General features: G+C 37.5%; 13 protein-coding genes, 1 long non-coding RNA gene and 1 pseudogene across 24 annotated transcripts in view; 9 read left to right on the top strand and 6 right to left on the bottom strand.

Moving 5' to 3' along the window:
• Nucleotides 1-865: 865 nt before the first annotated feature.
• LOC121242492 (class V chitinase CHIT5b-like) lies at nt 866-2,509 on the top strand. Its single transcript, XM_041140334.1, has 2 exons — nt 866-2,167; nt 2,267-2,509. Exons 1-2 carry the CDS (start codon nt 1,009-1,011, stop codon nt 2,293-2,295), a joined length of 1,188 nt encoding a protein of 395 aa, XP_040996268.1. The 5' UTR covers nt 866-1,008; the 3' UTR covers nt 2,296-2,509.
• A 305-nt stretch (nt 2,510-2,814) lies between these two features.
• Nucleotides 2,815-4,418, bottom strand: LOC121242467 (annotated as a pseudogene).
• Nucleotides 4,419-4,680: 262 nt separating this feature from the next.
• On the bottom strand, nt 4,681-13,020 carry LOC121242493 (DCN1-like protein 5). Of its 3 annotated transcripts, none has more exons than XM_041140337.1 (10): nt 12,613-13,020; nt 9,861-9,939; nt 8,224-8,298; nt 8,092-8,128; nt 6,504-6,587; nt 6,327-6,387; nt 6,028-6,134; nt 5,865-5,930; nt 5,113-5,243; nt 4,681-4,978 (listed from the first exon to the last, which is right to left on the bottom strand). In XM_041140337.1, exons 1-9 carry the CDS (start codon nt 12,683-12,685, stop codon nt 5,148-5,150), a joined length of 678 nt encoding a protein of 225 aa, XP_040996271.1. In that variant the 5' UTR covers nt 12,686-13,020; the 3' UTR covers nt 4,681-4,978; nt 5,113-5,147. The 3 variants fall into 3 exon arrangements, with proteins under 3 accessions (XP_040996271.1, XP_040996270.1, XP_040996269.1); XM_041140336.1 differs by having other exon boundaries at nt 5,116-5,243; nt 9,861-9,943; nt 12,617-13,016; XM_041140335.1 differs by having other exon boundaries at nt 9,861-9,943; nt 12,617-13,016.
• Nucleotides 13,021-13,160: 140 nt separating this feature from the next.
• On the top strand, nt 13,161-13,867 carry LOC121242495 (60S ribosomal protein L39-3). The gene is made up of 3 exons (XM_041140338.1): nt 13,161-13,320; nt 13,424-13,527; nt 13,650-13,867. The coding sequence occupies exons 1-3, from the start codon at nt 13,318-13,320 to the stop codon at nt 13,696-13,698; spliced, it is 156 nt and encodes a 51-aa protein (XP_040996272.1). The 5' UTR covers nt 13,161-13,317; the 3' UTR covers nt 13,699-13,867.
• Nucleotides 13,868-36,773: 22,906 nt separating this feature from the next.
• LOC121242499 (60S ribosomal protein L39-3) lies at nt 36,774-37,506 on the top strand. Its single transcript, XM_041140344.1, has 3 exons — nt 36,774-36,923; nt 37,037-37,140; nt 37,263-37,506. Exons 1-3 carry the CDS (start codon nt 36,921-36,923, stop codon nt 37,309-37,311), a joined length of 156 nt encoding a protein of 51 aa, XP_040996278.1. The 5' UTR covers nt 36,774-36,920; the 3' UTR covers nt 37,312-37,506.
• Nucleotides 37,507-37,926: 420 nt separating this feature from the next.
• Nucleotides 37,927-46,049, top strand: LOC121242496 (ATPase 8, plasma membrane-type). Of its 2 annotated transcripts, none has more exons than XM_041140339.1 (14): nt 37,927-39,325; nt 41,327-41,545; nt 41,624-41,761; nt 41,879-42,193; nt 42,288-42,614; nt 42,716-42,835; nt 42,925-43,047; nt 43,152-43,256; nt 43,348-43,657; nt 43,747-44,261; nt 44,340-44,513; nt 44,613-44,795; nt 44,904-45,079; nt 45,461-46,049. In XM_041140339.1, exons 1-14 carry the CDS (start codon nt 39,200-39,202, stop codon nt 45,555-45,557), a joined length of 2,928 nt encoding a protein of 975 aa, XP_040996273.1. In that variant the 5' UTR covers nt 37,927-39,199; the 3' UTR covers nt 45,558-46,049. The 2 variants fall into 2 exon arrangements, with proteins under 2 accessions (XP_040996273.1, XP_040996275.1); XM_041140341.1 differs by lacking the exon at nt 37,927-39,325 and adding an exon at nt 40,590-41,035.
• An 861-nt stretch (nt 46,050-46,910) lies between these two features.
• Nucleotides 46,911-50,312, top strand: LOC121242497 (WD repeat-containing protein 76). The gene is made up of 5 exons (XM_041140342.1): nt 46,911-47,147; nt 47,256-47,847; nt 48,311-48,717; nt 49,491-49,589; nt 49,751-50,312. Exons 1-5 carry the CDS (start codon nt 47,014-47,016, stop codon nt 49,962-49,964), a joined length of 1,446 nt encoding a protein of 481 aa, XP_040996276.1. The 5' UTR covers nt 46,911-47,013; the 3' UTR covers nt 49,965-50,312.
• A 5,823-nt stretch (nt 50,313-56,135) lies between these two features.
• Nucleotides 56,136-59,888, bottom strand: LOC121242498. Its single transcript, XM_041140343.1, has 9 exons — nt 59,761-59,888; nt 59,581-59,638; nt 59,339-59,447; nt 59,035-59,143; nt 58,503-58,554; nt 58,267-58,413; nt 58,062-58,173; nt 57,012-57,138; nt 56,136-56,711 (listed from the first exon to the last, which is right to left on the bottom strand). Exons 1-9 carry the CDS (start codon nt 59,850-59,852, stop codon nt 56,255-56,257), a joined length of 1,263 nt encoding a protein of 420 aa, XP_040996277.1. The 5' UTR covers nt 59,853-59,888; the 3' UTR covers nt 56,136-56,254.
• A 739-nt stretch (nt 59,889-60,627) lies between these two features.
• LOC121242500 (DNA replication licensing factor MCM5) lies at nt 60,628-66,497 on the bottom strand. The gene is made up of 18 exons (XM_041140345.1): nt 66,113-66,497; nt 65,871-66,014; nt 65,381-65,560; nt 65,199-65,297; nt 64,976-65,112; nt 64,769-64,874; nt 64,228-64,362; nt 64,079-64,156; nt 63,749-63,853; nt 63,513-63,604; nt 63,298-63,430; nt 62,812-62,907; nt 62,433-62,524; nt 62,260-62,350; nt 61,961-62,070; nt 61,341-61,470; nt 61,136-61,237; nt 60,628-60,827 (listed from the first exon to the last, which is right to left on the bottom strand). The coding sequence occupies exons 1-18, from the start codon at nt 66,395-66,397 to the stop codon at nt 60,744-60,746; spliced, it is 2,199 nt and encodes a 732-aa protein (XP_040996279.1). The 5' UTR covers nt 66,398-66,497; the 3' UTR covers nt 60,628-60,743.
• A 30,664-nt stretch (nt 66,498-97,161) lies between these two features.
• Nucleotides 97,162-100,839, top strand: LOC121242504 (disease resistance protein RPV1-like). Its single transcript, XM_041140361.1, has 4 exons — nt 97,162-98,142; nt 98,546-99,653; nt 99,786-100,066; nt 100,138-100,839. The coding sequence occupies exons 1-4, from the start codon at nt 97,640-97,642 to the stop codon at nt 100,175-100,177; spliced, it is 1,932 nt and encodes a 643-aa protein (XP_040996295.1). The 5' UTR covers nt 97,162-97,639; the 3' UTR covers nt 100,178-100,839.
• A 711-nt stretch (nt 100,840-101,550) lies between these two features.
• On the top strand, nt 101,551-109,522 carry LOC121242468. Its single transcript, XM_041140314.1, has 2 exons — nt 101,551-101,921; nt 109,353-109,522. The coding sequence occupies exons 1-2, from the start codon at nt 101,551-101,553 to the stop codon at nt 109,405-109,407; spliced, it is 426 nt and encodes a 141-aa protein (XP_040996248.1). The 3' UTR covers nt 109,408-109,522.
• A 3,488-nt stretch (nt 109,523-113,010) lies between these two features.
• Nucleotides 113,011-114,611, top strand: LOC121242505. The gene is made up of 2 exons (XM_041140362.1): nt 113,011-113,473; nt 113,619-114,611. The coding sequence occupies exons 1-2, from the start codon at nt 113,066-113,068 to the stop codon at nt 114,348-114,350; spliced, it is 1,140 nt and encodes a 379-aa protein (XP_040996296.1). The 5' UTR covers nt 113,011-113,065; the 3' UTR covers nt 114,351-114,611.
• The window catches only part of LOC121242501 (dicer-like protein 4), a 75,685-nt gene continuing 47,171 nt past the window's right edge, over nt 114,559-143,072 (bottom strand). For 3 of the 5 annotated variants that reach the window (XM_041140349.1, XM_041140350.1, XM_041140346.1), the window contains one exon: nt 114,559-114,907. In XM_041140349.1, the coding sequence (XP_040996283.1) occupies nt 114,559-114,907 (349 nt within the window). Of the gene's footprint in view, nt 114,908-126,719; nt 126,973-129,410; nt 129,510-129,798; nt 129,931-143,072 lie in introns of those variants that run through there. The other 2 variants (XM_041140347.1, XM_041140353.1) reach the window with 2 other exon arrangements.
• LOC121242506 lies at nt 115,260-116,939 on the bottom strand. Its single transcript, XR_005935913.1, has 2 exons — nt 116,385-116,939; nt 115,260-115,497 (listed from the first exon to the last, which is right to left on the bottom strand). It is a non-coding gene; the product is annotated as an uncharacterized LOC121242506 (long non-coding RNA).
• Nucleotides 120,628-126,762, top strand: LOC121242502 (disease resistance protein RPV1-like). 4 transcript variants are annotated; one of them, XM_041140358.1, is made up of 7 exons: nt 120,628-120,707; nt 122,468-122,937; nt 123,356-124,460; nt 124,645-124,920; nt 124,989-125,873; nt 126,015-126,474; nt 126,508-126,762. In XM_041140358.1, the coding sequence occupies exons 1-7, from the start codon at nt 120,687-120,689 to the stop codon at nt 126,696-126,698; spliced, it is 3,408 nt and encodes a 1,135-aa protein (XP_040996292.1). In that variant the 5' UTR covers nt 120,628-120,686; the 3' UTR covers nt 126,699-126,762. The 4 variants fall into 4 exon arrangements, with proteins under 4 accessions (XP_040996292.1, XP_040996291.1, XP_040996293.1 ...); XM_041140357.1 differs by having other exon boundaries at nt 126,015-126,762; XM_041140359.1 differs by lacking the exon at nt 126,508-126,762 and having other exon boundaries at nt 124,989-125,883; nt 125,914-126,157.

The following is a 143,072-nucleotide window of genomic DNA, read 5'->3' on the forward strand; positions in this document are numbered from 1 at the left end:
TTGTTTCAGAATAGACAGAAAAGTATATTTTCCACCATTTTGAATTATTGGTATTGTACTGGAAAATCAATCATCATGGAGCAAGTTGAAAATCTTGACTATTTTATATACAATTTGACTGCCAATCACATTTAGACTTTTATGAAATCTGACCCACCTGCCAATAAACTCAGTCAGTATATTATATACCATATCCTGCTTACTATATTCAACTTTGAGATGGTTTTGCATTTGTGGAAGCTTCCACTTTGGATGTTACTGTCCAAAGCATTTTTCACAAGCATATCTATCTATATCAAAGCAGGACAAGCAGAAGAATCCACTCACAATTGGATCTCTTTGCAATTTAAAAATTCAAGAGCCAGTTCCACTGTTTATCTCTCTTGTTTTTTGCCCCCTCATGTTTCATGGGACCAATACTAAATTTCAAAACCAACAAGGAATTATGCCTTAGACAATAACCCAATAGAAATAATAACTCAACATATTGATTAATTAAATTGCAGATTGTAGAGAATTGACAGAAGCTAATACAAATTCAGTTACACCTCCAGGCTTCATCTTCTAGTTTTGTTAATTTTGTGCTAATAGCATGTTATTAACCCATCAACCTCATGCTTGATATTAATTAGGCTGGAGACTTAATTTCTATCTTCTTTTTGTTCTGCGTTTTAATCCATCTTTTAAATTTCTAGATAGATGCAACTCTGAATGGGTCACAATGGGTGGGTTTCTAGAAAAATTATCACCTTTTCTAACCTCAAGTGCTAATCAAACCATCTTGGTTGTGCTGCACTGGTCAAACTCAAGACAAATGGTTTTGCCTAAAATAATTTTGTGACCTTATCTTTGACTTTTATATTCACTTGGTTACAAGAATCTATACCTTGCGTTGCATTGAATACATCTCTATCTTTCTGGGTAGGGACATTGACAAACGTATACAACCACCAAAGTTCTAACAGGGGGATTTTTAATTTCAATGTAAAATCTCCGCCACTCTTCAGAATGATGAAACCAGCACTGCAGAGACATTTCAAAATTATGGCAAGCCATAGTTTTCTGCACATCCTTCCTATTGTTTACACCTTGTTCATTTTCATCACTGCTAGAAGTACTGCCATGGCTGCCTCGCGGCTGCCGACGGTGGTCAAAGCTGGTTATTATCCTTCATGGGTTATGGATGATTTGCCACCTTCAGCCATAAACACCTCATTGCTCACCCATGTATTGTATGCTTTCCTTGTGCCCAACAACGTTACTTTTGGGTTTGACATCTCAGATTCGACGGCCATGATCCTCTCAAACTTCACCACCACCCTTCATCAAAAGAATCGCCACGTGAAGGTTCTTTACTCCATCGGTGGAGGAGGTATTGAGCCAGACCCTTTTGCTGCCATGGCCGCCAAAGCCTCCTCTCGGCAAGTTTTCATAGATGCAACTATAGGAGTTGCACGTAAATATGGGTTTGATGGGTTTGACCTCGATTGGGAATTCCCGGAAAGCCCAAAAGCAATGAATGATTTTGCCCTCTTACTTGAAGAGTGGCGACAAGCAATCCGCAAGGAGGCTAAGATGACAAATAGGTCTCCGCTATTGCTCACTGCCGCCGTCTACTATTCGGCGGAATTCTTAGTATACGGCAGCCGCCGCTCTTATCCAGCGGCCGCAGTCAGGAATAACTTGGACTGGGTCAATGTGATGTGTTACGATTATCATGGATCATGGGACACTTCCGCCACAGGGGCCCATGCTGCATTATTTGACCCAAAAACTAATCTAAGCTCAGTCTATGGGATTAAGTCGTGGCTCAAGGCCGGAGTGCCCGGAAACAAGCTGGTTATGGGTTTGCCACTCTATGGTAAGACATGGAAGCTCAAGGATCCAAAGTTGCATGAGGTTGGATCAACTGCCGTTGGCGTCGGTCCGGGAGATGAGGGTGTGCTGACTTACTCACAGGTGGTGGAGTTTAATAGGAGGACCAAAGCCACCGTGGCACATGACGTGGACACTGTTTCTGCCTATTCTTATACAGGGACATCTTGGGTCGGGTACGATGATGCCCTGTCGACAACAGCAAAGGTTTTGTTTGCTCAGGCACTTGGACTTCGTGGGTACTTCTTTTGGGCACTTGGCTACGATAATGACTGGACAATAACAGGGCAAGGTATCTTCTTTTACATGAATACAATCTCATATGCAGTGCCATTTTTTTCATCAGTACAATATAGAGTGTTGACATTTTTATCAACTCTTTGACATGCAGCTTCAAGTTCATGGATCCTTGACAAATGATTATTGTTTGGCCTGCTTTCGATTGCAGATCAACTTCTACTGGAGTAGAATTTAGTGCAGCCATACTGCCATCGTATTTGTCGTAAAATAAAACTACAGATTTCCAGCAGAATTGTATTTTCTTTGTTTATTAGCAAAATTCTAGGCAATGACTTCTACGTTCTTTCCTCAGCTTGGTGTCCAAATTTGATTCAAGTATCAGATTTCAGCTTCATTGTGTGTTGTAATCTAAGAACATTGGGTCCATTTATTTTTCTTGACACTCTTTTCTTTCACATATCCTCATAGAGATTGAGAAAGGGCTTCCAAACTGTGCAGAGAATCAATGATATCTGTCTTACACGTTACATAAAACAAGTGAGTTATTTTGTTCACGCACATACATTCAGACTCAGAGTAGCAGTCCCTGCAAATTAGCTTTAACCATCCCATGCGTTTGAAGCTGCCAAAACACATTAACCACAATTTGGAGTTAGTCTCTAACAATTAAACGACTTCAAAAAAAGGCTAAAATAATCATCATATATATATGTCACTTAAAACCCGAGAAACCTCCCCACCTGCTGCAGAAAGGCTCCAGTTCTTGTCATCATATCCAAGAACCCAGAAGAAATACCCTCCAAGACCTTTTGCCCTGGCAAACTCAACTTTCTTCTCAATCGATTCTGGCCCGTCGTACCCAATCCAATTGGTTCCAGAATATGAGTATGTCGATACAGTCTGCGCATCATACACGACGTTTGAACCATTTGCTGCATTGAAATCCACTATCTCACTATATGTCATATACCCTTTTCCAGTTCCAACTCCAACTGCAGGAGCTCCAATCCCATTATCACCTGGACTTTTTAATTGCCATGTTCTGCCATAAAGTGGCATGCCCATGACCAATTTCTCTGGTGGAACCCCAGCCTCAATCCATGTTGAAATACCGTAGCTGGTGCTAATGTTGCTACCCTTATCATAGAGCAGAGCATGTGCACCAGTGACTGAAGTGTCCTAGCTTCCATGATAATCATAGCAGATAGGACTAACAAAATCAAGATACTTCTTCATGGCTTCTGCTGGGTATGTTCTAGTTATGTTGGATAAGAAAAAACTGGACGCAAAATATACGGCTGCACTTAAGAGCAATCGGGGTTTTCCAGAGGTGCAAGACTCGTTTTCAACAGCTTCACGCCACTCTTTAAAGAGCAGTGCGAGGTTTGACATGTCTTCTTGCGTGTTTGGGAATTCCCAATCAAGGTCAAGGCCATCAAAGCCATACTTCCTGGCCGCACTAATGGAGGAGTTGATGAAGGCTTCCCGGCTCTCTGGGGTGCGTACAATAATGGCGAAAGTGTCTGGGCCTGTAGCAGCTCCTCCAATAGATAGGAAGACATTTGCTTGCGGTGTCTTGGCATGAAGGGTAGCCGTGAAGTCTCCCATCGATTGGTCATCAGGCTGCGTGATCAAAAGCTGGTAAGTTGTGGCGTTAGGCATAACAAAAGCATAAAAGAGGTGGGTGAAGTAGGATGTGAGTATTAATGAGGGAGGGAACTTCTCGGCTAGCGATGAAAGCCAATAGCCACTTTTGACACCCTTGACTCTACCAGAAGATGGTATAGGAAATGCCACCGGTGATGGAGATGAAAATGGTAGAGCTGACTCTGGTGGATAGGTGGAAGCAAAACTAGTAGGAGAAGCATGGGACGACGAAGGTATGGAACCGGCAACAAAAAAAATAGCGAAGAAGATTGACACAAGTTTCCGGCCGGCCATTGTCAGTGTTTTGGACATTGTTAGGTTGAAGAATTGTTGCAATATATACAAAGAGTATATGCATTTATGCAAGGATCTTGGTCGCGTTAAAAGCTCTGGTTTCATCGATATTATATGCTCTGATTGTTTTGGGCTTGTAGGGTTGTGTATATATTTACTTGAAGTTGAGGAGCTTCGGTTGGCAAAAACTTGGTCTTTATACGGTACGTCTCCTATTGTTTGATCATGAGTGATTTGTTGGGTTCCTGGCTTCCAATTGCCAGCCATCTTATTTCCAAGAGGACTTGTCGTTTTCGATCATGAAAATTAACTAAACTTTGGCCATCCTCGGCAGTGAAGGTGCCTTTTCTAGATCTAATGTAAGATGTTTAGCAAAAGACTCACATGATAAGCAGTTCTCGAAATTAACTAAACAAGCTGAGCTACATGCGCCGGTCGACCAAATTTGGTCAACAGCTCAATTCACTCCGCTCGCTATTTTTTAAAAGAAGTAACTCGCTCGACTCGCTAAATAAACAATCGAAACTCATTTCCAAAACCAGGCTGGTTTAGAGTGGGAGCTTCAGGCCAAGCTTATATGGAATCGGCCTCGTGAACAAAATATACAAAGATCTAGAGAACGAGTTAGCCGAGAAAGTTAGCCCTTTTTAATTGAATCACTCTTCTGAAATCGTGTATAGCTCATGTTCAACTCAAAAATTATAGCCCAGCCAACAGCATCAAGTGAAAAAAATATCTGACAGTAAAAATATAGATGTTACAGAAACGAGACTGCAAAACTTAAACAATGTAATATAAATGCCTGAAGAACCTCCAGAGTACACATCACAACAGTGCAGCTTTGATGTGGGAAGCGGCTTTAGTTGATGTTGTAGGTATCATATCATCGGTTTGTTAGTTCAGAATCAAATTTTGCAACATCCTGCAGATCAACCGGAGCAATTTTATGTAAAAACACAAACCCTTACTCAGCTTCTCTTCAACTTTGAAAGCCAGCTGCTGGAATATCAACTGATTTTGGAAAAGGAAAAGAAAAGAATATCAACAAATCCTTACTACCCCCGTGCTCTATATAATCAACGGTGCTGAAATTAGCATTGGTTTTCTCTCATCCATTCAACAAATCCATCAAGAATCAAGAGCCAAGCTTGGTTGGAATCATAGTTTTGAAGGTCAGGAAAACTTATCTGCCAAAAAAGAAAGACAAAGGGTTCAGTAATCTAAAAGCACCTGAATAAAAAAGGTTGATTATTTTTTGATTGGCACCGGGTGTCCGGGAAAAGCGTCCCGACTAATCACAGGGGTGCATAAGCCCTCAGTAAGAAGTTTCCCGCAAGTGCACCTCGGGTAATTCAAGGGGAAAATCCCCCAGTCCAAGAGTCTCTAGAGATTGTTTGCACCCAAGGAGATTTGAACCTTAGACATAAGGGGAGCATACCCCCAAGCCCAAGGCCTTTACCACTTGAGTCAACCCATAGGGGTTATAAAAAGGGTTGATTATACCTGTCACCAATTAACATCATCACATTATAGTATTAGAGGATGCATTTTTGCAAGATCGGGCACAAGACACTCTTGAGCATAACATGATGTTGCCTATTCTTGAGCAGTATCGGACATAAAAACAGCAAAGGGTATCACCACACTACAGACTTACAAGTAAAGTCAAAACTAAGAATAAATCACAACAAATAGTGGTTTTATTTTCTTCCCTTTTTCGGTGGTTTAAGCTGCCCTCAAAGATTAAAAAAAGAAAATATAATGAAGGATATGAATGTAAAGAAAAACGAAAAATAAAATTTGCATACCTCATGGCAAAAATGATAGAAGTTCATCCACTGATCCATATTTAGCATCCGGTACTCACTCTGGAATTGGCAGAAAGTCCACACATCACAAAACTTATCATGAAATCATTGTTAAAATAACACAAGGTTCTGGGGCCTATGTCCCTGTATACTAGAAACCAACCTTTAGATACTCGGTCATTGAATTAACCTGGGCATAGAATTGGGAACCAAGAACAAGATTCAGCAATTCACAGATTGTCTCAATGTCTACACACTTTTGCTTTTCTTCTGAAGATGTCAACCATGTCAGACCAGGTAAAAATGTGTGGGTGTTGTGCATGCATGCGTCTGAGTGTGTGTGTGTGTGTGTGTGTGTGTGTGTGTGAGAGAGAGAGAGAGAGAGAGAGAACAGATCATTGTTGTGAGAAAAAAGGTGTATCCATTTATTTGAAAGCAGATAACTGCCAAGATAAAGCTCACCTATAAGGCAGTATCGAAATGCGTAAGCATAGAAATCTTGAAAGTTTTGTGGCATCATCACCTATTCAACAAATAAAAACCAAGATTAGTACCATTGTCCATTTTCTAACTCTTCAGAAGCCACTAGATGCCGTATCTGAAAATAACTATTCCAATGAGCCCGATAGAAGATAATACCTCTGTCTCAAGTGCTGGTAGTGCTTTCTTTAATTTATTTAGATTGTCAGCCTTTAGAGCTCTTAGTCCTGTTCGCCATTCATCCTAATAAATAGAGGAATATTGATAAAATATTTGATGTAAACATTGTTATATAAAGAATTCAAGTTTTTGAGACTGTTGATCAAAAGAATAGTATAGGGGACACATATGCCAAGGCTGTAGGTCACAGAGATCCCAAAAATAAAAGAAATTTGGAAACATGGAAACGGCTGCGTTTGGATGCTAGTATGATCTCAGATGATTTGAGTTGATCTGTGAATAGTAGTATTTTGTAGGTCCCAAAAAGATGTGTTTGAATGTAATATGTTGAGACCCGGGCTCAAACATCTTGATTTCTTACCGATCAAAAAAATATGTTGAGATATGTATTTGAATGTATGAAGTATGTTGAGATGGGTTTAACTTTTCTATGGAAAGTTGAAAAAGCAGTGGATCTCATCAATGATTGATTTGAGATGTGGGTTGAGATCACTCAACCAACCAAACATGGCATGAGACTCCTGGAATAGTATAAACTAGTTTTGAAAGACATAAACAGCAGTTTAGGCATTCCAAGTAAACAATGAAATGGTACTCAAACCACTTTTAGATTGTATCGTAGGTAGTATAAGTTATTAACACTATCATGGTAGTGAAATGAGAGTCACGTCAAGGATAGAATGTCATCTGTCCTAGGCATTGCAGGATGTTCCAATACTCACCAGAAGCCTGAGGAAGCAAGTAAGGATTCCTGGTATGCCCCAGAATTAGAACGGTGTAAGCAATACTTTGGAGCTCTTACAAGTCCTAAGTGGTGCTTCTCAATTAGGTGCTCTATAATCCATTATTAATTCTTGGTTCTCCTATGAGCCATCAGAAATTGCCAATTCACTGACAGCCATGTAGAACTGAATACTCACTATAAAGCAGCTGATATACAAATTCTTCCTTCAATAATGGATGATGTGCCTCTACTTAATATGAAGGAAGATTCTTTTTTTCTTCTGTGAGTAACATTAATTACTGAAGATTAGTATTGGATTCTCATGGGTGATTCCTATGTCTGTACGTGATCTTTCTCAAAGTCTTAACATATTGCCTTTTATGGTTTTACTAGAGGTATGGAAGTTTTTATTTTTTATTTTTTTTATCTCTGGCTTTCCCTTTGGATATCCAAAACTTGAAAAGAGACTGATTTTACAGTTTTATGTAGGCGTACTTGATGTTGGGAGAAAATCTAGAACTTGTCTATTTTGTTAAATTTCACTTGTTCCAAAGGACAAGATGTTTATAAAAGGTTGGTGTATAAAGAGTGGGAGTATTCATTTCAGTTAAAGAGTTCTTTTTCCTAACTTGGGGGCTCAATATGCTTTGTAGATCTCCTTAGTAGAAATTCCTACAGCACATCATCTGCTAAACATATGATTGCACATAATTTTTGTGTGGATTCATCAGCCATCAAAAGATGCATTCATTATATTGGAGCATATCATAGAGTTGACAATGGAAACACTTATAAATATGTTCAGTAGTAAAATAGCAACAGCAGTACCAATTATCAGCTTACCTTTGAAAAATAGCCCTGTTTTTCCGCATTCATTTTCCTGTTAAATGTAGACAGACAAATTAATAATAAACCTTAGAATATAAATCAGAATCAAGTATGGGCCCAATAACATGTATTAAAAAAACAACATACCAAGCAAGCATCAGTATCCTAATATCAGTATGGTTCACTCCCACATCAGAACAAAGCGTTTCAATTCCTTCTGGACTGTTCAACCAAAATAAGAGTACGAGAAAAATCAATAACTATTTAGTGATGCATCTTTAATGAACAATCATAATATCAATACATCAATTCATGTCACTATCAGTTCCTTGATTTGGTGGTTGATTTGGATTATTTATGTATCATCATAAACCAGATTCACAGTCTTCATCAGAGAATGAAATGGCAACATGCCAGCACCTTTTGTTTATATCATGTAATAAATTAAAAAACAAATCATCCAACAATGAGGAAAAAAAGTTATTAAAGCAAACTTAACCCTGGGAAGCAGTAGGTCCAGTTAATACTTTACAATTTTAAATAATGCAAACAATATTCTTCAAAAAAATACGGGACTATGGCGCAGATGAAAAGGATTAGTAGGCCAATTCTATCACCAAGAGTAGGGTTTCATTTATTTGGACCCACAACACTCCCAAAAGAGGCAATACGAGCCTAAGGTTAATTTACTCCAATTCCAGAGTGGCAATAGTGACCGGGCAGTGGCAATCCCAATGGACCAGAGGTCATCAATTTTTAAAGATATCAAAAAATGGAGCACATAAAAAGCATCAATCTAAATATACAATTTCCTTATATGTTTTTTTTTTTATAAGTAAGAGATAAATATTATATATATGAATGAAATAGGCATAGCCCATGTACATAGGAAGTATACAGAAGAACACCTAAATACATTCTACATGCGATAAATTAAAGACAAGAAATCATGAACATTGCCCCCCTGCAATACAATTTCCTTATATGTAGTACAAACCATCTATTATTTTAGACATTAAACCTGCATAACTAGTGACAAGTCAAGCATCTCAAGTCTTGCATGTTAAAAATTGACTACTAAGTCAGAATATAGGCCATTCTTCACAAACAGAATGTTGCCTTGGCAATGTCAGGAAACTCCTTCAGTCTCAGTCAATGCTACGAAACTTATACTCGATGAGTTGATGCCATTTGTGCTCTTGGTCACCCAGTCGGTGGATCGGAGCCAATTATCAGTTTAATAATGCAGCATCTGAAGTACGCATTTCCAATATCATAAAAATAGCAAAAGTTATCTGACATGATTCCACGAAACGTGGCAATGATTAATCATGACCAGTATTGCTATCAGGATAGAGTTCAGGATACAAGCTGAAGAATTGACAAAGTAGCGAGAAAATCACATTTCACAATACAAGCACGTTGGCAATTTACAAGAAACTGGAGGTCTATGTTGGACAATGCACAAGCAGGAAAAAAAAGAACTATCAACTACCCACTAAAATTTCAAGAGGAATCCCACTTTCTACACTCTCTATCAAGCAAATGAACCACTCCTTGTTGTTTCCATAAGAATTCCCAAGTACACATTGAAGATTGATAGAATAAAAGAGAGGTACTAACTAAACAACTCAAATAAAAAAAAATGGGACAAAGTTCCAGGGATAGGATTGTAAATGAGAAATCATAAAACAGCGAACAAAATTCCTACATTTGGATGATCAGTTGTGAAGATAAAAATAGCCTGATAACAAACAAACACAACTTCACTGTACATCACTTACTCAATCAAGCCAAAGGATGGGTTTGCATATGAATCAAATAGGCGATCGATCTGTTCCACCGTTTTTGATGTAGCTTTACCTGAGGAAAAATAAAATGTAGAATACTAAGGACACTTAATACTGCAGAATAAAACAATAACCACAATTAATGACGACAAAGCCACTCACTGAGCAGCTAATACGTGGACTTTGCTTAATAGAGGTTCAATGGTCAACAAATTCTGCAGCAAGCAATATTGACAAAAGGGCTTTCCACTAGAAGTCAGAACTTTAATTACTAGAGATCTTTATGTATTATGAATAAATTCTCAAACACACTTGTCTTGCTAATTTGTTAAAGCTTCTACCAAGTACTTCAGTGGAAGCATTGACTAGCTTAAGCAGCTTAATAATATAAAAACACATGAAAAACTTCATATCACTCACTCCTAACACTTCCTTCTAAGAACAGAGTGTGCTTGCCTATTGACATCTTATAATACCTTTACTGGCTTATTGCAATCTCAAACACCTATATCCTCATCATCCAGTCATATCATATTGGTTCTTTCAGCACCACCATGTCAGATAACAGAATCTACGTGAACATGCTTGTTACACAGTATAGGAAAGCAAATGGCCACACTTGCACCCAAAATCACTCTTAATTCAAACACCGCCCTCTCATAATCATCAAAGATTCATGTATTACCTTCCCGCCAAATAAACTACATCAAACTCAAAAGAATCATCCTTCAAACCTCTAGATTGCTATGACTTTTTTTTTTTTTTATCGGTAAATAAGAATTTTATTGAAAATAGTCGAAGCCAAGTACACGGGACATAAACAAATGACTATCTAGGTTGCTATGACTACCAAGTGGACTTCACCAAAAACCCATCAAGTCTACCATATGTTGTGGCCACTCTACAATGAAGCAAATCTACTTCCAGAGGTGCTTAAATGGTCATTATCCGGCTGAAGGGATGGACTGGGGTAGGTAGGGATTGTTTTTGCTTTCTGTATAGTGCTCCCCATATCTTTTTTTTTATAGGTAATAAGAAATTTTATTCCAAGTAAATAGGCATAGCCAAGTACACAGGAAGTATACAAGTGATTATACCTAAATACAAGCTAAAGAAAAACAAGTGCTCCCCATATCTGAAATCAATAAGATGATCAACACTTTTGCCGCCCTCCTTACATATACATCACTGGTCCATTATTATGGCATTCTTCTTCCTCAAATCATGCACCATCAATATCTCTCTTAGGCTGTCATCTAGACAAAGAATTTTACCCTTGATGATGTCTTGTTTCTCCAAATGGTTTTCCAAGGGAAAGAATGGCCAGGACTAAGGAATGGTGGTTGATAGAAAGACTTGACCTAAAAGTCTGCCTTTTGGAGGGGATCCACCAACTGTGTCTTCCCTACCTCCTCTCAAACGATGGTGTCTAAACCAATATTCTGCCACCAACACATCCTTACACCAAGAGATGCTAAACAATGCCAGGAAAGTTGCCTTCAAAGGTTGATCATCACACCACACAACATGCCAGAATGTGAGCTTATTTCTGTCATCCACATCAAATTTAACACATAGATACCCCACCCTATCTTTAAGTTTTTTCACACACCAGCCCCGAAAGGCCCATGGACCTTATTTGGATATCATCCTCCCCACATACTACAACATTTAACTTCATCACCAATATCAATAAATGCTCTCTCTCTCTCTGTAGCTAAATTTAAATTTAATCATGTTTCCCAAAGTGCAATCGGTGATCATCGTCGACTAGTGATCAATGTATGGGTATCATGTACATTATGCATAAACTATGTAAGATGACAAATCCATGAATCATCACTACAAACATTACCAATCATTCAAGATAACCGCCCAAGAGAATAGGTTAGCACTCAAACACGCAAGTAACAGTGCAGATTTCAATACATTATACTCCTGATCTATTATCAGCTTGTAAACTTTTTTGGGCCCATCCTACGTACCACAACCAAATAAACATGACATGCTCCCCAACACTGAGTCTCACTCATATATAGGAAGGGCAAGAAAGTAATTTCGATACACCTATAAAAAGAAAAGAGAAAATCAATAATAATATTATACAAGGTAGTTGTGGTTGATGCTGAGGAAAAAAAAAACACAGAAAAGGACTAAAAAACAAGTAGGACACGCGACTACATGTGGCCTATTTTGATGGGCCCGGAGCAGAAATTGTGCAGAAAGATTATGAATCCATTGACACATACTGCAAAAACACAAAAACAAGTATATCGGAATATAACGAACACAAAAACAATGATAGGGTCATATAATCATGAGATGGGTCGTAATAACAGCATACTGCAAAGATCCATCATTCTCTTCCAGCGGCTAAAAGTTGCTTCAAATACTAGATTGACTTGAAAAGAAAAATACAGTCAAAACCAGCCCAACACACGCAAAAATGCAGTCATCCTCTGTTAAGTCTATGAACGAACAAAAAAGTTTAAGGAGCAAAGATCAAGATTTTAGTAATTTGTAACTTAAAAAAATAAAAAATAATAAAAATAATAAAAAGACTTTTCAATAAAATTTGTCTTTTCCTTGCAATATTAGCTCAGCTAAAAATGTTCTGAATCTAAATTTAGTCGATTTTACTGCCCAAAATACATCTCAATGCTCCAAGATTTTCATTCTTTTTCTTCTCCTCCGTTTTCTCAGGAACCAATCAGGAGGGGGACAAAGTTTCGGAGGATTTGAGTATCGGGACGAACAGGAACGGCATCAGACGATTTGACGGATGGTGGGGCCGCTTTTCTTTTGGATGTGCGAGGCATCCCCGTAGGCTCTCACGGACAAATTACAACCGTGGGAGTGAATGACAAATCTGACACCACAATAGTCAGAAACCCTAATCGAACATGTAGAGAGAAAGCAAGTGGGAAAGAGAACGTTCTGCAGCGATTTCTATAGTGTTTGGATTTGCTAAGTACAGAGAAAATAAGACAAAGAAGAATCTTTTCCTGAGCACTGGATTAGTGTTTGTTCGCATTGGATTTCCATTATAGCCCTACCCATAACTTCTATTTTTTTTTTCCAGGAAAAAAAGTTCTAAATTTTTCGGAGAAAAAAAAAAAGTTCTAAAATTTTGATGCTCAAGTCCTCATTCTTAAAATTTTCAGTCAAAATTTATTTACATTCACATTTGTAAATGCAAAAAATTAAACGGTGCCCTAATGGGTCTCGGGAATTCTACTTGGGCCTTGGTATAGAAGCCCAATTCAATATGACTCCTAACTTGGACATTGATTTCATTCTTCAACAAATCCAAAGGCCCAACTTACCGATCCAAAAACACCAAAGCTCGTTACTATAAAAACGCGAATTTTAAGGATTTTTCTAGTCGCGCTAGGGTTTCCGTCTGCAGCTCTTTTCGTCGGCACCGACCTCCCTCCCTCCCTCCGCGAAAATGGTGAGTGAATGAATGAATGAAGGAATGCTGACTGTCTATCTCTCTGTCTTTATCAACTCGTTTGCTTATGTGGTTTCGCTAATATTGTGTTGTTTCTTTGTAGCCGTCACACAAGACCTTCATGATCAAGAAGAAGCTGGCCAAGAAGATGAGGCAGAACCGACCCATTCCTCACTGGATCCGTATGCGTACCGATAACACTATCAGGTCCCTAAAATTTTTCCAATTTTCTTAAATCCAATTTTTTAAACAAAGTTTATTTAGTTAGTGTAGATGTTTGAAAACTCAATTTTTTCCTGATAAATTTTCCTCTTTTTTATTCTGTTCAGGTACAACGCTAAGCGCAGGCACTGGCGCCGCACCAAGCTCGGATTCTAAGCTGTATGAGCCTGGCTTTTCTAGCTTTTGTTTAAGCCCATTAGTTTATCTCGGTAGGCTTGAGAAATGTTTGGATTTATCAGTTGTGAAACTTCGGAGGAGATTTTGATTGATATTGGGCTGTTAATTCTGTAGTTTATTTGGCGTTCAAGATATTGTGTTCGACTTATTGTTTGCTCAAGCATATTTTTTATAGCTCTTTTTTTCCTCTTTTTTTTCAGTAGATTTTTGCTATTTAGTTTCTATATGGTGTTGTTCTTGATTATGCAATTGGGTGAATTTCGTGTACTGACTTTATTAATTTTTTTCATTTTTATTTTAAGACAAAAGTATTTAGTGACTTATCCAAAAAAAAAATTGAAAGTAAGAGGGGCATTTGATCATGGTCTTTAGAATCTTAGATGTTCATAGAAAATTTAACTGTGTTCAATATTTTCTCAGAACTTCATGTCATGTACAAGACAGACGCCAAATATTTAGTAGAAAGATGAGAGGTCCTAGAAAGCTTGGTGATGTAGCGTTTGGATATGAATTTATGCAGTTCTTGATTATGCAATTGGGTGAATTTCGTGTACTGACTTTATTTCCTTTTTCATTTTTATTTTAAGACAAGTATTTAGTTACTTTTCCAAAAAAAATTTAGTGTAAGAGGGGCATTTGATCATAGTCTAGATAGACATGTGCATGGTTTTTAGAATCTTAGAGGTTCATAGAAAAATCAACTGTGTTCAATATTTTCTCAGAACTTCATGTCATGTTCAAGACATAAGCCAAATATTTAGAAAAATATGAGAGGTCCTAGAAAGCTTGGTGATGTAGCATTTGGATATGTATTCATGTAGTTAAAAAATGTAGGACTTTGTGATTGTCTTGGTGTTATATTGTAAGATTGCATCAGGAGATGAAAGGTTAAGGTTTTAAATTTGATTCCTTGTGCATTAATCTGTGACAAAATGAGCTTTTGGTAGTGGTTTATTGAGGTCTAAGGCAGGACTCATCCAGAGGTTACTTTGTCTTTGGGTTTTGAAATCATGAGTAGTCAACATATGATCTTAGAGAGATGGTTTTGACGTTGGATTGATTCTATCGGATCATGATAGTCAATCTACTTATGAAAAAAAAAATGATAGTCAATCTGCATGGAAATGATGAGGCAAGTCTTTTTGTGGAGTCGAATGGTAGAGGCATGAATGTAAAGGATCATGCATGTGCAAAAACTATGCAGCATGGTTAGCCAAGTTGTTAAACATGAAATTTGGAAGAACTAGAGCAATAATAAGCATCAAGATTGAGGTAAAGATCATTGTGTTGGAATCAAAACTAGTTAAAGGATTATTGTTGGTTGAGCCTCTTGCCTTTGAACTTCAGTTTCCAGTTACTCAAATTTAGATTTGAAATGAAGATTATGTTCTCTCGGGGTATTGGATCAATCAGTTCCCAATATTGTCAGTTTATCCTGCATTATTTTGCTATATATTTTTTTGTTGGTAAGAAGATTCATTAATTTTTTGGATGAAATCATGAAGCCATCTTCCCATAATGTTTTTTAATTTTTTTTAATGAGCATTGATCCTTTCATAATTGGCAAGGTTCGAAAAATCTGAATTGAATTCGGAATTGTTATATGCATATGTTTGGTTTTATCGTATTTTGTTAGAAAAATAATTCATCAAACAGAATCCAGAATAGAAACAACTTTTGAATCGGTTAAAATTGTTCAAAAATATTTAGAATTGGTTGATTGAATCAGTTCTGTGAGCAATTTGAAAACTACTTCAAAACTGGTTTGGTTTTGAGACATTCAAATTAAATAGGATAAATAGATTTGAATTGAAAACCCTACCCTTTTTTCAAGCAGTGCCCAACAACTTTTTAAAAGATGCCCAAAGAAATTAACAAAAACTTTTTACAAAATGGGTTCATGGTTATGAAGTCACGTTCATGTTCTTGCCCGCCTGGCAACTATTGAAGTTAACTTCATAACCATTATGCCTGGAATTAAGCCGGCAATCTATTTGTAACCCAGAAACTTATCCGAGTCAGTAGAGCAATTCATTGTCTCAAAACTTCACTTTTTTCTCCAGCGCACTAGTTTGGCAAATTGAATTATTGATATTCAACCAATCATCGTTCTCAGAGTCACCGTTCCATTTTTCCTGAATAACAAAATTGAGCTTTCAGAAAAGGCAAATATTTTTGGAAGAAAAATGTTATGTGTACTTACGATTTTACATACATAATTGTAAGTATTAACGTGTCAACTATTGAAATCGTAGAGATCTTAAACTCGAAATTCTAAATTTGAATTAAAAAAGAGAAATTGACCAAAATGGGTTTGTAACTTAATACATATAATATTATGCATAAAGTTGTATGTATATGTTACCATTTTTCTTTTGAAATTGTGTTCTTAAAACCTTCCTAATGTATATATACATTACACTTTCTTATATGCTTTTTTTTTTTCTTACTGAGATTTTCCTAACTGGTGTCACTTTTACCCTTGGACTATACTAAGTAGTGCCAAGTTTCTTGCCGTAAAAAGTGTTGAGGCATATAAGCAGGATGCAACCTAAATGAAAAAACACAAAAACATTCTTTTCTAATCACTCAAAACATTATAGGGAACACAACATTGTAGTTGGCGTCCCCAATAGAGACCTTCTAGTTCTAACTCTTGTTTGTTTGGAAGGTTGTTAGTTTTCTAAATATATTATTTACCAATTTGTATAAAAATTTCCGAACCATTTAACTATGACAAATTAAATGGGGCTGCTTTTGTTTTGGATGTGCGAGGCATCTATGTAGGCTCTCACGAACAAATTACAACCGTGGGAGTGAATGACCCAATCTGACACAACAATAGTCAGAAACCCTAATCGAACATGTAGAGAAGAAAGCAATGGGAAAGAGAAGGTTTTGCAGCGATTTCTATAGTGTTTGGATTACTAAGTTGTTAGGGACCTGAATGTAATTCTTGGTATTGCTACTGTAATATGGATGTGGATGTATCAGATATGAACACAAGGAATAAGATGAAGGGAATACTGAAATGTATAGATTAGTCACGTTGGAATTGGTTTGAGGCAATTCCTTCCTTTATTACAAACTAACCGTTCACAAAATGTTCAAAGACCCCAACCTCCATTGCATCCCTTGTGTCAAATACCCCTTCCCATAACAAACTCTAGAAAACTAGATAAAATGACTATTGTTCACTCTAAAATGAAAGACACTAATGAAACGCACCTTTTTAGTTTATAAACACTAAAACATTGTGTATTACAAACAACACTTCACCAAAAAACGACTCTAACTTTTCTCTTATTTAAATGGTGTGTTGAAGCAGCTTGTGCACGATGTCGTTTCGAGTTCCAGGTGCTTCATCAGTTCGCAAGTCTTCCACTTCAGTTCGATCATTTACTTCGTGTCTTCCCCTTCGCCCCTAGGGTTTCAACAACTCCCTATTTTTTCACAGCACCTTGCCTACAAGGTGGGGGTAGAGCTGCTGAAGTTTCCAAAGCTTCTCCCAAGTGTTCTCTTCTTCCGTCGTTCCCCTCCATTTCACCAAAACATCAATGATTCCTCGGTCTCCCTCCCTCTTCAATCGCCGATCCACATTCGATTTTGGCTCAGGCTGAACCTCTCCATTTACGTTAACCGGAGGTAGAGTCACTAGTGGCTAGATTGAGCTTCCCACCTTCTTTTTTAGACACGACACGTGGAAGGTGGGATGAATCCGAAAGGATGCCAACAGCTTGAGGTGGTAAGCCACCTCCCCCACCCTTTTCTCCACCTAGAAAGGCCCATAATAACGGGGGGAAAAGCTTTATATTGTGGCAATGGGCCATTAATTTTTGGCGATAGGGTTGCAACCGCAAGTACACCCAATCCCCTTCCTCAAACTTTCACTCAGTTCTATGTTTATTTGCTTATGTTTTCTTATTTGCTTATGTTTTCATCCTATTTCTTGCACTTTCGAGATTCTCCTTCAATAGCCTTAGGATTTGGTCTTTGTTTTGTAAGGTCTGGTCCACTATTTGGTTTAAGGAGGTCCCGGGAACATAGGATAACAGTTGTCGTGGTGGGTAGCCATGTAGTGCTTGAAACGGTGTCATTTTGGTGGTTGTGTGATAGGTGGTGTTATACCACCATTCTGCAAAGAGCAGCCACTATGACCATCTCTGAGGCTTAACTCCAACATAACATCTTAGGTAGGCTTCAAGGCACTTGTTTAAGGCTTTTGTTTGCCCACCCGATTGAGGGTGGTAGGCAGAGATGTGATTAAAAGTTGACCCTTGCAATGAAAAGAAGGCTTGCCAAAAGGAACTCACAAACACTGGATCTCGGTCAGTAACAATAGTACGAGGTAACTCATGCAACTTAAACACATGAAGTATAAACAAATTAGCCACAGTAGTAGTCGTATAAAGATGGGATAGGGGTATGAAGTGTCCAAACTTGGTGAACCAATCAACCATAACTAGGATCACAATAAACCCACTCGACATGGATAGCCATTCTATGAAATCCATAGAATTTATCTATCCAAACTTGCTAAGGGATTGGTAGAGGCTATAGCAACCCTGCAGGTGGTGTTGTCTCGTACTTTACTGCTTGGTAGAGTTCACATTCTCGTACCCATCTTTTTATTTCCTTCTTCATCACATCCTAATAAAAATCCCTCTTAGCACGTTGGTAGGTCTTTAAATATCCTGAATGCCCTCCCTAGAGGATGATCATGAATATGTTGTAACACTTTACTCTTAAAGGCAGAATCTGTTGCAAGAACAATTCTCCCTTTTTTTAATATCAACCCCTGCTGTAATTTATAACTCTTAACAGGAACCTTGCCTTCCCTGAGATTTTTGAGAACCTCCTTTAGCTCACTTGACCCTTCATAACTTGCCTTAAGTTCCTCTACCCATTCGGGTGTTGGAAATGATATCATGGCAAGGATCCCACGTTCAGCTCATCCCTTTCCCCTTTTCTCGACAAGGCATTCTGTAACCCCCCGTACCCGGAGGTCCGGAGAGTTAACTCTTGTAACCTAACATCATCTTCCATAACAGGTTTATACACTCTAGTATTCCATCAAAATACAAAATTCATTTATTCAAACCAGAAATATATGTCCCTCCATCAAGACACTAATTAACTACTTCAAAGAAATAAATTAGAATTCCACACAATCTCAAATTTCCCACGACTTATAGTACCAAAATAATATAAAATCATAAATCAACTAAAGAGACTCCCAAATAAAAGCTTGTACCCTCGGGTACTTATTCTTCTACGAACTTCACAATTTATCTAACACAGCCTACTCTTACTCGCCAGCATGATCATCATAATCATCTGAAAAATATTGTGGAAATAAGGGTTGAGTTATCAATAACTCAGTAAGCAGAGAACATATACTAGTATGTAAACATGAGCATTTTTAGAATTCAGAAGGCAGAACAAAAATATTTACTTTCAGAAGGCAAAATTAGAAACATTTTCTTTTAAAATGCAAAAACAGAAATATTTACTTTCAAAATGCAAAATCAAATCATGTTACCAAAACTTTCAGAGTGAAGTTTTCAGAAAACTTTCTTATTCAAAATTCTTTGTCATATCAAAATCTGAGGCCCCATCTTCATCATATTGGAGCATCACATCGGGACAGATACCATGTTTAGCCTCCGTCATAGGGTTATAAACCACCATTATACCCATGGCTGGACCGTATACCATATGTCACCCCGGTGGTGGGGTTATAAACCACTATTATACCTGTGGCTGGGCTGTATACCATGTTTAACTCCCTTGATAGGATTATAAACCACCATTATACCCGTGGTTGGGCCTTATCCACTATTATAACCCGTAGTTGGGCTGTAAAGGAAACCGAGCAGAACATCATAATCAAACTTAATCAGAGTACAGAATCAGAATCTTATGCCAAGGTTTCCAAATGTCACAACATATCCAAAATAGAGTACTAAACAAATTCAGATCTTTTCACATATTCAAAAACAGTTTCAGAACATTTTCACATCACATGTACAAATTTTCATAAATTTCATATTCGCTCATTTTGCATAGTTCAGAAACAAAATGTACCAAAATTAGCTCATGTATACACCAGTCATGACAGAAAATATTTTCTCTTATACAGCTTTCATGCATATGCGGAAACACATAACGGATGTTGTTTTCATATTTCTTTTCAAAACAAATATGCATATTTTCAAATCAACATCGTTCCATTTTCTTTTTATGCAAAGACTAGTATAGAAACCTCGTTTACCTGGACTTCTTAGCCTTTCGAAAAAATCTTCAACAATGCCGAACAAATATTAATCTTCACCTATAAAATAATCACACAATTCCCATAAATTTTTAATCGAACACGTATTTCAATATTCAAGTCTGAGATGCTAAAATAACCTATTTTAATTCTTCCAAAAACTTAAATTTTCAATCCCTAAAAATATCGTCACTTCCCAAATTCCTCAATATCCAACTTAATTTCTCTGACTATTAAACTCTAAGTTATTTCTAAAACTGTATAATAATATTAGTACTAAATACAACTATGCCACAAAATACATTTCTGGTTGAAAGATTTATTATAACAAAACTTATTAAAGTAGAAGAGCAAAGATTTCGTTTAATAAAAATAGACTAATTAGTTTTCTCTTTAAAGAGTTCAAAATAAAATCTTGCACTGCTATGTACTTCTAAACAAAAATATAATAGTACTAATAATATTTCTCAAAATATTCATTTATTTACTTAATAAATTATTGTATTGAAAATAAAACTCACTCAAAGTGAGTTTAATATATGAAGACCAAAACATGATCAACCTATAATTATTCTATTAAAAACATCAGTATACCGACTTAATATTATAAGCCAGCATACGAATAAGTTTAAATAAAAATTGTAACTCACGAGAAATTCCTCCAAAACCCATAGTCGATTAATGCTTTCATGATAAAAGGGGCATAACGGTAATAATCCCTCTCTTACTAGGTTAACCGATGCATATAATATATGTTTCCCTTTTAGTAAACTACAAAAGAAACTAAAACAAGGAGAGACGAAGGTGGTGAGGAGGGTGAGGAGGCAAAGGCTTATTGAGAGGGACAGGAATGAGTGGCTGCATAGAGAGCTAGCTGAGGTCAGTGGTGGTGAGGGCGGCGGCTGAACACTGGTTGAGAGAGAAAGAGGGAGCGATGAGAGAGAGAGAGGAACACAGAGTGAGAGATGCACGAGAGGGTGATCACGGCGTGACCTTACTGAGCGAGAGTCGCGACTTGGGGTGGCGAGAGGTGTCGGGTGGCACTTTCTGTGTGCCATGAGGGGATGACGGGGTGGCGGCTAGCGGCATGGGTGGATGACTTGAGGCTCACGGTGGGGAAGATCACTTCCTCTGTTTCAGTGAAGCAAAACAGGGGGCATTGCTGCGGCTTATTTTGATGGTTCCGGTGGAGACTTGTAGTGGTTGGTTTTGCTTTGGGGTGGCGAGGCAGTGGCTCATGGTGATGGTGGTGACGCACGAGGAGGGCTACGATGTAACGTTGGACAAGGGCTGCCGTGCATGGCTTGAGGCCGTGGGTTGTGGGGAGTTCGTGAGGGTGCAACTTAAAGTGGAGGGAGAGGAGGGGAGAGGAGATGTAATGGCTCACTGTGGTAGTTTACGGTGGTAGTGGTGGTGGTGGTGGTGGTGGTTGGCGACTCACGACATGGAGAGACTGTGTGCTCGTGGTTGGCTGTTTATGAGTGTAGAAGTGATGGAAAATGTGGTGTAACGGCAAGGCCATAAGTTCTAGTAATACACACAAAGCATCCAAGTGAAATGTTTTAGAAATATGCATAAAGTTCTCAACGGTCGATTAACAATGATGTTCCACTGAAAGAGGAAATGTGTGGGGTGCTTGACATGATGCAAAACTCAGTGGGGGTAGGGGTGGTGGAACCGGACATTACACATCCGCCACAACATTTTCCTTCCCTTGCTTGTACACAATTGCAAAGTCATACCCGATTAACTTACTTATCCATTTTTGTTGAGCTATGGTCCCCACCCGCTGCTCCAACAAAAACTTTAGGGTTAGTTGGTCAGTTTTTACTACAAATGATTACCCTAGGAGATAGGGCTTCCATTTCCTTACAACTGTCACCAAGGCTAGGAGCTCCTTCTCATAAGTGGAAAGGAGGAGTTTCTTACCCTTCGATGCCTTGCTCATGTAAGCAAGGGGCTGCCTAGCTTGCAATAAAACTGCCCCTATCCCCCTCCCGCTTGCATCACACTCAATCATGAAGGGTTTTGAAAAATAAGGGAGTCTAAGAACTGGAGGTTGTGTCACAGCCAATTTCAGCTCATTAAAAGCCTTCATTGCCTCATCATTCTACACAAAGGCATATTTTTTTAATAAATCTGTTAACGGGGTAGCAATCATTCCATATCCCTTGATGAACTTGCGGTAGTACCCCGTCAAGCCCAAAAAACTCCGTAAGGATTTAACATTCACCGGTGTAGGCCAATCTAACGTGGCAGCCACTTTATGGGAATCAACCATAACCCTTTTCTGATTGATCACGTGCCTCAAATAATCAACCTCGGTAACCCCAAATTGGCACTTTGACAGTTTGGCATATAGCTGATTTTTCTTCAGCACTTCCAATACTACCCCCAAATGCTCCACATGATTTGCCTAACACTTGTTGTATACTAAGATATCATTAAAAAACTAGTACAAACTACCTCAAATAGGGCCGGAAAACATCATTCATCAACCCTTGAAAGGTTGATGAGGCGTTAGCCAACCCAAAGGGCATCACGGGGAATTCGTAGTGTCCCTCATGAGTCCTAAAAGCTGTTTTTGCCACATCCTCGGGTACCACCCTGATTTGGTGGTATCCGGACCTCAAGTCCAGCTTTGAAAACACAACCGAATCATATAATTCATTTAGCAGCTTGTCAATAACAGGTATGGGGAACTTGTCATTTATGGTCTCTTGGTTAAGAGCCCTATAGTCGACGGACATGCAACAACTCCCATCCGTCTTTCGAACCAAGAGCACTGGAGAAGAGAAAGGACTTATGCTAGGCCTTATCACCCTCGAATCTAACAACTCAACCACGATCTCAAATTTTTGGTAGTGGGGATAACGGTAAGGTCTAGCCGTCATTGGTTGAGTTCCATCTTTAAGCGGAATTCTATGGTCTTGGGGCCTTGAGGGTGGCAACCCTCTTGATACTTCAAATACTTGGGAAAACTTAGTAATTAGTTGCTAGACCTCTTCCCCCCAAACCATGGTTTTATTAGAACTTTCCCCAAGTAATAGTTGTAAAAATAACCCATTCCTCTTATGCATCGAAGCAAGCATGACCTTTCCCCCTTTTTCAATTGTAAGGCCATCTAACTTCAGCCCCAACAGCTCTACATTTTTACCCGAGTGCTCAAACTCCATGCTTAATTCAGCAAAACTCCACACAATTGATCCAAGGGTTTCCAACCAATCTACCCCAAGGACCACATCATAACCACCAATGGGCAAAATATAATAAGAATGGTTGAATTGAATACCTTGGATTTTCGTTTTGACCTTGCTGCAGTGGCCTAAACTTTGCACTATTTGCCCATTTGCTACTTTGACAACAATTTTCTTATCCTCATTGACACTCAACTTCGCAGCCCGAGCAATAGATGGGTCCAAAAAACTGTGTGTAGAGCCGGAGTCTACCAAAAGCACCACTTGTGCACTCCCAATCCACCCAACAAGGCGCATAGTTTTTGAACTAGGAGCTCTCGTAATTGCATTCAAGGAAATCTCAGGTTCCGTCATGATCCCTTTATGTTTTAAGTCCAAATTAGTAGCCAAATCAGCAGGTACAACAACTGCTTCTTCCCCCTCTTCCATATCCCCCAACTCCTCGATTTTTTGTAGGAAATAAACTTTTGGGCTATTGCATACGTGATTGGGGTTCCACTTTTCATCACAATGATAGCAAAGCCCATTTCAACGTTTTTCATCCATCGTAGTGGAGAACAACTTTTTAATGGGTGGGTTGTTTTTCTAGTTGCGATTGGCACTATCACCAAACTGTGCATAGGAATTAATGTTGATGCCCAAGTAGAATGGGGCCTTCTCACCCAAGAATTTCATTTGTTTCTTAGTGCTAGCAAGATACTCTTCTTGAATTCGGGCTAACCCAAGCGTTGCAGTCAAGTTATGGGGGTGAAACATGCGTAAAGGCAACCGTATTTCGTCCTTCAACCCGCTGAGGAAGCAACTTAGCCTTTGGTGGTCGAGTAGTCCCCTCACCCTATTCGAAAGGGCCTCAAAGCTAGCTTTATAGGCTATCACAGTTGTGGTTTGTTTCAACCTTGTCAAGGTTTCTATAGGGTCGCCGTATGTTGATGGTCTGAAACGAACCAACAAAGCATGTACCAAGGTTTCCCAATTCATAAATTGGGTGGTGTCTAAGGCCTCTTGCACTACAACAAATTTGAGATTTTGGGACGAAATTATTTAGGGACGAAATTTTTTTCATCCCTAAAAGTCATTTTTTGAGACGAAATTTAAATTTCGTCCCAAAAAATCGATGAATTTAGAAAATCGTTCGAACGTCAAAATAACCGTTCGAACAGTATTTTCTGTGACGAATTAAATCGTCTCAAAAAAATTTTTCTGTTCGAAAGTGAAAAAATACGTTCGAACAGTAAAATTTGGCGGATAATTACTTTATTATGGCGGGGAAAGTTCAAAAATGTTCGAACGAGAATTTGTTGTGTTCGAACGGAAAATATTTGGTGGTAAATCCTAGCGGGAAGGTTTCTAAACCGTTCGAACGGAATATATTTAGTTAGAACATATTCAAGCACCACATTTATACATTCGAAGGTATAATATTAATCTCGGTACGAAACTCAAAATATAAAAAATATATATCATATATACAAATTCATTAATTAATTTTATGTAATTAATTTTAAAATAGTTTAATAATTTCTTTTACGTTAAATAAGATTTTTAGTTAAATAAATATTATCAACCACATATATATTAATCAACCAAATAAAGCAAATTATCAAAATGCCATATATATTGTTCATAATTACAACAAAAGAAAATATAAATAAAAGATAAAAACTATTGTGATGCGAGGTCTCTACACACATCCTCGACTGCAGCTAATTGTGTCTCTACCTGTGTCAGTCGAGTACTAACTGTGACCTGAGTTGCATTATTGGCATTAATCACTGTACGTAACTCATTAACCTCTGTACGTAACCCAGAGACGGTAGCCATAATCTCTGTACGCAACTCAGACATGGCAGTATGCACTGCAGTATGCACTGCATCAATCACTGCTGATGTGTGTACGCTGATCTCAGCACGCAATATGTCAGCCATCTCCTCGCGAATATATGTGCGTGATGTCTCAGCCTGTGTAGATGTCTCACCAGCCGATACTCCAGTATCTCCCGGCTGCGCATCTCTCTGAATCTCAGCCCTGTCAGGAACAGCCCCACTAAAACGAAATCTAGAGTGTCCCGTGCTCCATGATAGGGTGGTGCTGTTGATCGGTGCCATCGGAAATCGGGAACGCTCGGCAGGTTCGGACACAACCCCGGCATGTAGCAAAAATCGAGTGATGAGGATCCCAAACGGAAGTATATCTGTTGTAATGAACCGTGCCTCTGATCGGATTCTCTCAAATATATAACCAACGAGGTCGATCGGGATGCCACGAGCAAACCGTATCATAAATCTCGCTCGATCCATGCCGACCTCCGTCTTGTGCTGCCGTGGGTCAATATTATTGGCAATGATCAAATTCATAATCTTAAAGAAAGAAGATAAATCTGCCTGCCTAATACTCTTGGAGCCATCGTACACTGGAGCATCTGGACCAACAATCAAGTCTCTGATCTCGTGATCAGCAAGTGTATCGATCTCATCTGTGTAATCTAGTCCCTCGTCCTGAGACATAGCTGCATCACCTGAAGGACCAGACTCTCTAGGCGGCAGGTTTGGATAGGCATCAAGAAGCCTAGGAATACCCAGATATACAGCGAGTCCGTCTGCTGAAAATATAACAGGAGCTCCTCGGACACAGATCCTATATGCCCCTCCATCGTCTGGGCTAGCAGCACCGAACTCTTTATAGAACTCAGTAACGATCTCAATGAAGGAAAAGAGCTCCATTCCTTCTTCTCGCTGATCTAAGATTGGTGCCCAACCACGATCATTGAATATTGATGGGAGGGAATGACCCTCCCATATAAAAGCGACAAAATCAGACAGTTTTACCTGTCGCTCAAGTAAAACGGTCCGCTCTCGAACTGTTTGGATGGAAGGTTCTCCTGATCTACCACGTTTACGGCCCCGATAAGACATTATTATGATCCTGAAATTTTAAAAATAAAATATACATTCAAGATTAGTGATAAAATCTAATTACGACTAAAAGATTTACAAAATTATATACTAATAGCAATTTAATAAATTAATTGATAGAACATATAATCAATTAAACGATGAAAACAATTTAATAAGCTAATAAAATGTTAATGGAATGAATTTAATAATTAGCATTCGAACGTCTAAATATATGGTCGAACAGACAATTAATAACGTTCGAACGTGTCGATCAAGTTCAAACGTACAGGTTTACCGTTCGAACGAACTGGTTAATACCGTTCGAACGTAAAACAGATCTAACTCAGCCATGGCTGAGTCAACTCAGTGGCCATGAAAATACTCAAAAATTAATCGATTCCATGGTTTCTTCGACTAAAAACAAAGTACTCTTCATTTCTAAACATCCTACGATAGATTTATGATGTTCTACGGTAATTATTGATGAAAAAATGCAATTTAAAAAAAATAAATAAATAAAACCATAAAATTATAAAATAAACGGTAAAATGAGTTTGAAAATACATACCTTTACTTGGGAGGAAAAGTGATTGACGTATGTGCTGATCACGACGGCAGACGGCGGTGAATGTAGTGCGTTCAAACGTTTTCTCGCTTTTTCAAACGGTGGGGACGGCGGCGTGAGAGAAGGAGCTGCCTGCGATAACTTATACGTGCATAACCGTTCGAACGTTAATAGTTAAAGTTCGAACGTTAATATAAAACCGACCGTTACTATTTCACGTTCGAACAGAAGTTTTGTAAGTTTATTAAAAAATATATTAAATGTATACTATATTTATATTCCTATAAATTGTTATAATATATATATTATTATAGTAGATTATATATACTGTAATATATATGTAATATTATAATATATATTATGATAGTAGAATACTTTAAATGAAAGCCTAATAACTTATAAAATATTTTTTTATAGTATAATAGTAATATATCATAATACTTTACTATCAAAGTGTTATATATGAGATATTAATATGTATATAGTACCACATAATAGCATGTAGTGCTATATGGTATGAGTTTATACTTAACTAATATATGTCATATTATATATTCCATTATACTTTACCTACTAAAGTTATATATGACATTATACAACATATATATATAGAGTATAGCTTACTAATATACTATCATCTTATAAATTTCTCTACACTTTATTATGTGACCTTAGTATATTTGAGGCTATATATATGTGAGTATATATTACTAATACATATGATCTTAATAATATATATGATAGTATAGGTCACTACATATATGATAATATATATTACTATATATATATACTATATATTTAGTATAGATTACTATATATATGATAGTATATATTACATTATATATGATAGTATATATAACTAATACATATGATGTTATAGTACTTTTCATTTAATGATGAAAAAAGTTATATTTAAACATAAAGGATATGTGTTCGAACGGTACTCGTAAACCGTTCGAACGCATATGTTAACGTTTGAACGTAAAAAAACATTCGAACGGACAAGGCAAATGGCGGGAAAACATCCCGCCAAAAACAAGACAGCTGGATTACCGTTCGAACGTAATTTGTTATAGTTCGAACGGATTATTGCACTGGTGGGAAAATATCCCGTCAATTAAACTATAGTATCATCTAATATGTCTATATATATTAATGTTGTTCTTTTATTTAAAAGGTGTAATGAAAAAAAAATATAAATAAACATTTACAATACCGTTTGAACAGTTAGAAATTAAAGTTCGAACTGTTAATTTTCGAGCGGTAATAAATCAATAACGTTCGAACACATATGTTAACGTTCGAACGTGAAAATTAGGAGAGAATTTTCTCCCGCTTAATATTTTCACGTTCGAACGGTTAGTAAATAACCGTTCGAACATGAAATGTTCTTCAAAAACACGACAGAACCTCACAATTCTGTTTCTCTCCTCCTGCTATCGCTCCGAAGATTACCCCTTCGCATATCAGAGGTATTCTTTCTCAAACTAGCCCTTAAGCTCAAAAAAATTGTTCATCTCACTCCATTATTCTCGGATTATTACTTGTAGGATAGTTTGTGATTATTCTCGGATTATTCTCGGATTATTTCCTTTTCATCTTCAAAAATTCAGGTATTTCTTTTAAAATAGAAATGTATGGTTTGAACTTTATATTTTGCAATGTTAGAAAGTTGTATGCTTTGAGATTGTTGTTTGTGTTTGTTAGAGTTTGAGATTAATGGAGTTTTCGGCGTTGTTGAAGGCGACTGGAATCTGGAATGAATACGTTCGAACGGGTTCGGATTACTGTTCGAACGTATTCATTTTGTTCGAACATAGGTTCTCATAGTTCGAACGGATAATGACATTACATCAATAACGTATACAGAATACGTTAGGTTTGGTATGGTTATAAATTATATGTACTACTAAATCACAAATAATTAGGACCAACTACCATTTAATATTGTTAATTCTAAATAAATAAAATTAATATTCAAATTAAAATACTACTAAATCTTTAAATTAAAATAGAAATAGTTAAGATTTAATAATACTTAAATACTTAAAGATAAATTAATAAAATTAATATTCAAATTAAAATACTACTAAATCTTTAAATTAAAATAAAAATAGTTAAGATTTAATAATACTTAAATACTTAAAGATAAATTAATAAAATTAATATTCAAATTAAAATACTACTAAATCTTTAAATTAAAATATAAATAGTTAAGATTTAATAATACTTAAATACTTAAATATAAATTAATAAAATTAATATTCAAATTAAAATACTACTAAATCTTTAAATTAAAATATAAATAGTTAAGATTTAATAATACCTACTAATTAAGTTTTTGTTGTATTGTTGTATAAATAATATGTTGTTATTGTTTGACATATATTAGCATATTTTGCATTGTTTGTTCATCAAAATAAACCTTAGACCCGTTCGAGAATTATCAATCCGGATGAATGCTTGATTGATAACTCTTGAATTGTCCAGAGTGGACAGTTTGGGATTGTAAGATCATTCTCGCAAACTATAGAACTATATCTGTTGTCGTCCAACATTATAATTTTGGTAGATTCATCCATTGTTCTCTGGATATGCAGTTTCGGTGATGGTGCAACGACGTGTTAATCGTCAGTGCACACAACCAAACGAGCATATTTGGAGAACTATGGGGAGATGCTGCCGAAATTTTGTTGGACGTGACAGATAATAGATCATAGGTTGGCGACTATGATCTTACAATACCGAACGGGATAGGACCAACTACCCGGTGAAAGGTGGCATACTCATTAATTGGTACATGATACATAGTTGTTTGCCGATGCATTACAATATTGTTTGTAATGAATATAGTTAGGCATGGATAAGAGTTGGATGAGAGTTAGCGATCGATTGGGTCAGAATTACAATGTATATGCTGAAGGTGTTAAGAAATTCTTGGAGTTTGCATTGGGTACATGTGATAGTGATGGGCGTATCAGATGCCCATGCAGAGAATGCAGGAATTTGCGTTCTCATAAGATAGACTTGGTGAGAGAGCATCTGTTTGTCAAAGGTATTGATAAGGGTTATACTGATTGGGTCACGGTGAACCATATCCAACTTCATTTGAAGCTCCACATGAAGAATAAGAGATCGATGAAGATGTACAACCAGAGATTGTTGGAGATGATTACGATGAGGATATGGAGGAAATGTTAGGTGACATCGGTGCGGGAATGTTTATGAATGAAGGTGACACGGACACATCAAGCTCAAATGATGGGGGCCATAACACTTTTGCACGCTTGTGGAATGATTCACAACGTGAGCTATATCCAGGATGCAGAAGACATAGTAAGTTGTCGTTTACCGTAAGATTGCTTCACATAAAATCAATGTGTTGATTATCTATTAAGGCAGTCAATATGTTACTTGAACTGTTTAAAGAGGCACTGCCGACAGACAATACTTTACCTCGTAACTTCTATGAAGCAAAAAAGTTGAAACGAGGACTCGGATTTGATTACAACGTAATACATGCATGTAAGAATGACTGCATATTATTTTGGCGAGAGAATGAGCAGTTGAACGAGTGTCCTATATGCCACGAGTCAAGATGGACATCGGACAAGGCAAATGTTCCACAAAAGGTCATACGCCAGTTTCCATTGATACCTAGATTACAACGATTATTTATGTCACGCGCAACGGCTGTAGATATGACATGGCACTCATCAGACAGAGTAAGGAACGATAATATTTTGTCACATCCTGCTGACTCCCAGGTGTGGAAGGAATTTGATCAGGAACACCCATGGTTTGCTGAAGAACCGCGTAACGTAAGACTTGGGTTGGCAACAGATGGATTTAATCCTTTTGGGAACATGAGTACTAGTCATAGTACTTGGCCAGTTGTACTTATGCCGTATAATCTACTACCGTGGAAGTGTATGAAAGATCCATATTTCATGATGAGTTTGCTCATCCCAGGTCCGAGGTCACCGGGAAATGATATAGACATACACTTACAGCCATTGATTGCAGAATTGAAATATTTGTGGGAGAATGGGGTTGTCACATTTGATTCGTCAACAGGCAAGTCGTTCAAGATGCATGCTGCGGTATTGTGAACAATAAATGATTTTCCAGCTTATGGGAATTTGTCAGGTTGGAGTACTAAGGGGAAAATGGCATGTCCAACTTGTAACAAATATACCAAATTTGAATGGCTTACGTACGAGAGGAAATTATGTTTCATGGGTCATCGTCGATTTTTACCTGGTGACCATAGATGGCGTGGAAATTCTAGAATGTTTGATGGAACTGTTGAATGGGGCCAACCTCCACCATATTTGTCTGGCGAAGATGTACTTGCACAATTTATAAATGTTGGTTGTAATGAATTTGGTAAAAAACAACGAAAGAGAAAACGAGCTACGAATGAGTTGAATTGGACAAAGAAGAGTATATTTTTCGAACTCCCGTACTGGTCGAAGTTAAAATTGCGACATAGCCTTGATGTTATGCATATTGAAAAAAAAATTTGCGAATCCGTATTGGGAACATTGATGTCAATTGAAGGAAAAATAAAGGATACAATAAACTCAAAGAAGGATTTGAAGCGGTTGGGAATAAGACGGGAAATGTAGTTGCAAGAAAATGGTTCGTCTGTCTACATGCCGATTGAGTGGTATACATTGTCAAGGAATGAAATGGTTACATTTTGTGAGTGGCTAATGAAGATCAAATTACAGGACGGTTATGCCTCGAATCTAACAAGGTGTGTGAGAACAAATGATTGGAAAATAACTGGATTAAAAAGTCATGATTGTCATGTTTTCTTACAGCATATCTTGCCTATTGGTATCCATGGGTACTGGACCAGAGATGTGCGTGTGGCTTTGACTGAGTTGGGTGCATTTTTTAAAGACTTATGTGCTAGGACGTTGAATGTAGAAGCTTTGGATCGAATGGAACGAGAAATTGTCATAATATTATGTAAGCTAGAAAATATTTATCCACCGTCATTCTTCGATGTCATGGTTCACCTAGCCGTTCATTTGCCACGTGAGGCTCGACTTGCAGGACCAGTTCAATATAGATGGATGTATCCCATTGAACGATTTCTTGGAAAGTTGAAACGTACAGTGGGTAACAAGGCCCGTCCAGAAGGATCAATTGCAGAAGCATATATTGACGATGAGTGGCATACCTTCTGTTCCAAATATTTCCATGGAGTTGACACTCGGTTTGATCGGCCAGAAAGAAACTTTGACGTTGACCGAGCAAGACAACGGAATATATTTTCTGTGTTTTCCCAACAAGTTCGTCCAATTGATGCAGTGCGTGGTTATGACTTGTGTGGAAGAGAGTTCGAGAAAGCTCAATGGTACGTGCTAAACAATTGCCCTGAGATAGAGAACTACTTGAAGTAAGTTATAACTTTTTCTTAATTTAAATTGCCTCATTAATTTTAAAAAAATACAAAATATAAAATATTTGTGGTAATCATCAATTTCAGTGATCATATTAACGTGCTCAAGGAACTAGGAGTAAATGATATAAACCAAAAACATGAAGAGGAGTTCCCGAGATGGTTTGAAGAACGGGTAATGAAATTACATATGCGTTACTCAATAACAAATGAAAAATTATTAATTTCAACTTTGATATAGTATACGCTTTACTCAATATGTAGGTTGTACAATTGCATGCGAATAATCCAAATGATATATCTGATGAACTGTATGCATTGGCGCATGGCCCATCGAGACGCGCTGCTCGATTTTCTGCATGTATTTCTCGGGGAAGTAGGTATCAGACACTGGATCGAGATTGTTATAGGAAAACTCAAAATAGTGGTGTCCTAGTCGAAGGAAGTCATGATGGAGAAAATATTGATTTCTATGGGGTTATTGTCGATATAATTGGAATGAAATATTTGGGAGAGCTTGCGGTGTATCTGTTTAAGTGTGATTGGTGGGATTTAAGCAATCCTCGTACTGGAGTCCGTGATGATGAATATTTTTTGAGTGTTAATACATCAAAAAAATGGTATGAAGATGATCCTTTTATTTTGGCTTCTCAAGCATCTCAAGTATTCTACTTAGATGACCCGAAGTTAGGAAATCAATGGCGAGTAGTTCAAAAATATTCTCCAAGAAATATATATGATGTTATCCTTCAGGCGGAAGGACAAGATGAAGAAGAAGATGACTCTTCTACTTAAGAAGCATACCAAGAGAGTCAACCCGCCTTAAATTTGTTTGTGGATTTGAGCCAGTATGAGATGATTCCATTAAATAGAGAAGATATTGAGGCTGAAATTGTTGATGCGACAGTTGAGGAAAATGTTGAATCATCTGAAGTATCTACAGATGATGAGAGCGAATTGTCAAATGAAACTGATACAGATTCTGATTGACCAATTATGTGTTAACATTACACTTGATGACAAATATTTTACTTATTGAATGTATCAATAGTTTGAAATTATGCCGCCAAAGAGGAAGGAAGTTCGCAACCCATCTCCACCTGTTCCTAGCTCTCCTTCATTGTCACCATTAGAGATTGATTTTACAGAATAAGGTAAAAATCTAATACTCATAAAAGTTATTAATTAAGGTCCTATAATAGAGATATAAATGAAATTGATTACAATGTTATATTTTATAGAATCTACAGTACAATCTCGTCAAGGTCGAGGCACCACTAGAGGGGTGACGTTGGAAAAATATCGGAAGGTGGGTAAGATCAAGGTTAACATTCCTGACGAACATACTGGGGGCGAAGGACAACCAGCAGCTTGGCTTGCATCACATGTGGGTGCTCTTACACGAACTTACGCACCTTTGGCAACGACTTCATGGAAGAAAGTCCCCCAAGATGTTAAAGAGCTTATCAAGAAGAGTTGTTTGGTAATGTTTAAAACATTAATTTAGTAGAATAAATTTCTATATTTTACTTAAATTTAGAATATTATAAATGATAATGTGTTTGTGACTATTTTTTTAAGGATGATTTCGAATTAAATTTTGGTCGGAGAGAGGAGCGTAAGACTGTGGAAGAGCTTATGGGTAATGCATTCCGTAAATATAAGACGAGGTGTCATGAGTATTATAATAAGTTTGAGAAGAAGGAAGATGCACGCCAACATCCTTTCCAGGATGTCCGACCTTCTGAGTGGGAAAAACTTTGTGACATGTTTGAGGATCCATCATATCAGGTATAATGAAATTTAATTATTTTACTTGTCCTATCTGTCATTTCGCTTCATCATATTTTCAATTTCTTTGCAGGAGCGAAGTTCTATAAACAAAACAAATAGATCAAAATTGAAGATTAATCATCATGCAGGCTCAAGATCTTTCCATCGCCTTTCTAAGAAATTGGTATTGCTATTTTTTTTATTGGATATAGTTAATTATTTGGATGAATCATAATGACTTTATATCTTAACACATTTATTGTAGCAAGATTCAGATACTAATTATGATCTGACAAAATTATATGCTGCATCGCACACTGATCGTAATGGAGAGTGGACTCATCCTGATGCCCATGAAAATTATGTAAGTTTTATAACCTGTTTTAATTAAATATATTAGAATATTTATGACGATATTAATTCTTTATCTTATATATGGCTAGGATAAAATGATTGCCCTACGTGCTGAATCTGTGTCAGATCAAAATTCCTCAACAAGTGATATTGAGATTTTTACACAAGTCCTGGGTCAACGTTCAGGATATTTGAGGGGTTTGGGTCGTTGTGTAAAGCCTGGTCCCTCTTCCTCTTCTTCTGGGAATGCATCTATGACTTCTATAGCGCTAGAGAATGCGAATTCCAGAATCGAAGAATTGACTGCAAGACAGCATGAGTTAGAGGCTCAATTGGCAAAACAAGCAGATATGGAGATGCGCCTCAAACAACATGAAGAACAACAAGAAGAGTTCAGAAGACAGATGCAACTCCAAATGCAGCAGCTTATGCAACAGTACAGGCCTCCAAGCAACTGATGGATTTTGGGATTATCTATTTATGTACGAACAATGCCCGTCTCGACTGTTATTTATTTAGTTTGCGCTTATTTTAACACTTTTGTGAGTGTTAAACAGTTTCTAATGTATTTTTTCAAATAGTATGAATGTCTATTTGGTTTTCTATTATTGATTTAAATTAAAGAGATATCGTTCGAACGAACGTAAAACGTTCGAACTCTATGTAACGACAATAGCGTTCGAACGTAAACGTAATGTTTGAACGAAATTTATGTTCGTAGAGTTCGAACGATCACACAACGTTCGAACGTAAATAATTTCAGTCGTGTTCGAACATAGCCTATACCGTTCGAACCCATATACCGTTCGACCTGACCATTTAACGTTCGAACACAAAGACAATTCATAACGTTCGAACGAATTCATGTGTGTTCGAACATATTTCGAAATCGTTCAAACACGTCACTACTGTTTGAACTTAAAATTTTTTCCGTTCGAACCATTTTCTAGGACGAATTTAAACCGTGACAAAAAAAATTTTCTTTCGAACGTGTTCGAACGGTTTCCTTCAATTTCGTCCCAAAAGAAATTTTTTGGGACGAAATGGTGATTTTCGTCCCAAAATACCTTTTGGCACAGTGATATTGGAACGACTTTGGGACGAATTTTTTTCGTTCCAAAAATTTTTTTGGGACAAAATTGGGGTCTTTTGGGACGAAAATTTTCGTCCCAAAAGACCCTTTCTGTTGTAGTGTTGGTACCATACCAAGACTTCCCCCTCCATGTGAAGAGGCTAACAACAACTTTTGGGCAGGGGTAGTTTGATGGAATTCAAAGTATTGTGAGGTTTTGAAAATCCATGTGTATGGGTTCTCTCCATTAAAATGAGGGAAGTCTAGGTGAATACCTCTTAAATTTGGTCCCCTTTGCTGCAACTGCGCATTATCTTACTGGTTTTGTAGTTCCCTTGCCATGTTTCCTTATTGGGCTACCAAGGTGCGAACCATTTCTGTGAGTTGGTCAAGTCTCTTATCTATGGTATTGAGGCGTGCTTGGGTCGCTAGATGGCTTTCCTCCAATCCATCAATCTGTTGTTGCATGTCTTCTTGATTTTTTTTGGATCTAGTACCTTCAGTCGTGGTATTGTTGGGATGGTTTTCTGTAGCAAAATGTGGGCATGGGTATGGAAATGAAATGAACTATGTATGGTTGCGTGTTTGGGGACCTGGGTAATGGGTTGAAAAAGATGGTTGGCTGTTTATGGATTTTCTGGGTTGTAGTTGCGGAAGGTGAATATGGGCAGGGTCGGTGCTCAAGTGATTCCACTTGTTAGGGACCTGAATGTAATTCTTAGTATTGCTACTGTAATATGGATGTATCAGAGATGAACACAGGGAAGAACATGAAGGGAATACAGGAATGCATAAATTAGTCACGTTGGAATTGGTTCGAGGCAATTCCTTCCTCCATTACAAACTAACCGTTCACAAAATGCTCAAAGACCCCAACCTCCACTGCGTCCCTTCTATCAAATACCCCTTCTCGTAACAAACTCTAGAAAACTAAATAAAATGACTACTGTTCACTCTAAAATAAAAGACAGTAATGAAATGCATCGTTTTAGTTTATAAACGCTAAAACACTGCATATTACAAACAACACTTAACCAAAAACCGACTCTTAACTTTTCTCTTATTTAAACGATGCGTTTCCCTAGCAATCCAAACGATGCCTTGAGGCAGCTTGTGCACGACGTTGTTTCGAGTTCCAGGTGCTTCATCAGTTCGGAAGTCTTCCACTTAAGTTCGATCCTTCACTTCGTGTCTTCCCCTCCCCCCCTAGGGCTCCAACATAAATACAGAGAAGATAAGATAAATAAGAAGCTTTTCCTGAGCACTGGATTAGTGTTTGTTCGCATTGGATTTCCATTATAGGCCTACACAAAACTTCTAATTTTTTTTTTTTAAGAAAAAAAGTTCTAAATTTTTTGAAAAAAAAAATAGTTCTAAAATTTTGATCCTCAATTCCTCATTCTTAAATTTTTCAGTCAAAATTAAACTGTGCCCTAATGGGTCTTGGGAATTATGTTTGGGCCTTGGTATAGAAGCCCAACATAATAATACTCCTAACTTGGACGTTGATTTCATTCTACAACAAACCCAAAGGCCCAACTTACTGATCAAAAAAACCAGAGCTCGTTAATATAAATTCGAATTTAAGGTTTTTCTAGTCGCGCTAGGTTTCCGTCTGCAGCTCTCTTCGTCGGCACCGACCTCCCTCAGCGAAAATGGTGAGTGAATGAATGAATGATGGAAGGAATGCTGGCTGTCTATTTCTCTGTCTTTATCAAATCTTTTTTTTTTTTTTATCTGTTTTCGCTAATATTGTGGGGTTTCTTTGTAGCCGTCACACAAGACCTTCATGATCAAGAAGAAGCTGGCCAAGAAGATGAGGCAGAACCGACCCATTCCTCATTGGATCCGTATGCGTACCGATAACACTATCAGGTACCTAAAATTTTGCCAATTTTCGTAAATCCAATTTTTTAAACAAAGTTTATTTAGTTGGTGTAGATGTTTGAAAACTCAATTTTTTCCTGATAAATTTTCTTCTTTTTTATTCCGTTCAGGTACAACGCTAAGCGCAGGCACTGGCGCCGCACCAAGCTCGGATTCTAAGCTGGACGAGCCTGGCTTTTCTAGCTTTCGTTTAAGCCCTTTAGTTTTTCTCGGTAGGCTTGAGAAATGTTTAGATTTATCAGTATTGAAACTTCGGAGGAGATTTTGATTGATACTGGGCTGTTAATTCTGTAGTTTATTTGGCGTTCAAAATATTGTGTTCGACTTATTGTTTGCTCAAGCATGTTTTTTATAGCTCTTTTGTTTTCCTCTTTTTTTTTCAGTAGATTTTTGCTATTTAGTTTCTATATGGTGTAGTTCTTGATTATGCGTTTGGGTGAATTTCGTGTACTGACTTTATTACTCTTTTTCATTTCTATTTTAAGACAAAAGTATTTAGGTACTTATCCAAAATAAATTTGAAAGTGTAAGAGGGGCATTGATCATAGTGTAGATGGACATGTGCATAGTCTTTAGAATCTTAGATATTCGTAGAAAAATCAACTGCGTTCAATAATTTCTCAGAACTTCATGTCATGTACAAGACATACGCCAAGTATTTAGAAAAAGATGAGAGGTCCTAGAAAGCTTGGTGATGTAGCATTTGGATATGTATTCGTGTAGTTAATCTGGGAATGACCCTGGAGAGAATAAAAAATGTAGGTCTTTGTGATTGTCTTGGTATTATACTGTAAGATTGCATCAGGAGATGAAAGGTTAACGTTTTAATTTTGATTCCTTGTGCATTAATCTGTGACAAAATGAGCTTTTGGTAGTGGTTTATTGAGGTCTAAGGCAGGACTCATCCAGAGGTTACTTTGTCTTAGGGTTTTGAAATCATGAGTAGTCAACACATGATCTTAGAGAGAGAGTTTCGAAGTTGGATTGATTCTATCGGATCATGATAGTCAATCTGCATGGAAATGATGAGGCAAGTCTTTTTGTGGAGTCAAATGGTAGAGTTATGAATGTGAAGTATCATGAATGTGCAAAACCATGCAGCAAGGTTAGCCAAGTTGTTAAACATGAAATTAGGAAGAACTAGAGCAATAATAAGCATCAAAATTGTGGTAAAGATCATTGTGTTGGAATCGAAACTAGTTAAAGGATTATTATTGGTTGAGCCTCTTGCCTTTGAATTTCTGTTTCCTTCCAGTTACTCAAATTTAGATGTGATGAAGATTTTGTTCTATGGGGTATTGGATCAATCAGTTCCCAATATTGTCAGTTTATCCTGCATTATTTTGCTATATATATATATATATATATTTGTTGGTAAGAAGATTCATTAATTTTTTGGATGAAGCCATCTTCCCATAATATGTTTTTTATTTTTTTAATGAGCATTGATCCTCTCATAATTGGCAAGGTTCGAAAAATCGGAATTGAATTCGGAATTGTTATATGCATGAGAAACTCTTTGGATTAGCCCAGTTGTTGTTGGAGGAAAAACAGCCCACCAATCAAAATGCGACCCATAAGATTATGGAGGATGTTTATAATAGAAGAAAAACAACTGATTATTTCCCTTCCCCTTCCCCTCTCCCGTTCCAGCACCATACCGAAGCTTATTTTTTTTTCCAGAAATTCCTCTTGTTTCACCCTTTCTTGTTACTTATCAAAACAATAAAAAATAATAATGTGTTAGAAAATATAAATAGAAATTGAGGTTTATAAAAATGTCAGACATAATTGTTTGAAGAATTGCATGCTAAGGAACGTTCCAGAACGTCAACAGTGTAGGTGCAGCAACTTCAAGCCAGATTTTGACCTTGATGCAGTCAGTATCTCTCAAAACGCAAAACATGAAATTTGTAGAGCTTTTTCTTGGTGTTCCATAGCATCTTGAATCATCTCAATCTGAGCTTGGATGAGAGAGTTATGCCCAGATTACAAAGTGATGTCGAAACTGTCCAAAATTGCCTAATTTGGGTTCTTTGCCGTTGGGATGAGGGGGGTGCTGTCGAATTTGGGTTGGGATGGAGTGGGTGCCGTCGGGTGGTGGGTTCGAATAGGAAGAAGAGAAGGAAGAAAGGGGAATTGGATGGGCTATTCGGGTGTAGTGGGATGCATGGTAATTTTTCAAACCAAACTGACATGTCGCATCCTGATTGGTGGACTGATTTTCTGCGATGAGCAAATGGGCTGTTGCCCAGGTTTTCTCTATATGCATATGTTTAGTTTTATGGTATTTTGTTAGAAAAATAATTCATCAAACAGAATCTAGAATAGAAATACGTTTTGAATCGGTTAAAATTGTTTAAAAATTATTTAGAATTGGTTGATTGAATCGGTTCTGTGAGCAATTTGAAACTACTTCAAAACTGGTTTGGTTTTGACTCATTCAAATTAACTAGGATAAATAGATACGAATTGAACCCTTTTTTCAAACAATGCTCGACATCTTTTTACAAGACAAGTTGCCCAAAGAAATTAGCAAAAGCTTTTTACAAGATGGGTTGATGGTTATGAGGTCTTGTTTATGCTTCATAACCATTATATTTATGCCTGCAATTAAGCCGGCAATCTACTTGTAACCCTGCAACTTGTCCGAGTCAATAGAGCAATTCATTGTCTCTAGATTTCACTTTTTTCTCAAACCCACCATTCCATTATTCCTGAACAACAAAGTCGAGCTCTCATAAAAGGCAAATATTTTTGGAAGAAAAATGCTATCTATACTTACAATTTTATGTAAATAATTATACGCGTTAACTGGTAAAAATTTTAAATTCGAATTAAAAAAGAAAAATTGACAAAACGGGTTTGTCACTTGATACATATGATATTGTGCATAAAGTTGTATGTACATGTATCATTATTCTTTTGAAACTATGTTCTTAAAACCATCCTAATGTATATATACATCCCCAATGGCTCTAAACCTTGTTTGTTTGGAAAGAAAAACCACAGTAAATAAACTTCATAATCATTTTTTCTTTCTTTCTTTCTTATGTTAATACCTTGATAGCTCAAGCTATTTCAAGTTGCTTTCTCATGAATTCCCTGCTCTTGGCTCCTCTCCTTAAAATATTCGTTAGGATAATAAAGAGAAGGTTGTTAGTTTTCTAAATATATTATTTACCAATTTGTATAAAAATTTCTGAACCATTTAACGATAACAAATTAAATGAAGGGTCTTGATCTCTTTCTTTCAACCAAATGCTGAGATGTTATTTTAAAAAAAGAAGTGACAAGTTATAGGGTCATAACAAGGGGAGTACAAAAACGTAGAGTGCAGAATATACAAATTATTCTCTCTCTATAAATATAATTAACTAAAAATGACCGTGGACTCTTAATTGTCAGCCACAAAACTCAAGAACACCAACAAATACTTTCCGAGGAACACGAAGTGGAACGTGACAGGTCAATTACATTAGCAATCAACGGGCAATCATGGGTTGCACGTAACCCTTTCAAGCTCCTAATTCCCTCGCTTTTCCCTCTCCAACGTTCGTTATAAAGCATGGCCTCCTATTGATCATTTGGTTGCCAGCTTGCTCATCTTTCTTGCAAGAAATCTCATTCACTTCCGTTTTCTCTTCTCTCTTCTCTCTCTGTGTCTTTCCATGGAGGACAAGGAGGCATAGAGAATAGGTCTCTCTCAGAGAAAGTAGAGAGAAGGGAGATTTCTGGCCTGCCTGCAAGAAAAAGGATAGATCACATTCTTTCTTGAACTATCATCACTTGTGATCTTCTTCTTGGGTTTCTTCCATCCTTCACCATGGCCTCTGGAAACGTGATCTCCTTGGAAGATGTCAAGAACGAGAACGTTGATCTTGTAAGCAAAATTACCTACGTTGTTCTCCGAGTACTATTATGTGACTCATTTGGATATGGGCCTTTTTTGTGTAAGATTTTGTTTCATGTACGATGTATAATGATCAAGAACGTTGTATGACTCAAATACGCCAATGGTTCATCGATCCTTATTTTCACATGTATATATTCTCGGCCACCAAGCAGTTCTCATATATTCTACCAGTGCAAATGTTATATTGGCGACTTTTTTGGAGTTAATATATACATTAACAAGTCTTTAATTCCATGGATTGTGTTAATTTGTGTGTAGGAGCGAATTCCTGTTGATGAAGTTTTTGAGCAGCTGAAATGTACAAGAGAGGGTTTGACAATAGAGGAAGGCCAGAAGAGGCTCCAAATCTTTGGCCCAAACAAGCTCGAGGAGAAAAAGGAAAGTAAGCTCCTCAAGTTCTTAGGCTTTATGTGGAATCCCCTCTCATGGGTCATGGAGTGTGCTGCAATTATGGCCATTGCTTTGGCCAATGGAGGGGTAAGACTAATCTCTCTCTCTCTCTCTCTCTCTCTCTCTCTCTCTCTCACATTATTGACAATACTTTGAACAATTCAGGGCAAGCCACCAGATTGGCAAGACTTTATTGGCATTGTTGTGTTGCTTATCATTAACTCCACTATTAGCTTCATTGAAGAAAACAACGCAGGCAATGCCGCAGCTGCTCTGATGGCAGGACTTGCCCCCAAAACCAAGGTATATATGTGTTGCACCTAATTGCTAAATATAAACATGACAAAATGTTGATCCATACACACACACATCCCCACTTGCTGCTCCACTAAGAAAATATATATGGAATGAAATTTGTAGGTGTTGAGGGATGGAAAGTGGTCTGAGCAAGATGCAGCGATCCTGGTACCAGGAGATGTGATCAGCATCAAGTTGGGAGATATTATCCCAGCTGATGCCCGTCTCCTGCAGGGTGATCCCCTAAAAATCGACCAGTCTTCTCTAACTGGTGAATCCCTACCAGTAACCAAGAACCCAGGCAGTGAGGTCTTCTCTGGTTCCACATGCAAACAAGGTGAGATTGAGGCAGTTGTTATCGCAACTGGTGTCCATACCTTCTTTGGCAAGGCCGCTCACCTTGTGGACAGCACCAACCAAGTTGGTCACTTCCAAAAGGTATACTTGCTAATAATAATGAACGCCCAAATATATTGCTATCTTTCTTTTTTTTTTGGGATTAATTTTTTGTGGTGATTGGTTATTCAATCAGGTGTTGACAGCCATTGGTAACTTCTGTATCTGCTCTATTGCGGTCGGCATGGTGATTGAGATTGTAGTGATGTATCTTATCCAACATAGAGCATACAGAGAAGGTATTGACAACCTGTTGGTACTTCTCATTGGAGGCATTCCGATTGCCATGCCAACGGTCTTGTCGGTGACCATGGCTATTGGGTCTCATCGCCTGTCACAGCAAGGAGCCATCACCAAGAGGATGACAGCCATTGAGGAGATGGCAGGGATGGATGTGCTCTGCAGTGACAAGACAGGGACTCTCACTCTGAACAAGCTCACTGTTGACAAGAACTTGATTGAGGTTGGCAGCTTAAACAGCCAAACTAGTATTTGCCAAATGGATAAAGGTCCTTGTAACCCTCTTCATCGTATTTCTTACCACTGGTGTATTTGTACCTCCAGGTGTTTCCAAAGAATGTAGATAAGGACACTTTAGTCTTGCTTGCTGCTAGGGCTTCCAGGGTTGAAAACCAAGATGCCATCGATGCTTCGATTGTCGGGATGTTAGGCGACCCTAAGGAGGTACAAGATTCTATCCTCTTTCTAGGGGGATATATTTCGTGCTAGTTCACCTTTTATTCATTTATTTGTACTAACTATGAAATTTGAAGGCAAGAGAAGGGATCACTGAGGTGCATTTCTTGCCCTTCAATCCTGTGGAGAAGCGCACTGCAATCACCTATATTGATGGTGATGGCAACTGGCACAGATGCAGCAAAGGTGCTCCTGAGCAAGTAAGATAATGCCCTTGTGGACCATTATAGTATTTCAATTAGGATACTCAGTAACTTTTATTCCATTTCACATATGATTCCTTACTATTTTACTCGTGTACCAGATTATTGAGCTCTGTGAGTTAAAGGGGGACGTAAGGAAGAAGGCACATGAGGTCATAGACAAGTTTGCTGATCGAGGTCTTCGTTCCTTGGGAGTTTCTCGACAGGTAGATTAGTTAAGATTATGTGATTTATTGAGTTTTGACAAAGTAAAATATCTTAGCGGAATCGAATTGGACTATACTCTTTCCATTTCAGACTATTCCAGAGAAGACAAAGGAAAGTGCTGGAGGTCCTTGGGAGTTCCTAGGTCTCTTACCCCTCTTTGACCCTCCAAGACATGATAGTGCAGAAACCATCCGTCGCGCTCTTGACCTTGGTGTCAATGTTAAGATGATCACAGGTGATCAGCTTGCCATTGGGAAAGAGACCGGTCGAAGGCTTGGCATGGGCACCAACATGTATCCATCTTCGTCTCTCCTAGGCCAAAGCAAGGATGAATCAATTGCCTCTATTCCAATTGATGAGCTCATTGAAAAGGCTGATGGATTTGCTGGTGTCTTCCCTGGTAATAAACCTATCATTTAGCTTCTATAAAAATCAATAGAGATATTTTATTTTATAATACTATTGACAACTCAAATTTTGGGTATGCAGAGCACAAGTATGAGATTGTTAAGAAGCTACAGGAAAGGAAGCACATTTGTGGAATGACTGGAGATGGTGTCAATGATGCCCCAGCACTCAAGAAGGCAGACATTGGTATTGCAGTGGCTGATGCTACTGATGCAGCCAGAAGTGCATCAGACATTGTGTTGACAGAGCCAGGTTTAAGTGTAATTGTGAGTGCTGTGTTGACAAGCAGGGCCATCTTCCAGAGGATGAAGAACTACACAATCTATGCTGTTTCTATCACAATACGTATTGTATTGGGATTCATGCTTGTTGCTCTCATCTGGGAGTTTGACTTCTCTCCTTTCATGGTTCTGATTATAGCAATCTTGAACGACGGAACTATCATGACCATCTCTAAGGACAGGGTGAAGCCATCTCCTGTGCCTGACTCATGGAAGTTGAAGGAAATTTTTGCCACTGGCGTTGTACTCGGAACCTACATGGCCATTATGACTGTGGTGTTCTTCTATCTTGCACATGACACTGAATTCTTCTCAGTAAGTGAATCATGCTAAATTTACATTATTTCAATGATTTTATATGGAAGATGGATACTGAGAGTTCAATCAATGCAGGAAACATTTGGCGTGAGACACATTGGTAAAAGCATGGAAGAGCTTAACTCAGCCATCTACCTTCAAGTGAGCATTATTAGTCAGGCACTCATTTTTGTCACCAGATCAAGGAGCTGGTCCTTTGTTGAACGCCCTGGTTTATTGCTTGTCACTGCCTTTATTGCAGCACAACTGGTTAGTATTTTCATTTAATACTGTGTAGAATCTATTCTTGCCATTTCCTTGTGCATGATTCCTCTATCTCATCTTAAATTTTTCACCTATTGAAATTAGGTGGCCACTGCCATTGCTGTGTATGCACACTGGGGCTTCGCCAGGATCCATGGTGTTGGGTGGGGATGGGCAGGAGTGATATGGATCTACAGCGTCATCACCTATATCCCTCTTGATGTCCTCAAGTTCATTATTCGCTATGCATTAACTGGAAAGGCCTGGGATAACATGCTCCAAAATAAGGTTCTTAAAGACTGAAAATTTCCATGTCGTCTCACTGAGTGTTATTCAATGTCATCCTTATTTTTTTTCTTATCAATTTCGTTTTCTTCATGTGTTTACCTAATGAAGACTGCTTTCACCACAAAGAAGGATTATGGAAAGGGTGAGAGGGAGGCACAATGGGCAATGGCTCAACGTACACTCCATGGTCTCCAGCCCCCAGAACAATTGTTCAATGACAAGAACAACTATAGGGATCTGTCTGAGATTGCTGAGCAGGCCAAGAGGCGGGCTGAAGTTGCTAGGTAAATTACAAAATCAAAGTCCAGTACCATCTAAATTCATACCTAAGACATGTGTACTAGACCTTATGAAATTGAAAACCCGCTGCCTAACTATGAGAAATACTGTCTAAGGGCCACCATCGAACTCAAATTCCTCGTTCAAAACAATGGAAAGTATTTGCGAATGCATTCAATAATGGCCAACTTCTACATGGTTACCATGAAACTTCCAATGCCCTTTGGAAGTAGGGAGCTTATGATTTTACTTTTACACTAAATTGAACTACCTAAGAAGCTGTGTATGATTGTGTAGTTAAGCATTCCAATGTCATTTAGTTTTACTAGAAAAACTATATTCTCATTTCAAAACGATGTCTAGCATAAACTAGTTTTAATTTGCAGGCTAAGGGAGCTACACACTCTCAAGGGGCACGTTGACTCTGTGGTGAAACTGAAGGGCCTAGACATTGAAACCATTCAACAGCACTACACAGTCTAAAACACATTGTGAAAGCTGAAAGAAGCCGGATGGTACGAGCAAGTGTATATGAGCTATCAAGGAACAGGAAGGCCGATCAATGGTTAAAGAAGCTATATATGATCTTTCTATTTTCATTCTATTTTCTACTTATCTATGGTACAACACGTACATTGCTGGTTGGGATGTGTTGCAGTTTGATTTGGAGATTGGAAAAAAAAGAGATATAACTCTTAAGGGATTGAATGAAGTCTAAAGCCAGCTATTATGTATTATACAGAAATATGGTTGTCAATCATATTTCGTATAACAAGATCTGTCTTTTCTGCAGAGATTGTTAATCGTTTTTGCAAGTACTCCTTAAAAGATCTAGGCTTTAGGCTTTTAGCATGATGACAATCATTTGTAGTTAATATGAAAATACAGAATGATCATGGATTTTTCATTTTCTTGTGGTGGGATAATACCCTCAATCTTGGATAAAAGTGATTTGCCTATGCATTTTTGTTGGAATATCATGCACAAACCAGATAGTTCTCTAAATGTTCAGGTTAAACATGTGTTTAGAGAGGGGAATATGGTAGCGGATTATTTGGCTAAACATGGTGCTGCAGGTGGTTCTATGGATTTTATTGGAGAAGAGGTTAGTCCGGAGAGGCTTGGGGGGCTTTTACGTACGGATAGATTGGGTATCCCATACATTAGACGTTAGTTCTTTGTGGGGATACAATTTTTCTTGGAGTCTTTTTGATGTAACTATGGTTATTCCTCCCCTAAGTGAGGGTTTTATATTAATAAATGGAGGCTATGCCCTCCTTTATTTAAAAAAAAAAAAAAAAAAAACAGAGAATTTTCTGAAACAAGCAGTTGGATATGTTGTTCCCCATATAAGTCTTATTTAAAGAATTCCCAAACACATGACACTATAAGTAATAAAGGATATGATAAAGCAAATAAATATGAGCCAAATGAACCAAAAAAATAACTATGACTGTAAGCTCTTATCATGTGAATGAAAAAATAACTAAAATTGAGTCTGAAGAATGATTATCCTTTTGTATGATTAGCGAGCTTTTGGAAATATCCTCTTTACATATATATATATATATATATATTTTTTTTTTATAAGTAAGAAGTTTTATTAAGCCCCGTAAAAAGGCAGTGCCCAAGTATTCAGGAAGTATACGAGAAAAAGCCCAGTGACTTCATATATTTTCGCAGAACTGGTCTGAAATAAAAGAGAGAGAATTTTGGAGCAGTTGAGGAAAACTCTCAAAAGTCCCAAGCCAATTGTCGCTTAGAAAAAAATATTATAATATATTATTATTCCCGCCAGTGTCATTTCCCGCCACGCCCACAACTATCTATTCAAGCCCCCAATAATTCTCAAATTCCCAAACCAAACCTGAACCACTCTCTCTCTCTCTCTCTCTCTCTCTCTCTGCGTGTCTCTGTGAGTGAGTTCTCAACCTCTCCCATGGAGTCGTCTCAGCAACTTACAGAGTATGAGCTCAAGCGCCTCGATAATATTCGCCGGAACGATCAACTGATGGCTTCCCTTAAAATCCACTCCAAGGTTGCCGAGCTCTCCGCTGCTTCCAAGCGCCAAAGGTTTGATGGAGTAAAACCCATCTTTTTATTCTGGGATAAGCGAAAACCCATCATTATAATCACTTGATAATGAAAACCCAATTCTCATTTTTGTTCTTTTAATGGCAGAGTTGGAATCAAATCATACAAAGTGAGTCCAGAGAAGAAACCCAAAACCGAGACTCCAATCGTTATCCGACGGTCCTTGCGCACGCGTGGGATGCCGCCAGATTACTCTGACTCCAAAGGTCTTGGCGATACTGTTGAAGCAGCCGATAAGGTTTCCAAATCTCCGACCTCGTCGAAGCCTTCGCCGCGCACCTTGGGCCCTCTTAGTGTGAGAGATGCGTATCGTGGAACCGGGTCTGATAAATTACTGATTGAAAGAATTATGGAAGGTTCAAAGAAAGAACATAAGAAATTTGGTGATAAAAATGGTGGGGATTTGATGGAGGGTGTGCGTGAAAGTGGGAGTTGTTTGGAACTGGAATCCTTGAGTCTGAATCCGGAGAATATCGCGCGAGTCGTGCCGGGGAAGATATTAAATGTACGGTTTTTTCCTTGTAGCGACAGAAGAATCATTGTGGTGGGGAATAAGTTTGGGAATGTTGGGTTTTGGGATGTTGATTCTGGTGTACAGGAAGAAGATGGTGTTTATTTGTATCACCCGCATCCAGGTCCAGTCTCGGGGATTTCGATGCACAAACATAGTTTGCCAAAGGTAATATATATTTGAATACTGCATGACTAATACTGAAATGTTCGCTATGGTTTATAATTGATTGCCCAGAAATATTTAGAATCTCTGGATTGAATGCGAATGTTTTATGGTTGTAAACATTCTGAACGAATGCATTTATTTTTATTCATATTGGATTTCGTTGAGATAAATGGTTCTACTTAAATTCTGCGTACTTGAGAGGATTTAATGAGGTTGTCCATGTTCTAGGAGTCCCTAAGTCCCTTGAATAGGAATAACGAATGCAGATTCTGTTTGGTTCGTATCTTTGTGTTGAGTGATCTGCTCTGGATAGTACAATCCAATGGTCTTGCGGTAGTTCTTGTACATCGTCATTATACTCTAGCTGTGTCTTCCCAATTACATGCTCATAAACTCTATAGATATTGAAAGTGTTAGTTTCATGTAAATTCAGCTTAATTATACTTGTTGAAATGAAGTGCAGATCTTTACCAGTTGTTATGATGGATTTATCCGACTAATGGATGCTGGGAAGGAGGTATTTGATCTGGTATATTCTACTGATGATACCATATATTCTCTATCTCAAAGATCAGACGATGTGAAGTGTTTGTATTTTAGTGAGGGTTCCGGAGGTTTGAATATTTGGGATGAGAGGGTTGGGATATGCTCAGCCCAATGGAATTTGCATGAAAGTAGGATTAACACCATAGATTTTAACTCGGAAAATTTTAACATCATGGCTACTAGTTCCTCAGATGGAACTGCCCGTATATGGGATTTGCGATGTATTGGTGCAGATAAGCCCAAATCTCTGAAGGAAGTAAGGCATAAAAGGGCTGTGCAGTCTGCTTATTTCTCACCCTCTGGATGCTCCCTAGCGACAACAAGGTACATAGTGTAGTATCAATCCTTCGACTTTGAATGAAATACCTTACCACTTCGGAGAAATATTATGTTAGTTTCATTCAATACCATTTGAGCATTCTGATTTATTTAGTTTCATAACTAGTTTCAATTTACTGAAGAAAACATGCTATTTATCGCAAAGCATTTCCCAAAGTTAGTGAAACGCTCATTGAGTTCATTACTTCATAAAGTACTTGCTGAAGAAGCTCTGTTTCGTATTATCCGATTGTTTTATAGTGCTAATGGAGAGGTGTCTGGGATGTCTATCATTTTCCTTCTAAATTAATCAACTTCCTGCGGTTAGGTAACAAACATTACAAAAAGATAGTTTTAGGTTGTGTTTAGGTAGTGAGGTAATCTCAGATATTCTGTGAATATTAGTGAAAAAATAATGAAAAAGTAATGATAGAATAGTAAATAGTAGTAAAAAGTAGGTAAAAAATAATACTAAAATAATAAGTAGTAGCCAAATTAACCCTTAATATATTGCTTATAAGCTCCTTTCTCCTGTACTCGGCACTAGGCATACTATTCACTAGGTGCGTTTAGGTAGTGAGGTATTCTCAAGTATTATGTGAATAGTAATGAAAAAGTAATGATAAAATATTGAATAATAGTGAATAGTTGTGAAAGTAGGTAAAAAGTAATAATAAAATAATAAATAGTACTGAGGAATATGGTGCCAAGGTAGCTCAAATAGAATTGTATACGGATGTTAACCGTCGTGGAATTAATTTTCGATTGTCTTCATGTAGCATGGACGATACAGTTGGTATACTGAGTGGAGCTAATTTCGATGATAATTCAATGATTAAACATTATAACCAGACGGGCAGATGGATTTCTTCTTTCAGGTATGAATTTTGCAAGATCATTAGATGCTGACTATGCTATTTTTGTCGAACCATATACTTGATGTTCTTTATATGGCCAATTATTGTGGACAAATTAATGCCTGATCTTGCAATTGTAAGAATAAGATGATTTTAACTTCTGCTCATTATGTGGGGGGCAGAGCAATATGGGGATGGGATGATTCATATGTCTTCATCGGCAACATGAAAAGAGGAGTTGATGTTATCTCCCCAGCTCAGAGAAGAACAATATTCACTTTACAAAGCCCACACATGTCAGCAATTCCATGCAGGTTTGATGCACACCCTTACAATGTTGGTGTGCTTGCAGGAGCCACAAGTGGCGGTCAGGTTTATATGTTGACAATGGGCTAACATGACGAGTGTTATTAGCTAGCTTAAACATGACAAGAGTGTTGTATCTTGAACTTCTGTTGTAAACCGACAAGAAGCTGTTTTGTTAGGCCTAGTGACTTCAAATTTGTTAGGCATAGTGACTTCAAAATTTAAAAAAGGTTGCTTGTGGGGATGTACTATCATGAGTAATGGCAGCCTATGAAACCATATCGACTTGTCTTAATTAGGTTATCTTCTGCTCCTGGAATTTGTTCTTACTACAATAGTGTTTGATAATTTCACCTCCAATCATATCAAATCTTGAAGTAGATTGGTTTACTTTGTAGCTGTTTCTTCACATCCATGGTAATCCATCTCTACTTGCTGAATGAACGTGTGCGTTTTGGGTGGTGATTTGGTCAGTGACATTAATAAGCAAATAAGAAAGTTATGAACTCAGGAGTCGAATATTTCTATTTCGATCTTACATGCATCATGTAACGAGGAAGGGGAGAGGGCAAAAAAGAAAAGAGTCTGTTGGCCTGCGAGGGATAGCCGGGTCCATTCCCAAGAGGAAAATTGCAGCGATGTGGGCATAATAGATTAACCATACAACCGATGGGTTTCTTGGTTTGGGTTATTAATCTTGGGAAAATGATAGATATACAATTTTATACAACTATGTTGTTTTAAATGAATGATAATTTTGTAAAATAACTTATAAAAATAATATCCCTTTATATAAATACCGTCATTTTAAAACATGATTGTATAAATGGTTGTACATGCATCATTACTCTCTTCACTAGGGGTGGGCAGCGGGGCCCCGCTCCCGCTGCCCCGACCCGCTTCCGCCCCGCCTCCGTTAGGCGGGGCGGATCACCCCGCCCGTCAGATGCGGGCGGCGGGGCCACCCACCCGCATCTGGGGCAACATCCGGGGGCGGGGGCGAGCTGGGGTGACCCCCGCCCCGGATATACCCCGCCCCGCCCCGCCGGATTATATAATTATAATTATATATAATTATTAATTATATTATATATTATACGTTATTTATATATATTTAAAAAAAAAAAAAAAAAAAAAAAAAAAAAAAAAAAAAACCCAGGCATGAAACGACGTCGTTTCATGCCTGGGTTTAAAATTAAAACCGAAACCCTTACGCAGCCCCCCTACTTCTCAGTTCTCAGTTCTCACTCTCGCTCGCAGCGGCGCAGCCTCGCTCTCGCCTCTCTCTCTCTCTGAGTTACTTCTCGCAGCCGTGAGCCGCCGCCCGGTCCATCTATCTGCATCGCCATCCCCGTCGCACGACTCGGACTCGCACCCGGTTCCTCTCTCTTCATCTCCGAAGGTAAGAAACCCAAATTGGACACTTCAATTTTTTTTTTATTTACATATTTAATGGAGATTGGAGGAAGGATGGGGTTTATCGGAGATGGAGGATGGGATTTTGTGAATTGTGTGCTGTGGAGTTTAGATTGTGCATGTGGTTTGATCTTTGAAATTTTGAATGTGACCCGTGAATTGCGTGCTGTGATTTTTTTTTTTTTTTGCATTATATAATGTGTGTAAATCACTGAATTTCAATATTATTGTATCTAGGGCTCCAATCCGAAACCCTAAATTAATTTAGGGGTTTTAATCTTTGAAACCCCTAAATTAATTTAGGGTTTCGAAATACCCTAAAGAGCCCAATCCGAAACCCTAAATTAATTTAGGGGTTTTAATCTTTGAAACCCTAAATTAATTTAGGGTTTCGAAATACCCTAAATTAATTTAGGGGTTTTAATCTTTGAAACCCCTAAATTAATTTAGGGTTTCGAAATACCCTAAAGAGCCCAATCCGAAACCCTAAATTAATTTAGGGGTTTTAATCTTTGAAACCCCTAAATTAATTTAGGGGTTTTAATCTTTGAAACCCCTAAATTAATTTAGGGTTTCGAAATTCCCTAAAGAGCCCAATCCGAAACCCTAAATTAATTTAGGGGTTTTAATCTTTGAAACCCCTAAATTAATTTAGGGTTTCGAAATACCCTAAATTAATTTAGGGTTTTTAATCTTTGAAACCCCTAAATTAATTTAGGGTTTCGAAATACCCTAAAGAGCCCAATCCGAAACCCTAAATTAATTTAGGGGTTTTAATCTTTGAAACCCCTAAATTAATTTAGGGGTTTAATCTTTAAAATTGCTATGCACTAGGGGTTTAAAAAATTAATTTAGGGGTTTAAAAACAGAATTTGATGTTCCCTACCAAATTGAACAAAAAAAAAAAAAAAAGAATGCACTAGGATATTTCGAAATTCAATATAATGAATTAAGATGAAATATATATATATATATGAAATTATGAATGTCAAGTGGTACTTTTTTTTATTCTACTTTTTTTTTTTTTTATGTTCATTATAATTTATATAGTTGCTATGCTTATGCCTTATAGTCTTTCAAGTTATAAATATATATATATATATATATATATATATTATTATCCATTCATATCAACATCCTTTTGTAAAGCGACCATAATCATTATTATCCATCCATATCAACATCTCATCCCTTATTTTGAGTTCGGAGAAATAATTAAAATAGTACAATAAAAATAACTAAAACCACTATAAGTCTTTTTATAACTTGAATAATTAATGTGTCTTTTTAATGCCTAAAATTTATGACTTTAAATTTTTTACAATTGTTTGATGAATTATATGGTCTAATTTTTTATTCTAATTTTTTTTTTATATTTTGAGTTCGGAGAAATAATTAAAATAGTACAATAAAAATAACTAAAACCACTATAAGTCTTTTTATAACTTGAATAATTAATGTGTCTTTTTAATGCCTAAAATTTATGACTTTAAATTTTTTACAATTGTTTGATGAATTATATGGTCTAATTTTTTATTCTAATTTTTTTTTTATGTTCATTATATATTTGCTATGTTTTCTATAATTTCAGATTTGTTGTTTGCTTGAGTTCATGGATATGCCAGCAGATTCTAGTGCGAGCTCTCCTTTCCAGGCCGAGGGCACCCCTACCCCTACCCCTACACCTATACCTACCCCTCCTAGTCAAACCCCTACCCCTAGCCCTACGGCACCTTGCCCCGCCCCCAAGCCCAACAAGAAACCTGCTTCAATAGTTTGGAGTCATTTCACCAAACTAGAGGGTGGTGACTCAAGTAACCCCCAAGCCAAGTGTAACTATTATGGAAAAATTTATGGATGTCACTATAGGAAACATGGCACCTCACAATTAAAGGTGCACTTAGAAGAGCAATGCAAAAAAAGTCCAATATTAAGATCATTACAAGACAAAAGCCAATCTAGGCTAGAAATTGGACTTAAAAAAATGGCGGATGAGACTAGTGGGGGTGCAACTTTGAAGGGGTATACTAAGTATGATCCCGATGAGTGTAGAAGACACCTAGCTCGTATGGTCATAATGGACGAGCTACCTTTTCAAATTGTTGATGGAAAAGGGTTCCAAGCGTATTCTCGCTACTTGGAACCAAGGTTTAACATTCCTTCTCGCCACACGGTGGCAAAGGATGTAAAAAAACATTATTACATTGAAAAGGAGAAGTTGAGGGGTCAATTGGCGGATCAATTTGTTTGTCTCACCATTGACACTTGGACATCGATCCAAAATTTTAATTATATGTCTTTGACTGTGCATTTTATTGATTGTCATTGGACATTGCAAAAGAAAATTATAAAATTTTGTAAAATCACCGATCATAAGGGTGAGACAATTGGAAAGGCCTTGGAGGCCGCAATAAAGGAGTGGGGGTTGACCCGAGTGGTTACAGTCACAATCGATAATACCTCGTCTACCGATGTTGCATTGGGACATCTAAAGACCTATCTTAGAGAGGCAAATAAGACACTCATGGGTGGTGAGTGTCTGCATGTGAGATGTGCGGCACATATTCTGAATCTGATTGTCACTGATGGTTTGAGAGATCTTCATGACTCGATTGCTCGGGTTAGGACTGCTGTGAGATGGGTGAGATCTTCTCCTTCGAGGTTGGACAAATTCAAGGTTGCTGCAAGATCTGCGGGCCTAACATCTAAGAGGGGCCTTTGTACTGATATGCCTACACGATGGAACTCAACATTTCTGATGTTGGAGGCGGCCCAAGAATATAAGCTGGCATTTACATTATTGGGTGACGAAGACATCCAATATGTTAAATATTTTGATGATCATGAGGGATTGGGGAAACCCGTAGAGGATGATTGGGAAATTGTAACTAATTTTGTAGAGTTTTTGAGGCTTTTTTATGATGTCACCATGAGGCTATCTGGAACTTTGTACCCTACATCCAATATTGTATGTCAGCAAATATGTAGGGTAAAAGAAGAATTAGATGACATGGTCGCGGGTGGTCACATTAGGATGCGGGAGATGTCATTGATTATGAGGACAAAGTACGACAAGTATTGGGGAGATTTAACGAAGGCTAATATTTTGTTATATGTAGTTGTCGTCTTTGACCCGAGGTATAAGTTGGATGGCATGATATTTGGATTGGTCCTTGCGTACGGGCAAGTATGGGCAGAGCTTATTGCAGCAAGGGTTCGGGAAACCCTTACTAGATTATTTGATGAGTTTTCCACCCTGCGGGGTGGTAATATTGCGGCACCTACACCTACCCCCTTAACCTCAAGCTCACAGTTTCCTGAAGTCGAGGTTGGGAAAAGACGTAGATTGGAGTGGGGTGAGAGGTATGAGCAGACCCCCTTCCTTCAGAGTTCTATAGAGGCTCAGCCAGAGATAGACAGATACTTAGCAGCAAAGATTCTACCATTTTCACGAGATTTTGATATATTAAGTTGGTGGAAGGTGAATGCCGTGAAGTATCCCATCCTTGGAGAGATAGCCCGCACACTTTTGGCCATCCCTGTTAGCACAGTAGCCTCAGAGTCGGCCTTTAGCACGGGAGGACGTGTATTAGATTCATTTCGGAGTTCATTAGCTCCTGCCACTGTGGAGGCTTTGATTTGCACGCAGAATTGGATCAAGGGAACTCCAATTCATGTTCCGGATGTTCTTGAGTATGAGAAGGCCGACGTCGAGGAGGATAGTGATGATCAGTTTGGATCTGGTATTTATTTTAATTTCATTTTATAATTTCTTATTTTAATTTATTTATTTTCATTTAATTGGTATTCATTAATTTGATTTCAAATTTAATACTTATAGTGATACATGAGACGACGTCTACGGCTACCTCCGATGCAGTATGACTTTGTATTGGACCCACCATTGTCATGGTTTGCACAATTTCTTCCATAATTGTTTTTTGCATTTAAAATTTTGTTTCATCATTATAACTTTTTAATTCTAATTTGTTTTATTTTTAACTTATTAATATTTCAGGTTTTATAACTTATTGACTTTTATGATCTTGATTTTCAGTCTCACAGCAATCGACATAACTCACCACTCAGTGAACTCACCGCTACGGCTCCACCCCAAAATCAAATTGATCAAATTGAAAAATTATGATTTTATTCATTTATAATTAATTGTAATGTTGCTACAATAGTTAATTGTATAATTTGTAATATTTATTTCTTTTAGAGGAGTTTGTAATAGTGTAATAGTTTATTAGTTCTCTTAATTTGTATAATTGTGAACAAAATATTTTAGCATAGTGCCTTACTGCCTTAGTGATGATTACTACTTAATTAGTTAATAACGTAATAGTTCAATGTATGATTCTATATATCCCTTATATATATATTTTTTTTTCCTTTTTTTAAATCTATATACTTTTTAATCTAAATAATGGGCTCAAATGGCCCAAAAACGAATTTTGAGCCCAAAAACCGATTCTGGGCCAATTAGGGCCCAGAAAAATGTACTGGGCCAAAGGCCCAGTATGGGGGCGGGGGGTGCGGACGGGTGGGGGTCCACCCCCGCACCCCGGCCCAACGGACGGGGGACCCCGCCCCCGCCATGCGGGGGCGGGATCCGGGGAGAAATTCCCCACCCCCGCATATGCGGGGGCGGGGGGCGGGGGAGGGGTGGCCCCGCCCCGTAGGGGGCGGGTATCACCCCTACTCTTCACAAGGAGGTGTGCCACCACTCCCGAGTCTCGTGTGAAGAAATGGGTGAATTTCAGCTCATCTGCCTCACTCGGACTTTACTAAACGAAAAAAAAAAAAGGCTCGCTGTGACATGAATCTGAAAAGAAATTGTCCATATTCTTACCCTCCCACAGAGAAAGCACAAGACGAGCAAAAGACTGCAATCCAAATTTCCAGTAGGCAGTAGCAGAGCTCTACCCATTTGAATGCTTCAGATAAGTGCTAACACTGAATCACTGCTTTATTCTCTTCCAGAAGGTTAGTTCATATGGAATCAATTCTTCATTGGAGGACAGCACAGCCTGTGCAGTCAGTTTTCCAAGCCAACCATGGTAGAACAATCCCCTTGAACCAAGTCCTCCAAATAACCAGTAATTACAAGTACGATTTCCACCAAGAACATCATTGACACAACCCAACAGCGGAAGTGATCCATGCGGCGTGAGAGGTGGCATTGCCCTCAGACCAGCTCTTGCTCCAGTGAAAGCCCAATCCTTTATAGATGGATAAACCAAAGAGGCCTTTGGTATGAGGTCTTCAAGAGCACTTGAGGATTCATAAGCTGAGACATTTGGTGAGGAGTCTCTTGATTTCCATTCCCATGTTGAGCCCATATATAAACTGCGGGGCCCCTGGAAGGCAAGCCACGCATCTGACAGTATTGAGGGGCTATGGTCTGGATAACCTTCTCTGGAAGATAGTGTTCAAGAAAATGAGTGTTGCACAAGGAGCAAAAAGTTTGAGGAAAGCATTTGAATGCCAAATTGGCAATGCGATTCATGTTTGTGTCTACAGCAATTCATACAGAGCACAGTACACACTAAAGGGGGGAGAAAAGGATCAAAATATTCAGAAATCCATTATATGGCCCTGTTAATGATGTGAAACATGATTTTTTTTTGGTGGTACCACAATTGAGTTATCCAAACCAATGGGGCTCATATAATTTTAAACACTAGCAGAATCTACAAGACATAAGATAACTTTTACCCCATATCAGCAGGCAGTAACATGTGAGCAACAACACCCCTGCAAGTCCTCAAAGGAAGCTTTCCCGAGAGCTCTGGAAGCAAATCTGCTTTGGCACCTAGACATACTATCACCGCATCATATTCCCCTAAAGACAAATTCAATACCCATTAACCACTAAATGTAGAGATAAATGCTCTAAACAAAAGTATGCTTGTAAATAATGAGATTCCACCAGGATTAGTCACTCGAAACAGAAATTTGATGTTTAATATAGGTTTATCTGAGTTTATCTAGTTCAATTAACTGTGCTCAGTTCACATGTTCAGGATTGAATGTTATGGGGAATAATCTGGTCAGAGGATACCTTTCCCAAGCTATTTAACTTTGTTTAGACAGATTTTAGGGGAAGACTGTAGTCACCATTTTAGCTAGTTCTACACTTAGATGATTACATGTGAAAAACGTGAATAAGAAAATCTAGTTGCTGAGTCCTCAAAAACTAATCAAATCAGTCTCCTTCAGTTCCAACACCTACCCTCATACAGAGATATCATTTGCTGTCAGATTCAATAAGATATCTTGTCCAATCAGCAAGTGAAATTGCCTTTTATACTTGATACTTCATTTTTTATTATTCCCAAACATATCATGTTGCATTATCATGGACATTGGACAAGGATATGATACATGCACCACATACAGCAGATTGTATGAGAATAAAACAGGGAGACTGATAAGATTTTTATTTTTATTTTTTTTTATCAGTAAAGAGGAATTTTATTAAATATAGGCGAAGCCAAGTACACGGGACTTATAAAAGAACCACACCTATGCATGACTGTAAAGATACAAGAAAGTCATGTACGTTCATGACAGTGATAAGATTTATGAGAGAGAATGTTTGTATATTGAAGATTGAGCTTATCAAGGACAGCTGTTCTATAGAATTTTCCATGTTAATCAGCTGTATATTTCTAGCTGCATTACTGCTATGTACCAGAAACTACTACATGTCAATCAACACATGAAAAGAGGCTAAAAGATTGAAATGGTAGTTTGAGTGATTACCTTCAAAGTCGAGAAGTTTGTGAATAGATTTCTTATGCAAACATAACTCTTTCTCTCCAAAGCCAGAAGCCGTTAATTCTTTCACCAAATTTTCACATGCTAAGAAGAGTGCCTAACAAAATGACAATGAGGACTTAAGATGGTATAAAGATAACATAAAATATTCGTAGAAGGAAAATATAATCAAAGGCTTAATTCTTCAGACCTGGAGATACCGTTGGGGATGGATATTTACAGCTTCAGGCATATAGAAGGCTGATTCAAATGGCATACATAACTTGGGTACAAGATTTTGAGCAGTTTCCTTATCAACCGTCTCTATTCTGCAACTGGCAAGGCAATTCTGAGCATTCTAACGACATAAATGAAAATTATAGATATTATTACAAAATTAAGATCAACTACTAATATACTAGGCTTGAAAAGGGCGTATGGAATTACATCGTTCAATATAAGAAGATTCTTCATGTTCATTGCTGGTCTCAAGATGCCCCTGAAAAAGGTTCATCAGAAGGATATCAAAGTGCAAAAGTAATTTTCTCTTACAAGAAATGTGCAAAAGTTAATTGAATAGAGCATAGGAGGAAAAATAAACCTAAGAAACGATAACTTAAACCAACTCTTTAAGCTTCCAACATGAGTATTATAGTAAAATCACACTGAAGAACTTCTATTTAGTTTAACACATTAGTGAGACAAATATATTTTCAAATTTCAGAAATTCACTATATTTCTACTGATCAAACCCATCTTGACACAAAGGATAAGGAAAAATCATGAGCACATGTCCATTGCACCTTGGAGTATGCTTATTTTGCATGACAAATAACTGCTTGATTGTTAAACTACGTTCAGATAAATAATAGGCTAACATCATATACAATAAGCGAAAAAAGATCCAAAATTTGTCTGTCCTTAAAAGGTCAACCAAAAATATACATAGAAAACAAATTGCACGCAGTGAGAAAGGGACCTTCTCCGAACTATGAAACCATAAGAGTTTTGACCAACTGCTGCTTCCGCAATGCTCAAAAGCTTTAAACACTCTTTCCAACAATCAGCACCCCACAAGAGCAGCTTGCCTACAAAACGAACAAAAAAACTGTGAAATCCATGTAGCAGCACCCCCATTTAAATAGTAGCATTAGTTTGGACGGACAGAAGGATTTGCGATGTTGGAAAAAAAAAAATTCAGTGAAGAAACAAAATTGAAACTTATAAAAATCCCAGAAATAAAATTGCAGCCCATATGACGATAATTGAAAAAAAAGCCGGACCTTTAGGGGAATAAGGGTGTAGTAGACCGCCAGAAACTCCCGAAGCTCCTCCGCCAATCCCAACTTCATCGTATATGTCAATGCGTAGCCTCAAATCCTTAGGACTTTCCTGCAAACAATCTTTTTTTTTTTTCAAAAAAAATCAATAAATTCCATAAATATCAACAAGTTTTATTGTATCTTTTATTTAGTTTGGGAATAACAATGCGCTTTGTTAGAATTAGTAAGAAGGAAAGAGTTACTTGTAGCAAGTGCCAAGCAACGGAGAGGCCAGCAAAGCCAGCGCCAAGCACTGCCAATCTTTTCACACCAAAGCCAAAAGAAAAAACAAATTTCATGTAAGAATTCAGAGAGAGAGAGAAGAAAAAAAAAAAGAGAGGAATTTGGAGTATGGTTGATTTCTTGAGAGAGATGCAAAGTACCTGAGTGGGCGTTGAGAGAGTGAGACAGATGAAGTGCTTCTGCTGGTATGGCGAGCATGGCAGTGATAGAGGCTGGAAGGGGAGAGGAGCATCCTAGGGTTTTAGGATTTCGGGTGTCTGTTGTGCTATGTGGAGAAGGGAGAGGAGAACGGATTTCAGCCGCTGGTAAAACTAGAGACTCTACTTCCTGATCTCCTAGTGAATTTTGTTCCCTTCGGTACAATCACATTTCAAATATCTATTTTTTATTTATTAAGTAAAATTCATTTATTTAAATTTAAAATCTGATATATCAGTAAATATAATTTAAGATTTGAGGAGAGGTTGTGATAGAAGCTTCTCCTTCTCCATGCTCCCTACATAGTACATATACCATCTTGTCTATTGACATAGCCAATCTGAATTTTATGGGTACAAGTTTCCAAAGTTTTTTTTTACCAAACTGGGTAGTTTCAATTTTAGCGGTCCAGAGAACTCTCATATCCTTATAAGAGTAAAGTGACTGACTGTTGAACTGTTTGATCTTTAACTTGGGGTAAATTTGACTATTAAGCTGTTTGTCATTTTACACAAAAAGATTCCAAACGGTAAATTCATAAATTGATGTGACTTCATGTAATCCATTACATCTGCTTTCCAATAAATATAACTTTACAATATGACAAATCACATCAAACACATTAATTTGTGAAATTATTTTTATATTATCTTTTTGTGACTAAAGCATTATTTCTCCTTTCAGAATGCTCACTTAACCGGCTTATTAATTCTGGCACTAATTTGAAAGAGCAAGAAGTTGATGATCACCATAGAAGGCAGTAAACTTTGAACAAATGGACTTGCAGCAATTGGTTATTGCTAGGATGCTTATGGAACTCGGCAACTGAAACCAATTTTTCATATGAAAATACACTACCTTACATCAGTTCTCTTAATCAGTGCCAATAATTTGCTAAAAAAGATTAAGATAACATAACAATTGGTCATGCTTTTCGTAGAATTACACGTCTTTCTCGCTTGTATTCAACTTCATCTCTCTGGTGCATAATTATAAGAGCTCTTCTCACCTACAAAGGTAAATATTCATCAATGAAAGCCACAATATCAATACTCTTTACAGATTTTGACCAAGTAAAATTAAAGGACTAGGAACAAAAATTAAAGGACTTGGAACAAATACAGTACACGAATGAATAATTCACACTATTCAAACCGCGCTGAGTTTGAAGGTACAAACAAAAGGCTATTATTTTACTTGAGTTATACTCCTAGTGCGTTATTGCTTTTGCAAGGAATCTCTGTAGCTCCAATAAAACTCACATGTTACATCAATGAAAGGCAATTCATATAGCATAGGATAAGATGACAAACTTACAATAGATTCGTTCATCCCCATTCTGCTAAGCTCATCTATCAGTTTTCTTTCTGATATGTGGTTTCCAATCCCTATTCTTCTCTTTATCTGGGTTTCTGCTTGCTGTTGTTGGGAAAAAGAACAATAAACTACAAATTGACAAGGAGCTAGGAAAATAAAAAAAAAACTAGAACATGGAGTATCGAGGTCATAGTCTCTGACAGACCTTAATCTCATTTGCCATCTCAGCAGTGAGATTCACTTGTTGATTTATTCCAGACCGTGCTGCATCCATGGTGGAAACAGTAAAAAGTCTTATAGCTTCCTGCACATTCTCCTCAGTGGCAACATGTGATCTGATATTGTAGTTTAGAGAGAAACAACAGTAGAGTTACAGAGATATAGAACAGTGGAACAAACAAGAAAGGTAAAATAAGTGGTGGCAGGGGGCAGGTTCAGACAAATTTAATGTATTAACATTAGACATACCGTGACTAGTTATCAAGTGGGTAAGGTTATCTAAGAATCCTAGCATTTAAATCTAAGACAATATATCTGGATTCATGGTTATTGATAGTTGAAAACATACTGGATCTAAATAGTAATTTTTATGCTGTAGTTAAGGAATTCGAAGAAAATACCAAAACACGCCTTTGAGTGACCATTCCAAGTCATTTTAAATGGTTTATACTTAAAGAATGAAACCACTCAAAAACTGATCAAGAACAGCCGAGGGCTGATGCCCAATTTAGTGCTACATGGCACCACTTGATGTTCTGAGCATCATTGTCAAGAGAAAACGATATATATTATGTAAAAGATATCAAGCTTCACGCAAACACTTACAGTTTCATTTTTGCAAGAGCCTCACTCAACCTTACAATAGCTTCCAGCTGCCTTACAGTAATTGGTATTGCGGCAGCCTCGCCAGTTTCATTTGCTTGCTGCCTCATGTCCTGAAGGAATCATCATAATGACGAGGTCAATTTTGATGCTAGAGCCACGCGGTGAAGTTAAAGCTTGTAAAGGGAACTTAAGAAACAGACCAATCAATTAGCTTTTCTCAAATATACTGCAACACCAAATATTTCTTTTGATGCAACAGAGTGCTCATCTTTAATATATGATTTGAACTGCACGAATACCTGTCTAATTTTGACATAATTGTTCTGCAGTAAGTTAGATGCAGATTCTGATAATCGTGGGTGGCATTCAGTTCGACAATATTGTATATACCTGCAAACATTGCATCCTAACCAGTATCAGTATTTGACAAAACAACATGAAGAATTTGTATGACCTACTTCACACTGTATACCTCTTCAGCCAATTCTCTTCTTTAGGAACTCTACTTTCACCTGAGGTTGCATTAGCAGATGCATGGACTCTTATGATATGACTAGCTATAATCTGTCAAGAAAAAACTTTGGATCAGGCTGCTGCTTTCACAGTTTCACTAATGCGGGCGTTTGAAATCCACGTGAACAAATACTTTCTTTCATCAGCTTTTATGGTGTCTGTAATGAGCGCTATGTCGAGAATCATTTTAAGGTTTTAAAATTTAACTGTTTGCATATAATGCAGGTTGCTTCTTGAAATGCAATTAGAAACACATGATAATTGAAATTCTTTGCAGGGCGGCCAAAGTACATCCAAAAATGAAATACTTAAAACTGGGCAAGATAAGTGGTAATTACCTTGTCTTGACTGTACATCCTGATATCTTTCACAATGAAGATTAAATCAAATCTAGAAAGAATTGTTGTCTGCAAATCAATATTGTCCTGTGCAGTCTGGTAGAAGGCGAACATTTTTATTAGCCAATCAGTGGAAAATAATGGGGTTAAGATCCTCTGCAGTGGAGTATTTGTCTATTCAGGTCAAGTACGTGGCACCTAATGATTTGTGGGTTTTTATTTGTGAAGAAATCAGGTTCCAGTGACAACAGGGTGCGAATGTCACGGCTGACAGGCAAGTGTTTGGCATCTACAGAGAATGGAGTCTACGGTGACAAACGCCATAGCGCTTTTATATGTTTTGGATAATCTCCCATTGAAATGTCTTTAAGTGCACCATAAACCAGAGAAAATTGGACAATAGTCAACTAGAGAGGAGCTTAACCCAAAATTATGAGTAGGCCTTTAGAAAATGATAAATATCAAACAGAATGTACAGATTTGGACCTTAAGATCATCATAACGTCCTGAAGGAGGGTTAGCAGCTGCAAGCACTGAAGTTCTAGAATTAAGAACCGTTGTTATTCCTGCTTTAGCAATCGATATTGTTTGTTGTTCCATGGCTTCATGAATAGCAACCCTATGCCACATAATGTGTTAAACTTCATTGCCATGTTAGATAAACTAAAGGTCCAGTAAGATCCACTTCTCATTAACAATACCTATCTTCAGGTCTCATTTTGTCGAACTCATCAATACAGACAACCCCTCCATCTGCCAAAACCATGGCTCCTCCTTCAAGGTAAAACTCACGCTGTAGCGCACAGTCGAATACATATCAGAGTTTTTGAGCAAGGGAAGAAAAAAATGAATCCACCAAAAGGATTTGGCAATGGCAAGATAATGCTGAAGATAACATAATATATCTGCTTACTGAAAAAATAGTTCAAGAACTTACGGAACCACTATCTCTGATCACAGAAGCTGTAAGACCAGCAGCTGAAGAACCTTTTCCTGAAGTATAAACAGCAACAGGAGCAGTCTTTTCAACAAACTTGAGAAACTGTATAAGGTGATTATCAAATCAGCACCTTCCCTTGAGTGGCAAAAAGCAAAAAAGCAAGAGCGTGCATTATCATAAAGTACGATTAGTATGACTCCTCAAAAGGTACATATCTAAGTGGAGACGTCCATTCTCAAGGAGGGATTACAGACACGAGGTAACGAGAAAACTCAGCTTTCAGTAAGCCACTTTGCTCTTGAACCAACAATTGCGTCTATAACTAACCTGTGATTTAGCAGTAGATGGGTCCCCCAAAAGTAACACATTGATATCACCTCTTAATTTCACACCATCAGGCAAATTCTGAATACAGAGGAAAGGTTATGCAGTGAATAGATCATATCGATATTAAAGGATAACAATTCATGATGTACCTTCCTTGACCCTCCAAACAGCAGACAAGCCACAGCCTTTTTCAAGTCATCATGACCAAATATAGATGGAGCTATCTTTGAGCATATGTTTTTGTACACATTGGGTTCTGCAGCAAATTTTTTGAATCCTTCTATCTGAAGTTCAAGTGTTATAATATTTAAGCAACCATGATCAGTTCTTGGTACAATGCATAAAGATACTATAGAATCAAATCACAAAGTTCAAATATTAAACCAAAAAGAGAAGAAAAAAAATTTGAGTGAAACGTTAAGAGTCTAATGGAGGCCCTTTCAATTTCATTCCATCTGTAATCCTGTTCCATTGAAAAATGAGCCACCAAAAAGCTTTATATTGATGGGCATCTATTATAAGCTCCTACTAAATAGCATACACCATAACAAAATTCCAAGCACAAACAAGAAGCTGTCACATATAGAGCAGAATTCTGAGCTGTCAATTATTTATTGATTCGGAAGATGAAAAAATTTCTGTAGCCGGATACAGCTTAAACCCATTTATTCATGATGATTTAAGACTAACCTCTTCCGGTGTAAAAGCAGCGGGACCACGGGAGTTGGCCTCATTTGCTTCTTCTATTCCTACAACTCTGATATAAGGTTGTCTAACTGCAACTGCTCCTTTGTGGCTGCATAAATCCATTTTGAAATGAATTCAGTTAAGAAACACGGTAGTCATGGTAAACATCCATATAGCAAAACATTCATTTGAGTCTGTGTCGATCCTCACGATGTGGCAGAATTGGCAGCTTGATAGATACTATAAATACCCATGATCGTCAATCTCGTGCCAGGTACAATTGTTTGAACAAGATGGCGATCCACGGATAGAAGCATGTTCCTTGGAAGCTCCCCAGTTGGAACATCCTACAAACATGAAGTAAATACCAATCAATTATGTAAAAAATGCAATTAAAAAATGAACTTTTCTTCATCAAGATTAAGAACCTTACCTCTGGATTCTCCTGCAGTTTCAAGGTTTGTTGATCGACATACTTGCTCTTATCTGGAACCACAAGCCATGGATCAAGTGGGCATGGTTCTTCTCCCGGCTACAAATATCCCCAACAATTAGCATTAAATAAACTCAAAACCACACGATGCGAGAAATTGTAAGAAGTGGTGTGAAATAAACCTGAGGGATATGATCACAAGAGCGAGGGACAATTGCACCACCGAGGCCTGGCCGACAAGGAACTTGCTTTGAATTTCTACAGTTCTTGCAGATAAGAGTCACATAAGTTGCCTTTGCCTTAGTCCTAGATGCAGCTATAGTGATCCCAGCTATTTTAACAAGTTTCGATATATATTGAGCCTGCCACCCGCAACAAAAACCTCAAATTAAACCAAAAAATATAACTTTACAATTCTAATAAAAATTAAGGAAACCGTAAAATAAGAAAAACCAGAACAAACCCTAAAGCCTCATCGGGTACGATATATAAAAGAAGATAAAAAAAAAATAAAAAATAAAAAAAGAACTTTAACTTCCACATCTCATTCAATAAAGAAATCCTCCAATCAAAGGCCATTAGGCCCATTTATTTATTCTGTTTCAATTGACTGACTCAATTTAGGAATCAACCAAACATAAATTAGAATATAAAAAACCAGTCCACACTCACCCCAAGAAACCTCATCGAGACCGGATCCTCCTTCGACGTCAGCAAGACCTGAACGTCCCCGGTCACCGGATCTTCCATTTCTCCAGTCTCTCCTGCCACTTTCGACCGCAAGCTCGCCAAAACCTCCGCCGCGGCCGTCTCAAACTACGAAAAACACACGCATACGAAATCAACCATTTGCTCATCATGAATAGCAAAAATGTTGACAGTTTTGAAAACAGAGAAGGAATTGGAGAGCATACAAGAGGCAAGTAGTCGGCGGGGGAGGAGCGGAGCAAGGCCGGGAGGTCGGGGTCGAAGGCATCGAGGTCTTCCAAGTCGACGAGAAGGGACTTGTTGGGATTGTGGACGAGGCTTTCTCTGTAGGGGAAAACATTCTTGCCGGTCTCGAAGCCACGGATGAACTCCTTGAACTTCTGGAGGACGGAGTGTCGGCTAGCCGCCTCCGGATCGTGGTCTTCACCACCGCCGCGCCACGAGTGAGCCTGGTCGCTGTAGTACACTGCCCCCTCGTCCCACCCTGACATCTCTCACTCTCTCTCTCTCTCTCTCTCTCTCTGCGTCTCTGGAAATGGAGAAATTGGGAAGTGTCGACTGTCGAGTTCGTCTTGCTAGGGGAGGAGTGCATAAGTGGGTTTTTCACTTTTTTGGCGGCAAGTAATTGGCGGGAAAGGTAGGATGACTTGGCACTGATCACGTGTGAGAGCACCTGCGTTCTACGTAATCATTTTTTTTTTTTTTTGCATTCTATGTAATCTTGAAAGCAAACTCAATATTATTCTAGGGTTTGATTTAAAAAAATATATATATTATTCTAGGGTTGCCGCTTTGAGAGAAGGAGAAAGCGCCATGGAGGCAAGCCTAAACGCTGTGGAAAATTGGATAGAAAGATTGACCCAAGAACTGGAGAGGCTCCAAAAAGAAAATGACGACCTCAAGCTACACTACCAAGAAAGAAATGAAGACACTGAGCCCAATCACAGCGAGCATGAAGGATCATGAAACATATAGGTGGTGGAGCAAACGAACATGAAAGGAAAAACATGTAGGATGAACTCTGTAGCCTCAAAGCCAACTAGGAAGAGATGGTGAAGAAGATGGGCACGTCATCCTCAGTAGACCAACTACTCACAAGCACCGAGCTACTCTACACTGAGGAGGTGATGGTTGTGCCCTTGCCACCGAAATTCAAGATCCCCACCATGGATATGTATGATGGGGGAAATGACTCACTTGAGCATTTGGAAACTTTCAAGAATCACATGACGTTGCATGGCGTCGCTGGAGCAGTAGTATGCAGGGCTTTTCCGCTGACCCTGAAAGGGCCAACATGAGTATGGTTTGGGTCGCTAGCGCCCAATTCCATAGACAACTTCAATGAATTAGTACGTTTGTCCGTGACCTAATTCATGTCCAACCGATAGAGACGACGCCTGGCCGCATTCCTTCTCACCATTAAGTAAGCGGAAGACGAGATTCTGAAGGAGTTCTTATCTCAATTCAACAAGGAATGCATGACCATCGAGAATCAAGATGAGAAGATTACCTTGGCGGCACTTCTAGGGGTGCCGACAAGTGGCCTGGGTCGTCAATTTGATCGACCGACCTTCTCTATTCAACAGGTCGACCACCGAACCTCCCGAGAAGATGAGGGTCGTGCCATCACCCGCTGTTACTACACCTACCATCAATCCACTTCGCACAACATGGAGGACTGCTTCAACCAACAAGGAAGAAGGGAGCATGACTAGGCGACCCTACACGCCCACTCGAAGGCCAGAGTGGGAAAGGAGGGGGAGATCTAGGGAACAAAGCGTGGACCAGACCGATCACAGCAGAAGGCAAGTGAGCCCGTTACGACAACCACTAGGATGCGAATCGACTCGACAGGACCGCCACCAATCACCACCTCATGGAGGATCCCCACTAGAGGAGATACGGACCTCTTCCTTGAGTCGGAGGCTTCGCTGGTGGAGATCCCCTCTAGTCGGAGGCTTCGCTGGTGGAGGTGCCTCTTCCTTGAGTCGGAAGGCCCACGCGAGGTAGACTCGATACCACAAAGTATACTCGACCGAGCACTGACCTGCCAAGTACCAGAGAGGTGAGCCGGCTCCCATCATCTCTTTTGGGGAGGACAATGAGGAAAAGATCTTGTACCCCCACGATGACGCCCTTGTGGTAACCATGTTGGTCGCCAAGTGCATCACCTAGTGGATCCTCATCGACAATGGGAGCTCCGTAGACATACTATTTTGGGAAGCCTTCACACGGATGGGGATTGACGCCACCTGGTTGTAGCCGGCTCCCATGCCGCTGAAGGGCTTTTCTGGGGATATGGTCCACCCAGTTGAGACCATTGCGATGTCGATCCTCACAGGCACCACCCCTTGTGCAGCATCCATAATGGTGGACTTCTTGGTGGTGAAAGCCCAGTCCTCGCACAACGTCATCATCAACAGGCCCACCCTCAATGCCTAATGAGCAGTAACATCAACCTGTCACATCAAGATGAAGTTCACAACTTCTCAGGGCATGGGCGAGATCCAAGGCGAACAAGTGCTGGCTTGGGAATGCTATGTTCAAGAGCTGAAGTAGAAGAGACATGCATCGCCAAAAGAGCCCAGGCATGACTAAGTCTATGACTCGTCCTACCGAGGTTGAGGGGGAATGGGAGGGATGTATGACCGCAAAAAGGCGAAGCAAAAAGACCAAGGACTACCTCCTCTTCTATCTTTTAATCAATATGTTCTTTGGTGTAAATAATCGGCATATTTTACTAAAAAAAAAAGGAATTTTTTTCAGGACAACACATCTCATTCACTCCAACCTTCATGGCAAAGATAAAAACGGCTTCCAGCCAGTAAAGGGCCGTTAACAAGAAAATGCATCGTCAATCAATGCATACCTCCACTGCAAGTGTCAACGGGTGGGAGCTAGTCTAGTCTCAAACTGCTTGAACAACATACCTCTCATAGGGCCAAAGGGATGAGCACGTCTAAGACTACTCTACCCCTCCTGCGATGGAGAGCGGGTCCAACCTCCAGCTGTCAGAACAACTTATCCCAACCCCCTTTGTAGTAAAGTGTGGACCAACCATATCGTTGTCCGAATTACCTCATCTGCTAGGCAACATAGAGAAAGGTAGGCCAAAAGATTACATTATATTTCTGGCAAAGGAGTGCTAGTAGTCCTCAAACTACTCAAAGACAAGGAGATTACCTTTGTTATAAGCGTCAACAAGTGGGAGCGAGTCCAAGACAAACTGCCCAAACAAACTACCTCATTCGCGGATCAAGGGGCAGGTGAGCCAGAGGCCATCTTGTCCTCCCGCGAAGGAGAGTGGGACAGCCCCTGAGCGGCCCAGACAACTTACCCTGACCTTCGTTGCAACGAAGTGTGGGCCCAGCTCCAGCCTGACCTAAACTTACCATTTTATGCGATGTCAACGAGTAGGAGCTGGTCTAGTCTCAAACTATTCGAATAAAGTACCTCCCACGGGGCCAAAGGGATGAGCACGCCTAAGCCTACTCTACCCCTCCCGTGACGGAAAGTGGGTCTAGCCTTTCCGGTTGCCCATACAGCTTACCCCAACCTCCGCTACGACGAAGTATGGGCCCAGCACCAGCCTGACCCAAACTTACCATTTCCTAAGGTGTCAACAGGTGAGCGTGGGTACAGTCTCAAACTGCTGGAACGACCTACCTCCTTACAGGATAAATGGATAGGTGAGCCAAATGCAACTTTATCCTTTCGCAGGTGGAGAGCAGGACCAGCCTCAGGGTGGTCCAAAAGCTTACCTTGACCCCCATCGCAGAGAATGAGGGAACCAGTTACATCGTTGTTCGAATTACCTCCTCGAAAAAATGAAAGTGGTGGGTTGGAGTGAGACAATTCGACCCCTACTTGGTGGAGAGCGGGCCGAGTCAACTAACAGCCAGAAGGCAACACCAAAGAATGGAGGAACGCCAACAAAGCATCAACAAAGTAACCAACCGAGCTCACCAAGGAGGAACAAAAGAAAAATACAGCTAAGAAAAGAAAAAGATAGGAAAAGGCTAAACGGACCGCAACGCAAGGAAGAAAGGAAAAGGCCGATGAGCTGTACATACACAAAGCTTACGGAGACAAAGAAATATATACAACATCCATTGTAGAAAGAAAAGAAAAGGGAGAAGCTGACAAGTCACAAGTTAAAGCTTCCAAAAACAAAGGGCGACGAGCTAAGGAAAAAACATGAAAAGGCTAAACGGATCACAATGAAAAGCTAAGGAAAGGAAAAGACAGAAAAAAGGCTAAACAGATCACAATGCAAAGCTAAGGAAAGGAAAAGATAAGAAAAGGCTAAACGGATCACAAAGCAAAGTTAAGGACATGAAAAGAGTAAACAAACCACAACACAAGGAAGAAAGGAAAATGCCGATGAGCTGCAAATACATAAAACTTCCAGAGACAAAGAAATATATACAACATCTAGGCGCAAAAAGAAAAGGAAAGGGAGAAGCCGACAAGTCACAAGTTAAAACTTTAGGAGACAAAGGGCGACGAGCTAAGAAAATGAAAAGACAAGAAAAGGCTAAAAGGATCACAACGTGAAGCTAAGGAAAGGAAAAGACAGGAAAAGGCTAAACGGACCGCAACGCAAGGAAGAAAGGAAAATGCTAATGAGCTGCAAATACACAAATCTTCCAGAGACAAGGAAATATATACAGCATCTAGGCAGAAAAAGAAAAGGAAAGGGAGAAGCCGACAAGTCACAAGTTAAAGCATCTGGAAATAAAGGGTGGCGAGCTAAGGAAAGGAAAAGATAGGAAAAGGCTAAACGCATCACGACGCAAAGCTAAGGAAAGGAAAACAAGAGCTAAACAGACAGCAACACAAAGAAGAAAGGAAAAGGACGACGAGCTGCAAATACAAAAAGATTTTGGAGACAATGAAATATATAAAGCATCCATGCACAAAGAGGAAATGAGAGGAAAGGAAAACAAAAGCCGAGCAAGTCGCAACGCAAGGAATATATAAAGCATCCATACACAAAGTGGAAAGAAAAAGTAAAAACTGAACAAGTTGCAATACGAGGTGAAAAAATGGAAATATACTTTATTACAACACAAAGCTCTTTGATACAAAAGGCTGCAAATTACAACACAAAGCTCTCAGATACAAAAGGGTGCAAATGTCAACATAAAGCTCTCGGATACAAAAGGCTACAAGTTACAACGTACAGCTCCCGGAAACAAAGGCCAGCAAGTCATAGTGCAAAGCCTCCAGATACAAGGGATGACTGGTTTTAATACAAAGTCACCGGCTAGCGGGGAAGAAACCTGACCAGATCATATCTCACTAGAAGCTGAAGGCTAAGACCTGCATCATTCGTTCCCCCAAACCCGGGTGCTAGAGACTGCATCTCAGAAAAATTGTCGTCCGAGCAAATCACGACGTGTTGATGTTCCTCAAGAGTTGAAAGAAAATAAACTAAATGACAAAGACGACGAGAGTAGGGACATCTAAGAGTTGATTTCTACCTCGGGAACACGTCGTCGAAGGTCAAAAATGTGAAGAAAGAGAATGCATTTCTACATGGACATGCTGCTACGGACGAAGGAAGTGAAGAAATATAATGCATTTCTGTGAAACAAGGATAGCCAGACGGAAACCGCCTGCCAAGCGGGCTCAATAGACTGGATGCATGAAGAATGAGAATGCTTTTATGTACAAGAAACGCAATGGGAGCCAAGCTTCCCAATCCAATGGCCCCTCAGGAACGTCAAAGGAATGAAAGAGAGCAGACGAACCAACGCAAAGGAAGAGGCAATAGAGAAAAGAAGGAAAACTCCAAGGTTTACAAAGAAAGGAGAAAGAGGTTGGATGCATCACTAGCTAGGGAAGGGAGGCCTTATTTAGGCAGACGCAACGGTTGAAGTCTAGTGGCACTGGTGCTCACGCGCCCTATCCGAAACCCCTAGATTCCCATGATTCTAGTAGCTCATATCCAATGACATGACATGGGAAAAATAACTGACGTGCAGAATTAATGATGGATGAATTGGAGGGATGCCTTTTAATGCGGAGTGAAACCGTCAGACCTTGCCATGATTACGGAAGCCCAGCAGTTGCCTAAAAATGCATAGGAAATGAAGAGGCGCCACCGACACGATTAAGGCACGGGGGTGCGATGCATGGAGGCAACCCAAGGCATGTTCACATGCCCAAATAGAAAGAAGGAAAGAGACTTGACGTGGCGAACCCCACCTAAAGACCCACGGATGAGACAATCAGAGAAGGAAAAAGGCTAGGCGGGGTGCGACCCTATATAAAGAACAATGAATGGAATGAAACAGAGAGAATGACTAAAAGGCTCGGCGGGGTGAGACCCCACCTAAAGACCCACAGATGGGGCAGTCAAAGAAGGAAAAAGACTCAGCGGAGTGTGACCCCACCTAAAGAACAACGAACAAAGTGAAAAGGAATGAGGCCAAAGGAATTCCCATCGCGCACACTCGATAGGAGTTGACGGAGTAAAAAGGAATGGGGCCAAAGGAATTCCCATTGCGCATGCCCGATTGGAATTGACGGGGTAAAAAAATGAGGGGAAAAAGAAGAGGGAAGAAAAAGAAGAAAGCCATTAGAAGGTCAGCAAGTAAGGGGCGAACGACACAACCCACTCGGGGCACTGTTATCGAAAATTCGGAGGGCTCGACGGGCTCGGCGGGCCAACTTACAACCAAGAGAACAACGAACAAAGACAGAAGTAAAGGGAAGCGAAAGTAAAAACAATCAACTATCGTCAATGCTAGAGGAAATAGCAAAATGTGGAGCAGAGTCGTTAATATTTACATAATGTATAAGAAGCCTGAAGGCAACACAAATATCTATACATTTACAAAACATATGTGGGCCTAGCACAAGGCTTACAAAAAAAAAAAAAGGAGAGGAGTAGAGAAGAGAGAAGAACTGAGAGCTAAGAGCTGGATATGTCGTCTTCGAGAGCCTCAGGATCGGGGACGTCGGTCCCAGGGACATCAGGCGCAAGAACCCCATCACCAGGAACTAGTGTTTTAAATTTCGTACTGTACCGGCTGGTACGGCCGAAATATTTTCGTACCGGCAGTCCGACCAGTACAGGTACTATACCCGTTTCGTACCAACCAAAATATCGGCCGATATTTCAGCCTGTGTTTTTTTTTTCATTTTTTCAAACTACAAACTTATTTTTTAACTCCCAAATCAGACTAGACTATTTATAATTTATATATAATTTATTTATATATAGACTATTATTTTGGAATATAATTTTTATATATATTTATATATATATATATATCGACTATCCCGAAACGTTATCCCAACACGATACCGGTACCGAAATATTTCGTTCCAGTGCCTTAACCGGTACGGCGCCCGGTACGGTATTCAAAACATTGCCAGGAACAACCACTTCGGGCACGACAGGAGCCACATGAGTCGACACCAAGGGGTATAGGGGAACCGAGGGACCTGCGAAAGCATCAGGCATCTTGATCCTGCCCAACTTACAACTGTCCTTAAAGGCCAATTGGTCTACCTCATCTCTAGAGAGGTCAAGCTTCCGCAGGAACTTCTTAAAGGCTCAAGGGAATAGCTACGAACTCTCCAAAATGTGGTCCTGCAAAGACCGCATACCTTCCTCGCACCTGTGTGCCCAGGCTTTGTTACGAATGACTGGGGCCTGTTTTAGTTGGGTGTCCAACCCCTAAACCACCCCCAGCACCTGGGACACGTCACTATCGTTGTCCTCCAAAAGCCCTTCCAAGGCCGATATCTGTCACCTCACCATGGGCAAGTCACTCGCAGACTGGGCAGCGTCTTCCTTCACGGTGTCACACTCCTTCATTAACTTCTTCATGCGGTGGCTAAGCTTCTTAACTTGCTTTCCGCCTTCCTCCTACCGCATCTTCTTCAACTCTAGCTCCAGCTACTCCCTCTCCTCTTTTTCACCTCGAGCGAACTGAAAGGTGGTGTGGGCTAGGGAGCAAAGATCCTAGTTCTGCTGAGCAACAACTTCCTAGCTATCCACAATAAAGACTGCCAGGCGAGAAGTACAGTAGCAATCACAAAGCCCAGAATCAAACAACATTCTACAAAGGCACCAAGGGTGACAAAGGAAGAAAGTAGCAAGTAAAAGGAGAAGCAAAGAGAGGAACCTCGTGAATGAAGTCGGATAAGTCTTTGACCACCCAACCAATGGCCTTCGCACGATGCACCCTATTTCCAGCCAGGCCGATGGGGAAATGACCTTTACCGGGCTCTCCACTCCAGAAGCAAACTCTCGTATCAGGTTGAGAAGGTGAAATCTGGACCTTGGCCGGATCAACCAACTCAGCATCCTCCCTCAACAGAATCCCTTGTGGCATCAATGGATCCTCACCAACAGTGACGTCGAGAATGGGACCCATCTGCTACTTGACGCTTCACCCTCGAGACATGATCTTCAAAAGCGGGCAGTGACCACCTCCTCAACAGCCGAAGTCAACTCTCCATGCAGCTCAAACTCCTTTCCACCAACCTCCCGAATTGCATTGTTCGGGTTTGCAACAATCGATGATAACTTTGTAGGAGGCATTGCGACAGGCCCGGAATTTGTGTCTCCCGAACGTACCTCCGGCTCCTTCCCCAAGGCCTCACCACCAACGCTTGAACATAGCGGTGAAGGAAGAACTGGAAGTATCCTCGATGCCTAACTCTGGGGGGTGTCTCTTAGCATCGGGCCGACGAGGTACATCCACGTCAAAGGACCCCCTAAGCTCGACACAGAGATTTTCAATGTCTCGCATAATGCCTAGAACGTCAGAGTGAAATGGGTGAGTGGAAGGAACAACTCCTAGAGCATTCACTAAGGGCTTTGACAACGAGCGACTTCGCCGACACCTTGACAAGGCCAATAGAGGCCACAAAAATAACAGGGCATTGGGCTTCAGGATTCCCCGGCCCCCGCTCTGAAGAAGGCACTACCGGGGAAATAGATTCACAACTCGCTTCGGCCCCTTCTGACCGAAGTCTTTTCCCTTGGCCCCCATTAGGAGACCCAGGGGAGCACTTCCGAATGAGGCATGTTGGCGAAATCCGAGGGAGGTCATGAACTGGGTTACCCGCAGGGTCAGCATGACAGCGAGGGACTAGATAGGTCCTAAGGTTCTCCTTCGAAAAGATCTCCCTGGAGTGATCACTCGCCCATCTCCTGATTCTTCAACTTCATTGTCGTCAGGAAGTTCCCTCCTCAAGATCTCATAATCCTTCACAGCATCTGCCCATATTTCCAACTGCAATCCACGATAACTAAAAGTACAAACCATACAAATTCTAAAAATTTGAAAGTAAATTGAACGTAAAGTTGAGCCAATTACCTTACTATTTGAGGCTACCTTTTGAAAAAGTGATTTTAGCTCACGTTCAAGATGAAGTTGGATGATCATTTAAAATAAAATATTAAAAAACTAAATTAAATAGATAATAAACTAATATTGTTGATGTCATGTTTGCATTCCCAGCAAGTCCACCTAGCTGGTTCGACTGAATCCTGCAAACACTAAGAACGAGGGGCTCGGGGGTAGCAGAGATACCTCCGATACTTAAGTTAGATGAGTGATTTTGTATGTGTATCGAACCAGAGTAGAAAATGAGCTTAGAGAGAGAGAGAGAGAGAGAGTCCCTCCCCGAAAGGGGGGGTATTTATATACCAGGTCTAGACGATTCTCCGACAAATGGATCGTGATGGTGTCATCTATACCCTGACGATCGGATCATGGTGGTGTCACCCATACCCTAGCCGCATTCTCTACGAACCTCTTGTCAGGTGGCAAGACACCCACACCCGATCGTGGTGACCACTGACAATTCTGGCCCGTCCCGTGACATGCCCATCTCCATCCTTTATTTAATGAGGTGTGGCCTTAGTTAGGTGCGCCCCCACTGTCCAGGTTTGTGTAGTCGTCAGTACTCGAGTGCCAAGGTTGTCCCTGATACCCTGCACGCGAGTTGTAGGCCAGTCGCTATGTCAGTCCTTCTGGCTAGGCTCCACGCTGGGCGCGTTCCACTTCTTCACTTCCCCATGGGCTTCTTGGGTTGGCCTTGCCCCATAACCCCAGGCCCGATCTGCATCACCTAGGCCACGTGGGTTGGGCCTGCTCGATCAGGCCCATGCCTGGAAATTACTCCACTCACAAATACAAACAAGATTTTAAAGTTTCAAGTAATTCATATATAAATTAATCTTCAAGGTCAATCGACTATACGCATTCTTCCAACTCATAGATGTTGACTAGTTTGGTTTTGTTGCCAATTTTGGTCAGGACAAATAAGGGCTAAGGCTATGAACTCTTAAAAGAATCTAAGATACGTCCTCTAGTAGTAAATGTGGACTCTGATGCAATAGTGAAAATAAGGATGACTAACACATCACGTGCTACCTTAGCAATGACAGGATAATTGGTGGCATTAACCCTTCACCAATCTAAATGTCAAAACTAGGTGAGTTTTTAACACACCCCTCAGACAAATACCTCTCCAGTTTCAATATAAACTCCATAAAACTTTGCTCCTCAAGGTATTTGTCTAACATGATATCAAATCTACGCGGAGGTACTGTTGGTTCATTACCAATGTTTGTAGAAGTAGTGCTTGGCCTCCCTTGGTCTATATACTATCCGCCAACTCGTGTTCTTTGTAATTTTTTAATCAAAACTTCCTTATCATTATTTTTGTATCGTGGATCAAGCACAGTGTGCATAGAAGCAATTCACACATGATAAAAAATTTAGTGGTGGACACCTTAAGTTGTTTTGCATCATACTTCACAAGTTCTTGTGACGACACATTCTTCCCTCTGCATTCCTCTCAACATTAGATATTTCACTTTTTTGAACTATTTTAATTCTAAGATGAGAAGTTTCACATTCATTATGGAGGTGGTGCATCATGGATGATGTGTCTTCTTGTAGTGGCAATTGAATAGCTTAGAGCAATAATTGAGTTGGACTTTCAGATTATCACGGTCAATAGGTCTCACTTTAGTAAAGTGTTTCTATACCATCAACTGATTGCTAGATGGTTTTTTGGATTTCTTGAGTAAAAGTGAGATGGAATGTGTAGGGTTTTGTATATGTGTGGATAAAGGGGTTGAAAACTCCTAAACTCCTCCATTTCCATTGGAAGAGAAGAAGAGTCACCAACCCCTTGAATTGTACCAACATAACAACTTAAAGTATATTCTTTCATTTGTTATTGAATAATAAAGACCACTAAATACGCTATAATAAATAATATAAAATATTTAAAATGATGATTCTGGTGACTTGCTACAGCGAGGTTCCAATTCCATATTAAGGTTTTTATGTTTCATTATTGACATAATATATAAAATAATGGAACAGAGGTGGAAAATGGAGGCCACAAAGACGTGTGAAGTGATGGTGTACAAAAATTTCCACACAAGTTCTGGCCATGTAGACCTGAAAAAAGTTCTTCATCTATGCCCACGAGAGGAGGGGCTGCTACTAAGGTTTTGAATTTCGTACCGTACTGACTGATACGACTGGTATTTACCGTACCGATTACTACACAGATATGGAGGAAATAGTTGTTTTGTACCGAGTCAAATGCCGGCCGTTTTGGTCAATACCGGTTGAAACTCAATGTACCGGCCGAAACTTATATTTTTGTATTTTTAGTCTATTTTCATAATTTTTACTCAAATTTTCACATTTCAATATTGTTTTCTTAATTTTTTTTAATCCCATTTTCTCGAGTATTGAAAATCAAATCTCTACTCCCTTATTCGTAATAAAGATGAGTGATTTTTTTTTAATAGTTATATTGAGAACTTAGAAGTATTATTAAGTTTTATAAGTATATATTTTAACTTTTTAAGACTTGCATTGATATTATTTTGAAATATAGTTTATATATATAATTAATTTATCTATATATTATTTTTATTGTTATTGTTGTTATTATTATTATTATTATTATTGTTGTTGTTATTGTTATTCTTATTGTTATTGTTATTATTATTATTATTATTGATATTATTAATGTTGCCAGCAAACAATCAAATGTCCTTAAGGCAATGCTGGCTTTTACTGTTTTAGTTTATGCGACTTGAATCATCGTATATTGTTAATAATTTGTTACGTAGAGCTGCAATCTCAGCCTGTACAATGGCCCACTAGTTTATGGCTTAAACTGTTTCTGGGAAAAAGAAAGAAAAGAAGATTTCAATAAGATCATGTTTGTCTGTCAAAGTCACACAGGGACAGGTGGCTTTGCACACTATTCTAGAACCCCGGCCCTAACATGTCTCACCAAAAGTTTGTATATGCAATTTTTTTTTATTTTTTCTTTGCCTAATAGCTAGTTTGGATTGAGTCTCGTTATTATTTATTATTATTTATAAATTTTAATTTATAAATCTTAATATTATTCATAAATTATTTTAATTTATCTCTAAATTCAAACGGAACTTTAATTCAAGGTATGGTGCCTATTATGTGTTGCGCTATTATAGGAGTAAGAGCACTAGTATAAAATTATGCATTTGTATATATATCTACATATTTATATAATATGACTTTAATTTGGATTGTATTGGATTATGCATATCTAAATTTTTGCATAACTACGAATAGTATTTCTATAAATTTAAAAATATACTGTTCACATTCCAAATCTTATTTTACTACTTTTTTTATCTCTCCTCTCACAACTATTATTTTACCATTCATTCTAAAAATATTATTTTATCATTAACTCTATAAATATTATTTTATTATTCACTCTACAAATGTTATTTTACAAATGTAGTGGATGCTAATTATAAAATATATAAAAATAATAATTTTTAAAAAAAATTAATAATAATATTTTATTTTATATATGCATGTAAATAAACCAATACTAGTTCTCTAAAAGGTAGTAGAAGTTGAGAACTTAAAGAGTTTTATTCCAAATATAAAAATATTAATAATGTAAATATTTAAATTAGTTTTTAAAAAAAATGTAAAAAAATTCATAGATCATTCATGCACATCCACCTCTTGTGGTTGCCAAGGGCCAAGGGCCACCTCTAAATTGACTCCTCAATCTTGAGACACTGTGATGGTGGCTTGCGAGCCACTGCCACACTGACCTGGGGGCCAGAGGCCAGCCTTAGTTTTTTGTTTTAATTATTTCTTAAACCCCATAAAAATATTCCTCAAATATTCTTCAATTCAAACATTATCAATGAAATCGATCCAAATCAACGGATAGAAAACAAAATAGACCCACATCAAGAGAGAGAGATAGCGAGTGAAACGGATTTGGTTTCTTGACGTGGACAATGGAGAGGTTGTTCATATGATTCACGAAGCGACACAGAATGACGAAGTTTTAATCAATTGAGGAAGAGTGGTCTAGCACTAGGGTTTTGGAGAGAGAGGGTTGTGTTTTTAATCCTGACGTCATTTTAATACTAAATTACATTTTTTTTAACTAAAATTGGGTATAACTATATTTTATACCCAGAATCCGGGTTTTATAACCACACCCTGCCCTGGTAGGGCTGGATTGGGTGTTCTAGTTTTCGGCTCAACATAAACCCGTTTCGGAGGTTTCGAATCGAACCGTGAAAAAATTCGATATGAATGAACAATCTTACTTATAAATACGAAACATATTCTTGTTAAGGAGTGTCTTATAATGACTATCTCTAAAACCACACCAAATATCTGAAAAAGAATAAAAGGAGTGGTCGAATGTATCCATTATTAATACAAATGCATGGGTCACAGCAGCAACGTCTTATTAAGGGTATTGATAAGGTTTATATTTTATTATTACTTATTTACTATCTATAGTGTATTTAAAGTTTTTTTATTTTTTTATCATTTTTTAAGTATTTTTTTAACATCTTTAATCATTAAGAAAAAAAATTAAAAAAATATATAATTTTAATAATAGTCACTTTCTTAATTATTAAATAAAATAATAAATTAAATATAAAAAAAATAATAAATAGATATTAATAGGATATTAACCATATCATTATTCCATTATTAATACAAGACGGCAACGACTTCGTTATATTTTCTTGCGAAAGGAGAGCAAATTGCGAAGAAATTGCGACAGGTTTCTCACCTCTTTCAAGGGAGTTGCTGGGAAACCTCTATTTGTTTAAGGGTTTTTGTCTTCTGTACCAACGAATGCGTGTGACCAGCCTTTATTCTTTTATCTTCCATGATGAACCGGCAACCACTTCTCCAGTTTAACAGGAATTATTTGATTACATCCATGAATAGAATTGCTACGGTCCCGAATTCGGATCCAAAAAGTATTCTGAATAGTATAATTTTTTTTATGTATTTTTTTAATTATCAAAAATATTTTTTAAAAAAATAAAAAATTTACAATATTATTAAAAAATATTTTCTTAATCATTCGGTAAAAAAACAAAAAAAATTCCATTCGGGATATTTTTTAGATTCCGAATCCGGGACCCAAATCATTTCTCTTATTTTTTATTTATTAATTCGACATTCTAACTTAATATAGTATATCTATTAGAATTAACTTCAAAATATATATTAAACAATTAAAAATATTTTATATGTTGGCCTAAATGAGGGGTGTGTTAAAGTACTAAGTACACCATAATTAAATTCATCATTTTTCATTAGGGGTACGTTTTGAATTGAGTATTTTATATGTTGGCCTAAATGAGGGGAGTGTTAACACACCTAGCATACCATGAATATAAAAGAATTATTGTTTTAAATTAAATTATTTTAATAACTGAAAAAATGCCACGGCAGGTAATTCTTTGGCTGTAATATAGAATCAAGAGTCAAGACATTAAAGTTGCGTTTGGATGTTGAACTGAATTGAGTTGAGTTGGAATGAGATGATAAAATATTGTTAGAATATTATTTTTTAATATTATTATTATTTTGATATTTGAAAAAATTAAATTGTTTATTATATTTTGTATTAAAATTTGAAAAAATTATAATAATGAATTGAGATGAGTTGAAGTGAGTTGAATAACCAAACGAAGACAAAGAAACGCCAAAGACCGACCCTACCCAAGAATTTCTTCTTGTACGTACCCTTTTCTAGCTTCATGTGATGGTGTGGGCATTCATAACAAAAAAAAAGCTCAGTTGTGAGAGTAGATATCCGCTCAATTAGTAAATGATAAATACTTAACAAAACTCGACTTGACTCGGTTAAGACTCGTTTATGCCTAAGTCGACTCGTTAACTCGATTCGATTAAAGCTCATTTATATATTAATAAATATATACATACATGCACCTATGTATATACATTAGCTAATAATATAAGCATAACACTTTTATTATTAAATATATAATATGTAACCTAATTATTTATGTCTATATATTGAATATACTTCCGACCTATATTTTATAATTTTGTACAATAATTAGTATATAAAAATTAATAATTTCATATATTAGTTTGTGGTAACCATATATGAAATAATTATATGCTATTATATTATGTGTATGTATTAATAATTTTTGTAAGCATATAACATATTGTTATTATAGATAAATATCAACTAGTTATATATTAATTATTTATATATTTTTAAAATCTTATAATCCAATAGAGGTTCTACTTGTTAGTTGTACAAATTTAATATTAAATTTTTTATTTATTTAATTTAGTAATTATTAAATTTTATTAAAAAAATACAACTCGAGGTCGAGCTCTAGTTAGAAGTTTAGCTTATTGAGTCAAGCTCAAACAAAGATTAAATAAAAATCTCGAATTCGGCAAGTCAAAGCCGGCTCAACTCGACTCGAATACAACCCTAACCCCAATTATGGTTTACAACTTGGAGGGTATGTCGAAATTAAAAAAGAAATAATTAAAAAGTTGGATTGCAAGTTTAATTTTTTTTCTCGAAAATGATAAAATAACAGTCTTGTTTAGATACAGAAACCATCTCATCTCATCAATACAATTTTTTTAAATTTTCATACAAATATAATAAACAATTCAATTTTTTCAAACCTCAAAATAATAATAATATTAAAAATAAATATTCTATCAATATTTCGAATTTTTCCTTACTTTAAAAAAATATTAAAACTTTTAAAAAATTTCCATTTTTTTTTAAAATTTAAGGTGTCTGAATTTTAAAAATAATATTAGTTTACTATGTCGGAGTATTAATGCAGTTGTCATTGTACCACTGTTAATTTGTTTTGTTTTGTTTTGTTTTTGCATTTTTTTTTCCAAGAACTCATGAGTACATTGCGTGAAAATGGCATCTATTAAAGCTTGAAGAAGTTGCTGAACATCTTTCTTTTAACGCGGCATTGACTCGATGACTTCACCAAGTCCTTAAGGAAGTTGCTATGAAGATACCTGCATCAACTATGTCGGAGTATCAATGCGCAGTTGTCAATATTGTACCACTGTTAATCTGAGAAGCACATTTTTCAACTAACATGTGAGAGTTGAAAAATTTTAAACATAAGTCTCACACTCTATACATCTATTTAAAAATATATTATTTTACTTTTTTACTCATGTAATGAAAATGACTCCAGACATATTTGTAATTAAAATAGGATAAAAATGTAAAATGACATGTTTTTAAGGCCCTCCATTCAGCGTATGCATGCATAATTGTTAGTTACATTAATATATTTTTATCTCTTGGGTTGCTTAGTTGATTACTTGCTGAGACTCATAATCTCACGGTATTCAATATCCTATAGTACCATTTTATAGTATCGCAGATTTTGATGCAGATGATGCTGATGTTAAGCCTGAGGATTTGGTTCCACCAGAGGAGTGATTTAGGATTACTCGCTCGTGTTTGAGATTTGTTTCCCGCTTGTCGAATTATGTATTTTGGAAATATTATGTTTTTATGGGATAACTGTATTACTCTTGAAAACACTTTTGTTTTTGTGAATTTATATTAAAAAATTCTGGTACTTAGTCAACTTATTTAATTTATCCGCTTTCTGCATGTACACACACTTGACACTTATCGTTGGAATGCGTGACCCATATTGTCATTATTCAGGCATCTCGATTCTCGAGTTTCTGTACGTAGGGGTCGGGAGTGCCACACATTGAAAAAACATTGCAAAAAATAAAAAAAAATAGTGCCTAAAGAAGTTGCTATGGCGTATGCAATTCACGTGCCACATTAGTTTTACTCACAGTTTTAAATTTCGTACCGTACCGGCCGGTACGGCCAAAAATTTTCGTTTCGACCGTCCGGCCGGTACAGGTACTATACCTGTTCCGTACCGGCCAAAATACCGGCCGTACCGGCCGGTACCGGTCATACCGGCCTAAATTTCGGCCTGTACCGGCCTATATTTCGGCCGGTACCGGCCGATATTTCGGCCTGTGATTTTTTTTTTTTTTTCGTTTTTTCAAACTACAAACTTATTTTTTAACCCTCAATTCAGACTAGACTATTTATAATTTATATATATATGTATTTGTATATAATTTATTTATATATAGACTATTATTTTAGAATATAATTTTTATATATATTTATATATATAATTTATTTATAGATCGACTATCCCGAAACGTTATCCCGAAACGCTATCCCGAAACGGTACCGGTATCAAAATATTTCGTTCCAGTACCTTGACCGGTACGATGTCCGGTACGGTATTCAAAACATTGGTCTTACTCCGCCTAGTGTGAAAGTTTTCTTTTCAATAAAACATGGAGGTTCCCGACCTTATATGAAAAAAAAGTCCTGAATAAATTTCTTAACGAAAACAAAGGGTCTTTATTATCATGGACCCACACCTGAAGTCCATGGCAATAAAGTAGCCCAAAAAAGATTAGGCTTTGTGTGACCCAACCGCGTATGGTTATGTTAGTTTTAGAGAGAGAGAATAAAATACTTTTTCCACATGACTTGATATCCTGCAACTAAAATAATTGTACCTGTGGGCTGTATGTAGATCAGGATGATCACCAGCTTGGATTTTCAGCTATCCTGCAAGCCTGCCCTCTTATTTGATGAGAGGTCATTAGGAAATACATTCTTCCATTTCATTTTAACTTGATTTGCATGATAGTGATTATACAAATTAATTAAGTAGCATTCCTTTTCATTAAGAAAAGTGTTAGATTTAAAAAATGAACTCATAAAAATAAACATATAATAGATTGATATAACTTGATGTGAATTGTTAAATTTATTTTACAATAAAAATAACTTTAAAATGTAACATATTACATTATGTCATACCAATTTATAAATTTATTTTTATAAAAAATTTTTAGATGAAATATTTATATTTTTTTAACATTTGTGTACTTAGTCAGAGAGAAGATTCCTTCACAACTCTATGAAGGGCTTTGACTTAAATCTTATTAAAATTTGACTTACATATTCTTTTAAAAAATGAATGGACAAGATTAGACGATTTATGGAAGGGCAGTTCTAAGGAGACCGAAGGTCTACCAATAGAATTGACTGGTTATTACTAAATTATTATTTTTTTTTTTAATATAATATTTATTAAAATAATAATAAAAATAAAAATAAAAATAATTTAATATATGTTGGCCTAAATGAGGCCGGGGGAGTGTTAAAGTACTAACAAAAGCATTAACTTTATCATTTTTCATTAGGGGCAAGTTTTCATTAAAGTACACACCTACCAATTACCATACCATAAATATAATAGAATTATTGTTTAAAATTAAATTATTTTAATAACTGAAAAAATGCCACGGAAGGTAATTCTTTTACTTGCTGTAACAGAGAGATCAAGACATTAAGGACAAGAAACGCCAAAGTACTTATAAGATCCAACCTAACGATTAAGACTACGTTTAGGTAGTGAGAATACTTGAAAAGTATTGAGAATATTTATGAATAGTTATGAGTAGAAATTAGAGTGAATTTGTGAGTCTCATTGAGAGTATTTTGAGTTGTTAAATATGTAACACCCCATATTTTAGTGTATTTTTTAATTGAAAGATTATTATTATTAATTTAAAAATTTATTCTCTTATTTTAAAATTAGTTGGATTTTTAGTGGGTTTATTTTTATGATTTTTAATTTTGTGAAAATTATTCTGAAATGATTTCTTATAGTTGATTATTGTAATACATTTAAATTGTTTTTCATATTAAATTAGCTTATTATTGGGTTTAATTATTTATTTTCATTTTAATCACTGAGTTTAAATTATTTTATTTCACTTGCTGTTTTAAAATCGTTTCTGTTGAATCATTTTTGTGACCCAAGATATAAAAATTGGACCTCATTTCTTTCCCTACATTTTCTCTTTCCTCTTTTCTTTTTCTTCATTTTTCTTCCTTTTTTTTTTAATCCTTTTTTTCTTTCTTTTCTTTTCTTTTTCCTAGCCTCTTCCCGCGCGGCACGTCTCTCCCTTTCCTCTCTCCGTTCGTTCCTTCATCCTCCCAGCCCGCCGCCGTGCGCCGGCGGTGATCAACACCGGCCGGCCCTCCGTCCTCCCCAGCCACCGGCGACCACCACCCTGTAATCTCAGCCCCAACCGCGCCGCCATTAGCTCCCACGAGCATCACCAAGCCGCGGCACTCCTTGCGCAGCTGCACCGCCGTCGCACCACCTCCGGCCACCATCTTCTCACCACATCATCCTCGACCTCCTAGCAACCTAAGGGACCCAACCCCACCTGCGATCTGTCACCGGTGAAGCCCCACCATCAATATTTCCGTTTTGGGTATTTTTTCACTTCAACCACCCTTTGCGCCGCCATCCACGGCCAACCACCACCACCACTAGCTTCACCGACATCCCTAGGCCCTACCCTATCAATCTCGGGTCTTCGTTTGCACCCGTTTAAAAGTGGGTCTTTGAGACCCTCGGCCACAGTGCATTTGACACTGTTTTGTTGCTGCGTTGTCGCTTCGTACAACTCCGTGATCTTTCAAAAATTATATTATAGCATTGTAAGTATTTTTCCTAAAGAACTTTTGAGATTTAAATGTATTTCTGCGCTAATTCATATTTACTGTGAATTTTGTTGGTTGTGTCGGACTGAGTCTGAGGAGTAAGGGGGGTCGGTTGGATTGGATGATGGAGTTGTTAGTGTGAGACTGGTTTATCTATGAAATTTGTTGGCTGTTTCGGATTTAAATATTAGTGTTTTGAGTTGGACATTGGTCATGGTGAATATTGGTAATTTTTAGGAAGTGATGATATATTTTGGGATTATGAGGGTTTTAAGTTTTGAGATATTAAAATAGGTTATTTTAGAAGTTTAGGATTAAATGTCGAAATCCGTGATTGATTAAAAACTTAAGGAAATTATGTTATTATTTTTATAGGTGACGATTTATATTCGACTCGACATTTTTGAGGAAAATTCTGATAAGCTAAGTGGTTCAGGTAAGCAGGGTTCCTATGCTAGGCCTTACACGAATTATTTGAGACTGATGTTGATTTTCTGAAAACTTTGCATATTTTTGTGGTGAAATGAAAACTTGGGAAAAAAATAAAAACCAACATCGGTCGTTTATTTGCATACTCATGAAATCTGTACGAAAAATAAAAAAATATGTTCTGACATGCATTGTGTAGACATGAGCTAAATTCGGTCATGTGATTTCTGAAATCTGAAAAATGAGCGATATTGAGAATATGAAAAGTTGTGCATTTATTTGAAAAGATATTCTGGCTTTTGTGTTCAGTGTATGTAAACTGTCTGATTCTGTTTTGATACTCTGTTTTATTTTGATATAACATCTGAAAACTTTTGGCAAGGTGTACTGGTTTTTGTATCTGACTCTGTCTCTGCTTTGCTCTGCTCTGCTCTATTATGCTCTGCTCTGTTTGGGTTGGTACTAACTTCTCTGTCTCTGAGTGCACCCACTTTGGAAATAAAGTGTGGCGCCCTCGACCCCCACGTGTTATTTTTATGGAGTTCGTGACACCGGGATGATGACCACATGGATCACGCACCCCAATAACTCTGATGCTCAAAGTGTACAACATACATAAAATGTACAGTAATTTTCGCAGCGGTGAAAATTAAAGGGTCTTTCTTTATTAAGTACCAGAATTGTTCATAAAACAGCAAAATAACTTTACAAATATTTTACAGTCTTCCGTCAGATAATTTAAAGAAAGCAAATAACATAATGGAAACAAGTCCCAAAACGCTGAACAACAACAAAACAGCGACTTAAGCTTCTGGCAGAGTCGGTCCTTCAGGTACATACTCGGGCTCTGCGTCAAACTCTACGGCACCATAAAACGGAACCGTAGGGTAAACACCACTATGAGATTATGACATCTCAGCAAGTAATTAACCAAAATAACATCCAAGAGATTTAAAACATATCTATACAACACGTATTTCCATGCGGACAAATAACAAATTACATTTCTTTCCCAAAAATATCATTTGTATTACTATACCTCGAAAATCCCATTTTTTTTTTGTCCCATTCATATTTATTAAATAACTTTACGCATGCACCACGGTCTCCTCTATGGACCGTCCGCACATCCTGGCTCTCTTCGTCACATCACGGGTAACGTCCGTGCATGAGACTTCGTAACGAGCGATGCTCAGTTCCGCGCCCAGCGCGTACATGGCCAAGCATCCTCTAACCTCGCCAGCCAAAGGTCACGGAATCGGTACGAGAGCATTACCGTCTCGTCCGTTCCCGTCGTCGCCCTGCGACAACTCAGGGGATGTCACGTCAGTCTGTTACGCTTCCGAGTGACCAGAGAAGCTCCACCGAGATAATGCCCCATCTCGGCTTGGGGTCGTGAAACATACGCACTCACGCAACAGTATCAATATGCAACAGACTTCGTGACGTTACCGCATAATTTTAACAAAATGATAATTTATGCTTTTCAACAGTTTATTAGAATACACATTTAAATAATTCATTTTTACAAGTTCTCAATAAATGCCGAAAACACAATTTCATAAATACACGCATAGTCCCATCCGCTAATCCGGCCCAAAGCCCAATTACATTTAAAATCCCAACAACTTTGACGGCCCAAGGCCCATTTTTTTCACAATACCAATAAAGTCCAATATTTCAACAAATACAATACATTTTCATCAAACCAATAATGTACAAATAAACAACAGTTTATAAAGCTAATAAATACAACAATTTATTTATAAAATTGAGAAATTATAAATAATATTTAAATAAAGAGAAAATTACATACACACGATGAAATTGATAAAAATCTGGAAGATCACGCGAAAGAAAGTGCAGCCAACAGTGGCGACGGCGTCTCACGGCTGAAACCGTTTCTCTCAACTCACGGTTTTGAACAACACAGATGAAAAACTTAACAACAAATCCCAACCAAAATACAAGATTTGGAAGCACAAAGAGTTCGGCAAACCTCACAACACCTCACGGATTTACAAACCAAAACCCAGAAATTTCAAGAGAAATTGTTCCCGGATCACACCAAAAATCCCGATTAATTTAACACAAACAAAACCAAACACACACCCATGGAGATCCCCAACCCAAGAGAAGCCGTGGCCTACTTATAGGCCAAAAATGGCGGTTCGCATGGCGTGCGTGTCGCACGGTGGAGGAAGGAAATAACGGCAGCATGCCGTGGAGGAAAAGAAATCCTCTTGCGGACGCGTGGCACGGCGGCACTCACGGAAGCCATGCCCGACGCCACCGAGGAGCTTGCGGAAATGCTAGCGACCGTGCGATGCCACGGGTTGATGGCAACCTTCGGGGTGCATGCTGAACGACACGAGTAGGTGGAGGTGGCTCTCGGCTGGGATTTACTCCGGTAGTAGCTACGTGGGGATCGGCAGCAGCTGCGTGGAGAAGAAATCGCAGAAGAAAGGAGAAGGAAGGAGAAGAATCGGGAAGGAGAAGAAGCAGAGTGCGGCGCGAGAAGGAAATAAGATGGAGCTAGGGCTCCATCCAAAACGACGCCGTTCCGAAATGAGTGGCTGGGCACTCACGGGCCGCACGGCTGGGCCGTGTTCCGCACAAGGCCTGGGCCCCCCTTGCTGGGCTGGGCCGGATTTCGGGTCACACACACACACACACACACACACCCACGGCCCACAGAGAATAACACACACAAAGCCCAAAAAATCAAGTAAAGCCTAAATAAACACAAGTCCAAAAATAAAAAGCAATACAAATAATTAAAATAAAATTTTATAAATTAAATTAAAATACTAAAAAAAATAACATATTTAATTAATACAATAAAGTAACACTTAAAATAATAAAGATAAAATCAAGTGAAACTAGAGATCTCACAACCTCCCCCCCTTAAAAGAAATTTCGTCCTCGAAATTGCCAAGTTCCTAAATTGATTCCAAAACATAATATAATACAAAACTCTTAAACAAACCTTGAGAAAGAATACAAATATTCAAAACTACCCGAATAAGTAAGGGTAGAACTTTCTCATGTCTGCCTCTCTCTCCCACGAAAAATCCTGGGCTAACGGATCTCCCCAAGATACCATAACTAGAGGTATTGACTTGGATCTTAATCGTTGCTCCTTCATGTCAAGGATCTGAGTTGGAACAACTTCGTAAGTGAGATCAGACCGGAGTTGAATGCTCTCTGGATCAACGAAACGAGGCTCCTGCTGACCAAAGCTCTTCTTTAAGAATGATACGTGGAAAACATCATGAATTCCACCAAAATGCTCTGGCAGAGCAATACGATAAGCAACTGGTCCAACCTTCTCCAGAATCTGAAAAGGGCCAACATATCTCGGACTAAGTTTCCATTTCTTACCAAAATGCTTAACACCTTTCATTGGAGAAACTTTGAGGTAAACCCAATCACCAATCTCAAATAATAAATCTCTTCTCCTCGTGTCCGAATAGCTCTTCTGACGACTCTGCGCAGCTGCCATCTTATCTCTTATAATTTGAACCTGATTCTTCATCTCCTGAACAATATTCGGTCCAAGTAGATTCCCTTCACCAACTTCATCCCAAAATAAGGGAGATCGACACTTCCTCCCATAAAGGGCTTCATAAGGGGCCATTTGAATAGTCGCTTGAAAACTGTTATTATACGCAAACTCTATAAGCGACAGATGACTTTCCCAACTTCCTTTAAAATCCAAAACACAAGCTCGCAGCATATCCTCAAGAGTCTGAATACTGCGTTCTGATTGACCGTCGGTTTGAGGATGATAAGCACTGCTGAATTTCAACTTGGTGCCCAAGGGTGTTTGCAAACTCTTCCAGAAGTGAGACGTGAATCGTGGGTCTCTATCTGACACTATACTCATGGGTATTCCATGAAGACGTACGATTTCCTTGATATAAATCCGAGTCAAGGTTCCCAAAGTATCAGTGTTAGAAATAGGTAAGAAATGGGGGCTTTTGGTCGACCGATCAACAATCACCCAAATTGAGTTCTTCCCACTAGGAGTCCTCGGCAACCCTACCACAAAATCCATTGCGATGTCGTCCCATTTCCACTCAGGAATAGGGAGTGGTTGAAGATAGCCAGCGGGCCTCTGATGCTCAGCTTTAACCTGCCGACAAGTTGTACATTTCGCAATAAACAAAGCAATGTCTCCTTTCATTCCTTCCCACCAAAAACTTTTCTTTAAGTCTCGGTACATTTTTGTACTTCCAGGGTGAACTGAATAAGGTGCTGCATGGGCCTCAGACAAGATTCTTTCTTTAAATTCTGAATCTGTAGGAATCACCCTACGATTATGGAATAAAAGAATGTCATCTTTGCTTAGACTGAAATGTGCGGGTCCTTGTGACTTCTTGACTCTTTCTTTAATGTCTAACAACTTAGAGTCATTTTCCTGCAGAGTCTTCAACTCCTCAAAATCAAGAACTCGGATATCAAGAATTGAAGTCAACACCTCCTCCTGCTGAGAACTAGTGGTAAGAAGTCTCCTTATACCAGAAAGAAGGGAGTCCAACCCTGATGACTTAACCTCATCAACTGAATAAGACTTTCGACTTAGTGCATCAGCCACCAGGTTTGCTTTCCCTGGGTGATACTTAATCTCACACTGGTAATCACTGATTAACTCCAACCACCTCCTCTGTCTCATGTTAAGATTTTTCTGCGAGAAAAGATGTTTGAGGCTTTTATGATCAGTGTAAATTTCACAAGTCTCGCCATATAAATAGTACCGCCAAATTTTGAGAACGAAAACCACAGTCGCTAACTCCAAGTCGTGCGTGGGATAATTCTTCTCATGATCTTTCAATTGGCGGGATGCATACGCCACAACTCTTCCCTCCTGCATAAGCACACATCCCAAACCAAATTTGGAAGCATCACTAAAAACTACAAACGGCTTATGAGGTTTCGGAAGTGCCAAAACAGGTGCTGTAGTTAACCTCTTCTTCAGCTCCTGAAAACTTATCTCGCATTTGTCTGACCAAACAAACTCAACATTTTTCCTGGTAAGAGTAGTGAGTGGTCCAGATAATCGAGCAAAGCCTTCCACAAACCTGCGATAATAACCAGCAAGTCCTAAAAAACTTCGAATTTCGTGCACCGTTGAAGGACGTGGCCATGCCAATACAGCTTCGACCTTACTTGGATCAACTGCTACTCCATCCCGGGACATAACATGACCAAGAAATTTAATCTCCTTCAACCAAAATTCGCACTTGTTCAGATTTGCAAAGAGTTGATGATCTCTTAACTTACCCAACACCAAGCGAAGATGGCTGGCGTGCTCTTCTGGTTCACGAGAATAAACCAAAATATCATCAATAAAGACTATCACGAAGGAATCTAGATAGGGTCGGAATACTCTATTCATCATATCCATAAATGCTGCGGGGGCATTTGCTAATCCGAACGGCATCACTTTAAACTCATAATGCCCATACCTAGACCTAAAGGCAGTCTTAGGTATATCCTGATCCTTTATCCTCAATTGATAGTATCCCGATTTTAAGTCAATTTTTGAAAAAGTAGTAGCACCTTGAAGTTGATCGAATAAATCATTAATCCGAGGTAGGGGTACTTATTCTTAATGGTTACCTTATTGAGTTCTCGGTAATCTATACACATTCTGAGGGTACCATCCTTCTTTTTAACAAACAACACTGGTGCTCCCCAAGGTGAAAAACTAGGCTGAATAAACCCCTTATTTACCAATTCCTGTAATTGACTTTTCAGCTCTTTCAACTCTGCTGGCGCCATTCGGTACGGGGCCTTATGAACAGGTGCCGCACCGGATTCTAAATCAATGGCGAACTCCAAATCACGAACAGGTGGCAAGCCGGGCAACTCATCCACAAATATATCAGAGAATTCCAACACAATCGGAATATCTGTTACAGATTTCTTCTCCGAAAGTGCAGATACCATAAGAACCAAATAGGCATCCGCCCCATTAGCTAAGTCCCTGCTTGCTTGAATAGCAGATATAACTGCAGGTTTCATCTTTACCTTACTTCCTGCAAACTCTAAATACTTATCCCCAGGTAGTTGGAAACTAATAATTCTGCTACGACAATTAATGCTGGCAAAATACTGATATAACCAATCCATTCCTAGAATAATGTCAAACTCAAGTAATTTAAACCTTATCAAATCTGCTTTAAGAGTCATTCCATTTAAAACCAGAGGACAACCTAAGGTAACTTTCGAACACCACACAGTTTCCCCATTTGGTAACTTCACTAACAAAGACCGTGATAAAGGTTTAAAAACCAAGTTGCACATCCGAGCAAAGGTGGCAGAAATGAATGACTGAGATGCTCCCGAGTCGAATAAAGTGCAAGCATAAAAATCATATAGTCGAACTCTACCTAAAAGATTTAAAACTACCAATTAAGTCTAACCAACATAATACCCAATAAAGTATCTCGAATGATTGAATAGAATTTATACCTGTGATGACTCCAGCATTTTGGGTTTCCTGAGCTTCATCGTCCACCTCACCAGGTGTCACTGCGTAGACCCTAGCTTGAGCAGTTGGTCTTGGGGTAGTCCTCCCACCATGATAACCGCCTCGATTCGCCTGCATCATGGTAGGGCAGCTGCGAGCAAGATGTCCTGTTTGCCCGCATCTGAAACACTGAATCCCAGACATGTGGCACTCGCCGACATGCGACCTATTGCATTTGCCACATACTGGCGCTCGACCTCCCATTAGTACTCCGGTGGCCATCTGCGGTCGGGCCCCAGTCCTGGAAATAAACTTAGGTGCAGACCCCGAACTACTTCCTTCCCCAAAAACTCCTCTCTTTTGGCCCATTGGTGTCGCAACAGGATCAATAAACTCCCGCTCTGCAATCGAAGCAACCTCTACTAGTTGCTGAAAAGTCAGAATTTGCAAGCAAGCAACCTGTCTACGGATCTCCCGCCGTAGACCCTCCTGAAATCGCTCGATCCGCATCTCTTCCGTAGCAATCAAATTTGTAGCAAACTTCCCAAGTTCTATAAACTTCCGAGCATACTGCTCAACCGTCATCACCACTTGTACTAAATTGTTAAACTCTCTTGCCTTTTGTTTCCTCATAGTATTCGGGAAGAAACGATCATTGAATTCCTTCTTAAACCGCGGCCAAGATACCGCCGCAATAGATCCTAATTCCATTTCCAGAAGCTCCCGTTTGGTTCCCCACCAAGCAGTCGCGTCACCTTGCAACAGGTAACTTGCGTATAACACCTTTTGAGTTTCGGTACACCCACAGATCTCAAATGTCTTTTCAAGATCACTAATCCACCTTCCAACACGAAGTGGATCCTCTTGCCCAGAAAAAGTAGGGGTCCTATGAGCTAAAAAGCGTTCGTACGGACAACCGTTCTGTTGCTCCCTTTGCGGCGGAAAATTCTGCTGAAGAAATTCTGTCATACGGGTTAAAGCTCTAGCCATGGCGAGATTCCCATCCGAGCGAGACAAGTCAATCTCAGGTTCCGGATGAGGTATTCCTGATCGGTCCATCTTACTGAAAAAACGTCCCTATTTAAAACTCGATAAAATTATAATAAAAATTCTGGTACTATACCTAGGTATTTATATGGTTTTACCCAGAGCCAGACCGCTCTGATACCACCTGTGGCGCCCTCGACCCCCACGTGTTATTTTTATGGAGTTCGTGACACCGGGATGATGACCACACGGATCACGCACCCCAATAACTCTGATGCTCAAAGTGTACAACATACATAAAATGTACAGTAATTTTCGCAGCGGTGAAAATTAAAGGGTCTTTCTTTATTAAGTACCAGAATTGTTCATAAAACAGCAAAATAACTTTACAAATATTTTACAGTCTTCCGTCAGATAATTTAAAGAAAGCAAATAACATAATGGAAACAAGTCCCAAAACGCTGAACAACAACAAAACAGCGACTTAAGCTTCTGGCAGAGTCGGTCTTTCAGGTACATACTCGGGCTCTGCGTCAAACTCTACGGCACCATAAAACGGAACCGTAGGGTAAACACCACTATGAGATTATGACATCTCAGCAAGTAATTAACCAAAATAACATCCAAGAGATTTAAAACATATCTATACAACACGTATTTCCATGCGGACAAATAACAAATTACATTTCTTTCCCAAAAATATCATTTGTATTACTATACCTCGAAAATCCCATTTTTTTTTTGTCCCATTCATATTTATTAAATAACTTTACGCATGCACCACGGTCTCCCCTATGGACCGTCCGCACATCCTGGCTCTCTTCGTCACATCACGGTAACGTCCGTGCATGAGACTTCGTAACGAGAGATGCTCAGTTCCGCGCCCAGCGCGTACATGGCCAAGCATCCTCTAACCTCGCCAGCCAAAGGTCACGGAATCGGTACGAGAGCGTTACCGTCTCGTCCGTTCCCGTCGTCGCCCTGCGACAACTCAGGGGATGTCACGTCAGTCTGTTACGCTTCCGAGTGACCAGAGAAGCTCCACCGAGATAATGCCCCATCTCGGCTTGGGGTCGTGAAACATACGCACTCACGCAACAGTATCAATATGCAACAGACTTCGTGACGTTACCGCATAATTTTAACAAAATGATAATTTATGCTTTTCAACAGTTTATTAGAATACACATTTAAATAATTCATTTTTACAAGTTCTCAATAAATGCCGAAAACACAATTTCATAAATACACGCATAGTCCCATCCGCTAATCCGGCCCAAAGCCCAATTACATTTAAAATCCCAACAACTTTGACGGTCCAAGGCCAATTTTTTTCACAATACCAATAAAGCCCAATATTTCAACAAATACAATACATTTTCATCAAACCAATAATGTACAAATAAACAACAGTTTATAAAGCCAATAAATACAACAATTTATTTATAAAATTGAGAAATTACAAATAATATTTAAATAAAGAGAAAATTACATACACACGATGAAATTGATAAAAATCTGGAAGATCACGCGAAAGGAAGTGCAGCCAACAGTGGCGACGGCGTCTCACGGCGGAAACCGTTTCTCTCAACTCACGGTTTTGAACAACACAGATGAAAAACTTAACAACAAATCCCAACCAAAATACAAGATTTGGAAGCACAAAGAGTTCGGCAAACCTCACAACACCTCACGGATTTACAAACCAAAACCCAGAAATTTCAAGAGAAATTGTTCTCGGATCACACCAAAAATCCCTATTAATTTAACACAAACAAAACCAAACACACACCCATGGAGATCCCCAACCCAAGAGAAGCCGTGGCCTACTTATAGGCCAAAAATGGCGGTTCGCATGGCGTGCGTGTCGCACGGTGGAGGAAGGAAATAACGGCAGCATGCCGTGGAGGAAAAGAAATCCTCTTGCGGACGCGTGGCACGGCGGCACTCACGGAAGCCATGCCCGACGCCACCGAGGAGCTTGCGGAAATGCTAGCGACCGTGCGATGCCACGGGTTGATGGCAACCTTCGGGGTGCATGCCGAACGACACGAGTAGGTGGAGGTGGCTCTCGGCTGGGATTTACTCCGGTAGTAGCTGCGTGGGGATCGGCAGCAGCTGCGTGGAGAAGAAATCGCAGAAGAAAGGAGAAGGAAGGAGAAGAATCGAGAAGGAGAAGAAGCAGAGTGCGGCGCGAGAAGGAAATAAGATGGAGCTAGGGCTCCATCCAAAACGACGCCGTTCCGAAATGAGTGGCTGGGCACTCACGAGCCGCACGGCTGGGCCGTCTTCCGCACAAGGCCTGGGCCCCCCTTGCTGGGCTGGGCCGGATTTCGGGTCACACACACACACACACACACCCACGGCCCACAGAGAATAACACACACAAAGTCCAAAAAATCAAGTAAAGCCTAAATAAACACAAGTCCAAAAATAAAAAGCAATACAAATAATTAAAATAAAATTTTCTAAATTAAATTAAAATACTAAAACAAATAACATATTTAATTAATACAATAAAATAACACTTAAAATAATAAAGATAAAATCAAGTGAAACTAGAGATCTCACATAAAGTGGTTTTATTGTGGTCTTTCCTGTGTGCACACTCGGGGCTCCGAGAAAAATAAAGGAAAGATTTCACCTCTGTCTCTGCCTGGTTTGGCCACCGGGGTTAGCACAACCCTACCACGGGGGTGAAACATGGCCTCTACTCTGTTTGATGCTCTGTTTTGATCTGATGATGATACTCAGTTTATGTTATGCCAAAGTATTATGGGTTTTACGTGTCTTAAAGCCATCGCTCTGTTACTTTTGAAAATATGTTCTGCTCTGCATGATAACTCTAGAAAATATTTTGTTCTGCATGCTATACTTTGTAAATACTCATGTTTGCACGCTAGCATATGTCCTCTGCTTACTGAGTTGTTGATAACTCACCCCCTATCTTCATAATATTTTTCAGATGATGTGGAGAGTCTAACTGAGGACCTGGATTAGATTGGTGTGAATGATTAAGCTAGGACAAGATGTTAGAAGAATGAATTCTGATGTCCTTTAGTTTTAATGTCTTTTCGATTTATTTATATTTTGGGCTTGGGTTTTAGTAAGACTTATGAAAGTATTAGTTTGGTTTGTTATGACTACCGAGAGATTTTGGACGTCTTAGTTTATTTTGCTGCAGTAATGACTTTGTAGAGTTTTCAATGTAGTTTTTTTAGACTACATGAGATTGAGTTTTGCTAATAAAGTTTTGAAGTTTTATTTTAGTTGTGTTGGAAAATATGTTCTTAAGTGACAGGTAGTAATTCTCCAGGTCAACCGGATTTGGGGCGTTACAAAATATAAATTTACTTTGATTTGTTTTCAATTTATTGTTTCCTTTTCTAAGTATTTCCTCTATCAATTGTCTACTTTCCTTCTGCAATTCGGCCACAGTTTTTGGAAGACATAGTTCTTCCGCTATTCTCTATTTTTAACGTAAGCTTAATTCCTCTGTTTTCGTATTGAACGACTTCCGCTACGCCATTACTGAACATCTTTCTTTCAATAATTTAACGCGGCATTGACTCAATGCATGACTTCACGCGGCATTCACTTAACGCGGCATCTCTCTCTTGAGTTGCCATGAAGATACCATTAAGTGATAGGTATGGTGTGAAAATGGCATCTCTTAAAGCTTGAAGAAGTTGCAAGGAAATTGCCAAGAAGTTACTGAACATCTTTCTTTCAATAATTGACTCAGTGCATGACTTCACTTTAAGGAAGTTGCCATGAAGATACCATTAACTGATAGGTATGGTGTGAGAAAGCGGCATGGGATTGTCCCTTTTGAGGATGGTCGATGATGTAGAGTGATCAGGCATTACATCCTGACGTACACTGACTAATTTCTTCCATGGCCTTATCTACAATCTCTTCTTCGTCTTCTTCTTCAGTCACCTCTCCATGGCTCTACGATGTGTTCTTGAGCTTTAGAGGAGAAGATACCCGTTATACTTTTACTGCCCATCTATACCATGCTTTGATTCAAAAGGGAATCCGTACCTTCATAGATGATGATGAAGTTAAACGGGGTGATGAGATTTCAACTAATCTCCTCCCAGCCATAGAAGATTCAAGGATTTCCATCATTGTACTCTCAAAAAAGTATGCATCGTCAACATGGTGTTTGGATGAGTTAGTGAAGATTCTTGAGTGTAAAAAATCAAAGCAACAAATAGTTTTACCTGTGTTTTACCACGTAGATCCATCAGATATTCGACATCAAAGAGGAAGTTTTGGAGAAGCATTGGCTAAACATGCAGAGAAATTGAATGGAGACAGCGTGAAGTTGCAGCTGTGGAAGGCAGCCCTTCAAGAAGTTGCCAATTTGTCCGGATACCATCTGATCAGAAATGGGTATTTCTAACTGCTTAATTAATTTGTGCCGTTCATTAATTCATGATTTCCCCCCATTCTAGCTAGTCTACATCTTGTATACATATGGGTTTTAATATGGAACTAAAACATTAAATTCTTTGTAAGGTTTTTGGAAATTAAAGTTGAATAAATTGAACTAATCACGACCTGAATGAAACTATATAAAAATCTAAGTTTTTGTTTGGCCTTTTTATGATCGCAAACTAAAGTACATACAGAGATCGATCAACTCATACGCTCTGCTTATGTTCCTTGTCCTTCTTATTTTAGTTTATCTTCAGGTTGTGGGAAAAAATTTATTTAGATTATGTTCCTAATTGTTTTTCATGCGAAGAGCTGTATTCATTGGTTAATCATTTTTCTTTATATTGTATATAAATAGGAACGAACCTAAATTCATTGATGGAATGGTTCAAGAGGTCTCAAGAATAGTAAATCATTCATATTTACATGTTGCAAAGTATCCAGTTGGATTAGACTCCCAGGTACGGGATATCATGAATTTGCATGTAAGCGTTGGGACAAATGACGTTCGAATGGTAGGGATCTTAGGAGTTGGGGGAATTGGTAAGACAACTCTAGCCAAATCAATTTATAACTCAATTGCTTTTGGATTTGAAGCTAGTTGCTTGCTTGAAAATGTTAGTGACACTGCGAATCAAGTGCATGGTCTGGTCCAACTGCAAGGGACCCTTCTTTCTAATATCTTTGGGGACTATAAAAGTTTGAAAGTTAATAGTATTGATATGGGAATCACTACGATAAAGCACAGGCTTCGTTCTAAAAGAGTTCTTCTAACTCTTGATGGTGTAGATCACTTGAACCAATTAGAAACCTTAGCAGGAGGTCATGATTGGTTTGGTGAAGGAAGTAGAATCATAATCACAACAAGAGATGAACACCTGTTGACTACTCATGGAGTTGATTCAACATACAAGATGACTGGATTGAATGACAACGATGCTTTTGAACTATTTTGTTGGCATGCTTTCAAAAGAAATAAACCGGTTGACGGTTATGGAGAATTTGTAAAACAGATCATAAATTATGCTGGGAGCCTTCCACTAGTTTTAACGGTGCTTGGTTCGGATTTATGTGGCAGAAGAGAAAAAAGTGAGTGGGAAAGTGCATTGGATCAGTACAGGAAAATCCCTCACCAAGATATTCAAAAAATACTTCAAACAAGTTATGATAGATTAAGTACTGCAGATGAAAAGAATGTTTTTCTTGACATTGCATTTTTTTTCATTGGACAACGGCTTGTTGATGTCATTCAGATACTAGAAAGTTCTGATTTTTGCCCAAACTTTTCGATCCCAAGACTTAAGGAGAAGTGCCTTATTTCGGAGGATTTGGACGGAAGATTGCAAATGCACGACTTGTTACGAGATATGGGTAGAGAAGTTGTTCGAAAAGAATCGCCAAATCCAGGAAAACGTAGCAGATTAGTCTTTCATAAAGATGTTCGCAAAGTACTGGAGGAAGATATAGTAAGTCTCTTTCAATTAAATATTGTTTCTAATTTGGCACTTGCGACATATTCTACGTGTGTATATAAATATAAGAATAATTTATTTTTTGATTTGTTGGCAAACTTAAACATGCATTGTCTTCCTATATAGGGAACAGATAGAGTTCAAGTAATTGGTGCTGATTTTCCTGATGGTGCTGATATCATCCGCTTGAGTCCCAAGGCCTTTAAGAAAATGAAAAGCCTCAGATTATTTAGATGCCGCAATGCACACTTTTCCGGTGAACCTAATTGTCTACCTAATTCAATACATGTGCTTGATTGGCCTAACTGTCCTTTACAATCTATGCCATCTAAATTTCGTGGGGACAAACTCTCTATATTCTACGCATATCCGGTAGTCCCATCCAGGAGATACGCTTGGACTTTAAGGTAAAACTTATATTATTATTTTCAATATTTCTTTCTTTAAACTTAGTTTGATATTCTTTTCTTTTTAACAGAATCTCAAGGTTATGGATTTCTGTGGTTGTGAATTCATAACAAAACTCTCGGATATTTCAAGCTGCCCAAATTTGAAGGAAATAGATCTTAGCCATTGTGAAAATCTAGTTGAAGTTCATGATTCTATTGGATTAATCCTTGATAAGCTTGTTATCTTGATTCTTAATAGATGTGGCAAACTAAAGAGCTTTCCAAGGAGACTCCAATTGAGATCTCTGCAACGCCTTTTTCTTAATGATTGCTCAAGCCTTCAAAACTTTCCTGAAATCGAATGTGAAATGAAACATTTACACACTGTCGGGTTATGGGGCACCGCAATAGAAGAATTGCCTTCATCCATTGGGTACCTCACTGGGATTAGAAGTTTATTCCTGAGTTGGTGCGTAAACCTTAAGCGTCTACCAAGTAGCATTCTTCAGTTGAGATCTCTAGGGCGTATTGAGCTCAACTATTGTCCAAATATTATAAGTTTTGGGATGGAGGAGGAGGAGGTGCATAATGGACAACCCACGCCCTATGTAGTGTCTACAAGCTCGGAAAATGAAGCTTCATTGGGTGCAAGATTCGAATTGAATCTTAGAAACTCTGGCCTATCAAAATCGAATTTCTTGAGGCCATTTCATTTCTTTCCCAATGTGAGCCATTTAGATCTATCAGGCAGTGATATCGTAAGCATTCCTTCAAGCATCAAAACATATGTTAGATTGTGCTGTCTTACATTGAATGATTGCAAGCAACTTCAAGAAATTAAAGAGTTTCCACCGAATCTATCAGTATTACGTGCTAGAGGATGCATATCACTGGAAAGTTTACCAGAAATATCAAAAGAATTCAATTTCCCACTGCTACAATCGATTGACTTGTCCAGAAGCTATAAAGTGAATATGGGGAATTGTATGCCAAATCCTGCATGGAATGGAGTAAGTCCCTATATATATATATATTTATATATATATATATATATATTTCTCTTTTCCTTTTATACTCGTTTTGTGTGCCTAATTGGTTTATATATATATATATATATATATATATATATATATGAATATATTTGAAATATATTTTATGATGTATTCATTCAACAGGCTGAGATGATATTTTCGGGAAAGAAGATTCCAGATTGGTTCAGCCATTGCAAGGAGATCACTTCAAATAGTCATCGGTGTGAATTTGATATTAAAGTGGCCCCACCGTATAATTTGGATGACATCATAGCAATTGCTTTTTGTGCTGTTATTGAACCCGTTGCAACTATTGACTGGCGCGTTAAAATCACTAATACCAACATCGGTACTTATTTGTATGCACGTTCACAATTTGATGAAATTGATTCAGATCATGTATGGTTAAGGTACTTAACTGCAGAAGAGATTACCTACTTAACTGCAGAAGAGATTACCTTTCAACGAGCTATGAGTGCAGATCAGGTAGATAATCTGGGGATTATATTTGAAAGCACTCCAAATTTAGTAGACAATCTGAGGATTATATTTGAAAGCAGTGATCCAAATTCAGTGATCTTCAAACGTTGCGGAGTTCATCTGTTATACAAACAGCACGATGAACAGAATGCCAAAGATCATGCAGGTGTGCCCCATCATGAAAATATTGATGTCCATTTGAATGCACCCATTGAAGATATTGGAACTTTAGCAAATCCAATGGGTGGAAGCCAGCTTTCTAAGAGGCGTCGTGTTGATTATGATGACTACGAAGATGATCACAACATTGAATCCAACTTGTACGCACAACAAAGGAAGCATGCTTCAACCTTTGAAATCAAATTTATTAGATGGAGCGGCGCCCTCGTGGGGCTGACCCCTCCTGCTGATAACTTATGGAACGCATGACTTAAAGTCATACGTTACTACCGTTACAAAAGGCAATTGAAGGCTGGCCTTTAAGGCCAGCTGTGCATAGGAGGACTATATATAGTCCTCCTCAATTATGTTTTTGGTACCCATCTAAAAAAATAGAAAAAAGACTCTCTCTTTTTGTTCTCTCTTGATAAAATACTTAGGCTGTGGATTTGTAAGTGTTACTCTAGTTCCATACTACGTAGTACACTATCGCCACTAAGAGGAAACGCTTGGAGTTTATCAATCTGGAAAAACTTGTGGAGCAATTCTTTAAGCTGAGCTTGAGGTACTTTTCCGCTGTGCATTCTAACATTGGTATCAGAGCTATTTTTTGAATTGCTTCCAGTTTTTAATTTTTTCTCGCATATGCTTGAGATTTGTATGGTGTTTTTTTTATCCTCTTTTTTTTATCTGTTAAAAAAAAAAAAAAAAAATTACGCGCACCAGGTGGTGCTGCGAGCACCAACGCAGTGGTGCTGCGCGCACCACCGCAAGGCGCTGCTCGCACTGCGGTGGTGCAGCGCGCAACATTGCGGTGCTGCGCGCACCAGCGTGGTGCTGCACCAGGTGGTGCTGCGCGCACCACCGCAAGGCGTTGCTCGCACCACAGTGGTGCAGCGCGCACCATTGTGGTGCTGCGCGCACCTCGCCGCGGTGCAGCGCGCACCCCCGTGGTGCTGCGCGCACCAGAGAGGTGCTGCTCGCACCACGGAGGCGCAGCGCGCACCGGCGAGGTGGTCGGCAGCACCCTGCTGCTTGGATCGATCACTTCCGCCGCCTGCGGTGCTGCGTGGGAGGCTCCAGGGCGTGCTGCTTCGAACGGCTACTGTTCACGTGAACAGTAGCCGAATGGGAGGAAGAAGATGACCATTAGGTCATCTGATTTCCATGGGCTTGGGCCTCATGGCCCGGCCCACTCTTTTTTTTTTTTTTTTTTCTCCTTCTTTTTAAATATCACGGGCTGGGCTTGGCCTAACATTTTTACTGGGCATATTTTTAAAGCCCAACTTTGTTCAAGCCTATTTTTTTTAAACAGAAAATAAAATGAGGGGATGAAATTTGCTCTAAGATATATTGTTATATTACATGTGATTTTTTATTTAATTGTTTTTAGATTAAATGTGATCACATGTGAATATATAGTTATATTCATGCTATTTTTTTTCCATTATGTTATATTACATGTGATCTTTTATTTAATTTGTTATATTAAATGTGATAACATGTATATGTGAATTGAACATGTGGATATGTGATTATTTTTATCATTTATGAATGTTAGGCTTGAATGTTTATACATTAGTCTTTATTGATAAAATAGAAAAATTCCCACTAAGTAGTCTTAGTTAGAAATGTCAGTGTAGATGATAGACTGAAAAAAATTGAAGTGACCCCAGTAAGAACTGTAAATGCACTGTATAGCCAAAAGACCACAGTGACCCCAGTAAGAACTATAAATGCACTGATGGAACAAGAAAAATGGACTGTAATGGTCTTATATGAACCATCTTTGTAGACTGACCCAACAGGTTACTGTGGTTGGAGTAGCTGTCCTTGTAGACTGGCCCAAAAGGTTACTGCGATTTTAGTAGGTTATGTCTTTACATGTGACTAGGACTAGATGACTACTTAAGATAGTGGGAGTATGGTTGAGATTTATGATTAATTCTCCCATATTTTTTTTTAATTTGCGCGGGAATTAGGTTAGAAATTTAATAATTGGATATTGTGGCGCAAGAGATGATTTTGAAGCCTAGCGATTTTTCGATCTTGCGACATGTCTAAATTATTTTTCTAACTTGGATGGACGCGGCAGATTTCTTAGGTGTGTGTGTAATATCCCTTCTTTGCGTTTTGTAGTGAAATGGCATCCAAGAGTATAGTTGCCGATTTAAACAAAGGGGAGAAATTGGATGGGGAGAACTACGATATTTGGCATCGCAAGATCCAATATGTTTTAGATGAGCAAGAGGTCTTGGAGGCCTTATCTCACTCCCTTACTGAGCCCGGGGAAGGGACCTCGGAACAACACAAAATAGATCAACTAGCCTATACTCAATGGGCTAAGAAAAGTCGGTGCGCGCGCATAATAATGTTAAGCAGCATGCACAATGATCTAATGTGTGAGTTCGAGATCTACGACACTGCCCAAAGCATGTGGGAGGCTTTGAAGTTGAAGTTTGGTGGAATTTCAGCCACTAGGTTGCGTGGGTTAACCATGAGGTTTGACTCCTATAAGATGCGCTTTGACCACACGATGAAGCAGCATCTTAGGGCTATGTTAACCATGATCCGTGAACTTAAGTCGGCAGGAAACAACCTGACTGATGAACAGCAAGTCCAGGCAGTGATAAGATCACTGCTGAATTCTTGGGAGAATATGAGCCAGAACCTGACGCATAACGAGAATATCAAAGACTTTGATGATGTCTCGCGTCACTTGGAATTGGAGGCTGAGCGCCTAGAGGCTGCCAAGCCCAATCACACGGCCTATGTGGCTGATTCTGGTTCGCGTAAGGCATCAAGGCCTAAGCGCAAGAAGTCTAAGAATGGAGTAGCTGCTGGACAAATTAAGAAGGTGTCAGGAACTTCTCAGCGCAGCAAGAGGGGCAAGCGCGGGAAGAACAAGTCGAAATTAGAGTGCTTCAACTGTGGAAAGAATGGCCACTTCGCTCGTGACTGCACTGAGCCGAAGAAGGTACACTCTGACTTTTCTCGCATTGTTTTTGTAACTAGCCATGTGATGGTTGCTCACTCCTATCCTGTGTGGACTGTTGATTCAGGAGCGACCGAACACATAGCGCGAGATAGAGTTGGATTTGTTGAGTATCGCCGGATTCTAGCTAGGAGTCGTGATATCAAGGTGGGGAATGGAGCTAGCGTTGAGGTACTGGGACTTGGTACCTACAAGCTGGACTTGCGGGGTGGCCGCACTCTTTTCCTTCACAATGTGCTATACGCTCCCGAGATCCGACGAAACTTACTTTCTGTAGTCACTCTATTAAGACTTGGTTTTCGTATTGTATTTGAAAACAATTATGTTTCCTTTTATTTGGGCCATGTGTTTTATGGCAATGCTTTTCTACAAGACGGTTTTATGATATTGAATTTAGATTATTCAAATATAAATGAGTCAATTGCTTTTCTTTCTACATCTGATAATTTAGATTCATATAAATGGCATGCTAGGCTTGGCCATATAGGGCAAGATAGAATGACTAGGTTAGCTAGAGAAGGCCTTATAGGCAATCTCGCTAAGGTCATCTTACCCACATGTGAACATTGTCTAATGGGAAAAGCTAAGAGAAAACCGTTTGGAAAAGCCACAAGGGCATCTTTTCCACTGCAATTAGTCCACTCAGACATCTGTGGTCCAATGAGTGTGAGGGCAAGACTCGGAGGTGCCTACTTCATCACATTTATAGATGATTTTTCACGTTACGGTCATATCTACTTAATCTCCCATAAGTTTGAAGCATTGGAATGCTTTAGGCGATATCTAAGAATGGTTGAGAATCAGTTAGACAAGAGTTTAAAAGCTCTAAGAACTGACCGAGGACGAGAATATCTCTCTGAGCAATTTAAAAGGCTCTGTGATGAAAAAGGAATCAAAAGACAGTTGACAATGCCGAATACGTCCCAGCAAAATGGCGTGGCGGAAAGGAGAAATCGAACACTGCTTGAGATGGTTAGGTCAATGATGGCGCAAGCAAACCTACCAATTTCTTTTTGGGGGGATGCACTTTTGACTGCTGCCTACATTCTTAACCGAGTGCCCTCCAAATCAGTAACTTCCACCCCATATGAACTATGGACCGGCGAGAAACCCAATTTGAGTAACTTGCAGCCATGGGGTTCAACGGGTTTTGTTCACAATCTTTCTCATAAGTATGGGAAGTTAGGCCCTAGAGGGAAGAAGTGTATCTTTATAAGGTACTCAGAACACTCTAAAGGGTATGTATTAATAGGTGAACAATCTGATGGAAGTGTGACTGAGATTGAGTCACGAGATGTGGATTTCATTGAAGATGAGTTTCCAAGTAGAGGTGAGGTTGATAGGAGTTTAGAACTTCATGAGATTGTAGAACAAGAAGAAAGTGCTCCAAGGAATTTAGTTGAGAATGAGGAAGAAATTCTTCAAGCTCCTACAAATTATTTGAATCCGAGTGGGAGCACATCACTTGTCAATCAATCACAACAACCTCAGCCGCGTAGAAGCACACGCGAAAGTATTCCCCGTCGCGTTTTGAGATTGAAGGGGAAGCTTTTATGGTAGCTCCGCATGATGATGACGAGCCTAGGACAATTTATGAGGCTCTCTCATCTTCTACAAAAGATGAGTGGATGAAAGCTCTTAATGATGAGATTGAGTCTATGAAGATTAACCAGGTCTGGGATCTAGTTGATCTACCAATAGGACGTAAGACTATTGGGAACAAATGGGTTCTTAAGGTCAAACGCAAGTCGGATGGATCAATAGATAAGTACAAAGCTCGCTTAGTGGCGAAAGGATATACCCAACAGGAAGGTATAGACTATGAGGAGACTTTTTCACCAGTGGTGAGGTTTGCCTCAATTCGCCAGATTCTAGCTATAGTAGCAAACATGGATTTGGAACTCTACCAGATGGACGTTAAGACAGCATTTCTCAATGGAGAACTAGATGATGAGATCTATATGGATCAACCAACTGGTTTTGTGATCAAAGGTCAAGAGCGCAAAGTGTGCAAGCTCAAACGATCTATATATGGCCTAAAGCAATCATCTAGACAATGGTACCTCAGATTCCATCGAGCCATTCTCTCGAATGGGTTTACGATGATCACAGAGGATCATTGTGTTTATGTCAAAAGGTCTAACAAGAGTTTCATTATGTTATCATTATATGTTGACGACATACTACTAGCTGGAAATAATAAAGGGTTGATAGTCGCCACAAAAGAGTGGTTATCCTTCAATTTTGAGATGAAGGATATGGGTGAAGCAGAATACATTTTGGGAGTTAAGATCTACAGAGATCGCTCAAAGAGACTTTTGTGTTTGTCTCAACAGACTTACATAAAGAAAGTCCTCGAGCGCTTCCTAATGAATGGATGTAAACCCATTGACACCCCTGTTGCAAGGAGCAAGAACTTGTCTAAAGTGATGTGTCCTAAGACTCAAAAAGAAAAGGAAAAGATGGCTCGTGTCCCTTATGCTAATGCTGTGGGTAGTCTGATGTACGCAATGATGTGTACTCGACCTGACATATGCTATGCAGTTGGCTTAGTGAGTAGATTCCAATCAAACCCCGGACTAGCTCACTGGAAAGCGGTCAAAAGGATTATGCGATATCTCAAGAGAACTGCGGACTATGTGTTGTGCTATCAGGGTTCAGATTTGCAGCTAAGAGGTTACAGTGATGCCGATTGGGGCAGCGACCTAGATGAGCGCAAATCAACCACTGGGTATGTCTTTCTGCTCAACCAAGGCGCCATTACGTGGAGCAGCAAGAAACAACCCTGTATAGCTTTATCCACCATGGAGGCAGAATACATAGCTTGTTCTGCAGCAGTTCAAGAAGCTGTTTGGTTACGGAGGTTCCTCAAGCATTTAGACATTGGCACGGATACTTCAGATCCGGTGACAATATTCTGCGACAGCATGGCAGCTCTCGCATATGCTAAGGACTCAAAGTATCATGGAAGAACCAAACACATAGATATCAGATATCACTACATCAGAGACATGATAGCGCAAAAGGAAGTGGTTCTGAAACATCTTTCTACGAGTCGCATGGTTGCTGATCCCTTAACGAAGCCTATAACAAGAGATGTCTTCGAGGCTCATGTTAGGAATCTAGGACTGCGTAGACTATAAATGTAATTTGTGTTTCAAATGACATAAAGATGTAACATTTCCTTTGGGATATTAATACAATATGATTTAGTTCTTGTCTTTATCGTATTGTTTTTTAATACACATACACAAGATATGTCAACAGGCTTAGATCGGCTCACTCACACGAGCGATCGCCTCTAGCGCTTAAGTAGCGAGTAGAGATGAGACATTGTGTCCCTAGGTACTTGTCCAAAGGGATAAGTTAGTTGACACAAAGTTATGTCGCCTTAGTGGGAGCTAAGATGAGGTCCATTGATAGGACTATGCATGGGTTACCCCACCATCCATGTAACCTGTAGTAAGCCAGATGCGAGTTCCTCTTTGACGCCTTGGAGACGTGCAAATTGAGGAATTCGGGTTAGACGCTTAAGGAGCGGCTAGACTGAGATCTGTACGGTGTTGATATAGACACATGCTCTTTGAGAAAGAGAAATCCACCGTAGCATGTGTTTCATACTATATGTGCTTATACGACCATATGAGTAAGTGAGTAAAATGTTTCCCTCTTTCTCACTGTGTGAGTCTCATTTCTTAAAAAATGTCCTTTACTTTTGACTATGTCACGAGATGGAGGTTGTGATGTTTGCTACTTTGGCATGCTGTCTATGGCCATGATTGATACGGTCTAAAGAGGCATTGTTGGGAAAGCAGTTCGACCAAAATTGAGTGATATGAGTGTAAAGGGAAGACTATTCGATATCATATCTTCGATAGTGTTTGCTGACGTCATACTAATGACGCTACATCTTGGTAGCGGCTAAAAGTTGTGAACACATTGAAATATTTGGAGGTAGTCAAGCATTGTTCTGAGTTTTTTTAACTCAAGAGGGTTCGAAAATGCTTGATCTTGATGCGATCGAATAAGTCTAGGACATGACCAGACACTTTAGGGATGTTACTATGCTGGTCTTCTCTGGGAGAGATTTGGTGTATGTACTCCCTCCTTTCTACAGATGTGCTTGGTGGTTGCACGGCTTATTTATTTGTATGAACAAGATTGAGAACATTAGAGAGATGCTGACCTGGGGTCATGCCCACTGTGTGCGAGTGGGAGATATTAGATGGAGGGGCCCCCACGTGGGGCTGACCCCTCCTGCTGGTAACGCATGGCTTTAAGCCATGCGTTACTTGTAACGTATGTAACGCATGGCTTAAAGCCATGCGTTACTGCCGTTACACAAGGCAATTGAAGGCTGGCCTTTAAGGCCAGCCGTGCATAGGAGGACTATATATAGTCCTCCTCAATTGTGTTTTTGGTACCCATCTAAAAAAATAGAAAAAAGACTCTCTCTCTTTTTGTTCTCTCTTGATAAAATACTTAGGCTGTAGATTTGTAAGTGTTACTCTAGTTCCATACTACGTAGTACACTTTCGCCACTAAGAGGAAACGCTTGGAGTTTATCAATCTGGAAAAACTTTTGGAGCAATTCTTTAAGCTGAGCTTGAGGTACTTTTTCGCTGTGCATTCTAACAAAATTTTTTATGAAAGCTGTAGTATTGAATAGTCGTGATGAGGAGGAGTATGATTGACTTCAAATTTGTAGTTTCAAGTGTATGAAGGAGCAGTTATGTACAGTAGTTGGTTTTATTTTGTATTTTAACTTAATTAAGCTTCGTGTATATGAATGAAAATATGATTATATAATAGCCTGGAATTGCCAATACTATTATTTTGTGATCATTCATTCATCCATGCCAATTCCAGCAGAACAAGAACTACGTCCTAACAGAACTCGAAGGAAGAGGAGATGAGTCTGTTGACAGAACTAAAGATTTGAGGAGAAAAAGAAACCAACCACAAGGGAAATAACGAACTGCCGAGTAGAGATAATAGGATTAGGAGAGGTGTTTTCGGCAAAACAGAGGAGAGAAAGAAATGGAGGGTAACCGTCGGCGTACGAGGTAGCTCTCACCACAAAGTTTGAATCCTTAATTATATCACAACATAACACCATTGAGTACGAGGTAGCTCATCACCTATTAACCAGAAAACTCTCACCACATTTGGTAGAAAATACTTGATCTCCAAAACCATGAACTATTACACACTTTCATCAAACTCACCAAGAATTCATTCCTGAATCTGCACCAACTATTATCTTTAAATTTGTTATGGATCTAATCCCAAAACCTGTCACTAAAACCTTGAATTAATAACAATTATTATCCAAACTGGACCAATATCTTTAATCCTCAAAGAAATAATCCCCTTGAAAAATTCCTATATCAATAACTCAACTTCGATCAACCCCATAATAATGGTCACATACTAATCAGTCTCCAAAATAAATCAAGCTAGCACACCAAGCCTGCAGAATTAAAAACTTAAATCTTGTTTAAATTCAGTCATTCGAATCTGTAATTCTAAAACCTTAAATTATACCAGAATCATTCTCCGAAATCTGTAAGATCGATGAACTTATATCCAACAATAAAACAATCGACTCCCGAAGCTTTCAAAATCTAAAATATTAAAAGATAATAATCATTTTCTAAAGTCTACAAAACCTTAAACTTTGGTGAAATTCCCGTAAATCTATCCTTAAAGTTTGTTGAACTTACAATCTTCTATTCTAAAGCCTCGTGTCGTACATCCATGAAATCGAAAACTTCAAATATCTTACTCCCCAAATAGATCACCCAGACCATGTCGTTCCTTTCAAACCTTGATATTATAAAAGCACACCAAGTCGATAAAAATTCAAACCTAATTTGCTAAATATAACAATAGTATTCTCAGTCGTACCATCTTCCTGCCATAACTTAATCTTTAACCAATTTTTCAGCTTCGAACGTAACGAACAAAATAAAATAAACTTAATAATTAAAATAACATAATTTCAATTCCAATAAAATCAAATCAAATAAAACCAAATAAATTCAATTTAAATAAAAACAATAATTTCCAATTAAACCTTTAAACTTCTCTGGTACTGCACACATGGTTTTACCCATCTCAGCCATATCTTTAACCAACTCATATAGTCATTCCTATCATCAAATATTGTAAACCCGACATCGCTCTAAACTCCAGTACATCTTAAAAATCTAAACCACAAAAATCTAAACCTTAAATTTTAAAAAGATTATCTCTTATAGTCTACAAAGTAAGCTTGTCGGATCTAAAATCCCTAAATCTCAAAACTCAATCATAAAGTCCGCAGTTCCATAAAATTAGCTTTTATTCTTTACAAACCCACATCTCAAATCTGAAGTTTCTTCCTAAACCCACAGACATCCAAAACTCAAATGTTTTTAGTCTGCAGAACCTCAAACTTATCCTACCATTGAACTTATGTGCACCTTCAAAAATATAAACCTTACATCTTATAAAAGATCCTTACCAATAGTCAATAAAGTACGCTTACCTGATCTAAAACCCCAAGTGTAAAGAAAGTCATTTCTTAAAATCTGAAAAAAAATCTAAAGCCTTAATTCTCTTCAAAATCTTCTTTTTTTTTTAAAACCCACACCATCTAAGACCTCAAACATCCTAGAATATATTTCAACCGGTTGCCGGGTTCTAAAACATTAAAAACAAATAAAATCATCTCTTATAATCTACAAATTCCATACATCCAATCTGAGTTCACTTCCAAGCCTATAGATATTCAAAACCTCAGATTTCGTAGGCCACCCAACATGAGTATGCAAAAGCTCAAACCAACTATCTTTAAAATCAGGTCCTAGTGCTTTCAAAATTCTAAAACCTTAAATGTCATCAAACATCTTATTATAGTATGCAACCTGGCTTTCGCTCAAACTTATACAAACATCGAAATCTAGACCTCCAAGTCATGTCCTACAACCTTCAAACTAAGCCAATCAAATCTAAAACCTTAAATTCCTAAAACTTCAATCCATAAAATCTGCAGAATCTCAAACTTAAATATCCACATGATCATCCTTAAATTCCTCAAGTTCCTACACTGAAATCTTTACATCCTATGAACCCACAGAATTCTAAACCTCCAAGGTTTATAGTATGCAGAATCCAAACCTGGCTCTGATACCAAATGTAACGCCCCAAACCCGATTGGCCCGGAGAATTACTACCTGTCACTTAAGAACATGTTTCCCAATACAACTAAAATAAAACTCCAAAACTTTATTAGCAAAACTCAATCTAATGTAGTCTAAAAAAACACCACATTGAAAACTCTATAAAGTCATTACTGCAGCAAAATAAACTAAGGCGTCCAAAATCTCTCGGTAGTCGTAACAAACCAAACTAATACTTTCATAAGTCTTACTAACCCAAGCCCAAATTATAACTAAATCGAAAAGACATTAAAACTAAAGGACATCAGAATTCATTCTTCTAACATCTTCTCCCAGCTTAATCATTCACACTAATCCAGGTCCTCAGTTGGACTCTCCACATCATCTGAAAAATATTATAAAGATAGGGGGTGAGTTATCAACAACTCAGTAAGCAGAGGACATATGCTAGCGTGCAAACATGAGCATTTACAAAATATAGCATGCAGAACAAAACATTTTCTAGAGTTATCATGCAGAGCAGAACATATTTTCAAAAGTAACAGAGCAATAGTTTTAAGACAAGTAAAACCCATAATACTTTGGCATAACATAAACTGAATATCATCATTAGATCAAAACAGAGCATCAAACAGAGCAGAGACCATGTTTCACCCCCGTGGTAGGGTTGTGCTAACCCCGGTGGCCAAACTAGGCAGAGACAGAGGTGAAATCTTTCCTTTATTCTTCTCGGAGCCCCGAGTGTGCACACAGGAAAGACCACAATAAAACCACTTTGTTTCCAAAGTGGGTGCACTCAGAGACAGAGAAGTTGGTACCAACCCAAACAGAGCAGAGCAGAGCAAAGCAGAGACAGAGTCAGATACGAAAACCAGTACACCATGCCAAAGTTTTTCAAATGTTATATCAAAATAATATAGGGTATCAAAACAGAATCAGACAATTTACACACACTGAACACAAAAGCCAGAATATCTTTTCAAATAAATGCACAACTTTTCATATTCTCAATATCGCTCATTTTTCAGATTTCAGAAATCACATGACATAATTTAGCTCATGTCTACACAATGCATGTTAGAACATATTTTTCTCTTTTTCGTACAGATTTCATGAGTACATAATTCAGTTGAGATCTCTTGGGTGGATTGAGCTCAACGATTGTCCAAATATTATAAGTTTTGGGATGAAGGAGGAGGTGCATAATGGACAACCCACAAATTCAACCGCTTCTAATTTTCATTTATTTCTTACAAACTCTGGCCTATCAAAATCAAATTTCTTGGGGCCATTTCATTTCTTTCCCAAACTGGGCTATTTAGATCTATTAGGCAGTGATATCGTAAGCATTCCTTCAAGCATCAAAACATATGTTAGATTGTGGTATGTTTCATTGAATGATTGCAAGCAACTTCAAGAAATCAAAGAGTTTCCACCGAATCTAAAAGTCGTAAGTGCTAGTGGATGCATATCACTGGAAAGTTTACCAGAAATATCAAAAGAATTCAATTTCCCACGGCTAGAATGGATTGGCTTGGCCAGATGCTATAAAGTGAATATGGAAAATTGGATGTCAAATCCTGCATGGAATCAAGTAAGTCCCTATATAAATATATATATATATATATATATATATATATATATATTTCTCGTTTCCTTTTATACTCGTTTTGTGTGCCTAATTGGTTTATATATATGAATATAGTTGAAATATATTTTATGATGTATTCATTCAACAGGTTGAGATGATATTTCCGGGAAAGAAGATTCCAGATTGGTTCAGCCATTGCAAGGAGATCACTTCAAATAGTCATCGGTGTGAATTTGATATTAAAGTGGCCCCACCGTATAATTTGGATGACATCATAGGATTTGCTTTTTGTGCTGTTATTGAGCCCGTTGCAACTATTGAGTTGGAAGTTTACATCATGAGAGGAGATACCTTCGCCAGTCGTTATTGGAATACACGTGCAGCATTTGATGAAATTGATTCAGATCATGTATGGTTAAGATACTTAACTACAGAAGATATTACGCACCTACGAGCTGTGAGTGTAGATCAGGGAGATGATCAGGGGATTATATGTGAAAGCACTCCAAATTTAGTAGACAATCTGAGGATTATATTTGAAAGCAGTGATCCAAATTCAGTGATCTTCAAACGTTGCGGAGTTCATCTGTTATACAAACAGCATGAACAGAATGCCAAAGATCATGCAGGTGTGCCCCATCATGAAAATATTGATGTCCATTTGAATGCACCCATTGAAGATATTGGAAATTTAGCAAATCCAATGGGTGGAAGTCAGCTTTCTAAGAGGCGTCGTGTTGATTATGATGACTACGAAGACGATCACAACATTGAATCCAACTTGTACACACAACAAAGGAAGCCTGCTTCAACCTTGGAAATCAAAATTTATCTGAGAGACATCAACACTTGGTACAGGAAATATAATCTTGACCCATAATGATGGCAGAAAGAAGAGTTGTTTTCCATCTAGAAGACGGACGGACGAAGGGGAACGAAGGCAATGGTGATGGCGTCGTGATGAAGAGAAGTGGGGATTCTGGGAGGGGGGGCTAGCTGGCAGGGCTTTCTTAACGTAGACATCGATTGTGGTTGACTTCAAATTTGTTTCAAGTGTATGGAGGAGCAGTTATGTAAAGTAGTTATTTTTATTTTGTATTTAACTTAAGCTTCATATGAATGAAGTATTTGGAGGCTCCTCGAATTGCCAATAGTACTATTATTTTGTGATGGTTCATCCATGCAGATTCAAGCATATTCTTGTGGTACCTTACATGGAGAGGGCTTTTCTTTTTACTAAAAGAACAAGAACTACAAAATAAAACTCGAAGGTAGTTTCCAAAAATACACTCGAGTTTATATATATATATATATATATAAATTTGTACTCCTTCTGCTGCACTCTCTGCTGCATCTTTCTTTTTTGACTGTTGTGTTCCCAAGCACTCCAAAATAACATCTGGGGCTTCTATTTCCACAATCACCTTGAAAGTGAATCTGCAAGATATACGAATTACACGAGCATTCCTATTACCTAAATTTCAAGAAAATTGGACTTATGATCAACTTTAATTTCTGTTATTTGATGAGTCAAAGTCCTGAATAAATTTCTCTCCGAAAACAAAGGGTCTATATTATCATGGACTGACACCTGAAGTCCATGACAATAGACTTGCCCAAAAGAGTTCTGTATACATATATACGTGACTTACAACTTTAAGTGTAAGGCCCCAAACCCGGATGGTCTGGAGACTTACTACCTGTCTCTTAAGAACTTATTTTCCAACACAACTAAAATGAAACTCAAGTCGTTAATAGCAAAACTCAATATCAAGAGTTCTAAAAACCACATTGAAAACTCCACAAAGTTATTACTGCAGCTAAAATAAATTAAAGAGTCCGAAATCTTCCGATAGTCATAACAACCCAACCAATAATTTCATAAATCTTACTGAAACCCAAGATATTACTAAAACTCAAAGAGATTAAAACTAAGAACATCAGAAGTCCTTCTTCTACCAACATCTCCTCAGCTTAAACACAAACAGCAATCTAATCCAGGTCCTCATTTTGACTCTCCACATCATCTGAAAAATATTATAATGGTAGGGGGTGAGTTATCAATAACTCAGTAAGCAGAAATCATATGCTAGTGTGCAAACATGAGCATTTACAAAGTAGAACATGTAGAACAAAATATTTTCCAGAGTTAACATGCAGAACAGAACATATTTTCAAAAGTAATAGAGCGATGGTTTTAAGACAAGTAAAACCCTTAGTGCTTTGGCAAAACATAAACTGAGTATCATCATCAGATCAAAATAGAGCATCAAACAAAGCAGAGACCATGTTTCACCCCCGTGGTAGGGTTGTGCTAACCCCGGTGGCCAAACCAGGCAGAGACAGAGGTGAAATCTTTCCTTTATTCTTCTCGAAGCCCCGAGTGTGCCCACATGAAAGACCACAATAAAACCACTTTGTTTTCAAAGTGCGTGCACTCAGAGACAGAGAAGTTGGTACCAACCCAAACAGAGCAGAGCATAACAGAGCAGAGCAGAGCAGAGCAAAGCAGAGACAGAGTCAGATACGAAAACCAGTACACCATGCCAAAGGTTTTCAGATGTTATATCAAAATAATACAGAGTACCAAAACAGAATCAGACAGTTTACACACGCTGAACACAAAAGCCAGAACATCTTTCTAAATAAATGCACAACTTTTCATATTCTCAATATCGCTCTTTTTCCAGATTTCAGAAACCACATGACAGAATTTTACTCATGTCTACACAATGCATGTCAAAACATATTTTTCTCTTTTTCGTACAGATTTCACAAGTAAGCAAATAAACGACCGAGGTTGGTTTTGTTTTTCCCAAGTTCTCATTTCACCACAAAAATATGCAAAGTTTTCAGAAAATCAACCTCAGTCTCAAATAATTCGTGTAAGGCCTAGCATAGGAACCCCGCTTACCTGACTCCTGCAGTGCATTATCTATGACTTGAAAACAGTCTCTATCCGTCTCGTCACCTATTCATAAAAATAATATAAACTAAATATTAAAGTCCAACAACACAAAATTGGTCTTAGACAACTCAAGACCCAAACTCTAGATCATAATTCAGCAAGTTTAATCAAACTCCAACAGCCAAATAACAATCCGGACAGCCCTCACTTCGACCCAAAATATTCTATACCAATCTCAGTATTGTCCAATACAAGCATCAAGACCAATGCCAATTCAAATTCCAATAACTCACACTTATTCCAGCAGTTCGCAGTCCCAAACAATTACTAACAATTTAACCAACATTAAACAAAGCACACTTCTTCCCATTCACAACTCCATAACAGAAAATATAAACTAATACCTCCAAAAATTAAACTGTACTCGACAAAGAAAATTAATTCCCCTTTAAATATTCTCTCAACCATCAATCCAACCGACCCCCCTTACTCTTCGGGCTCAGTCCGGCACAACCAATAAATTCACAGTAAATAAGAATTAGCGCAGAAATACATTTAAATCTCAAAAGTTCTTTGAGAAAAATACTTACAATGCTACAATATAATTTTTGAAAGATCACGGAGGTGCTAGAAGCAGCAACGCAGCAACAAAACAGTGCCAAATGCACTGTGGCCGTGGGTCTCAAAAACCCACTTTTGAACGGATGTAAACGAAGACCCGAGATTGATAGGGTATGGCTTAGAGATGTCGGTGAGGCTAGTGGTGGTGGTAATTGGCGGTGGGTGGTAGCGCAGTAGGCGGTTGAAGTGCAAAAACACCCAAAACGGAAATGTTGATGGTGGGGCTTCACTAGTGACAGATCGGAGGTGAGGTTGGGTCCATTGGGTTGCTAGAAGGTCGAGGATGATGTGGTGAAGAGATGGTGGCCGGTCCTTCCTCTCTGCAACATTCAAATAGAGGGGCTTTCCACCAGTTAGCAGCACAGATTTCACCAACATTCAAATAGAGGAGCTAGAAACAGTTTCTGGAAGATCAAACCGAATCACAAGGCAGCACGTCTGAATATCAAGCCCTTCTTCACCAACTTTAGTTGCAACCAAAAGATTTAACTGCAAACGCAACAACAAATAGGAATAAATAACAAACCACAATCTGATGATCTAGAGAGCTGTCAATATCTTGCATAAATGTCTTTCTATGATCATCATCAACATCATTTAAAGGTTTGCCCAATATCACTCTAATTACAAGGAAAAGCACATGCATTTGAGTGATACGCTATTTAGTATTTTATACTGGAAAAGACTTTCCACCGATGGTTGATGCCAGATGCCATTAAAAGACAACATAATGCATCCTATCTTACGCAAATCCAATGGGGTGTTTGGCTAATAGATTCTCAAAATGTGTTGCATTGGATTATGCAAATGTAAAAGGGGATGGCTTTTTGCTACAATAAGTTAGTGTTGTGGGTCAAATTTGATAATTACTGTAATATGATCAAAAGGAATAAAAAATATTTTTTCCTTGCTTCCTACCATGATTTGATTGCAGCAGTTTTTTGAGGACTATAATATTATTACTAATTAACATATAATCGGTACAATGATAAAATATAATGAAATTAAATAATTTAAGAATTAAAAAAAAATTAATATTATTTTATTATTATATAAAAAATATATAGATAATCCAATGTGAAGATTGAATGTAAATGAGATAGGTAAAGATAAATTCATGTCATATATTAGCTACTTTCGTGAAATTATGGAGAAGCTTTTTAATTCAAATTTGTTTCAAGTGTGTGGAGAAGCTTCATATGAATGAAAATCGAATCATTTAGCCCAAGTATTCTTAGAGAGGGCTTTCCTTTCTTTTTGCTAGAAGAACAATTAACTACCAAACAAAACTCGAAGCCAGTTTCCAAAAACTGGAAGAATACAGGGTAATTGCATTAAGTCGATGGATTTCAACATTAACCACCATTTACAATCGCCATTTCAGTACGCTGCATCCTGCATTGAGATTTCAATACATACAACAACTGATTGAGGGGTCAAGGTTTGTGCTAATCATTTCAGCAAAACTTTTTACAGTATCTTGCAACTTTAATGTGTTAGTTTTAGAGAGAGAGAGAGAGATAGAGAGAATAAAATACTCTTTCCACACTTGATATCCTGCAGCTAAAATAATTGTACCTGTGGGCTGTAGATCATGAGGATGATCCACCAAGCTTGGATTTTCAGCTATCCTGCAAGCCTGCCCTCTTATTCGATGAGAGGTCATTAAGAAATACATTCTTCCATTTCATTTTAACTTGATAGTGATTATACAAATTAATTAAGTAGCTTTCCTTTTCATTAAGAAAAGTGTTACACCAATTTATAATAAAAATGTAACATATTACATTATGTCACACCAATTTATAAATTTATTTTTATAATAAGTTTTTAGGTGAAATATTTATATTTTTTTAACATTTGCGTACTCAATCAAAGAGAAGATTTGTTCACAACTCTATGAAGGGCTTTGACTTAAATCATCTTAAAATTTGACATACATATTCTGTTCAAAGTGAATGGACAAAATTAGCAGATTTACGGAAGGGCAGTTCTACGGAGACCGAAGGTCTACCCATAGAATTGACCGATTATTATTAAATTAATTTCTTTTAAACATTAAAAAAAATATTTCTTAATATTTAATAAAAAAACAAAATAAATAAATAAAAATGCACTCATCGGTGCAAATGCTCGGTAGACCATCTGTCTCCCTAGCATTCCTCGTTGCTACGTCCACAAATTATTTTTACAGAGAGCCTCTACCGAACACACAAAATCTTTTTTTTATTTTTTTTATCTTTTCTTTCATTATTTTTTTAAATTATTTAAATATTTTTTAAAAATAAAAAAAATCACATATTCATTTAAAAATACTTACTTAATCATTAAGTAAAAGAAAATTAAAAAAATTAGAAAAGTTTTCGGCAAAGAATTTCGGTAAGAATTTTATGTGTACATAGTGTTTTTCCTTTTGATATATTGCAAGTGAGGGAAAAAGGAAAATTTTTGGGATTTAAATCTAATCCTTCAACATAACTCTCCAAATTTGATCCAATGGTGAAAATTTAAATATTGATTTAAATTAATTTAAAATATATAATTAACATATAAATATCATATCATAAATAAATTATCAAATTTAATTTATAAAATACTAATCTTTCATCATTAAATAAATGATGAAATGTTGTTAAATATTTTAAAAAAAATAAAACTCTATAAATAATTAAAGTTTTAACATAATTTAAATATGATAATATTCTTAATTAACTAAAAAGAACTGATACAACAACCGAAAAAGTAATCCGAAAATGTGTCCTGAATGTATATTTCACTTTTTTTATTTTTCTTTTCTCTTTTTTCATGTATATTTTTAATCATCATAACCATTTTTTAAAAAAATAAAAATTTACAACATCATTAAAAAACACTTCTTTAATCACTAGGTAAAAATAAAATAAAAAATATGCAAACGTCCCTTGGACGTTACTTACTGCTAGTATATATATATTTATATATATATATATATATATGTTGAAATTAAAATTAAAGAAACAATTAAAAAGTTGGATTGCAAGTTTTGTTTTTCTTCCAGAAATGATAAAATAACACCCACTTAATTAACAAGTTATACAAAATTTATTCATAGATATTAATACTTTTAAAAAATTTCCATTTTTTTTTTTTAATTTAAGGTGTCTCATGAATTTTAAAAATAATATTACTTTACTATGTAGGAGTATTAATGCAGTTGTCATTGTACCACTGTTAATTTGTTTTGTTATATTTTTTTCTTTTAATAATTTAAAGGAATCTCATGAAGCTTGAAGAAGCTGCTGATCATCTTTCTTTTAATAATTTAACGAGTAATATTAGATACAAGTCTCAAATAGATAAGTTCTATATAAATTTTTTGTAAAATAATGGGTCTCACTAATAAATAATAATTTTTTTTACACTTTTTTAAGATAGGATCATTTTTTTACAAAAGTTTGTATGAAACTTATCTATTTAAGATTTATACAAATTATTTCTCTATTTTAACGCGGCATTGACTCAATGACTTCACCAAGTCCTTGAGGAAATTGCCATGAACATACCATCAACTGATAGGAATGGTGTGAGAAAGCGGCATGGCCTGGACTTGTCCTTTTGAAGGAGAGTCGATGTTTTCCAACTCTCTACATCCAGTAAGTACAGTGATCATCAGGCATTGCATACAAACATAAATGACTAATTTCTTCCATGGCCTTATCTACAATATTCTCTTTTAGTTCATCAACTTCTCATAAATATATTTAAATTCATCTTAACATTCAAATATATTTATAATAAACAATTCTCATCTATCTTAGATGGACCCTATAAAATTCAATTTATCATCTCAACTCACTATAATTTTTAAAGAACGCAACTTAGCTCAGTATCCAAACACAGCCTTAGATGAAAGATGAAAGTTGAAAAAAAAACAGTTAGAATATAATTTTTTAATATTATTATTATTTTGATATTTAAAAAAATTGAATTGAGATTTGGCTGTAATATAGAGTCAAGACATTAAGGACAAGAAACGCCAAAGTAAGATCCTACCCAACAATTTATTCTTTTATCTTCCCTTTTCTAACTTCATGTGATAGTGTGGGACATCCATATGCAATAATTATGGTCTTGACGAATATAATCCTGATCGTAATTAGGGAGGTAAATAAATTAGTCTGTTTAATAGTTCGCTCGGTAATCTTTCAGTTAAACTCGAGTTGAACTCGACTTTTGAAAAAAAAAACTCGCTCGTGAAAATAGATATTTGCTCGATTAGTAAATGACACATACCCTATAAAACTTTGACTATACTCGGCTAAGGCTTTTTAAGGCCTACTCGTTTATGCCTGAGTCGACTCGTTAGCTCGACTCGATTAAAGCTATTTCATATATTGATAAATAAATACATATATATATATATGTATGAGCTAAATCTAAGCATAGAACTTTTATGATTAAATATATAATATATTACCTAATTACTTATGCTTATATACTGAATATACTTCGTAGCTATATTTTATAATTTATACAATAATTAATCGATAAGATTTAATAACTTCATATACTAGTATGTGGTAACCATATATGAAATAGATATATGCTATCATATTATGTGTATGTATTAATAATTTATATAGGCATATAACATTTTATTATTATGGATGAATATCAACTAGTTAGATATTAATTATTTATAAATTTATAAAATCTTATAATTTAATAGAGATTCTACTTGTTAATTGTACAAATTTAATATTAGATTTTTTATTTTTTATTTTTTCCGGAACTCTTGAGAACATTGTGTGAAAATGGCATCTAAAGTTAGAAGAAGTTGCAAGGAAATTGGATACAACCAACGTGGCAGCGGCTTCCTATGATTTTGGAACATGCAAGTAATTGGTGTGAAGGAGTTATCAAGCCTGACGTACTTACGGCGTCAACTCACCTTTAGATTTGTTTCTGCTTTCAGGATGATTTACTTTGCTTTGTTTTCAATTTATTGTTTTCTTTTCTAGGCTTCGTTTGGTTACTTAACTCATCTCAACTCATTTCAACTCATCATTATAATTTTTTCAAATTCTAATACAAAATATAATAAACAATTTAACTTTTTCAAATTCTAAAATAATAATAATATTAAAAAATAATATTCTAATAATATTTTATCATCTCAACTCAACTCAACTCAACTCACTTTAACATTCAAACACAACCTAAGTATTTCCTTTATCAATTGTCTACTTTCCTTTTGTAATCTCCATAAATATTAATTTAACACGGCATTGACTCAATGCATTACTTAACGCGGCATTGACTCAATGACGAATCAATTTAACGCGGCATGGCCTGGAGTTGTCCTGTTAAAGGAGAGTCGATGATTTCCAACTCTCTACATCCAGTAAGTAGAGTGATCAGGCATTACATACACACACGTACACTGAGTAATTTCCATCATGGCCTTATCTACAATCCCTTCATGGTCTTCTTCTTCAGTCACCTCTCCATGGCTCTACGATGTGTTCTTGAGCTTTAGAGGAGAAGATACCCGTTATACTTTTACTGCCCATCTATACCATGCTTTGATTCAAAAGGGAATCCGTACCTTCGTAGATGATGATGAAGTTAAAAGGGGTGATGAGATTTCAACTAAACTCCTCCCAGCCATAGAAGATTCAAGGATTTCCATCATTGTATTCTCAAAAAATTATGCATCCTCAACATGGTGTTTGGATGAGTTAGTGAAGATTCTTGAGTCTAAAAAATCAAAGCAACAAATAGTTTTACCTGTGTTTTACCACGTAGATCCATCAGATATTAGACATCAAAGAGGAACTTTTGGAGAAGCATTGGCTAAACATGCAGAGAAATTGAATGGAGACATGAAGTTTCAGATGTGGAAGGCAGCCCTACGAGAAGTTGCTAATTTGTCAGGAGACCATCTGATCAGAAATGGGTATTTCTAGCTGCTTAATTAATTTGTGCTGTTCATTCATGATTTCCCCCCATTCTATCATATGTATAAATCACTAACTAGTCTGCATCTTGTATATATATGGGTTTTAATATGGAACTAAAACATTAATTTCTTTATAAGTTTATTGGAAATTAAAGCTGAATAAATTGAACTAATCACAACCTGAATGAAACTATATAAAAATCTAAGTTTTTGTTTGGCCTTTTTATGATCGCAAACTAAAGTACATGCAGAGATTGATCAACTCGTACGCTCTGCTTATGTTCCTTGTCTTTCTTATTTTAGTTTATTTTCAGGTTGTTGGAAAAAATTTATTTAGATTATGTTCCTAATTGTTTTTCATGCGAAGAGCACTATTCATTAATTAATCCTTTTTCTTTATATTGTATATAAATAGGAACGAATCTAAATTCATTGATGGAATCGTTCAAGAGGTATCAAGAATAGTAAATCATTCATATTTACCTGTTGCAAAGTATCCAGTTGGATTAGACTCCAAGGTACGAGATATCATGAAATATTTGCATGTAAGCATTGGGACAAATGACGTGCGAATGGTAGGGATCTTAGGAGTTGGTGGAATTGGAAAGACAACTCTAGCCAAATCAATTTATAACTCAATTGATTTTGCATTTGAAGCTAGTTGTTTTCTTCCAATTGATAGCGACACTGCGAATCAAGCGTATCGTTTGGTCCAACTACAAGAGACCCTTCTTTCTAAGATCTTTGGAGATTGTAAAAGTTTGAAGGTTGATAGTATTGATACGGGAAGCACTATGATAAAGCACATGCTTCGTTCTAAAAGAGTTCTTCTAATTCTTGATGATGTAGATCACTTGACCCAACTAGAAACCTTAACAGGAGGTCATGATTGGTTTGGTAAAGGAAGTAGAATCATAATCACAACAAGAGATCAGCACCTATTGACTACTCATGGAGTTGATTCAACATACAAGATGACGGGGTTGAATCACGACGATGCTTTTGAACTATTTTGTTGGCATGCTTTCAAAAGAAATAAACCGGATGACGGTTATGGAGAATTTGTAGAACAGATCATAAATTATGCTGGGAGCCTTCCACTAGTTTTGACGGTGCTGGGTTCGGATTTATATGGCAGAAGTAAAAAAGAGTGGGAAAGTGCATTGGATCAGTACGGGAAAATCCCTCACCAAGATATTCAGAGAATACTTCAAACAAGTTACAATAGATTAAGTGAAAATGAAAAGAATATTTTTCTTGATATCGCTTGTTGTTTTATTGGAGATGTATTTGATGATGTCATTAAGATACTAGATAGTTTTGATTTTTGCCCAAACTTTTGGATCCCACGACTTAGGGAGAAGTGCCTTATTTCTGAGCTCAATGGAAAGTTGCAAATGCATGACTTGTTACGAGACATGGGTAGAGAAGTTGTTCGACAACAATCACACGAAAAGCCAGGAGCACGTAGCAGATTGTTTAATCATGAAGACGTTCGTGATGTATTGGAGGTAGATACAGTAAGTCAGATCAAGATCTCTTTTAATTAAACATTAATTGTTTCTTTGCCACATGCGACATATGGTACTTTTATTTATGTGTATATATATATATATATATATATATATGAATAAATAAATAATTTTGTTTAAAAAAATAAACATTGTGATTGTTGCCACCCTTAAACATTGTCTTACTATATAGGGAACAGAGAACGTTCAAGCAATAGTGGTAGATTTTCCTGAAGACGATGACATGATACGCTTGAGTTCAAAGGCATTCAAGAAGATGAAAAGACTCCGATTATTTAGATGCCGCAATGCACGGTTTTCTGGAGAACTTAAATCTCTACCTAATGGAATAAGAGTGCTTGATTGGCCTAAATGTCCTTTACAATCTCTCCCACAATTTCACGGAGACAGACTTGTTATACTACGAATGCCCTTTAGTCTAATCCAGGAGATACGCTTGGAATTTAAGGTACAATTATTATTATTTTCAATATTTATTTCTTCAAACTTAGTTTGATGTTCTTTTCTTTTTAACAGAATCTCAAGGTTATGGATTTCCGTGGTTGTGAATTCATAACGAAACTCTCGGATATTTCAAGTTGCCCAAATCTGATGAAAATAAATCTTAGCTATTGTAAAAATCTAGTTGAAGTTCATGATTCTGTTGGATTAATCCTTGATAAGCTTGTTAACTTGAGACTTAATGGATGTTTCAATCTAAAGAGCTTTCCAAGGAGACTCCAATTGAGATCTCTGGGATTCCTTGATCTTAATGATTGCTCAAGCCTTCAAAACTTTCCTGAAATCGAATGTGAAATGGGAAATTTACGTGAAGTCCACTTAAGGGGCACCGCAATAGAAGAATTGCCTTCATCCATTGGGTACCTCACTGGGCTTGAAAGTTTAGAGCTAGGTAGCTGCGTAAACCTTAAGCGTCTACCAAGTAGCATTCATCAGTTGAGATCTCTTGGGTGGATTGAGCTCAACGATTGTCCAAATATTATAAGTTTTGGGATGGAGGAGGAGGTGCATAATGGACAACCCACAAATTCAATCGCTTCTAGTTTTCATTTATTTCTTACAAACTCTGGCCTATCAAAATCGAATTTCTTGGGGCCATTTCATTTCTTTCCCAAACTGGGCTATTTGGAACTATTAGGCAGTGATATCGTAAGCATTCCTTCAAGCATCAAAACATATGTTAGATTGTGGTATGTTTCTTTGAATGATTGCAAGCAACTTCAAGAAATTAAAGAGTTTCCACCGAATCTAAAAGTGGTAAGTGCTAGTGGATGCATATCACTGGAAAGTTTACCAGAAATATCAAAAGAATTCAATTTCCCACGGCTCGAATGGATTGGCTTGGCCGGATGCTATAAAGTGAATATGGAAAATTGGATGTCAAATCCTGCATGGAATCAAGTAAGTCCCTATATATATATATATATATATATATATATATATATATATTTCTCGTTTCCTTTTATACTCGTTTTGTGTGCCTAATTGGTTTATATATATGAATATAGTTGAAATATATTTTATGATGTATTCATTCAACAGGCTGAGATGATATTTCCGGGAAAGAAGATTCCAGATTGGTTCAGCCATTGCAAGGAGATCACTTCAAATAGTCATCGGTGTGAATTTGATATTAAAGTGGCCCCACCGTATAATTTGGATGACATCATAGGAATTGCTCTTTGCGCTGTTATTGAACCCGTTGCAACTATTATTTTGGCAGTTTCAATCATGAGAGGAGACACCTGCGCCAGGAATTATTGGGATGCACGTGCAACATTTGATGAAATTGATTCAGATCATGTATGGTTAAGGTACTTAACTACAGAAGATATTACGTGCCTACGAGCTGTGAGTGTAGATCAGGCAGATGATCTGGGGATTACATTTGAAAGCAGAGATCCAAATTCAATGATCTTCAAACGTTGCGGAGTTCATCTGTTATACAAACAGCATGAACAGAATGCCAAAGATCATGCAGGTCATGTGCCCCATCATGAAAATATTGATGTCCATTTGAATGCACCCATTGAAGATATTGGAAATTTAGCAAATCCAATGGGTGGAAGTCAGCTTTCTAAGAGGCGTCTTGTTGATTATGATGACTACGAAGATGATCACAACATTGAATCCAACTTGTACGCACAACAAAGGAAGCCTGCTTCAACCTTGGAAATCAAAATTTTTCTGATTTCAAGTGTATGGAGGAGCAGTTATGTAAAGTAGTTATTTTTATTTTGTATTTAACTTAAGCTTCATATGAATGAAAATATGATTATTTAGCCTGAAATATTTGGAGGCTCCTCAAATTGCCAATAGTACTATTATTTTTTGATGGTTCATCCATGCAAATTCTAGCATATCCGTGTGGTACCTTACATGGAGAGGGCTTTTCTTTTTATTAGAAGAACAAGAACTACAAAACAGAACTCGAAGGTAGTTTCCAAAAATACCTTCGAGTTTATATATACACATATAAAGTTGTACCTTCCAGGGACTCCTTGTAAGATCCAACCCACTACCAGCCCCAGGCTCATGGGAAACGTTTCCAGGATCCACGACGCACGGTTTCACGTCCACCTTCCATTTTCATGCATGCCCATTCATCCTTTTTCTCTAGGTTTTACCTTTTACTTTTTATAGCTTATATATATGTGTTAAGCATCCTTGACCTAGTTTCAGTGCCGCTACTATCTCTTCACGCTCTCAGCCATTTAAACTTGTCTGAGTCTCCATCTCTCACTGTGAACCTCTGTCCAGGCCGCATCACCACGCACTAGCCATCTTTCCTCTGTACAACACTAAACCGTAAGGCTCGGTTAACAACCAGTGAACTGCCACCACCAAGCCGATCCACGTGCCGCAACTCCACCAAACACAGCCCACGTCGGTACCTCAGTCACTCTGAGTTCACCACCTCAACTGTGCGCCACCGCCCCTCCGAGTTTCCCGTCCGATTCTCAATTGTCGGTAAAGACCACCACCCCTGTTTTTACACCAAGAAACAGAGAAATTTCCTCCATCGTGTGCCATCAACCTGCCAACCCATGCCGCCAGCCGTCGTCCCACCACCCTCTATCCGTCGTACGCCACCTCAATCTCTCGGTAAGCCACCAACCTCTCTCGTTGTATCTCCCTCTGTCTCTTCTCTCACATTTGCTCTCTCTCCCTCTCTCGGTTTCAGCTCTCTCTCTCTCTCTCTCTCTCTCTCTCCCGGTGCGACGTCGTCGGGGAAGTCACCACCATCATAGCCTAGCTTCCGTCGCACTCCCATGGTGCCACTGCCTCAGTTTTCCGTGGGTAAGTACCTACTGCTGCTCACGTTTTGGGCCTCTACTTGTTTTTATTTTTGTTGTTGTTCATACTTACTTAAAAAGGAAACATAGGGTATATATCGTTACATAGCAGGAAGGAGGGTGTATTTTGGTTTTTTTACCTTTCTACCCTTCTAATTAAAAGCATGCTTTATTTTTTTGGAAAGGCTTTTCAATGGACTACAAGACTTATATTGTTGGACTCAAATTCTCTTTATAATTATATTCTCTACTATGAGATTTTATACTTACACTTCAATAGTAAATAAGTTAGATTTTTTTTTTTTTAATGTTTAGTCGAATTTATTAAAGGGACATTGATGATTTTAGAAAGCGATGATATATTTTGAGATTATCAGAATTTTAAGTTTTGAGAAATTATAATAAGTTATTTGAGAAGCTTAGGCTTAAATATTAAAGTACATGTTCAATTGAAATTTACGGGAATTACGTGATTACCTTATAGGTGACGAATAATAATTGTTCGGCATTGTTGATGAAATTTTTGGGAAAGCTAAGAAGTCCAAGTAAGCGGAGTTCCTATGCTAAGCTTTATACAAATTATTGAGACTGAAGTTGACTTTCTAAAAACTTTACTTATTTTGTGATGAAATAAGAACTTGAGAAAAACCAACCTCGATCGTTTATTTGCATTACTCATGAAATCTGTACGAAAAAATAAAAATATTTTCTGACATGCATTGTGTAGACATGAGCTAAATTTTGTCATGTTGTCTCTAAAATACGAAAAAGAGCGATATTGAGAATCTGAAAAATTGTGCATTGAATTAGAAAGATACTCTGACTTTTGTTTTCAGTATGTGAAAATGATCTGATTATGTTTTGGTACTCTGTTTTATTTTAATATGGCATCTGAAAAACTTTGGCATGGTGTATTGATTTTGTATCTGACTCTATCTCTGCTCTGCTATGTTATGCTCTGCTCTGTTTGGGTTGGTACCAACTTATCTGTCTCTGAGTACACCCACTTTGGAAACAAAGTGATTTTATTGTGGTCTTTCCTGTGTGCACGCTCGGGACTCCGAGAAGAATAAGAGAAAGAGTTCACATTTATCTCTGCCCGGTTTAGCCACCGGGGATAGCACAATCTTACCACGGGGGTAAAACATGGTCTTTGCTATGTAAGATATTTTGTTCTGCATACCGTACTTTGTAAATGCTTATGTTTACACGCTAGCATATGTCTTCTGCTTACTGAGTTGTTGATAACTCACCCCCCCTTATTTTCATAATATTTTTCAGATGATTTGAATATTCCAGTTGAGGATCAAGAATATGGAGCATAGATGAGAGAAGTTAAGAATGATGGTTTAAGCATAGATGAGAAAAGTTAAAAATGATGGTTTAAGCATAGAAGGTTTACACGAGTATTGAGAATTTTTAGTCAGTAAGCTTATTGTGCTCTAATGATGTGATTTGTTGGGAGGTTAATGTTTATATTAAGACTTTGTATTGTCTTAGAAAAATTATACTGGAGTAGTTGATGTGAATTAATGAGTATTTTGTACGATAGAAAAAAAATTAGAGTATGTACTCTGTGAAAGGAAAATGATTTTTAGGTGACATGAGTTAACTCTCCAAACTCTCAGGGACGGGGCATTACACTCCTTCTGCTGCATCTTTCTTTTTTGACTGCTGTTTTCCCAAGTAGTCCAAAATAACATCTGGGGCTTCTATTTCCACAATCACCTTGAAAGTGAATCTGCAAGATATGCGAATTACACTAGCATTCCTATTACCTAAATTTCAAGAAAAATGGACTTATGATCAACTTTAATTTCTGTTATTTGATGAGATCATAAGTCCTGAGTAAATTTCTCTCTGAAAACAAAGGGTCCATATTATCATGGACTCACACCTGCAGTCCATGACAATAGACAACTTGCCCAAAAGAGATTATGCATATGTGTGCGTGTTCTGTATACATATGTCAAAAGGCTAGAATTTTTGGCTCAAAATCTCTGTCAAAAGGCTGTTGTACCGTCAACTTGTCAAATCCAATTGCATCAGGGGGTATTTACATCTATAGGTGTTTCATCATATCCAATCAGTCTGGCTTCCATCTTGCAGCTTGACTTCAAAACTTCCTCCAAAGTTCTTGACTTCGGTATGTAGCCTTGAGCCTGCATCGTGGAGTGTTAAAACCTTCCAAGTTACGATATGCTAGCAAAGCAAGTCAATCGTGAATGTGTGACTGCAGCATGAAAACATTAGTACAATTATTGGTAGAATCATATTCAGGATTCCAAGAGATGCCGTACGGAGTCTGGCTTTTTCGATTATTCCTGATCTGTGTAATATACGATATGTTTCCAGGAGTCTCTATACACAAATGGCACCCAGAGAAGACTCTGCCAAGTCACCCAAAGCCTGATGCAAGAAGTGAAATCATTCCGAGTTAGTAATATAACAATTACATTCCCACACCCCCTTCCTTCTCTCCAAAAAGAAAAAAAAAAAACAAAACTCAAAAAAAAAAAAATGATGGCTAGGAGGTCATTTCGTCATTGTCACCATGCCACAACAAAAAAAATTCACAGAAGATTACAATGCCCACCTTCGGACATTTTGGCCCCTCAAGAAGACTCCCTTCAGGCGCTTGCATTTTAACAGCATCCACATACATTTCAAATGCCTCCACTTATTTCTGGGATTATTATTTGCAGAGTAAAGAAAGCCAATACAGAATAGAATCAAATTATCCTACACTACAGGTTATATGCCTATATTCTAAAACTGTAATGCATGACAAGTTCTAAGGTTCAACAAAGGCCAAATTTTATTCTCTGCGGTAAGAGAATGGAGAAGCTTTTTAATTCAAATTTGTTTCAAGTGTATGGAGAAGCTTCATATGAATGAAAATCGGATCATTTAGCCTAAGTATTCTTAGAGAGGGCTTTCCTTTCTTTTTACTAGAAGAACAACCACCATTTCAGTAAGCATCCTGCATTGAGATTTCACGAATACATACAACAACTGATTGAGGTTTCAAGGTTTGTGCTAATCATTTCAGCAAAACTTTTTACAGTATCCTGCAACTTTGTTGTGTTAGTTTTAGAGAGGGAGAATAAAATACTTTTTCCACACTTGATATCCTGCAACTAAAATAATTGTACCTGTGGGCTGTATGTAGATCAGGATGATCACCAGCTTGGATTTTCATTTTAACTTGATAGTGATTATACAAATTAATTAAGTAGCATTCCTTTTCATTAAGAAAAGTGTTAGATTTATAAAAAGAATTCATAAAAATAAACATGATATAGACTGATATAACTTGATGTGAATTGTTAAATTTATTTTACAACAAAAATAGCTTTAAAATGTAACATATTACATTATATCACACCAATTTATAAATTTATTTTTATAAAAACGTTTTAGATGAAATATTTATATTTCTCAATCAAAGAGAAGATTTGTTCACAACTCTATCATGTTTAGGGCTGTAAATTCAAACCGGAAAACCGGTCTGGACCGGTTTTACCGGTTCCAAACCAGTCCGGTCCAGGACTGCTTCTTAGAATGTGAAAACCGGCCGGTTCCAGTCCGGTTCCGGTTTAAGGATTTTCCGGACCGGACTGGACCGGACCCGTTGATAAAAAAATATATATAAAAAATAATATTTGTATTATTGTATATATAAGTTTTATACAAAATATTATATATATAAATATTAATATATATAAGTTTTATATATTATGTATAATTATAAAATTTTATGTGAAATTTTTATATATAATATATATAATTATATATATTCATATATGTAATAATTTATAAATTATAATAAGAAATTATTATAATTTATAAATTATTACATAAAATGTTAATACTAAATCACTAAAAGTTTATAACTAATACAAATAGTCTAATATAGACTAATGACTATAGTTATAATTAATACTACAAGTTTTTACTAAAAGTTTATAACTAGTATTAATATTAAATATATAGTTTATAACTAATACTAATATATAACTTATAACTATACCAATAGTCTAATATTAATACTATTATATAATCTAATATATTATTTAGCTATACTAATATATAAGTCTATAACTAATAGTTGTAGACTATTTAACTATTTAACTAATACTAAAAGTCTAATATAGACTATAGACTATAGTTATACTTATAATTAATGCTAAAAGTTTTTACTAAAAGTTTATAACTAATACTAATATTAAATATATATTTTATAACTAATACTAATATATAACTATACTAATAGTCTAATATAGACTATAATTATACTTATACTAATATAGCTATACTAAATCATTAAAAGTTTATAACTAATACTAATATATAGTTTATAACTAATAGTCTAATACTAATATATAACTATACTAATAGGCTAATATTAATACTATTATATAGTATAATATACTATATAGCTATTCTAATATACAAGTCTATAACTATTTAACTAATAGTCTAATACTAATAGTTTAATATAGACTATAGACTATAGTTATACTTATACTAATATAGTTATACTAAATCACTATAACTAATACTAATATATAACTATATTAATAGTCTAATATTAATACTATTAGACTATGGTATATTAAATGTATTACAAATATATATATATATATATTATATAGTCTAATATATAAAATATTTGACTATAGTATATTAAATGTATTGCAAATATATATATATATATAGTTATAGTAAATCACTATAATCACTATAGTCTATTAAATGTATTATAAATATATATAAATTTTAATTATCATTCAACAAAAAAACACATTGAAAAGAATTAAACTTTAATTAAATAGTAAAAGGCCAAAGGCCAAACGGCGCGGTTTTCAATTTGAAAACCCTAAATCATCTGAGTCATCTCTTTTGCATCTTTCTAGTTTCCGCCTCTTGTCTCACACAGCAGTCTGCTCTCGCCTCTTGCTCTCTCTGTCTCTCATGCGGTCGTGCTGTCATGCGCACTGCGCTCAGTGGCTCACTCTCTCCGTCTCTCTTGCCCGTGAGTTTGCTCTCATCTCTCGCTCTCAGTCTCAACTCTCCCGTCTCTCACTCTCTCGTCTCTCAACTCTTTCGTCTCTCACTCTCAACTCTCCTGGTCCCACTCTCTCACCTCTCAACTCTCTCGGCCCTTGTCTCAGTCTCTCTGCTGATCTGCCCTCACGGTAAGTTTTTTTTTTTTTTTTTTTTTGAAATTACATACTAGCCTAGCTAATATGATTTTTGTGATTGAGTTTTGTGATATTAGGATTTTTGTGATTGGGTTTTGTGATATTGGGATTTTTGTGAATTTGTAATTGCCGATTGGGTTGATTGGGTTTTGTGATATTAGGGTAGGGTTTTTGAATCCGAAATCATTACAATGTTTTCTTGCATTGTGTGTATTCTCTATTTGAATTTCATCTATTTTGCATTGCATCCATCATCAATTATTTGAAAGTAACCGTATACTTGGGCATTCTCTGTTCCTCTTTTGATCAATAATAATTTGTTTACCGATAAAAAAAAAAAAATTTTGAAAGTAATAGCAGCCCTTTTCCATTCCATGAATACAGATCATGATTCATGATCATATATAATTTAGAATGCTTTATAATTATATTTAAGGGTAAATAAATCATGTTTCTTTGGTGGAACTTATGGTTTATGATGGTTTAACATGCAATGACTTGTTGTAGACTTGCAATGTTTCGTTTAATGTATGATGTGTAAATTTTGTAAGTTTTATCCATTGGACCATTAGTCATAGACTCATAGCGGATGAAGTAGTTTATTGTAGATTTTTTCCCAATTTTTGTAGTAGTTATATTTATAAGTTTGTTGCAAATTTTTTTTAGTAAAATAGTTTTTCATAAAGCAGTTTTTACTAAAACAAATTTTAGTTAATCAGATTTTTTGTAGTAAAGTAGATTTGTTATTGAAGTAGTTTTTAGTAAAGCAGATTTTTTTAGTAAAAGTTAAAACAGATTTTTTTAATAAAAGTATAAAACAGATTTTTTTAAATCAGTTTTTTTGTTTATAAACATTTTTAATAACAAACTGTGAATCTTACATTTAAAAAAAAACTGGAAAATCGGACTGAACCAGATCGAAAACCGGAAGTACCGGTTTATGAAGGTAACCGGTGCGTAATCGGTTTTGAAAAATATAAAATCAGTACATACCAGTTCGGTCCTTTTATCCAAAACTGAACCGGACCGGACCCGTTACACCCCTAACTCTATGAAGGGCTTTGACTTAAATCTTATTAAAATTTGACTTACATATTCTTTTAAAAAATGAATGGACAAGATTAGAAGATTTATGGAAGGCCAGTTCTACGAAGACCGAAGGTCTACCAATAGAATTGATCGATTATTACTAAATTACGTTTTTTTTTTTTTTTTTTAACATTAAAAAAAATATTTCTTAATATTTATTAAAATAATAATAATAATTTAATATATGTTGGCCTAAATGAGGCCGGGGGAGTGTTAAAGTATTAACTAAAGCATTAAATTTATCATTTTTCATTAGGGGCAAGTTTTCATTAAAGTACACACCCACCAATTACCATACCATAAATATAACAGAATTATTGTTTAAAATTAAATTATTTTAATAACTGAAAAAATACCACGAAAGGTAATTGTTTTAATTGCTGTAATAGAGTCAAGACATTAAGGACAAGAAACGCCAATTAAATTAAAGGTTGGATTGCAAGGTTTTATTTATTTATTTATTTATTTTCAGAAATGATAAAATGGCAACCACTTAATTAACAAGTTTTTCACAATTTTAATATTTTTTAAAACTTTTAATTTTAAAGTGTCTAAATTTTAAAAATAATATTATTTTACTATATGTAGGAGTATTGCATTGTCATTGTACGTACCACTATTAATTTGTTTTGTTTTGTTTTGTGTGAAAATCGCATCTCTTAAAAGTCAGAATTTGAAGGTGCAAGGAAATAATTGCCAAGAAGTTACTGAACATCTTTCTTTCAATAATTTAACGCGGTGCGTTTCTCAACTGATCTTAATTTATTATTATAATTTTTTTAAATCTCAATATAAAATATAATAAACAATTTAACTTTTTCAAATTTTAAAATAATAATAATATTAACAAATAATATTCTAACAATATTTTATCATCACAATTCAATTCAACTCAACTCACTTCAACATCCATATACACCCTAAATGATTTAGCTAACATGTCGATTAGATAGTGAGTTAAAATGTAGTGGATTAAAATAAAACTTAAAAATTAAATAAAATATTATTTAAAAATTGAAAATACTGAATTATTTATTATATTTTTATAAAATTTAAAAAAATTATAATCATAAGATGAGTCATGACATCTCAAGAAATGCTAACTAAAATCCTATCCAACTGGAATAGATATTATTTATAGGACCCGAAGGAATAAGTCCAAGACTGAAGTACTTATAGTCCAAGAGGTCATGACGCGTGTTAGATGATCTGATAATACTTCCGCAGATCATGAAAATTATCCCATCCACTTATTCAAGATTATCCAAGATAAACTTTAGAATTGGCAGTTATCAACATCTTTTTGCTCATATAAATAATACCTAAGTTTACTTTTCTCCAACTTAGACATCAGAATTCTCCTAGACACCGCCCCAATACTGCAGTAGAAAATATACGAATCATTTGTTTAGATAAGTAAAAGAAAATAAACGAATCATTTGTTTAGATAAGTAAAAGAGTTAAGTTATAAAAGTTTTATAATTGATAAGTACTTGTAATTGATTTTTAAATAATAAGATTGATTTTTTTAAGTTTGACTATCTCGTAAAGTTTTACCTTTAAAGAGTTTTTTAAAAGATTTTTCTTCGATACCAATTTTAGTGTTATATAATTTATTTATTTTATATTATTGTTTAATTATTAAATTAATTATATACTTGAATACTAATTAATTTATTGAGTGAATTGATAGATATTTTCGTTGCAATTTATTACATTCGGACAAATCAATCGACGATAGCTGTCGTAAACGAAATATTTTTTATATTTCCAGCAAACACTTCAGTGATCTGCATCTCCTAGCTTCAACGTATTTTATATTCAGGTGGAAGCTCTGTAATTTCTTGAATGTTCTTGCAATCACCTAATAAAAGGTATGTCAATCCAACAAATCTTTCGATGCCGAAAGGAAGACTAATCATATCACTGCCTGATAGAGATAAGAAAGTCAAAGAGGAAGAGCAATTAAGTAAGAAAAATCAGTTTTTGATCGGACAGAGCTTCTGAGATCCAATGGATGCAACGACAAAAATGCCGTTGAGCTGGAAGAATCAGGATCAATAGAAATGGTACTTGAATTCGTTGAAGATGGCTTGTATTGTCCATTTTGCCCCGCCTCCTTCCCAAGATTTACAACATTTGGGAGATGCTTAAGGTTTACGCAGGTTTCAAGTCTGAGCCATTCTAGAGATCTCAAGTTAGGGCTCGTTTGTTTTCAGAGATAAAATGAGATGAGATAAAATTAAAGTTAAAAAATTAAATAAAATATTATTAAAATATATTTTTTAGTATTATTTTTATTTTGAGATTTGAAAAAGTTGAATTGTTTATTTTATTTTGTATGAGAATTTAGAAAAGTTGTAATGATAAGATGGAATGAGATGAGATGAGATGAGATGTTTTCTGAAAACAAACGAGGCTTATATAGACTCAAACTACAAGCTTATCAAGAAATTCCACAGAATCATGAACCTCAACCAGATTAACACAATAATCAAGAATGATTTTCTTCAAGCTTTGGCACCTCGAAATATCTGAAATTTTTGTTAAGAATTCACAATGACTTCAAGTTCTGTTAAAAAATTAAAAAAAAACAAAAAAAAAAAAAAAAAAAAAAACCCAAGTAATTAGTTTACACCATATTTTAAAAACTTGAAGAAATATTAAAAGTAATAATCTTGCCTTAGATCCCATGCCTACCTCCTTCATGAGACTACGGGGCATTCTAAATACAATGAGCTTGTCTCCATGAAATTTGGATGGCAAAGATTGCAAATGGTAATTAGGCCAATCAAGAACTCTTAACTCACCAGGAAGATAATCAAGTCCTCCAGAAAAATGTGCATTACGATTTATAAAAAATTTGAGTCGCTTCATCTTCATGAAAGCATTGGGACTCGAGCATATCATGTTGTCATCTTCAGGCAAATCTACCACTATTGCTTCAATTTTGTTTGTTCCCTATATACAAGACATGAATGTTTAATGTGTGCAAACAGAATCAAATGATAGGTTATCATTTGTTAGCCCTTCCTAAAACTTTAAATGTTATCGTGATCACATATCAAACTTTATGTAAAAGAAATAAAAGACTTGTTCTCCATACATAGATCTTTCTATATTATATTTCTTTTCGAACCTTTTAAATGAAAAGTTCTAATTATAAGCCAGTATGGAAAATATATCTATTAAAGCGTTTATTTGGTATAATTTGATTTGGAAGAGAAATTTCAAAAACTTGGAAATACCCATTTTCCAAATGGTATCCTGACAAATTGGCAGCTATTCGTAGGGCTGACTTCCACATCTGCACCTTCATGTCTACCTTCAATTTCTTTGCATGTTTAGCTAAAACTTCATCAAAACTCCCTCTTTGATGTTAAACATCTAATGGATCTACGTGGTAAAACGCTAGAACAACTATTTGTTACTTTGACTCTTTACACTAAAGAATCTTCAGTAACTTGTCCAAGCACCATGTTGATTGAAATCCTTGAACCTTGTATGGCTTGGAGAAGTGCAGGTGAAATCTCATCTCCTCTTCTAACCTCATTCTTGTCTGTGTAGGTGTGGATTCCCTTTTGAATTAAAGCATGATAAAGATGGGCAATAAAAGTCTGACGGGTATATTTTCCTCTAAAGCTTGAGAACACATCATAGGACCATGGAGAGGCCAGTGACAGAAGAAGAGGATGAAGGGAAGGCCATGGATGGAATTAAGTCGATGTGTGTATGCAATATTGCCTTAGACGTTCTACTTATTGGAGAAATCAGTTGCATGCACTGCACATCCACCACTACTCGATCTCCTTAAAAAAGACAAAGTCCATGCATCATACATATCAATTAATGGTAATTTCTTGGAAACTTCCTTTACTTACTCGAGGAAATGTAATGAAGTCAATGCCGCCTTCTATTAATAATATACTAATAATAATCAAGAAAGGGATCATTGCGATTTTTCTTTTTTTCTTTTTTTAATTTAATTTAAGGATACCTTCCAAGACCATGACTTGTATTCACAAATATCATTATCATCTCTAACATCCAACAGTTATGATCATATCACGTCTTCTTTTTCTGTTCATCTTAATGGTGAACATTTCAAAGAATGTGCGCATAAATTTTAACTCGATTTTAAAAAATACCTGGTTATTTACTTATCGGAATGTGCTAGTTAACTCGCTATATTCAACATTAAGAGTAGACTCTACCATTTTTCAAAATGACTACACGACAGTTACGCACTCCATGACTGCATGCAACATTACTCTCTCTTTATTATGTATCATTAATTCCTAATGGGCAGATTTTCTTTAGGTGAAGCAATTTTTTTCTGTCTTTTCGGTTGTTTCTGGGATTAATTAGGGAAACGTCACTCCATTCATGTTCAACACTGTCCCATATGTGAGTAATATTTTAGAAAAATGTTTGATTTACCAAAAAAGTCTTATAAAAATAAATTCACAAAATGACGTGTCAACTTATAAATGTTGTACGTTAGATTTTAAAACACTTTTTATATAAAAATAAATCTAGAGTCTCAAATCAAGCCACGTATATTTTTGTAGAATCAGTTTATAGATCTCTTAATAAAAAAATTAAAAGAGACTAATTTATATAATCACTATCATCATCATGTATCAATTAGACCCAAATTCTGATAGGTGGCGTACTGAAGCAATCCAACATATTTTTTATGTTCTTCAGCTTTAATAATGTTATAATACACAGCTCATTCTGATTGAGATAGACAATAATTGAAATTGATTTCTCTGCACAAACAGGTATAGTACACTTGGTGGGAATTGGGCTTGATCGACAGTTAAACATTCTTTAGTTTCTTTTTAATTTTTTAATTAGTCTTATATAAATGGTGGTTAATGTTGAAATCCATCGACTTAATAACCATTATATATAGTGCAATACCCATTACGAAGCCATGGATGCTAAGGCATGCAGATAAGAAGATAAACACCAAGGATACTTCGAAAGAAGTTTGTATACAAACTGTTTGTAAAAATGTCTCACTGAACGTGAGAGCTTGCAGAGAGTCTCTTTTTGTATTTATAGGAATTTTACAGAGTTGTAACATTTACAAAGAAGACAAGTAACGGTATAAAAATAAATTAAGAGAGTGTAGTGCTTGATTTAATTCTTGGTTGTGTTGTTTCCAAATGTGTGCATGTAGCCGTTGCTTGGTTGGTGGTTTCCATATGTGTCCATGTACGTAGTAGCCGTTGCTTGGTTGGTAGTTTCCATGTGTGTGCATGTCGTAGCAGTTGCAACTGGATCATGGTTGATTTAGTGTTGAAAACGAACAGTGTTGTGTGTTGATGTGACGCCCCCACCTCCATGTAAGGAAACACGGGAATTGAGACATCAGGATTATGACAATACGGTCACGCATCCCAACGGTAGTGCCAAGTGTGTGTACATGCAACAGTGTACAAAAAACAATACAGCGAAAAATTAAGTCAACTAAGTACCAGAATTGTTAACACAATTTAAACAATCAGTAAAAAGGTTTAAAAAATATACAGTCATTCAAAATAAATATTTTGCAAGTCTCAAATAAAATGAGTGATACCAAATCACTCCTCAGGCGAAGCCGAATCCTCAGGCTCACCCTCATCTTCAACTGCATCAAAATCTGCGTTACCACAAAATGGTACCGCAGGTAAGTATAAACCAAACAACCATGAGATAAAAATGCATTAATGCGACCAACATACATGCATATGATGAAATATGCATTATTCTCAAAACATTATTTTCCCAGAAAATAAATATTTTCCAACACACTCCAAAATCCCATTTGTCCCAAAATAATACTCCGTCATTTTTCCAGAAAATGACAAAAATCAATAAAACCTCATTTTCACAGAAAATGAATTACATAAAATCCTTTTATTTCACACACGTTATTTTTCCAGAAAATAGCCCATTAATCCATTAATCATATGCATTATGATCTCCCCTAGAGATCATCTGCACGTCCTGGCTTCGTAGCGATACCCAGTTCTGCGCCCAGCGCGTTCGTGGCCAAGCATCCTCTAGCCCCCACCAGCAGAGGGGCCACGGAGTCGGCACAAGACCATCTTATCCAATCTCGTTGTCGCCCAGCGACAACCCAGGGGATGTTACTCAGTATATTCCGCTCCCGAGTGACCAGAGGTGCTCCACCGAGATAATACCTCATCTCGGCTTGGGGTCGTGATACACACGCACCCAAAATCTTTTAACACATGAAAACCCAGTTTTCAATAAACACATGAACATGAATGCATGTACACGAAAACCCAGTTTCCTTTACAAACATGATCATGCGTGTAATATGCCATGTACATGATCAACACCATACCAACAACCAACAATGCAAACCAAGCACACAACTTCGTCCACAATCCATCCGACCCCCAAACTCCTCGGACTCAGTTCGGCATGTCCAACCAGATCACAATAATATGGGTTAGTGCAAAAATATATTTAAATCACGATAGTTATTTGGAAAAATATTTACAGTGCTATATAATGATTTTCGAAGGATCCCGGAGATGCAAGAAGTGGTGACCCAGCAACGAAACAATGTAAAATACACTGTGGCTGAGGGTCTCAAAAACTCACTTTTGAACGGAGACAAACTAAGACCCGAAATTGATAGGGTAGGGTCTAGAGATGTCGATGAAGCTAGTAGTGGTGGTGTTTGGCCGTGAGTGGCGGCGCAAAGGGTGGTTGAAGACCAAAAATACCCAAATCGGAAATGGGGTTGGATGTGCTTCACCGGTGACGGATCGGAGCTGGGGTTGGGTCCATTGGTTTGCTAGGAGGTCGAGGATGAAGTGGTGAAAAAATGGTGGCCGGCGGTGGCGCGACGGCGGTGCTGGAGTGAAGAGAGCGCCGCGGCTTGGTGTGGTGCGTGGGGGCGATCGGCGGCAAGTTAGGGGCTGAGATTGGTGGGGTGGTGTCGTCGGCCGGTGGGGAAGCTAATGGGAGGGGCGATGTCGCGCACGGCGGTGCGCAACAGCGACTGGGTGGAGAAGGAGAAGCGCACAGGGAGAGAGAGGGAGGAGGTGCCGCGCGGGAGAGAACTGGAAGGAGAAGAAAAAGAAAAGAAAGAAGAAGAGAAAAATAGAGGAAAGAAAAAATAGAGGGAAATAAATGAGGTTCAATGACCACATCTTGGGTCACGAAAATGATCTAACGAAAACGATTTTAAAACAGCAAGTTAAATAAAATAATTTAAACGTAGTGATAAAATGAAAATAAAATAATTAAATCTAATAATAAATTAATTTAGAATAAAGAGAAATTTAAATGCATAACAATAATTAATAATAAGAAAGCACTTCAAAATAATTTTCACAAAACTAAAAATCATAAAAATAAACCAACTAAAAATTCAATAATTTTAAAATAAGAGAATAAATTTTTGAATAAATAAAAATAATCCTTTAGTAAAAATATACTAAAATACGGGATCTTACAGTTGAAAGCTTCGTGCAACTGGGTCCATCTCTCAAAATCTTGTAGCAGCGGCCCAAGCTCAGCATAAGATGGCATCAGCGGCTTGAGCATGGTGGTGGTGAAGGCTTCATACTTCGGGTCTAGTCCATTGAGGAAGGTGAACACCTTTAGTTTGTCATTCAATGGTTGACCAATGGCTGCTAGATTATCACAAACGACTTGAAATTTCTAAGATGTTCCTGCAGCGACACTGACTCTTCCTTCCTCATGTAGGTGAGTTGTTGGGTAAGTTGAAACTCTCTTTCTTGGGAGTCTTGGGCTAAGCTTCTTGAAGCGCATGCCATACTTGATAAGCAGTTTCAAGCCTGGCAACCAATTCGAGAGATTCCTCGGAGAGGGTATCGATGATCCACCCACGTAGTAACCAATATTCCTTTCTCCATGTCAGGTAAGTGTAGTTGATTTGTTTGTGGGTGGTTGATGTTGAATCATCGGTGATGGGCATGTATTGGGGTGGAAGAACATAATCGGTCAGGTGATTGAGGAGGTCTTGGCTCTCGGCCAAGGCCACGACTTGCTCTCTCCATAGGGGATAATCTCCCTGGTTCAGCCGTAGGGTCACAAAGTTCTTCACAGATAGTAAAATTGATGCCATGGGAGGAAGAGTACCCTTTTGCTCTCACACTGGCTCTAGATACCATTAAGAAGTTTGTATACAAGCTATTTGTAAAAATGTCTCACTGAACATGAGAGCTTGCGGAGAGTCTCTTTATGTATTTATAGGAATTTTACAGCATTGTAACATTTACAAAGAAGACAAGTAACAGTATAAAAATAAATTAAGAGAGTGTAGTGCTTGATTTGATTCTTGGTTGTGTTATTTCCAAATGTGTGCATGTAGCCGTTGCTTGGTTGGTGGTTTCCATATGTGTGCATGTAGTAGCCGTTGCTTCGCTGGTAGTTTCCATTTGTGCGCATTTAGTAGCCGTTGCATCTGGATCATGGTTGACTGAGTTGGTTTGGTGAGTATTGTTAATAACTTCAGGCTAAATTATCCTTTTTTCATTCATACGAAGCTTAAGTTTAATAAAATAAATAAATAACTACTTTATATATGCTCCACCATCAAGTTACCAGCTAACCGAGTATTGAGAAAACACGTAAATAATTGCCCCAAATATGATGTTATTTTGCTGTCTTGCAGATGTTAGCTTGGAGAGGGATTTTCCTATACTGAGCCAATGTGTGTATCCACTCACTTTCACTTCTACCATATGAATCCGAACCAATGTGACGCCCCGACTCCCACGTACCAAAAAACAAGGGAATCGTGACGTCAGGATGATGAGAACACGGGTCACGCATCCCAATGAAATGTGCTCAAGTGTGTGCAACATGCAAAAGTGCACAATAAAAATCGCAGCGGATAATATAAATAAGTCATCTAAGTACCAGAAGTTTAAATACAAATATTCAAAACAAATTACCTTTAAAGAGTTATACAGTCATCCCAAATATATTACAAAGGCAATATATAAATT

Source organism: Juglans microcarpa x Juglans regia, chromosome 8D, assembly GCF_004785595.1.
Source record: "Juglans microcarpa x Juglans regia isolate MS1-56 chromosome 8D, Jm3101_v1.0, whole genome shotgun sequence".
Taxonomy (NCBI): Eukaryota; Viridiplantae; Streptophyta; class Magnoliopsida; order Fagales; family Juglandaceae; genus Juglans; species Juglans microcarpa x Juglans regia.

Coding starts and splice junctions, on each gene's coding strand:
- LOC121242492 (XM_041140334.1), top strand. CDS start 1,009: ATGATGAAACCAGCACTGCAGAGACATTTCAAAATTATGGCAAGCCAT. Junction 2,168..2,266: donor CTGGACAATAACAGGGCAAG/GTATCTTCTTTT, acceptor TTTGACATGCAG/CTTCAAGTTCATGGATCCTT.
- LOC121242493 (XM_041140337.1), bottom strand. CDS start 12,685: ATGCCTCGCACATCCAAAAGAAAAGCGGCCCCACCATCCGTCAAATCG. Junction 8,129..8,223: donor AGGATACTGATGCTTGCTTG/GTATGTTGTTTT, acceptor TACATTTAACAG/GAAAATGAATGCGGAAAAAC. Junction 5,244..5,864: donor TCTATCATTTTTGCCATGAG/GTATGCAAATTT, acceptor CTTTTTTGGCAG/ATAAGTTTTCCTGACCTTCA.
- LOC121242495 (XM_041140338.1), top strand. Junction 13,528..13,649: donor CGTACCGATAACACTATCAG/GTCCCTAAAATT, acceptor TATTCTGTTCAG/GTACAACGCTAAGCGCAGGC.
- LOC121242499 (XM_041140344.1), top strand. Junction 37,141..37,262: donor CGTACCGATAACACTATCAG/GTACCTAAAATT, acceptor TATTCCGTTCAG/GTACAACGCTAAGCGCAGGC.
- LOC121242496 (XM_041140339.1), top strand. CDS start 39,200: ATGAGGGGGGTGCTGTCGAATTTGGGTTGGGATGGAGTGGGTGCCGTC. Junction 44,262..44,339: donor ATGACACTGAATTCTTCTCA/GTAAGTGAATCA, acceptor CAATCAATGCAG/GAAACATTTGGCGTGAGACA. Junction 44,796..44,903: donor ATAACATGCTCCAAAATAAG/GTTCTTAAAGAC, acceptor TACCTAATGAAG/ACTGCTTTCACCACAAAGAA.
- LOC121242497 (XM_041140342.1), top strand. CDS start 47,014: ATGGAGTCGTCTCAGCAACTTACAGAGTATGAGCTCAAGCGCCTCGAT. Junction 48,718..49,490: donor TGCTCCCTAGCGACAACAAG/GTACATAGTGTA, acceptor GTCTTCATGTAG/CATGGACGATACAGTTGGTA. Junction 49,590..49,750: donor AGATGGATTTCTTCTTTCAG/GTATGAATTTTG, acceptor TGTGGGGGGCAG/AGCAATATGGGGATGGGATG.
- LOC121242498 (XM_041140343.1), bottom strand. CDS start 59,852: ATGCTCCTCTCCCCTTCCAGCCTCTATCACTGCCATGCTCGCCATACC. Junction 59,448..59,580: donor TTGCTTGGCACTTGCTACAA/GTAACTCTTTCC, acceptor GATTGTTTGCAG/GAAAGTCCTAAGGATTTGAG. Junction 58,174..58,266: donor ATCCCCAACGGTATCTCCAG/GTCTGAAGAATT, acceptor TCATTTTGTTAG/GCACTCTTCTTAGCATGTGA.
- LOC121242500 (XM_041140345.1), bottom strand. CDS start 66,397: ATGTCAGGGTGGGACGAGGGGGCAGTGTACTACAGCGACCAGGCTCAC. Junction 63,854..64,078: donor CATCTACTGCTAAATCACAG/GTTAGTTATAGA, acceptor CACCTTATACAG/TTTCTCAAGTTTGTTGAAAA. Junction 62,351..62,432: donor GAAGAGAATTGGCTGAAGAG/GTATACAGTGTG, acceptor CAATGTTTGCAG/GTATATACAATATTGTCGAA.
- LOC121242504 (XM_041140361.1), top strand. CDS start 97,640: ATGGCCTTATCTACAATCTCTTCTTCGTCTTCTTCTTCAGTCACCTCT. Junction 98,143..98,545: donor TACCATCTGATCAGAAATGG/GTATTTCTAACT, acceptor GTATATAAATAG/GAACGAACCTAAATTCATTG. Junction 100,067..100,137: donor AGATACGCTTGGACTTTAAG/GTAAAACTTATA, acceptor TCTTTTTAACAG/AATCTCAAGGTTATGGATTT.
- LOC121242468 (XM_041140314.1), top strand. CDS start 101,551: ATGAGTGCAGATCAGGTAGATAATCTGGGGATTATATTTGAAAGCACT. Junction 101,922..109,352: donor GCTTCAACCTTTGAAATCAA/ATTTATTAGATG, acceptor CATTCTAACAAA/ATTTTTTATGAAAGCTGTAG.
- LOC121242505 (XM_041140362.1), top strand. CDS start 113,066: ATGAAGGAGGAGGTGCATAATGGACAACCCACAAATTCAACCGCTTCT. Junction 113,474..113,618: donor CAAATCCTGCATGGAATCAA/GTAAGTCCCTAT, acceptor TTCATTCAACAG/GTTGAGATGATATTTCCGGG.
- LOC121242502 (XM_041140357.1), top strand. CDS start 120,687: ATGGCCTTATCTACAATATTC. Junction 124,921..124,988: donor AGATACGCTTGGAATTTAAG/GTACAATTATTA, acceptor TCTTTTTAACAG/AATCTCAAGGTTATGGATTT. Junction 125,874..126,014: donor CAAATCCTGCATGGAATCAA/GTAAGTCCCTAT, acceptor TTCATTCAACAG/GCTGAGATGATATTTCCGGG.